The sequence below is a fragment of the Rhinatrema bivittatum genome, chromosome 12 (genome assembly GCF_901001135.1).
Source record: "Rhinatrema bivittatum chromosome 12, aRhiBiv1.1, whole genome shotgun sequence".
Lineage (NCBI taxonomy): Eukaryota > Metazoa > Chordata > Amphibia > Gymnophiona > Rhinatrematidae > Rhinatrema > Rhinatrema bivittatum.
In genome coordinates this window covers 5,330,429-5,443,418 of record NC_042626.1, presented here as the reverse complement: position 1 = coordinate 5,443,418, position 112,990 = coordinate 5,330,429, and the positions used below count along the sequence as shown (strand labels likewise).

The following is a 112,990-nucleotide window of genomic DNA, read 5'->3' as shown; positions in this document are numbered from 1 at the left end:
AAGCATTAATGATAATATTCAACATCATTCATTCCAATAACACTGGCCTGTTAGGAGTTGACACTACAAGCATACAATCCACAGCAAACACTAAGATGGCAAAATAAAGGACTATTAACTATTCCCACAGTACAGAGCACACATCTGATGCAAATAAGAGATCGTGTGTTCTCCAAGGCAGGTCCAAAGCTATGGAATGCTATGCCTGAGTCATTAACGTATTTTACCAGGTAGAAAGAAATTTAAATCTGAGCTAAAAACATGGCTATTCAAAAACGCTTATAATTTAACTTAAAAGCATCTGAAAATATAGAGCCACAGAGAAAAGGACAAAAGATAATAACCAAATCATGAAGAAAAATCAAACGAGAGAATGTAAGAATCTCAAAACAACCCACTATCTAAGATGTGAAAAATATCACCTCTTTTAATTTTCAGAACACTTTGCCATAAGATCAATTATGAAGATGTACTAGAAAAGTTAACTTAATAAATATGAATGCCTGTCTATGAATACCACCTTTATAACCAATCATTGTTTGTTGAATTATAACAATGAATGTTACTTTGTAAACCGATGGAGCAGCGGTCTATAAAATGTATAAATAAATAAATGATCATTCACAATATTCACTCCCCGTAGATTGCTTCAATATTAAACATTCATAACCTGTTCAGATCATTGAGATCCTCCAGCCAGGTTTTTCTTAATATTGCCTCGACGAAACAAGAACATGCATTTTTTTCCGCTGGCCCTCTCGTTCAGAGACCCTTCCGAAAGAATTGAGAAACCTCCATGAAAGAAAATTCTTTAAAAAAGCTCTAAAAATGCATCTTCTCCAGAAGGCATTTTGTAATCAGCCTAGTGATAAGAATTAACCCCAGCCTAATTTTGTAACTTTTCTAGTTGTCATTAACTAGGTTATATTTTATTATTGTTTTTTTTTATTTATTTTATGAAGTTGGCTTTCTGCCTCCCTCCCACACCCTTTTCTGTATATAGTACTCTATTTTTGTTCTTTGTTCTCCCCTCTTTATTTCCTTTTCCCAGTTTAGACGCCCTTGTTACAATGTAACTTTATGCTTCATCAAATTGTCTCTGGTTAATTGGTTACGGTTAACCGCTTACTTCGATGTAAATCGAGTTGATTTGATTTGTATCAAGAAAGTCGGTATATAAAAGCCTTAAATAAATAAATAAATGTCTTGTAATATTGCTTTTTTATTTTATTGATTATGTATGTTCTGCTGTACCCCACCCTAAACGGAGAAAGGATAAATAAATACACGCTCCAGGCCGATTTCACCCCTTGCTATTGTGCCTCCAGAAACGTTTTTGGTTTTTTTTTGCAATCGATCCATTACATTAACTCTTTCTTGAGCGCCTGTAGCAATATGTGAGCGCATAGCCATCTTTCCTGGATGCCTGATGCATTTGAGCACTAGGGATGCACAGTTACTCCCTAGTGCGTCCCTTTTAACACAGCAGCTCATTTAAATATAGCATTGGTTGCCCGGTGAGAGGCGGCTGTGTGCGTGTGTTTTATTGCATCGGCCAGTTAGTGTTGCTGGCTGGCAGGGGGACCTCCAGCGCTGGGCCTCAGGGAGGTAGAGATAAGGAGAAGTCTCTGCTGACTGTGCTGCAGGGTGCAGGGCAAACCTTGCTTTCTCTCCATCCTCCTGCAGTCTCTGTTGTTCATGGACCAGCAGAAATGTTGCAGGGGACCCGGTGCTTGAGATTCTCTGCAGGGAGAACTGTTCCCTGCGCTGGAAGCTGAACCCACACGGGAGAGGGTGATACTGGGCCTGGTGCTTATCAATGGGGACAGTGTTTCTGATATCAAAGTGGATGATTGTCTGGGATCCAGTGCACACTGGGTAATGTGGTTCAGTATTAGAGCACAGATGGCTAAAACCTCACAATTCTAAGGTGAGAGTTCAAGGCTGCAGGAAAACTAAGGGGCTGAAAGCCACCTTAGGCCACTTACCACTTGATAAATGCTGTTTACCACACAGCGCATGGGATAACATGAGGTACTTGAAATCTTTTCCCGGCACCATGTGTATCTAAATGACCCGATTAGCATGCTACTCAGCTGCTAAATATCCTAGAAGATGCAAATCTAATAATGTGGTTAGCCAAAGAAATCACAAACCACAACATCTTTTGTAAACTTTGTATTTATTCAATTTTACGCTTTCACAAAGAATAAACTTTGCACAGAAAACTGCAAAGCATCATTTTAGAAGAATACAACAATAAGAATAACATCAAGTACAAATGAGTCGTCCACAGATAAGGAGGGAGAAAACACTTGAGGAGGTTTTCAGAGACTATTTCTGCATGACTGCAATAAGCAGCGATAGTTAATTAGCAGGCGCTGACTGAGAGTTTCCTGGAATTAACAAAACTCTGCAATTGCTCAGGAAGAAAACCGAAAATGTCTCATTGTTGGCCCCTATAGCGGAAACGTCTTGAAATAGAAGAAAGCCTTTCGTCCTTTCCTGAGTTGCACGAGACAAGTCTGGAAATATTTTGATTTCTAAACCCATAAAGTGAGAATTCACATTCCTGAAATAGCTCTTCATTACCAAACTTAAATCCTGCTTGGAGAAAAAAGTTACCAACAAACTGGCTCTTTCTACAATTTCGTAATTAGAGGATGCCAGGAAACCAGTCGGATCAAAAGAATACGTTGGGACTTGATGGTTCCCAGTAGGCAAGAAGTAAACTTCGTTGAATGAAGAAATGCATCGGATAGAAAGGACAAAGTCTGCAGAAAAAATCTCCTTAAGGTAAAACCTGGCAGCCCTCCAGCAACCCTTGGAAAATTCTTAAAAAATGTAAATTTAGAGAGTGTAATTTTCAATAAATTCAGTTCTCTTATTCAACAACCCACGTTCCGTGATAAGTGAAGACTGAACAGTATGTAAGAAGGAAATATCCTCTTCTGCTTTGGAGATTTTGACTGAAACTTCTTGTTGACGGGTTTCACATTCCAAAATATGAGTTCCTAGCCTGGTGGATGCAGCATCCACTTTGGCTGATACAGAATCATTTGGAAGCCCAGTACTGGCAACTTTGTCCCAGAGAGCATCTAAGGTGACAACAGCCGGTGTAGGGGGAATCAAATTCACTACCAGGGGGGGGAGACTGGCAGCTGAAACTCCCAGCAGGCACCTCCGATGTCTCAGGCACAGTCCCCAACATGCCAGCAGCAAAATCCAAAACTGCATCTTCATTTCCCCTCCCAAAGGTTCCCCTTGGTGCACAAGTCTTGATGACATCATCAGTCCGAGACATTGCTGCTTCACCCGGGGTAGACGCGCATTGAGCTGCTGGTAAGTGGACATCAAAGGGGTTGAGGGATACCTCCTCCCAGCCAAAGGTGACTCTTCTTCATTGGCTCTGGCAATGGGACACAAGTCACAATATTTGATATGACGTTTGCTGCAACTCTTGAGTTGTAGCTTAACTTCCTCGGGAGTATTAGGACATTAATGCATGTCCCGATGCTCCTGGGGCCCTGTCTTAAAGAGGCCAGTGACACCAAGTAAGCCTCCCCCCCCCAACAAAAAACCCCTCTAAGGTCTGCACAGACCCCCTGGAGGTGGCTGTTGAAAAATATTTTGAAAAATGTTTTAAAAAGCTGGCACCAGGCCCCACCCCCTCCCCAACCCTCATCTTCAATCCAAAATCTAGCCCCTGGAGGCCAGGTCCACCACCCTAGCCTACCCCCAGACTCCCTTACTCTTACTCACAAATTTGTTCCTGGTGGTCCACTAGGAGCCTGGAGTGCTCCTTATGCATTTCTCAAAATGGTGCTGGTCAGTTCTTTCTCAGTAACTGGTGGCTATAATTTTTCAAAATGCCACTGGCTGGAGCCATTTTGAAAAATGGCGACCGCTGGGCATAGGAACCTAAAGAGTACTGCAGGAATTGGTCTTTGGACCGGTTCTTTTCAATATTTTTGTAAGTGATAATAAGAACATAAGTATTACCATACTGGCAGGATCAGACCGAAGGTACATCAAGCTCAGTATTCTGTTTCAAGCCACTATTTATCCCATACTGCTAACGACCAGGGATAAATAGTGGCTTTCCCTAAGTCTATCTGGTTAATAACAACTTATGGCCTTCTACTCCAGAAACTTGTCTAAATGTTTTCCAAATCCAGCTATGCTAACTGCTTTTATCACATCTTCCAGCAATAAGTTAAGAGTTTTTGAATTTTTCAAAAGAGTAAATAACTGATTCACATCTACCCGTTCTAGTCCTCTCATGACTTTATAGATCTCTATCATATCCTCCCTCAGCTGTCTCTTCTCCAAGCTCAACAGCCCTAACCTCTTCAGCCTTTCCTCATAGGGGAGCTGTTCCATCCCCTTTATCATTTTGGTTGCCCTTCTCTGTACCTTCTCCATCGCAACTATATCTTTTTTGAGATGCGGCGACCAGAATTGTACACAGTATTCAAGGTCTCACCATGGAGCGATACAGAGGCATTATGACATTTTCTGTTCTATTCACCATTCCCTTCCTTATAATTCCTAACATTGTTTGCTTTTTTGACTGCTGCAGCACACTGAGCCGACGATTTCAATGTATTATCCACTATGATACCTACATCTCTTTCCGGGGTGGTAGCTCCTAATATGGAATTTAACATCGTGTAACTACAGCAAGGGTTATTTTTCCTTTTATGCAACACCTTGCACTTGTCCACATTACATTTCATCTGTCATGTAGATGCCCTGTCTCCAAGTCTCAGGATAAGGAAGATATAGGATCTGGGAATTTCTCCTATATATTTCTTCTAATGCGATTTACCTTGAGATATGAACTTGAGTCCTTGCTTGTAATATCAGGTTTGGATAAAGTTATTGCTATGGCGTTAGATAGTTTAGCATTACTGCTATGGAGAATCTTTTGAAGGAGATAGTAATTAGTAATATCTGGTGACTGCATCAGGTTAGTTGAATGTAGTGCTTACTGGGTTGAACTGGGATTTTCCTTTCAGACATGGCTAGGGATGGGGCTGGAGTCCTGGCTTTCCCTTTCCTGGGCTTATCCATACTAGCGTGTGACTCTCTACAGGTACACATTGGTCTTCTGCTGTCTCATTTTCAAGTTGATTAATGAGCTTCTAATAAGAATGGACATGATGTATCACACCCACCTATGAGTAATTATAACAAACTATGTTACCGTAAATTGTTGGCACCTGTTTAGTGGATAGAATTCATTATTTTTTTCCCAACATTAATGTTTGTGCCTTATTGTAAACCATTGTGATGGTACCTAACCTAACGACGGTATAGAAATGGTTTTAAATAATAAATAAATAAATAAGTATTTTAATGAGTTAATTAGACTACATAAGATCCAAGTTTTCTTTCTGTTTGCTCTTCAGAGTTTTGTGTTTGGGCTAAAGGTTAAAATTTAAGGACAAGGAGATGAAACTAGTAGGAGAAAATCTAAGGCAATGCTTGGGAAGGTAGTGAGTGGCAACCAGACCCATGACAGAGTTCAAGCAGAAGGTGGCGCTAGGGGCATGGGAGGGAGATGAGAAAGAACAGGGTCTGTGGTGACCCGGAAGGGAACTGGGCAGACCAGCTGGCTGGAGAGACAGTTCTACTGGTACTGCACCATGCTCACAAAGGGAAGGGGCAAATCCATTCACCCACTCTCCTATAGAAGTTTAAAAATTGTGCACTATTGGGCCAGTTACACATCTGTATTACTCTCTTGTGAAAACTGAAGGAAGACAGCACATGAGCACCAGAGCTCCCTCCAAGGAGTGACTAGGTGTGTGGAAATGTATCTTTTTGTCTGAGCAACAATTTTTTTAAACCACCAATTTTTCAGCACCAGTATTAGTGTTGCATTTCTGTACATAGCACAAATAAAAATGTATGTGAGCGAGCATGTAAAACCTGTGAGTGATGCTCCGAAATGTATGAGCAATCTCTCACACGCTCAGCTTAGAGAGAACTATGATGAGCACATGTCCGGACTCGGAAGCAAGAGTGAAAAAGAGCTTTTATACTACACCTACGAAAATAAAAGAAGCCACAGGTGTAAGAATTGCTTTCATAAAGTGTTCTTTATTCTGAGAAGATATTTTCTCAGTTTGTATCATGACATACACACATTCATGTATAACAGAAAAAATATAACATAAAGAAGAGCTGACATATATAAATATATTTGTATAAGAACTGTTTTACATTATACATTATTTCTATGACAAGATTAAGATAATACAATGTATTATCTGCATTAATAATAACCACGAAAAGGGAAGAGTCCATTTTTATATTGCGCCCTTAGGGTGCTTCCTAAATGCAGATGCCATGAATCAAATAAATAAAAGTTAATTTATCAATCAGTTAAATGGTTATTCAATAAATAACTTAAGCTAGCTTAGGTTAGAAATAAAACCAATAACAACCCAGGTCCTCTAAGAGCAGGAAGATATTTCTCAGCATAAGAAGGCACAAAGTTTTGGGTTTCCTGGTGGGTTGGAATGATTTAATCCCCAAAGAGATGGAGAGGGTGAGTTCCTGATGGGCTGGAGTGAGTTAGTCCCTAGAAGGTTCAAGTGAGTTAGTCCCTAGAAGGTTCGAGTGAATTAGTTTCTAGAGTGTTGGAGTGAGTTAGTCTGTAGAGAGCTGGAGTAATTTAGTCCCTGATGAGCTGGAGTGAGTTAGTCTCTAGAGGGTTGGAGAAAGTTCTTGAGCTGGAGTGAGTTAGTCCCTAGAGTGCTGCAGTGAGTTAGTTCTTGATAAGCTGGAGTGAATTAGTCAATAGAGGGTTAGAATGTTTTAATCCCTGATGAGCTGGAGTGAGTTAGTCTCTAGAAGGTTGGAGTGAGTTAGTCCCTAGAGTGTTGGAGTGATTTAGTCCCTGATGAACTAGAATGAGTTAGTCCTAGAGAGTTGGAGTTAGTTAGTTCTTGATAGCTTGGAGTGAGTTAGTCCCTAGAGGATTGGAGTAATTTAGACCCTGATGAGTTGGAGTAGGTTAGTCTCTAGAAGGCTGGAGTGAGAAAGTCCCCGATGGGTTGGCTTGATTTAGTTCGTCATAGGCTGGAATTGATTCTCGGCTCTGCTAGAAGGCAATGTATGCTATAGTGATTTACTAGAGAAGGCTGAATGGAAATTAATAAAACTCTCTTTAAAGGAGAGGGTAGAAGATAAATAAATACAATAGAAGGCAGCTCATAATGATCTGTGGCTTTGGTCCTGCGCTGTATACACTAATGAATCCTCTCCATCCAGTCCAACAAGATATCAAGTTCCCCCAAAGCTTTCAAGACTGCTGTGCTGGCATCCATCTGAAAGGGAATTGAAGGAAGTGGTTGAAAACTAATTAATAAGTACAGCAATTAAATTAGAGAATGGCAAAACATGATCATGTAATTGGATGGTGGTTTCGTTTTCATGATGATGTAACCTCTTTGCCAGTTCCACCACAGGCAGGTAACCTAACTGGTGATGTTATGAATGACTCTCTTACATCCAGTAACAGACAACCCAGGATTTCTCTTCCTCAGGGAGTGCCTCACCAAGCAGAGGAGGGCTGGCATGGGGCCTGGCGTAATACACTGGCAGCCCATCCCTGGCCATACTATGAGGGTGATCAGGAAATACCAATTCACCTAGGTAGCTTCACTGTGTGAAAACTCCTCTTCTCTGCCCAAGTAAACATAGGTGATAGACTTTTAACTGGTTACAAGAGACATTCAGGGTGTGGGTAGGGTGTTCAGGCTGGCAGAAGAAAACAGCATATGTATATTCAATTTTCTAATGAACACACACTATATTTTATTATTATTGTTACTGAAATTTCCAAAGCATATTAATCTGTATATTTATTTAAAGGACTATATTAAATCATATTCCAAATTATTCAGAAAATAAAAGTGACCACATACAGTGCAGGCTAAAAGTGACCACACACTGCAAACAGCACAAGCTAAAAGTGCCCACATACACTGCCCACATACTCTGCAAAGAACACAAGTTAAAAGTGCCCCTGTACACTGCAAACAGTGCAGGATAAAAGTGTCCACGCACACTGCAAACAACGCAAGCTAAAAGTGCCCCGTTTAGTGCAAACAGCACAGGATAAAAGTGCCCATGTACAGTGCAAACAGCACAGGATAAAAGTGCCCACGCACACTGCAAACAACAGAAGCTAAAAATTCCTATGCAGACTGCAAACAGTGCAGGATAAAAGTGCCCACATACACTGCCCACATACTCTGCAAAGAACACAAGTTAAAAGTGCCCCTGTACACTGCAAGCACAGGATAAAAGTGCCCATGTACACTACAAACAACAGAAGCTAAAAATTCCCACGCACACTGTAAACTACACAAGCTAAAAGTGCCCATGTACAGTGCAAACAGCATGGATTATTTAAACGGGCCTCTGTAAAGCCCCTGGGCAGCCTTTTTCTTTCTTCCTGACCCTTGATGACCTCACATGTCCTGTATTTACATGTACAATCACAAGGGTCGTGTTTGTATGCCAGTGTTTGAAAGTTCTTAAAAGAGGCCCTTGAATGTAGATAAAAGAAGCTTTTGGGTTGCTCATGTGTGACCGCCAGATTTGTCCGGCTAAGTAGTTTACAATAACGCCTCTCGCTTATTTTTGCTCCCCACAATGGGAGAAGGAAGCTAAGGATTGGGCGTCTGGAACTGGAAGGCACATTGAACGTGGACCTGGAAGCTGTAGCAGGAGCTGGGCTGAGCGGAGCGGGTTATGCCGAGGTGAGAGAGCTCATCCCTCCACATTAAGCTCTGCTTACCGTCTGGAAATTCTCCTGGATGATTTCGTACTTCAGCCCGGATTCTTCGCCGCAGGCGCAGGTCAGTTCTGCGTGCTGGGTACAGAAAGAGGAGAGGGACCGTCACCATCTGCTTTGCTGGCTTATAACTGTGGGTGGCAGAGCCCTGAACTATTCTTCTGAATGCTTGCCTTGCGATAAAGCAAGAGGTTTGCGTTTTGGAGCAGTCCTGTGTGTTACTTCACTTTACAGATCGCACTATTCCTGTCCTAGCAAAGCTTTGCGCTCCGAAGAGAGTCCTGGTCCTGCTGCCTGTGATTTAAGGTGATTATTTGACATTCTTCCCCTGTATTGCTGACAGGCTGCTAAACTCTCAGTGTGCAAGCCATGTTTGGCAGTGCCAGCCCCAGTTTTCTTCGGGACGTGAGGCGGCACTTCCCGCATGCACCAGCTGGGGCTTCTGCTCATGTTTTTTTTATTTTAGAAAGTGCGCGTGCAGATTCTCTCTGCAAAAGCGCAAGCCTCAAAGAGCCAGTGTAACTGCTGGGCTAATTTTCAGAGCAGATGCCCGTGCTCTGTAGGGGTCTCCCTTCCCCCCGTCACTTACGCAGAGTTTGAGGTCCCTCTTGATGCTGAGGAAGGAGTTGGCGAGGACGCTGATCTTGCGCCGGAGCGGGACCTCGGCGGCCTCGCAGTGCCGGAACACCCTCTCGATGTAAAACCTCAGCAGGTGGCGCAGGAGGCAGCAGCGCTGCGAAGGCTGCAGGCAAACACGACACCGCTTGTTATTACTCCCTCGTGCAATGATTCATGAATGCAGCGCTATAGTAACGCACAGAAAGCCGCCTCCCAGCGGTGACAGAGCGGGGAAGCGTCCCTCCTGCCCGCAGCTTCATCAAATACCCCAGGCTTGATTACTGCCCCAGACCCGGTACGTGTTTCAGCAGCACCTACCGTAACGTCTTGCAGAGAGGACTTCTCAATTATCCGCAGACTTAAACTGCTGTCCTGCGATTGCTGGAGGAAGAGAAAACAGGGTTAAGTGGAAGCCGCGCCATGTGAAGGGAGGCCGCGCTATTCTGCCAATGTCTGGGTTTCCTGACGTTGGCAGAATATTTCAACCACTTCCACACTTTGCTACATAAGGAAGGTGAGACCCAGAGGCACCAGTGACCACACTGGACCCTCCCAATCCGATGTGATTAGCAACAGAAATTATTCTTATAAAGCAAAAACTCCAAAAGCCCCAAAGTAATGTAGAGTCTGGAAAAAGAGCATCTGTGAGCCTGCCGGAAAAATCCAGGTGAAACAAATGGTATTTTTTCACAAATAATTCTCAAGAGTGCATTCTTTAGTTCTCACTTTTGGTGTACTTTTTTTTTTTTGGCTGGTTCTAAGAGCTTTACTGGTTAGCAGCTGTCAGAGCTGAAGCAGGATGACCCCTGGTGACCTGTCTTTTGCGGGGTGAAACACAGTCTGCAAGTCTGCAAAACCGGCCCGGTCCCTGCTATCCCTGTGCCTCAGCCAGAGATAGTCTGAGCCATGCAGGCTAATAACTCGGGGACCCTCCTGGCCAGATTTCAGCTCCCTGCTGGCTGGAACCCCGGACCCTTGCCCCTTAATCCGGCCCTGGCTCCAGCTGTGCATCCAATCAGAGAGTAGCCTAGTGGTCAGAGCAGTGGCTATGAACCAGGCGACACAGGGTTCAAGTCCATCTGTCGCTCCTTGTGACCTTGGGCAAGTCACCTTACCCTCGGGTGCCTCAGGTACAAACTTATGGGCCGATTCAGTAAAGTCCACGGGAGAGCAGGCAAACTCTCCCAGCACACACAGAGGCCTGGGTGTGCCATTCAGTATTTAAATTAGGTCCGACGGGCAAAAGGAGGCGGCTGTCAGCGGGCTTGAGAACTGACGCCGGCAAAATTGAGCATCGGTTTTTGACCTGACAGCCGCCGGCCGACTTCAAAATTTTTTTTTACTTTTTTTACCCTTCGGTAAAAAAAAGTTGGAGGGTGCACTTCCCCGGTGCTGGCAGAAATTAGCACCTACCTTAATTTCTGAAAGTAAAATGTGCGGCTTGACTGCACATTTTACTTTCTGAATCATGCGGGAATACCCAATAGGGCCCTCAACATGCATTTGCATGTTGAGGGCCCTATTAGGTTCGGCGGGTTGGACGCGCGTTTTCCGCCCCTTACTGAATAAGGGGTAAAGGAAAACGCGCGTCCAATGGGGGGTTAACAGCGCGCTCCGTCGGATCGCACTGTACTGTATCGGCCCGTTAGATTGTAAGCCCTCTGGGGATAGGGAAATACCTACAGCACCTGAATGATATCTCAGATCAAAGGTCAGCATATAAAAATAATAACTAAATAAATAAAATACTATGGGTTGCCTTCAGTAAGGCACAGAATGAGAAAAAGTCCTTTCTGAATAAAGCCCTCTGCATCTTTTTAATTTGTTAACAGGGAAACAGGAGTTTTCAGCTGGGCTACAAAGGCCCAGGGACATAAAAAGGCTGATTTTCAAAACAATTGCTCAGTACCTAAATTAAGTGCCGAGCTTTAGATGGATTTTCAGCTGAATTTAGGGAGCTACGTTTCTAACTGAAAATTCTCTTACACTTACTTTTCCTAGATTTATCCAGCTAAGGGCCTGATTTACAGAGGCGTTTTTCCCATTCTGCCTCCATGGGGAAAATGCTTAGTAACTGAAGCCCTAGGTCAGGGTACCTGGCGCTGAAAATCAGTGCTCAGCTCCAGCTTTTTTTCCCCTGCCCTAACTCCTTCCCCTTTAAAGTATTTAGGATCCTAAATGTAAGTGCCTAGTGAAACTGGGATCCCAAATTATAGGCCCTTGGCTCTAGTTAGTTTTCAAAGGGGCCAATTTAGGCATCTAACTCCTGAAGTGGGGCAATTTAAGGCTGAGCGGAGCTTAGAATGGAGGTCCACGAAGACCAATGTCAGGTGCCAGGACGTCTTGTGAATTATAGTGCAGGGCTCTCACCAGGGGCCACGCCTCCACCTCGTCCTCATCTCCCACTGGAGGACAATAAAACGTAGGAGGCAGATGGTGGAAAACTAGTAAGGTTAATCCTAAAAAAGAGAGAGTATCCCCCTTAAAGAGACAGTCGGCAGCTCTAAGGTGCTATTGCACCAACAGGAGAAGGTGCCCATGTGTGTGTGTGTTGGGGGCTGCTACTCACAATAAGTTTTCTGATGGCATTAAAGCTGTCCCGCACTTCTTGAAGATTCACTGACACTCTGCAGAGGCCTATCTGCAGCCCTCTGTGCCCAGCAGCTGGTGCCCAGCTCAGGAAGAGCGAGGCAGAGAGCAGACAGACTGCAGCCAGAGAGCCCATCATCTTCCTTCACAGTATGTCCTGTTCTTCTGCCGCGTCCTAAATCACCTGCAGCCCACCGAACCTGTAAATCTGAGATTCCGGTGGAAAATGGAGAATCAGGCAAACTATGCATTTCCTGCAATTTGCCATCAAAGTAACAGACAACTGCATTTAGATAATATTTCTTAACCATGTGCTGTGCTCAGAGAACTAGGATTGTGCAAGGCAGGAAAGAATGCTGTGCATTTCACTTAATTTCTCAGCTTTTATTTTCACTGGCCTTATGCTAAATTTGGCAGGTTGTTCTGTGAGCCGGTGAGGCGGTATGCAAGTTAACAAAGTAAAATGAAATTGTGCTCTATTTATAGCCCGGCGTATTTTCCGAGGAAGACCTGCTGTTTTTGGCTGGGTGCACCTTGCACTGCCGTCAGTAGCTTTGTCCTGATTGTCTTCAGATTTCTGGGTGCTCGTTCTCAATCGCTGCAAGAATGAGCAAAAATGCTCTTCTGCTTTCGGGCACGTGGAGGTCAACTCTAATTACGCTAGACATGGACACATTCCTGCCTGCAGCTCTGCTCTTTTCTTACTCCTCTGGGTTTCTCCTTTTGCACCATGGAAAACAAATAATGCATTAACTAGCCAAGACATTGATATAGGCAATGTTGGATGTGTACACAATTAGGTTTTGGAGAAATCATGGTCCGCTATTGATGTTTTCCTAAGCTGCCTGAGACACTGATGTATGCATTTCCAGAAAAATATACAAGTTTCTTACCTTTTGTCAATGCAAGTTCTCTGTATCTCTTCTCTTCTGAAAACTTGTTTAACCTAGCGTTTAGGCTCTGTTCATATATATATGCAGTTGAATGGAGGAAATATGCTAGAGGTGTGTATGGCCAGGACAACCCTGGAATTTTTTTAAAAATATTTTTTTGGTTCTGTATTTCCTGGCTTCATTTGTAGAACTAATTTTTACTGTAACAAACAAGATTGCAAAAGGCATGCCTTGTTTTGGAAACATAAATAGATCAGAGCACTCCCTTTATTTCGGGCAAAGAAATGAGATTTATTCTTGTATTTGCATACTAATAACACCAACACACACACACACAAAAAAGTCCATCAATGTTTTGGTCTAAGACCAAGATCTTCATTAGGGTGAATCATAATTATGACAATCATTCGAGTACCTACCAAACTTTCCAGTCAAGGTTAGGACTTAAGATGCAACCGAGTGATGGCATCACATGGAGACATGAGTCTGAATAAGGGGAAGGGGTACCCTAAGGATGAGATTCAGGAGACGTCCAGGTCCTGCCCCTGCCACTGACTGTGGGTGACCCTAGGCAAGCCATGGGATTTCTCTGTAGCTCTAGGACCCCATCAGAAACGGGGGGCTTAATCAGACTCTCCCAGTTTTTAAAGGTGCATTCACAGCGGCATCCTTTTCTCTAGTATCCACAAGTTTGCTGACACTGTAAGTCACTTATAACAATGCCACTGCTTACCATTAGTGAATCTGTATAACAGCTCTCAGGTTTCTCTGACCAGAATTAGATGTTTGTTGGAATTTCAGCAAATGCAGGTTGTAAAATTGTGCTGGGATTCAGCAAAGACACAGGAATGACAGCAGCATTTTGTGAGACGCGACAAAGGGGCCTGTTTTATCCCCTTAAAAGGTGAGACCTCAGTCTAATGATTCTCCCAGAAAACTCGGCTGCTTGGGCCTTTGGCTCGGTGCTGACATAGGGATCAGCTCCTGTTCACCGAGATGCCAACCTTACCCATTGCATGTGGGAGGCCTCCCATCTATGCCATGGTTAGTTAGTTAGGCTTAATTAACCGCCTTTCATACATAAGTAAATCAAAGCAATGTACAATAAGATTAGCAAAAATATAACATAAAAACAAAGGTTGTAATAAAAAGATGAATACAAATCTTGAACAAAAGTAGAATAATTTTGTTGGGTTTTTTTATTTTGTATTTATGCAAGTTCAAAATATACCAAGATTAATATGGAAAGATTAACAAAGATATATAATGAACTAGAACAATTAAGAAATCTTCATCCATTGAAATGACAATAAAGTAAAAGGGGTTGGAAATGAAAAGGAGATAAATAAGTAGGCAGTCAGACTAATTCATCATCGATGCTGCCTGCACTCAGAGTTGACACTGGGGAAGAGATTAACATCCTCTTGGAGTCCAAAAAAGCCTTGGATAGTTCAGGAGCAAGAAGACGAAGCAATCGTCATTATACTTAATAAAAGGTTTGCAAGGATATTGGAGCGAGAAGGAGCAGGCTCGTGCCTGAAGGAGAGAAACGCTCTTCTCCTTTCTTGGGTCACTCAGGTGAGATCAGGAAACCCTCGAACAGGTTGAGCAGAAAATAAAGCTGAAAAGTTCCAAGACTCTCGTCCTGTGAGGAAACAAATGAAAGCAACAATGTAGGGCATTCAAGAAAATCAGTCAAATTAGGAAAACCGGCCCATGCGCGTGAACCAGGCCTTGCGCACGCCGGGCGACTTTTCAAAGAGGCCCGTCCACGCGTGTGAAACCAGGTGTGTGCTTAAGTGCTGGGTCTCTTCGAAGGAGCGGTCTCTTATTTATTTTATTTGCTTTTATATAGCGACATTCATTGGGCAATTTCACATCGGGTTACATTTTAACTCAAGAAAAACTGTTAAGACTAAGGTGTCTTAGAGTTGATACATTGTAACATAGATAACATTATAACTTAAGGCTGAGGTGACAAGATATTAATAGACTGCAACATTGAAACATAAACATTATAACATGATGACTAGTTTTATAGGAATATAATTATATCAAGCATAATTAAGCATGGTTGGGTTATTACAGGGGGGGGAGGTGGGATGGGGAGGGAGGGGGTGGGGAGGGCAAGGGGAGGAGGTTGGTTGGGTAAGGAGGAGCTAAGTACTGGGATGGGGGAGGAGGGGCAAGCTGGGGGGAGGGAGGGAAGAGAGGGGGGAGATTAGATTGGCCGGGAGAAGACATGCGAGGAGGAGAATAGACTTGGGAGGGAGGAGATAGGGAAAGGTGGGGAGGGAGGGGGGAGGGGAGGAGGACAAAAGAGGGGGGAGAGGGGAGGGGGAGAGAGTGGGGGTCTGTTGCGGGGGCAGAAGGGGGCGAGGGGGGGTGGGGAGGGGTGAGTTAGGTTGTAGGTGGGTAGGCTTTTTGGAATAACCAGGTTTTTAGTTTTCCTTTGAATGACTGGGTAGAGGGTTCCAGTCTTAGTTGAGCAGGGGGCTTGTTCCATAGGGAGGGGCCTGCAACTGAAATGGTTCGTTTTCTGGTTGTGGTGAGGTGGGCTAGTTTTGTGTGAGGGATGGAGAGCAGGCCGGTGTTTTGGGATCGGAGGTTTCTCTGGGAGTCATGATGGTGCAGGGCATCCTTTAGCCATTCGAGTTTGTTGTTGTTGATGGTTTTGTGCAGGAGTGTTAGGATTTTGAATTGCGTTCTGAAGGTTATGGGGAGCCAGTTGAGTTCTTTCAGTATGGGTGTGATGTGTGAGGAGCGATTGCTGTTTGCGAGAGATCTGGCTGCTGCATTTTGCAGGAGTTGGAGGGGTTTGGTGGAGGATGTAGGGAGTCCAAGAAGCAGGGAGTTACAGTAGTCCAGTTTGGAAAATATGAGGGATTGGAGTACTGTTCGATAGTCATGAGTGAAGAGTAGCGGTTTGAGCTTTTTGAGGACTTGGAGTTTGAAATAGCCCTCTTTGATGGTTGCGTTGATGTGTTTTTTTAGGTTGAGTTCAGAGTCCAGTGTGATGCCGAGGTCTTTTACTTCAGTGGTGCATTGATTGTTTGGTTGGGTGTACGATAGGTTTTGGTTGGTCTTTGTAGGGGGTTTGTTAGATATGTATAGAATTTCTGTTTTTTTGTGGTTGAGTGTGAGTGATATCTGGATGAGGAGGTTTTTTATTTGGAAGGAGAGGGTTTCCCCATAAGGATAGGGTGTTTGGAATGTTTTCTTTGATGGGGAGTAGTATCTGGACATCATCTGCATAGATGTAGTATGGGAGGTCTAGGCTGGAGAGGAGTTTTCAGAGGGGGAGCATATATATGTTGAAAAGGGTGGAGGAGAGTGATGATCCTTGTGGTACGCCGTGGGGGAGAAGGAATTGTTTTGATTCATTGTTGTTGAGGTGAACTCTGTAGGATCTGTTAGATAGGTAGGATCCAAACTATTTTATGGTGTTTTCGCCTAGCCCAATCTCTTTCAGTCGGGATAGTAGTATGTTGTGGTTGACGGTGTCGAAGGTGGGCTGAGATGTCCAGTAATATCAGGAGGTAGGAGTGACCGGTGTCGATGCCTCTTAGAGCTGTGTCTGTGAGGGATAGAAGGAGAGTCTCAGTGCTGATGGATTTCCTGAATCCGTGTTGGTTTGGGTACAGAATTTTGTGGTTTTCCAGGTGTTCCGATAGTTGAAGATTCACATGTTTTTCCAGGATCTTTGATATGAATGACAAATTTGAGATGGGTCTGCAGTTGGCTGGGTCAGTGAGGTTCAGCTGTAGTTTTTTGAGGGTGGGTTTGATTGCAGCACATTTCAGGGCCTCGGGGAAGATGCCTTGTGTTAGGTGCGTGTTCTGTAATGAGGGCACAGGTAGTAATCCTTTATTATGAGGTCTTATTTATTTATTTATTTATTTATTTATTTATTTATGACTTTTCTATACCGAAGTTCAAATAACAGAGTTAATTATCACTCCAGTTTACATTGCAACCATAAAACAGTGACAAAGTTGTCTTACATAGAGCAGGGGGAGAGAAAAGCTTGGATACAGCTTAAGCATGGGGAGTAACGTGTCAAAACTGGTAAGAACTGATAAGAGTTGGCTTTTTGGGGTAACAAGGTATTCCGAGGGAGGGGGTAGGAATGAGGGATTGTAAGGGGGTTGGAAGGTGGGGGGGGGGGGGAGGGTAGCGGAGGGTTACCATAGATTTAATGAAACTAATATGCATATATTAAATAGCTTAGGCAGCAGAAGAAAAAGTGCTTAGGCATCTGAGCTTAGGAAGAGAAGGTCCGTGGAGGATGAGGCAAGGACGAGTGTTATGGGAAGGCTTGTCTGAATAGTAGCGTCTTAAGTCTCTTCTTGAATGTAATTGGGCATTGTTCCAGCCTAAGATCCAGTGGGAGTCTTAATGATCTCTGTGGCCTGTATGATTGTAGAGCTATATCTACCAAACCAGAGTTGCTAGAATGGATGGTGGGGTGTATTAATACCGCAGAATACGTGACTAACCTGTGGCTGAATTGATGTGAGCTCCATAGGATTGGTTTATCATCTCCTGCTTTCTCTGGGATAGAGACGCATTCTCTTTCTCAGGTAAAAATGTTACCGTTTTGTCATTGTTTTCTTACCAGACGTTCACTGGCCTCCGTATATTTCCAGGGGGAATCAGGCCATCGCCCTCTTTCCAAAATCTCCCTTCAGGGAGTTTTCTGCATTTAGCAGACCCTGGTATTGAAGAAATATCAAATTCACTTTCTTTTTTTTTTTTGTAATTTAAATTTTATTGTGGTATAGTAATATAATGAACACAACAATATGCATCAATTACTAAGAAACCAAATAGTCCCGAACAGAGTTTTCATTTGAAGAACAAAATAAAAGGTATAAATTTCACACAGCATTCGAAAAAGAATCAATAAAAGAATAACGTCAAATATACCTAAAAATACCACATTTGTACATAGTTCTCCATACTCTCCCCACCCAAACTACTCCCACATCTCTAATCTCCCCTGGGGCTGAAATAACAACCCTCAGTTCTCATTACAACTGCTGCTCTTCTTGCCAATAGCTGCCATAGCTGCTCAAATTTGCCCACATGTTTGTTTTTAAGAGTGGCCAGTTTATTGAAAGAATCAACCTTTGCCAGTCTCTGAAGGAGGCTTCTATCTCCCCCTAGCAGCCAAGATTGTTTGTTGAGACAAAAACATTGCAGGAGTAGCAGATTCTGTATAAGGAACATTTAAAAGAAAGAACAAGGGATCCTTAGGGATACGTTCTCCCACAATATCAAATATCAATTGCACAACAGAATCTCGGGGCAATCCCCACCGTACATGGAGGAAAGTGCCTAGCAAGCTACGATCCCCCATCCTAGGGGAAAAGCATGTAAGGCACCAGCAATAAAGCATTTTATATCCTCCTTCCACTAATGCAGTGGAAATTGAACGCCATTTAGTATACATAAAACAAAATGCCCACTTTTTTAAACCCAATGTACAACATAAATCCTGCTCCCAACCCACTATATGCGAAGGGACGACTCCAAGTCCCTATTTAGAAGAGTATAAATTCTAGATATGCCCTTCGTTAATTCCCGTGCTTTATCGCAGAACCCTTCAAACAGAGATTTTCCTTGACTTAAAGCCCCCTTGACGTCCAGTTGTGAGATAAAATGACTCACCTGTAGATACAAATAATAGTCTAATTGAGTCAATCCAAAAGTTTGCACCAACTCTGAAAGCTCCCTCGCCCTCCCCCCTGCCCATATATGCTCTGGTCTGTAACGCCCCTTCTCCTCCCACTGTTCTGCTAGTGCCTTGCTGGTTCGTGGAGGGAAGTCTTTATTCAGAAATATAGATGACCTGTAGAAATATTTCCTATCCCCTACTAAACAATTCTTCCATCTATCCTCTAACTGTAAAGTGAGAGCTCTGGGTGGGCATCATGCGTGCCTTAATTGGTAGCCAAACTAAAGTGTCTGCACAAATCCCACGCAAGAAAGATGTTTCTAACACAACCCACTGTTTTCCCACCCCAGCTGCATGCCAATCGAATACTGCATGTAACTGCGATGCCATGTAGTACCACAACAGACAAGGAACACCTAACCCAACTCTGAATAGAACACCTTACTGCTTACTCTCGGTGGCCGTTGCTTCCAGATAAAATGAAAAAGTCTTCATTGCCATACCTTAATGCTAATATCAGGGACAGGGGCTGGAAACGTTTCAAATAAATAACTAAGCCTAGGCAGAATGTTCATTTTGATAGGCAAAATCCTATCCATCCAAGACAGATCATCCTGCTCCCATCTTTGTAAATCTTCTAAGATCTTCACCCAAACTGCCTCATAATTCCTGGGAAAAACATCATCCAATTTGGTGCTTACCTTCACCCCCAGATATTTCAGTTCTGATGTCACAATTTTGAATGGGAATCTCCGCCTGATCTCCACTAGCTTCTCTTCTTTAAGGGAAATATTCAATCATTTGGACTTGTCCACCCAGAAACCCTGCTAAATCTAGTCAATTCATCCCCCAAAGAGGGCAGCGAGGTCTCAAGATGTGCCACTGTAAAATGAATGTGCTCTGCGAACATCGAAAGCTTGTATTCTGCTCACCCGCTTTTAGACCTTGCACTGTGGTATCCTTCCTAAGAGAGATCGCCAAAGGCTCCAAACACAGTGCAAAAAGAAGCGGGGAGAGTGGGAAAAGCAGAGGAATAGCCCCCATGCATTCATTTCAATGCAAGCGCTAGGATTACTATACAGCTTCTTTACCCAAAGTGAAGAATGCCCACCAAACTGAAAATAGGTGCTCCCAATCAACCAAACCAAATGCCTTTTCAGCATCAACGGTGAGTAACACCATCGGTTGCTGGGATTCTTGCCCCCACCTCACATTATCTGCAGCTAGCCCTGTTTGGTCTGGATGGATCAATAAGCTCGCCACCCCACTTAATCTTCTGGCCAAAATTCCCAGGTCCAAATTAATAAGAGAGATGGGTCGATATGACCCATACCGAGTGGTGTACCTGCCCGGTTTGGCTAGAACTGCAATTCCTGCTCTGTTGGCATCACCCGTGTTATGGCCATTCAATAACAAATCATTGAAGGCAGCTACCAGAGGTCGTACTACTACTGGACACAGCTGCTTATAAAAACCCGCTGAAAACCCATCTATACCTGGTGATTTCCCTATTTTCAAGGGTGACCTCTACTTCTGACATTGCTTTATTCAGCTGTTCTTAGTGGACTTTATCCATCCTGGGCATAGTAATCCCCTTCAAATAAGCATCTATAGCAGCTTGGGAAATATCTTTAGCTTTAGAGTATAGTTCCTGGTAGAACTGGATGAACCTAGTCCTAATATGAGCATTATCAGACAGCAACTCCCCATTTCTATTTTTTATTTTAAGAATCTGATTTTGAACCTTCCTGCATTTAAGCTTCCTAGCCAAAAGTCAGCTGGGCCTTATTACCCACCTCGAAAAATTCCTGTTTGGTCCTATCTAATTGAAACACTATCTCTCTCACCGCTAAATCCCGCAATTCAGCCCTTAAGTTATCTAACTGCAGCCCAACCTGGGGTTCCACTGTTCTCTTGTGCCTAAACTCCAATTTACCAAGCCTCTGTAAAAGTTCCACTTTCCTCTAGCAATTAATTTATCCCTAGCAACTGCTTTAATGCCTGCAGGCACTTCTCTTCTAAGTACTGCTGCATTTCCTTATTAAAAAGCTCACAAAACTCCCTATCATCTAGCAAGCTTTCGTGAAGTCTCCAACGTCTCTCCCCAGTTGGACTGCCCGACCTTTTAAAAGAAAGCCAAATGGCCACATGGTCTGACCACGTAATGGTCTCAATTTCCGTTGTCCATATCTTGTTAACTAGGGCTTTGTCTATCAGAAAAAATGAAATGTGAGAGTAGACCTTATGTGCCTTGAAATAAAAAATATAGTTTTTCTCAGAAGGGTGAAAGAGACGCCAAACATCAAGCAGATTCCATTCTGCCATCAGTAATTTCAAACCCTTCCTATCCCCCACCCCCTCCACTATTGTCTAAAATGGATATCGAGTAAGATTAAAGTCTCCTCCAAGTACAATATAACCCTCCACCCATTGCTATAATGAGTGAGAAAGCTCTACTGAAACTTGGCCTTCTCCCGTGTTAGGTGCATATTTCACAAAACTGTACATATCCTGGCCCAATCAAAATTTAACTATAATGTACCTACCCTCCAAATCCCTCAAAACAGAGGTTACATCAGCCACCAAGCTTTTGGAAAAGAGAATACTCGCACCACAATACTCATTAGCAACCGTGGCAGCTCTCATACTCCTTCTTTAATTGTGTTTCTTCACAGAACAACACATCCACCCCCTTACTTAGGGCCTCCTTTTAGTATAAGTATTCAGCCCCTTAACATTCCATACCATCATTTTTAACTCCTCCATTCCACTAGGACCCACCTAATGCTCCATGAGATCCACCCATCCTGAAAACAGATAGAGTCAAAACCTCTTTCCAGCCAATACTGTATGAGAGTCTGAAGTACCTCATACCCCCCCCCCCACCCCCTGCAAGTATTCTACTCAGTAAAAAATACCACCTGATTTCCCCAGTAAATTCCCCTTCTCCCACGTCCCACATCCCACATCCCCCTCCCCATTCCCAAACCCTCCTCCCTTCTCCTCCTATATCACACCAACCTCCTCCTGAAGGAATGACTCCACTCATCACAGCCTAACAGCCCTTGACCCTCCACTGACCCTTTGTATACAGTCTCTTCAATTGCCCTCCCCTTATTAAAACACACAAGCCTTAACCATCCAACCAGAAAAACAAATGAGACAAATTGTCTCCTTAGCTGCTAAAACCAATTCAGTCCAAACTGAACCAATCCTAGAAAAAAAACAAATAAACCATCAGCTGTTGCTACTGGACTTCAGAGATGCATTAGGACCCTCCGAGGTGCAATACCCTTTGAGTGGTCATGTCTCTAGAAGAAGACAAGGCGCTTTGCACCATATTGTATGCGCTGCCATGGGACCCGCAGCATGTGCTGGTCGTGCATCGGACCCGCAGCTTGTGCTGGTCGTGCATCGGACCCGCAGCGTGTGCTGGTTGTGCATCGGACCCGCAGCGTGTGCTGGTCGTGCATCGGACCCGCAGCGTGTGCTGGTCGTGCATCGGACCCGCAGCTTGTGCTGGTCGTGCATCGGACCCGCAGCTTGTGCCGGTCGTGCATTGGACCCGCAGCTTGTGCCGGTCGTGCATCGGACCCGCAGCGTGTGCTGGTTGTGCATCGGACCCGCAGCTTGTGCTGGTCGTGCATCGGACCCGCAGCTTGTGCTGGTCGTGCATCGGACCCGCAGCTTGTGCCGGTCGTGCATTGGACCCGCAGCTTGTGCTGGTCGTGCATTGGACCCACAGCTTGTGCCGGTCGTGCATTGGACCCGCAGCTTGTGCTGGTCGTGCATCGGACCCGCAGCTTGTGCTGGTCGTGCATCGGACCCGCAGCGTGTGCTGGTCGTGCATCGGACCCGCAGCTTGTGCTGGTCGTGCATCGGACCCGCAGCTTGTGCCGGTCGTGCATTGGACCCGCAGCTTGTGCTGGTCGTGCATTGGACCCGCAGCTTGTGCCGGTCGTGCATTGGACCCGCAGCTTGTGCTGGTCGTGCATTGGACCCGCAGCTTGTGCTGGTCGTGCATTGGAACCCTTGGACAACACCAGACCGGTTGATTGCCAGACCACAACACCTGAAGAACCTCTCTGAATCTGCGTCGTTTCTGAATTGTGATGGGGGAAAGATTTTGAAAGACTTCCACCTTATGCCCATGCCTTTGTAAGTCTTTTATGGACGTCACATACATCAGTATCTTCTCTTTAACTTTATATTCATGAAAGCAGACCACAAGATCTCTAGGCACATTGCCCCTCGGACAGGCCAGAGTTCTATGAGCCCTACCTAGCAACATTTTTGGGCCAACTTCCTCTCCAAACATAGAGCTCAGAATCAGGGCACAAATATCTTTAACCACTCGCTCACAGTCCGCATAAGGCATCCTCCTTGGGAATTCCATAAAATCTCAAATTCCCCCTTCTAGATCTAGTTTCCAAGTCCTCCAGCCAATGCTGGCACATTTCACTATCTGCTTGCAACTTCTTCAACTCCTTTTGTGCTCCCACCTGAGCAGCCTCCTGCACTTCCAACATCTGCTCCACCTCCTCCACCCGTGCACCAAGCTCAGCAGCCACGATAGATGCAAGCTCCTGCTGCAGGGACCCCATGCTGCCGAAAGTCTTCCCTAGAGAGAGAGAGCAATCTAGTGGCTCGGTCGCAGCATCAGCCCGCCGCCATTTTCCTCCACTTCCTCCTCTGTCGGGCTGCCCGTTTTTTGCAGCGCGGGTGCCTCAGAAGAGAACTGCTTAAGGTCAGCGATTTTTTTTGCGCACTGACATCGGGAACGTCTTTGAATCAGATCGCTGCGTTCCGGAGCTGCAGAACTGGCGGCTTTGCCAATTCACGATACTGAATGTCGGGGATGGGAGCTCTGATCTCAGGCTGGTGACGTCACTCCCCCCTCACCATCTTTTCAATGCGAGAAACTGAAAGAAAGGTCAAGTAGTTCCTGGTCTGCTTCCCCTCACTACCAGAAAGATAAAGCTGACCAGGCAGCACACAGACATTGTGAGCAAACGTCAGGCCTGAGGCCTAAAGACACAAATATTGAGGAAGAAAGCCAATAACAAGAAATATATTAAAAGAATATCAGATGATAGCATGGGGAAGAATATCATGAGAAAAGGTGGAAAATGTAGCAGTGGCATGGTTGCTAATTTGAGAATAGTTTTGAAATGCTTCCTGTATTAATTAAAAGAAAGTTTGACACCATCCTGGAGGTTAATGGGACACCTGAATTTAGCATGGTCATGGTCGCCATGCTAGGGTCAGGAAGTGCCTTGTCCCCAAGGAATAAAATCAATTGGTACAACAGAAAGGGGCTTTTGTTTGCCATTCTCCGGATCATTGCCCAGGCATGGATCATTGGAGGCAGGAGTGATGCTGTCTCTCAGCCCAGACTTTGTAACTGTGGCAACATTCTCACCCAGTGAGTTTGCCACTTAAGAACAGTTGGATGCAAGTTTATAAAATAAATCACTCCCAAAGCAAGTTACAACAATTCTACATACAATTAAACTCAAATATCATATTTGGCATCAAACTGAACGAAAATGAAATAGCTTTCAAACTGCTTCAAAACGAGATTCAAATGCCCTGAGACTGTGCAATAAAGTTAAATAAGGACTGTAGGATATCCTTATAATTTATAAAATGTCTGATGGAGAATCAGATGTGGACGGTAGCTGCTCTTAAGGAGTTGAAGGTCCAAATTCTTTGGACTCACCTTAAGTATCAGCATGAACCTTCTTACAGGTTATAATTTGGTGGTGATGTCATCTTTTCAATGATATCATTAAAAAGCAAAGGACACTGTGTTCAAACATTCACACACCCTGCTTCCCAGCCAATTGGACTAATGAGAATGAAGGTGAGCAGTTTGTCTTTTGTACTGGAAGTGTAATCTTTCTGCTTTGTCACCGGTCGTTACATCATCGTGCCCCGCTGGGCGCGGAGGGCAGGAGACGTAACATCTTTATCTCAGCCAAGAGGCCAATACGGGACTGTCCACAGCGCCGTACATTTGACCTTAGCCAAAAAAAAAGGGTTGAGACGTGAAAAATTAAATGTGTTTATATTTTTAGAGGTAATTATCAAAGTGTTACGTGGAGGTTGCATGCGTAAAATTATCATATTTGTGCATAATTAACATCTACGCAAGAATCTGCTCTTGAGTGCGTGTACTTGCAGTTTGACGTGTAACTGTGAACAGGGAGAAAAGTGGCAGTGTAGAGGCGTTCGGGGCGGGTTCAGAAGTTCGTACGGAAGTGTGCATGGCATCACCAAGCTTATCTGAACACTTTTACCTCTGCTAATTGACTCGCACAAATGATTTATTAATAAATAAATTGTTATTTATTTATTAATTGTTATTTTATTTATTGTTTTTTGTTAATTGTTAGCATTGTTATATATATATTTATTCTGTTTCTTGGATTAACTATGTTCATTGTAAACCGCTAACTTGAAGCGATAGTTACTGTTCATTGTAAACCGGGGTGATATGTATATTATACAGGAACCTCCGGTATATAAATCCTTAAATAAATAAATAAATTTATTACAAGACTTCTCTATGCCACATTATGTAAAATGTTAAGTGGCTTACAGAAATGTCTACAGAAAATAAAGTGGATCTACAGAGTCTTCTTACCATCTCGGTCTCTTTAATCTGTGCTTAAGGCTGGTTTGTTTTTGGTTCGCCAGATCTTGCTGGGTTGAAGGTAGGTCATGATGAGAACTGGGCTTGTCTTTTCTCTGCAGGTTTTGGGTGGGAGGTCTGGGTGAGCTGGTGGAGGTTTCGGGGACCCTGGTGATTTCAAAGTAGGCCCACGGCCTACTTCCAAACTCCTTTAAATAGCTCCTCCGTGTTTAATTCTGGCTTCTGCACGCATTGTTATAAATTTTATAGACTGGTCTAGAGAGGCTGCGCCTTCCTACATTACAAATACTCGTGTGTCCTGAGACATATATTTGCACTATTGGAGCAGAAATTTGCAGTATTTTACAAACTGTGGCTCCGGCCGCACAAACAGCTGATAAAACAGTAGCATGAATCCCTGTGGGCCCTTTTATGCACATCAGTGGTGTACTGGGGATAGTTTTGAATTTGACTTAAATTTGATATTGGGCAGAGATTTAGAAGCCTGGCTGGTTCTGGAGAAAGTGGATTTTTTGTAGGTTGTGATATTTTTAATTGAATGGAGGAAGAATTATCCTAGGATAAGTCACCTCCTGGAGAAGGGATCCTGAACTGAACCGCCTTCCAGTAATTCTCTGTGGGCGGAAAAAAAGACATCCCAGCACACGCAGAACCCATCCTATGCTTTTTTTTTTTAAAATCCAAATTGTTATTCAGACAACCGGTTGGGGTCATTCTATTAGCTCAGCCTGCTGTTCACTGCCTTGCAGGAGACCTGGGTTTTATCCCCGGTCCTTGCTTCTGCTCCTCTGGGGTCACAGGTCCCACGCATCACACAGCAGTGATGGCCAGACTCAGGATGGGTCAGGGCTTTGGCTGAGGACTCTCGCCCAGATAGCTGGGCCGGAGAACAGGTAGAGGTAAACATTAAAATGGGGCGAAATCCTGGGGAGCTCCGAATGAAGGCAACTATAGTCCCAGTGCAGACTGGCTCTGTCTGAGCCAGAAGCCCAATGGAGCAAGAGGGAACTGCATAAGAAAAGAAATTGTCATTAAGCAGAGCACAAAATGCACATAATTACTTAAGTCATAAATAATATTCAAATAATGGCAAAGCCAATGAAGCAATTACAGGATCAGAAATTCCTCACTTTCTCTCCAGTCTGTCTGTACAAGTAAGGACAGCTTCCTTGGGAGACATGGATGAACCAGATGGAGCCAATTTCCAGGTGTCATCACCAGCAGGAAGGAACTGCCCTTTCTCCATGATACCAACACCATTTCCTGCCCTTGCAGCTGACCGAAAACTAAGGAAAGACCGAAATTCATTACACAATATTGCATGACGTTATTACATTACAGCACTGAATTTATTGGTCAAAGGGACCAAAACATCAGTATTTTGCAAAATATAAATCAAAGTGGGAAAGCTGGCAACTGTCTTTTCATGAAGTTTATTTGAATAATTTAGGCACAATGGAACAGTTTGGCCCAACTAGGAAAACCAGTGTGGTGAAGCATCTATCAGGATTAGGTTTGAGGGCTCCTTCTTAGCTTGGGGATCGTGATTATTTCCTGTAGAATTGCAGGTGCTCTCGGCCATGAGAGGTGAGATTTACAGCCTTTCTGGTTTCTTACTGGAAATAGTTTTAAAAAAAAAACCCTTGCTCTGCACTTGAGTGATGGACTTACGACTAATTGCTTTGTTTAATATCTTGTTTGAACTCATCCTTGGATTTACAAGAATACCCGTGCCGTCCCCGCCCTCGCCTGACTTACGTAGAAAATGCTTTGAAAGCACAGCAGGAAGTTCCTGAGATATTTGTCAGCCTGTCCTGCAGGGAAAGCGGTTTTCAATCGCACAGGTTAAGTGATCAGGTGCATGGGCTTCTGCCCAGGTAACATGTTTCTACTCCGTTCTGTTATTCCCCAATATTAGACTCAAAGTGATTCATGTACAGTATAAAATGCAATATAATATGCTCAGCAAACGTCAACAATCGTTTCTCATTCCACTCTGGCTGGAGAGAGGCTGGAGAGCTTCACATATCTAAAACCCAATAAATACCCTCACTCCCCACTCCCCCCAGTGCCACCAACAGAATCTGCATTCACTCGCTCACCACCACCACCACTGCCTCTGCTGCTCCTGGCTTGTCCCTTCAGTGAGGACCCACCCCTCATGTCGGGCCCAGATGAGGTGGCCCAAAGCTGCCTGGAAAGCTTGGTCCTGGACAGGGACCACCAGATGATGTCTCCTCTCCCTCCAATTAACCCTACTGAGCAGCCACCAGGGCAGAAAAGTCCAACTAGAATGCAATTCCTTACAACCCCAGGGTCTCTGCTGCCAGCAAAAGATGCAAGTAGGAAAGCCGTTTGGCATTTCCATACTGGACCAGACTCTAGGTCCATCTTGTCCAGCATCCTGTCTCCGACAGCAGTGAATATGTAGAGATGTCCATCCCCTCTCAGCAGTCGTGGTTTAGGGGTGCGTTTGAACCTGCCGTCTGTGACTGTCACATTTGGTAGCCTCTCTTTGTCTCATTTTCCATGATATTCTCTGATCCCTTTCTGGAGCCAGTTGTACTATTAACGGGGCAGTGACTGCAGCATCTCCTAAGCCCTCTTGGATTTCTCAGGGACCAGTCAAAGGTCATGACCCTAGTCGGCAGCAGTTGAACCTGGATTTGCAAATGTTTCACTGATACCTGCAAGCATTAGACTTAGAGCAGCTGAAACCACTCGCTTGAAAAATAAATGGCTTTCAAAACTGATAATAAAAAACTCTGGATAGTTTGTGGAGTTAAATGAATTTTCATAAACCAGCTCTGAAGAAATAGGGCAATGTGATTTCATAGAACATAATTTTATGAGAATTTAGGGTGGAAGAATCATTAATTCCTGACAGTGATGCCTCTTGGTTACAAGATGCGCCTGTAAGAATTTATTTTCCATTCCATATACACACCATCAGGTCAATTTTAAAAGTATGTGGGCTGTGCGTGAGCAGTGCGTATTTCAAAAAGCCACAAAATGCGCGCGTATGTACCTGTGCACACATGAGGATTAAGGGGGTGTTTCGGGGCAAGGCCAAGACGTACGTGCATAACTCCAAATTTTAAAAACGGAACCCGCAGCCCGTGTACATGGGATATCTGCAGAACTTTCCTGCTGCTCCCGATGAGGAGGACGTCCGGAGATCTCGAGCTTTAGGGCTCATAGGACAGGGTGAGGGGTCTGGATCAACTGGGCGGCTGAACGTCCTCGCTAATAACCGGACAAACTGGTGAGCTAACTGGAAAACTGGGAATGTGCCTTGCGTGAACATCTTTTAAAATGCATCGACATACGCACGTAAAAGCCGACAAGGTCCCAGCTGTGCCCGAGAAACTGATGTGCGGTTGTTGCATTTTAAAACATTCGCACGTTAAGTGCATGCACAATTAAAAATGCCAGCGTATCCTCGCTCGTGTGCGTGCATGGGCGCAAGCCTGCTGTTTTAAAATTGACCTGCATGGATTTACTGAGCACGGCAATGCCATAACATTAAATATGGTAACAGCCGCCATTCCTGAGGCCATAATCACCATTGCTTTTGGCATCGTGGGATAGCTCATTCCTAGAACAAATATTTTATGGCTTCCTTTTTGTAGGAAAACCAGAGCTACAGTTCCATGCAGTCTTTATCGTTATTGAATATTTATATACTGCCTTCTGCTATAGTTCATAAAACATTCATAATATGTAATCCAATTTGACAGAAAGAGATAAAAACAAATAATTGCTGAAAGACAAATTACTAAAAACCCTTCATAAAAGCTAAAAATAAAACAGCACATAAAGAATAAAAATAAGACTAGGCATGATTAAAATGCAGAATTAAACAAATTGGTTTTTAGCATTCTCTTATATGTTTTTGAGCAAAGCACCAAGCGCAGTTCAATAGGAAAAGAAGTCCAGCGCGTTGGGCTGCAATTGAAAAGGCGCCCTCGCAGGCCTCGTCAGCTGAGCCGCGCAAATGGACTGGACTTCAAGCAATCTATGGTCTCGAGGTCATAGGTGACGAGTGAGGATGTGAATTTGCAAAAGATTATTCAACTAAGGAAAGGAACTTAAGGTCAGGAGGTTATGGGTTAAGACAGCAGTTTTGTAACGAATCCTTTCAGAAACTGGAAGCCAATGGTAGTTCCATCAGAACTGGAGAAATGTGGTCATGCATCACTCGCCGTGACCTACGTTTTGCTGCTGCTTTTTGCAGTAATTGCAGAGCTTTTATTGATGACTTTGGAAGACCAATAGAGAGTGAGTTACAATAATCCATTAAGCTAAAATGAAAGCTTGAACAGCACTTTGAAATTCTGATTGTGGAAGCAAGGGCTTGAGGTTTCCCCATGCGGACAGCTGATTTAATTTGGGTCTTGAATGTTAAAGAAGAATCAATCTGAAAACCCCAGCTCTTCATACAAGAAGGAAGTGGCAAAGACGACTGGTGAATATGTAGTACTGGAAGAGCCTTGCTATAATGGCAGGACTTCACTTTTTGGGATGGTAAGAGCTAACCATTGATTGCAGAAGATATACAATTTGTAACCAGTTGTGATGTTATCTCCCGAGTAGGTGCCATCTGCATTCAGAACTGTATGTCCTCAGCATCCAGTCTGTAACCTGAGCATAATGCAGCCAGGAGAGGGCTGAGCCCTGGGGAACGGCATTACAGGACTGGCAGGATCGGCAGAAGAACAAGGCACTGGCAGAGCAGCTTGGTTTGCTAGTTTGGGTTTTGAATTAGACAGAGAGGATTTTTTGTTTTGGGACCTCGTATCTGGGTTTATCCGGGTGGCTGCAGGTGGAAAAGCTTCTTTCAGTGGCTGCAGAAGCCTGTGTGTTGGCTTTCCTTCCAAATGTTTTATTTGCGGTTTTTTCCTAAATGCATAAACAATCTCTAGCTCTAACACATCAGGTTCAGGATGATAGGTTTGATGGATTGTAGAGAATGCAGAAGATGCGCTATAAGTGATCGTGGTCAGTGTGCATTGCATAGATTTCTTTTTGCTATTTCTATTGCCTTCGTCCTCCCCCTTCCCCCCCCCCCCCCCCCCCCCATTAGAAGATATCAGTTCTGTGGAAGAATGTTCATGATTTATTTTTCTTTACGATTTCAGAATACGATTTATTTGAATATACATTCTGTTTCCTTAGCAAGGATGCTTAAGAAATGTATATCTAAAATGTCAAGAAAAAAAAAAAAGACTGGCTCAGCTTCTCCTAGATAACATGAACGCCTAGAATCATAATGTTAACTCTGAGCAAAAGAGAGCGGGCATCCTTAATGTATCTTTAGGCCTTTATCTCTGTCTTTATGGGAGAGGATGTTGGGAGCATACACATACCTGAAACATTCTTTAATGGTGGAGATTCTGAGCAACTAAAACAAATGTGTGAGACAATGGAGGATGTAACAGATCAGATTGACAAGCTAAAGAGTTATAAATCACTGGGGCCAGATGGCATCCACACCACAGTTCTAAAAGAACTAAAACATTTCTAATCTGTTACTAATAATCTGGAGCCTTTCATTTAAAACATCCATGATTCCTGAAGACTGGAAGGTGGGCAACGTGACGCTGAGTTCTGTTAAGGGCTCCAGAGGGTGATCCAGTGAGCTTAACATCGATGGCAGGCAAAATGTAGAAGCCATTCTTATAAAGAAAATTTCTGACCATATAGATAGACCTGGTTTAATGGGGAAGGGTCAGCATGGCTTTAGCAAGGGGAAGTCTTGTCTTAGTAATCTTTTAGAATATTTTGAAGGTGTAAATAAACATGCAGCTAAAGGTGAGTGTTGGGACTGTCAGAAGGTATTTGACAAAATCTCTCATGAGCAACTCCTCAGGAACTTACAAAGTCATGGCATAGGAGGCAGTGTCCTATTGTGGATTGGTAACTGGATAAAAGACAGGAAACAGAGGATGGGACTGAATGGTCAGTTTTCCAAATGAAGAAACATAGAAACATAGAAATGACGGCAGAAGAAGACCAAATTGCCCATCCAGTCTGCCCAGCAAGCTTTCACACTTTTTTTTTTCTCATACTTATCTGTTACTCTTAGCCCCCATCAGCAACCCGCTGGTTCCAGTTTCCCTCCACCCCCGTCATCGATGTAGAGAGCAGCGCTGGAGCTACATCCAAACGAAGCATCCACCTCAACTGGTCAGGGGTAGCAACTGCTGCAATAAGCAAGTTACTCCCATGCTTATTTGTTTACCCAGCCTGTGCCATTCAGTCCTTGTTGGTTGTTGTCTGAATATAATTCCTCTTTTCTTTATTCCCCCCCTGCCATTGAAGCAGTGAGTTGCACTGGATATGTATTCCCAGTGAAGTATCAGGCTTAATTGATTCAGGGTAGTAACCGCCGTAACAAGCAAGCTACACCCATGCTTATTTGTTTGCCCAGACTATGTAATTCATTCCTTGTTAGTTGTTGCCTGAATATAAATCCTCTTTTCCTCTTTCCCCCCTGCCTTTGAAGCAGAGAGCTATGCTGGATAAGAAAGGATATTAGTGGAGTGCCACAAGAATCAGTACTGGGACCTGTGCTGTTTAACAGATTCATAAATAATCTGGAAAAGGAACAACGAATGGTGATCAAATTTACAGATGACACAAATTATTCTAATTTGTTAAAATATGGCAGTGGATTGTGAGGAACTACAGAAGGACCTTGTGAGCCTACAAGACTAAGCTACTAAATGGCAGATGAAATTTAATGTGGAAAAGTGCAAAGTGATGCACCTAGGGAAGAATCATCCCAACGACAGGTACCCGATGCTGGGTTCTGTACTGGGAGTCAGTACCCAGGGAAAACACCTTGGAGTCCTTGTGGAGAATACATTAAACTCCTCGGCTCGGTGCACAGCGACAGTCAGAAAAGCAGATAGAATGCTAGGAATGATCCAAAAAGGAATGGAGAATAAAACAGAAAATATCCTATTGCCTCTCTATCGAGCCATAGTGCGACCGCACCTTGAGGATTCTGTGCAGTTCTGGTCTCCCAATCTCGGAAAAACAGAGCAGAACTAGAAAGGGTGCAGAGGAGGGGGGACAAGAATGATAAAGGGGATGGAGCGGCTCTCCTAGGATGAGAGGCTATGCAGGCGAGGGCTCTTCAGCGAGGAAAAGAGAAGGCTGAGGGGACGTGAGAGGAGTTTATAAAATCATAAGTGAAGTGGAACAGGAAAAGAAAGGTCGGTTTTTTACCCTTTCAAAAAATCCTAAAACAAGGGGACATCCCATGATGCTAACAAGCAGCAGATTCAAAACACATCATAGGACGTACTTTTTCACTGGGTGTGCAACTGCTACCACGCTGTGGAATGTGTGGAATCTGCTGCCCGAGGACGTGGACAAGGCGAGGAGCACAGCAGGGTTTATACATAGTAACACAGTATTAGCGGCAGAAAAAGACCAGCTCCAGCCAGTCTGCCCAGCAATTGCCACTCCATGCATGTTTAAAAGAGGTTTGCACAAGTTCCTGGATGAAAAGTCCACAACATATTAGCCAGGAAGACTAAAGAACGCCATCGCTATTCCCGAGAGTAACAGGAATTAGATCTCCTTCAGGGGATCTGCCGGCTACTTGTACCCTGGATTGGCCACTGTCAGAGAGAGGATGCTGAGCCAGCCTGGCAATTCTTATGTCTTTTATATAAATCACTCATCTATTTTATGTTTTCCAACTGAACAGAAACATCAACTTATCCAAAGATATCTGAAAACTCTTTAGGTATTTTTGGTCCGGAAAAATGAAATGCACCTACTGTGGCCCCTGGGTTTCCCTTGCACACAGCTCTGGGTTTCTCAGGAGCCACCCATTCTGCCTGTGCCTTCAGGGGCCTTTCAGCTCTGCCCGGAGGTGAGGGAGGGAAAAATCCATCCCTGCCTCCGGAGTCTCCCGTCGCTTGGTAGCCACCAGCCCCGAGGCCGGCACTGTTTTGTGTTGCAGTTGGCGCCAGTCTCGGGGCGAACCACTGCCATTGTGAAACTGGGAACCAGCAGGGCAGGAGTGACTGGGGATGAGCCCCTGTAGAAGGGAGAGGCTGGGCTGGGAGAGGTTAGGGCTGTTCAGCTTGGAGAAGAGACGGCTGAGGGGGGATATCATAGAGGTCTTTAAGATCATGAGAGGTCTTGAACGAGTAGATGTGACTCGGTTATTTACACTTTCGAATAATAGAAGGACTAGGGGGCATTCCATGAAGTTAGCAAGTAGCACATTTAAGACTAATCGGAGAAAATTCTTTTTCACTCAACGCACAATAAATCTCTGGAATTTGTTGCCAGAGGATGTGGTTAGTGCAGTTAGTGTAGCTGGGTTCAAAAAAGGTTTGGATAAGTTCTTGGAAGAGAAGTCCATTAACTGCTATTAATCAAGTTTACTTAGGGAATAGTCACTGCTATTAATTGCATCAGTAGCATGGGATCTTCTTAGTGTTTGGGTAATTGCCAGGTTCTTGTGGCTTGGTTTGGCCACTGTTGGAAACAGGATGCTGGGCTTGATGGACCCTTGGTCTGACCCAGCATGGCATGTTTTTATGTTCTTATGTTCTTATTATTCATTTTTCATTTTGTGAGTCCTTTTTTTGTAATTCAAAATAAACCAAACTGAAATAAACATTAAAGGAAACAGAATCCAAATTTAAAAAACCCCTAAAATTAGAAAATGTTCCCATGCAGATGCCTATTAAAATCGGCCCCAGTGCCTGATGCCTGGAGGGTGCCAGTGTGATGCTGATCTTTAAAAGGCTCCAGGGGTGATCCAGAAGACTTCAGACCGGTGAGCCTGGCATCGGTGCTGGGCAAATTAGTGGAACAAAATGACTGCCCATGTACTCATGGGTTAATGGGGAAGGGTCAGCATGGCTTTAGCAAGAGGAAGTCTGGTCTTACCGATCTACACGTGGATAAAGGTGAGCAGGTCGATACGCTGTGTCTGGACTTTCAGAAGGCATTACACAAAGTCCCCCAAGAGAAACTGCTCAGGAAATTAACAAGTTGTGGGATAGGAGGCAGGGTCCTGTTCTGGACTGAGACCTGCTTAAAAGGCCAGAAACAGAAGGTGAGACTGAATGGTCAGGTTTCCAAATGGAGAAGGGTCATAAGTGGAGTGCCCCAGGGATCGGTACTGGGACCTGTGCTGTTTAACAGATTCATCAGTGATCTGGAAAGGGAAGGACTGTGAGGTGATCAGATTTGCAGATGACACACAATTATTCAAAGTTGCTAAAACAGCAGGGGATGTGAGGAGCTGCAGGAGGGACCTTGGGAGAGTGGGAGAGTGGGCGACTGAATGGCAGATGAAATTTAATGTGGACAATTGCAAAGTGATGCACATAGGCAGACAAGTCCTAAACTGGGGTTTTACCCCGGTTTATCCATGCTCAGGGGTAGGACCTATGGGTCTGCGTGTGCTGTTGATACCCTCCACTTTGACAATTTGGGATGCAGTCTGCCGGTACAAAGTATCCTCAGACTTGGGCCATAAGCAGCTGTGGAAAATTACCCTCCCTGAGTGCACAGTGCTGCAAAGCACATTAGGTGTCACCGCTCAGCAAATGGATCTTGGGGTCCGTGTAGAAAACATTGAAACCCTGGTAGCCAGGAAAGCAAACAGACTTAGAAATTATTCAGAGAGGAATAGAAAACAAAACCAGGAGTGTAATAATATCTCTGTATCCACCAGTCGTGAGGCCCCCATCTCAATGAAAGGCGTAGCAGAAGTAGGAAGGCAACAAACACAATAACGTGGATGGAACGGCTCCCGGATTAGGGATCTTTATAACATCATGAGTGGCGTGGGATGGCTACCCACACTGTCAACACTACTAGGACGAGGGCACCTTCCAGGGAACTAACTGGTAACAGATTTCATTCACATTTTAAAGAATATTTAAAAAGTAATTAAGCTGTGGAATGTATCGCCAGAGGTGTGATCCAGGCCAATAGCAGAGCTAAGCTGTAAAAACGTCTGGTCAAGGTCCGTTAAGAATTATTAGCCAGGCAGACACTGGTGTCTCCAGGTCATAGAGTTCTGGGAGTGACAGATGACATGGACTTTCCTCTCAGGATCTGCTGGGGACTTCCAAGCTACCTGGACATGGCCATAGTCAGAGACAGGGTGCTGGGCTTGATGGACCATTGGGTCTGTCCCATCATGACACGTCTTATGTTGTCTTATGACGTTAAATTTTTATCTCAACAAGATTCCTCCAAACTTCCCCTTCTGATATTTATTAGAAAAAATGAAATAGCAGCTTCCTTGTTCTGGGTTCTCAGCTCACCAGCGCAGGCTGTAGACGTCATTTCTATTTCATTGATGGAAGAGCCTCGGGGAGGCAGGCTGGAAAGTAGAGAAAAAAATGCACTTTAAGTGAATTTCCCAGCCCTGCACACACCCAACGGAGAGAGCAGCAGAGAGGCAAAACTTGCAAATGGAAATATTCTACAGAGTGAAGCCCTGTCAGCAGGGGGGATAGGACTGGGATTTTAACTCCTTGCTAAGTTCTTTTTTTTATACAGAAAATCCCAGAACCCAGGTTTATTAACCAGGAAATGACTTAGAAACATAGAAATGACGGCAGAAGAAGACCAAACAGCCCATCCAGTCTGCCCAGCAAGCTTTGCACTTTATCCATTTTTTTATTTCCCTTTTTCTCTCTCCCTCCTGTTACTATTGGCTTCCAGTACCCTCCAGCCCTAATTCCCCTCCACCCTACCACAATTTCCCTCCACCCCATCACCAATGTAGAGAGCAGCGCTGTATCTGCATCCAAAATAAAGGCATGAAGAACATCAAAATTAAACTTTTTCTGCTTTCCAGCAAGCAGAATGATGTAAGGTGATCAATGTCCAGCTGTATGTCTGTCTGCAGACACAATAACTTTCCTAAAAAGGGGTGCAAATTCATCACATTTGGCATGGAGAAAGAAAATGTGAATATTTTGGAAGAGTTTAAAACCCAGAAACATCAGATCAGTATATTCAGAGAAGTAAGTCTCTGAAAGTAAAAAAGAGTCGTATTGCTTTCTATGGGAAATTGTTAACCTGGAGACCAGTGTTACATTCCAAATGCACCCCCTGGCACCCATGCACACACACACACACTACCAGCACTTTATCACAAAGCAACACAGGCAGAGACACACACACGCACACTACCAGCACTTTATCACAAAGCAACACAGGCAGAGACACACACACACACTACCAGCACTTTGTCACAAAGCAACACAGGCAGAGACACACACACGCACACTACCAGCACTTTATCACAAAGCAACACAGGCAGAGGGACACACACACGCACACTACCAGCACTTTATCACAAAGCAACACAGGCAGAGGGACACACACACACGCACACTACCAGCACTTTATCACAAAGCAACACAGGCAGAGGGACACACACACACTACCAGCACTTTGTCACAAAGCAACACAGGCAGAGACACACACACGCACACTACCAGCACTTTATCACAAAGCAACACAGGCAGAGGGACACACACGCACACTACCAGCACTTTATCATAAAGCAACACAGGCAGAGGGACACACACACATTGCCAGCACTCTGTCAGAAAGCAACACAGGCAGAGGGACACACACACACTACCAGCACTTTGTCACAAAGCAACACAGGCAGAGACACACACACGCACACTACCAGCACTTTATCACAAAGCAACACAGGCAGAGGGACACACACATGCACACTACCAGCACTTTATCACAAAGCAACACAGGCAGAGGGACACACACACACGCACACTACCAGCACTTTATCACAAAGCAACACAGGCAGAGGGACACACACGCACACTACCATCACTTTATCACAAAGCAACACAGGCAGAGGGACACACACACGCACACTACCAGCACTTTATCACAAAGCAACACAGGCAGAGGGACACACACGCACACTACCAGCACTTTATCACAAAGCAACACAGGCAGAGGGACACACACACATTGCCAGCACTCTGTCAGAAAGCAACTCAGGCAGAGGGATACACACGTACACTACCAGCACTTTATCACAAAGCAACACAGGCAGAGGGACACACACACACTACCAGCACTTTGTCACAAAGCAACACAGAAGGACACACACACACTACCAGCACTTTGTCACAAAGCAACACAGGCAGAGGGACACACACACACTACCAGCACTTTGTCACAAAGCAACACAGAGGGACACACACATACTACCAGCACTTTGTCACAAAGCAACACAGGCAGAGGGGGACACACACACTACCAGCACTTTGTCAGTAAGCAACACAGGCAGAGGGACACACACACACTACCAGCACTTTGTCACAAAGCAACACAGGCAGAGGGACACACACACGCACACTACCAGCACTTTTCAACCCCTTGTGTGCGGCAACCCCCGATTTTATAACATGCGAGCGCATGTTATAAAATCAGGAGTACATGTGTGTGCGACGGGTAGCGCGTGTACATTTGAAAATCTACCCCTTAGTATAGCTGGGTTTAAAAAAGGATTGGATAAGTTCTTGGAGGAGAAGTCCATTAACGGCTATTAATCAAGTTTACTTAGGGAATAGCCACTGCTATTAATTGCATCAGTAGCATGGGATCTTCTTAGTGTTTGGGTACTTGCCAGGTTCTTGTGGCCTGGATTGGCCACTGTTGGAAACAGGATGCTGGGCTTGATGGACCCTTGGTCTGACCCAGTATGGCAATTTCTTATGTTCTTATGTTCACTAATACAGAAAAAGCACGGTTTCTATGGACAGAGTGGGCATATCTCAGTCCCATGCTGTTCTAAGTGCAGCAGTTTCTTGTCTTTGCTCACCTGCGCTAAACCTTCACCTAACACTTTTACTTACAAACCTTGCTGAATTCTCAGTTTGCTTGTCATGGACCAGTCAGTGGCGCTTTGGCTGCAGATATAAGGAGGGCTCACTTAAACGTCTGAATCGACTTGCTAAGCAGGGAAATAAAGGTAGAGAAGAAACCCTTCAATAATTCACTAAGATCAGCAGAGGGCAGCAGAACATCAGCTGTCCTCTCACTGCCTGGCACCTTACACTAACCCAGTGCCTTCCTGAGCACAGGGGAAGCTGCACCTTTATTTATTTATTTATCGAGTTTTATATATCGGCGTTCGGTTTCGCCATCACAACGGTTTACAAGGTTTCGAGGTTTAACAGAGTTTCCAAAAGGTTCATATGGTTGTTAACATAGATATTATCATTTTTATAAACTTAGTTCGTAGGTTAGACTATACATGTTTCGGTTCATTGTTATGTTATTTTCCTACATTGGTTCCACAATTTGCTTAGTGTCAACAGGGGGGGAGCAGTGTTTTAGAGTCATTGGGTGAGTTGGTAGCTTTGGTAAACATCCAGGTTTTTAGATCTTTTTTGAAAGTTTTTAAATTTTCTTGTGTTCGGAGTTCGGTTGGGAGGGTGTTCCAGAGTTTAGGGCTTCCTAGTGAAATTGCTCTCTTTTGAGTTGAGGTGAGTTGTTTAGAGCGAGCAGGAGGAATCTTTAGTAACCCTTTATTTGCTGATCTGAGGTTTCTGTTTGGAGAATGCAGTTTTATGGATGAGCTTAGCCAGTTTGTTTGTTTTTCGTATATTATTTTGTGTAGTATGGAAAGTATTTTGTATTCAATCCTAAATTTTATTGGGAGCCAGTGAAGTGATATAAGTGTAGGAGTAATGTGATCGTGTTTTTTCGATCCAGTGAGTATTCTTGCAGTTGCGTTTTGTAGGATTTGGAGTGGTCGGATGGGGTTAAGGGGTAAGTTGAATAGTAGGGAGTTGCAGTAGTCCAGGTTGGAGAAGATGAGTAGTTGAAGGACTGATCTGAAGTCATTGGGGGAGAGGAAAGGTTTTAATTGACGTAGTGTTAGGAGTTTGTGATATCCATCTTTGATTTTAGTTGTGATGTAGTTCTTGAAGGAAAGTTCCTTGTCAATTATGACTCCAAGGTTGCGGGCATGATTAACCGGAGAGATTGCCACTTTTTGGTTCATTAGTTTGAGTGCTGGTAGTTGAGGAGTGTTGTTCTTTCTATCCAGTATGATTATTTGTCTTGTTGAAGTTTAGGATTCGTTTCATGTTGGTTAGTAGTTGTTTTATTTTGTTTAGGTAAGTGGCTGTTTTTTTGTAGGATTCTTCCACAGAGTTTTGTATTGGGATTAGTATTTGAATGTCATCTGCATATATGAAGTGGGTCAGCTTAAGGTTTGAGAGGAAGTGGCATATCAGAAGCATGTAGATGTTAAAGAGAGTCGCTGATAGAGGGATCCTTGGGGAACTCCAGTGTCTAGGTTTATTTTTTTTGAAAGGGTGTCATTGATCCAGACTTGGTAGGTTCTTTGTGATAGATATGATGTGAACCATTGTAGTGTGTTTTCTTTCGCACCAATTTCTGATAGACGGTTAATCAAGATAGAATGGTTTACTGTGTCAAAGGCTGCTGACAGGTCGAGAAGGACTAGAAGGTAGCTATGTCCATTTTCGAAACCTTTAAACATGGTGTTGTTTAATGATAGTAGTAGTGTCTCCGTGTTTAGTTGTTTTCTGAAGTCAAATTGCATGGGTTGTAGGATGTTGTTTTCTTCAAGGTGGTCGCTGAGTCGTGAGTGGACAATTTTCTCGATTATTTTGGCGATGAAGGGTAGGTTTGATATGGGTCGGTAGTTCAGTGGGTTTTCTGGATCAAGGTTATTCTTTTTCAGTATGGGTTTAATAATTGCTGATTTTAGGCATTCTGGGTAGTTTCCTTCTGTGAGGGATAGGTTTACGATGTCAGTTATCGTTTTGGTTATTGATGGTTCGATATTTTTGATTGTCGTTATGGGTATGCAATTAATAGGGTGTTTAGCAGGGTTCATTTTTTGATGATCATTTGGATTTCCAGTGATGATGCTGTATCAAAGTTGGTCCAACTTGATGTTTGAATGTTTTGTATGTTCTGGTTTTGTGAGTTGTTGTTGAGGTTGTTAATTATGAGGTTTTTTATTTTTTCATTAAAGAAATCTGCGAAATCGTTACAAATGTAACACTTAGGTGGAATATTACTGTTTCCCTACAGAGGCCAGACAGTGGCAGAGATTCTATGGATCCTAGCCTGCCTCCTCATTCCCTAGGCTGTTCCCAGGACTTTTTACTTTTCCTAGAAGCCTCTCATGAGGGACTTTGTCAAACGCCTTCTGAAGATCCAAGTATACTACATCTACCGGTTCACCTTTATCCACATGTTTATTAACCCCTTCCATAAAACAAATGCAGTCTGGGTCTTGTGCTTATTCTCATCTGTACTGCTCAGAAGACTGTGATGTGCGAGTTCAAACTTCATCTCCCTGAGGCAAGCTGACCCTGAATCTATGCAGAGCACTGGACCCCAAGCATCTTCAGCTCTTCATGAAGCATCTGGTCTGCAGAGAAGCTTCTCTAAAATATTCAGTTATCACGTGAGATTAAACTGAGAATATATGCTAATATTCTAACCAGAATTTAGAAGGGAATTTGGAAACCCCAAGTTTTAATTTTCTTGAAGTGAGCTGAACTGTTAGTGGTTTCCTGTTATAATTTTCTTAATTTTCCTGTAGTATATTTTACTGTAATGCCATGTGCTTCTGTTTCCTATAGAGCCTAAGAATCTGAATGTCTTATGTAAATGTGCATGCAGTGATTTTGCTCATATTGGGCCTGATTTACTAAGGCTTTTCTCCCATTCTGCGTCTATGGGGAAGATGCTTGGTAATTGAGGCCGGTTGTTTGCATTAGTAATGTTGTGTGCTCCAGCCTCCCCTCCCCCACACCTGGGACAACCTTTCGCTGCACGTGACCATTATAAAGCAGACAGCGGAGAGATGGGCCCTCTCATGGGTGGGGGTTTACATTAGTGATAGAAGGAAGTGGTGAAACTCGGAGATGAAGGAGACACTGAGAAGAAAAAAGTGGAATTGCTTAACAAATATTTCTCTTTGGTCTCTAGTGAGGAAGGAGTAAGGCTACAGAAAATGAACACAAATAGGAATGGAAGTGATTTTCAGAACAGGGTGTTTATGAGGAGCTAACTTAAAGTAGATAAAGAAATGGGGCGTCTGAGGGTATTAAGGGAACACTGAGGTGTTCTGGCAGCTCTGCTGGTGACCTTTTCAGTGCTTCTTTAGGGTCAGGAGAGAATGCAGGAATTCAAGAGCTATGTGGTAATTAATACCGAGCTCAGACAGTCACCTGAGAAGTACTCAAGAATTTCAGGATGTCTTTCACAAAGTGGCTGTAGCCAGACTAACCCTAGCCCAATAGATCTGCAGCCAGTTGGTGGAGGTTCAATTCAGAACAATTTACTCTGTCCGAACTGGAGCTACAGGCACTCTCAGGCCGATTCAGTAAAAGTCGCGGGAGAGCCGGCGAGCGCCCACTCTCCCGGCACGCACACAGGCCACTCTCCTGTGCGCGCGATTCAGTATTTAAATGAAGGCCCGTGGTAAAAAGAGGAGCTAGGGACATTAGCACATCCCTAGCACCCCTTTTTTGACAGGAGCGACGGCTGTCAGCGAATTTGACAGCCAACGCTCAATTTTGCCGGCGTCGGTTCTCAAACCCGCTGACAGCCATGGATTCGGAAACCGGACGCCAGCAAAACTGAGCATCTGGTTTTCAACCTGCGAGCCACGGGCTGATTTTAAATTTATTTTTTTTACTTTTTACTTCGGGTCCTCTGACTTAATATCGCCATGATATTAAGCCAGAGGGTCTACAGAAAAGCAGTTTTTACTGCTTTTCTGTACATTTTCCCGGTGCCGGCAGAAATTAACGCCTAACTTTGGGTAGGCGCTAATTTCTGAAAGTAAAATGTGCAGCTTGGCTGCACATTTTACTTAGTGAATCGCGAGGTAATAACTAATAGGGCCATCAATATGCACTTGCATGTTGCGGGCGCTATTAGTCTCGGGGGGGTTGGACGCACTATTACCCCTTACTGAATAAGGGGCAAAGCTAGCGCACTGTACTGTATCGGCCTGTATGTGATTATATGCAAGAAAATCTGAAGAAGGGGTTCATTGGACCTTCAGTCTGAGGCTTGATCTTCTTTGTAGCAAGGAAAAGATATTTGTCTCCAACCCTGTATGGATTACCAAGCCCTTAATGCAGTCACTATCTATAACAGGTATCCTATGCTTCTCATTAATGAACTCCTGAGAAGTCTCCAGCCTGCATATACTATATCTTCACCAAGTAAGAACATAAGAACATGCCATACTGGGTCAGACCAAGGGTCCATCGAGCCCAGCATCCTGTTTCCAACAGTGGCCAATCCAGGCCATAAGAACCTGGCAAGTACCCAAAAACTAAGTCTATTCCATGTTACCATTGCTAATGGCAGTGGCTATTCTCTAAGTGAACTTAATAGCAGGTAATGGACTTCTCCTCCAAGAACTTATCCAATCCTTTTTTAGTTAGCTTGATGGACTCTATAACAGGGAACCTCCTTTCAGGCACATTGCACAGCCTAACGCCAAGAAAAAGGGGGTAGTTAGTTCCATGCAATGACATGCGTTATGCTATCGCACGGTGCGATATTGCCCCTAATTTAACTAAATCCCACCCAAACTCCTCCCTGATCTCCCCCCCCCCCCCCAAATTAGCATTAGTGCCATGTGTTACCGTACTTTTCGCGTGTGTTATGGCGTTAACAGCATAACACATGTTGATGAATGATAGGGTTAGATAGATATGATTTAATGGGACACAGCCAGCAGGGATTTACCCAAGGCAAGTCTTGCCTCACAAATCTATATTTTTTGAAGGGATTAATAAACATGTGGACAAAGGTGAACCGGTAGATGAGGTGTATTTGGATTTTCAGACGGCAATTGACAAAGTCTCTCATGAAAACCTTCTAAGAAAAATAAAAAATCATTGGATAGGAGGCGATGTCCTTTTGTGGATTGGAAACTGGTTAAAATGACAGGAAACAGTGGGATTAAATGGTCAGTGTTCACAGTAGAAAAAGGTAAACAGTGGAGTGCCTCAGGGATCTGTACTTGGACCGGTGCTTTTCAATATATTTATAAATGATCTGGAAAGGAATACGACAAGTGAGGTTATCAAATTTGCAGATGACAGAAAATTATTCAGAGTAGTTAAATCACAAACGGATTGTGATACATTACAGGAGGACCTTGCGAGACTGGAAGATTGGGCATCCAAATGGCAGATGAAATTTATTGTGGACAAGTGCAAGGTGCTGCATATAGGGAAAAATAACCCTTGCTGTAGTTACACGATGTTAGGCTCTATCTTAGGAGCTACCACCCAGGAAAGAGATGTAGGCATCATAGTAGATAATACATTGACATCGTGTCAGTGTGCTGCAGCAGTCAAAAAAGCAAACAGAATGTTAGGAATTATTAAGAAGGGAATGGAAAATAAAATGGAGGATGTCATAATGCCTCTGATTCGCCCCATGGTGAGACTGCACCTTTAATACTGTGTGCAATTCTGGTCACCACATCTCAGAAAGGATATAGCTGCACTGGAGAAAGTGCAGAGAAGGGCGACCAAAATGATAAGGAGCATGGAACGGCTGCCCTATGAGGAAAGGCTAAAGAAGTTAGGGCTGTTCAGCTTGGAGAAGAGACGGCTGAGGGGGGATATGATAAAGGTCTACAAAATCATGAAAGGACTTGAACGGGTAAATGTGAATTGGTTATTTACCCATTCAGACTAGGGGGCACTCCATGAAGTTAGGAAGTAGCAAATTTAAAACAAATCGAAGTAAGTTCTTTCTCACTCAATGCACAGCTAAGCTCTGCAATTCATTGCCAGAGAATGTGGTTAAGGGAGTTAGTGTAGCTGGGTTCAAAAAAGGTTTGAATAAGTTCCTGGAGGAGAAGTCCTATTAATCAATAAGGAATAGCCACTGCTTGTTACTTGCATTAGTAGCTTGGGATCTTTTTAATGTTTGGGTACTTGCCAGGTACTTGGATTGGCCTCTGTTGGAAACAGGATACTGGGCTTGATGGATCCTTGGTCTGACCCAGTATGGCATATTTTATGTTCTTATGAAAGTGTATAATGAGAACAGTAGAGGCATAGCTTGCTGGTAAACAGGCTCCTGGGATACATCCTCTGAAACCTCTGCTCGGCTGGCCTTGTTCCTCCTCCATATCCAGCTCTGCTCCACTATTCTGGATCCAGCGCCTTCCTCCTGGGTTCTGATCCTGAGCCTGCTCTAGTGTTGCATCTCCAAACCTAGATACCTCCCTGGTTTTACTGTCCAGCCCTTTCTAGCGTACAGGCCTCACCCTGACAAAGGTCTAGAGCAGCAGAATGATGAGATTTTGTGACCGAGGGCACAGCCGAGTACTAGAGGCTCAACGAGGCGCTGGGGATGCTGCAGAGGAAGGAGGGAGTCCTGATGGTTTTGCTGTAAAGCAGCACCTTCAAGTCAGTTGAGCTCACATTTGTACAGGGCTCTGAAGGGATCCATGCTCCTTGCCTCTGGGCTGAGGATCATCACTTGGGGAAGGCAGGGGGGGAGGGACTGAAAACAATTCCCAGAATCTGCAAATAAAGGTTTACGGTGGCTGAACAGCTGCCGGAGCTCAAAGACCAGTAACAATTGCCAACAAAAGCTTGCAGGCAGAAGATATTATGGATATACATGGAATAGACTTAGTTTTTGGGTACTTGCCAGGTTCTTATGGCCTGGATTGGCCACTGTTGGAAACAGGATGCTGGGCTTGATGGACCCTTGGTCTGACCCAGTATGGCATTTTCTTATGTTCTTATGTTCTTAACTTTAAAATGAAACAGAGAGGGAAAGGGGAGTCTGAAGCATTGCAGAGGCCCTCGCACATAGACGGTCGGTGCTCACACGCTGGGATGTTAAATCACACGTGCAGTTGCACGTGTGTGGTTTCAAATACGTCTGCCGCGCGGACGTGTGCACCTAAGTTTCAGCGACTGCTGGCGCATCTTCCTAAGGACTTTGTCGGCTTTAACGCGCACAGATTAGTGGATTTTAGAATAAGCTCGCGTGAAGGACGTCCCCAGTTTGCCCAGTCCATCTCGAGGTCATCCAGACCCCTCCCCCAGTTGTTTTAGCTGTAAACAGAGATTTGTGCAGACTTCCACCTCATCAAGAGCAGAAGTAAACACGGGCGGCTAAGAGCCCGCAGCTCACCACGGCTGCCGGATTTAAAACACGGATTTATGGGGGTATATGGGCCTTTTAACGCAAACTACACTTTTAAACTTCACCCCAAAATGCATAGAAAAATGTCTTTGAGACATGCATATTCTTCTTCTAATTATAGGAGGCAGTGGCCCTTTTGTTATTTAAAAAAATGCACACATGGGTCAATGAGATAAAAGCTGAATATAAACCTACAGCTGGATTTAATGATAACTGTAATCACGTTGCAAGCATGACTGTGTTACTGCAGCACCCAGGGGAGACCCGCTACACCGAGGGGCTGGATTTAGGCACCTGCCTTCCCCTGCTGCTGGCTGATTTCCACTCCTCTGCCTATGGGCGCCTAATCTTAACGCCAGCCCTGGTATCCAGAATAGCAAGAGAGCTTTGGCTGCCAGCACCAGGCTCCCATGCACATTCACTGCTACCCGCTTCTCACAAACACCCACTGTAGAGGGGAGCTGCAGCGCGAAGCTACCCCGTCACCACCAGCTTCTCATTCACAGCTCAGAGCAGCCTCTGAATTTTCATTCACACTGTGGTTAGAGACAGCGTAGAATTAAATTTAGTGTCTTCCTGTCTTTGGGTCCAATCCATTACCTCAAAGGCTCTCGTGTGAGTGACTCCTCTGAGACTCTTAGGTGTTGACGTGTTGACATGTTCCAGGTGGCTGCTGACATAGCAGATCCACAGGCCTCACCTTTCCTGCCACTGGACTGAATGAGCCCTTTTCTGGCAAATGATGTCACTGCAATGCCTCCTCGCTTGTGTTTTTTTGTTTGTCATTTTGTATGTTTTTACATTTTCCCCACTCATCTGGGGATGGAGAAGATGCATTGCTGGAGTGAGTTACGAGAAAGAAGTTATTGCTTGTTGTGAGAATGCGAGAGCTGCCCGCACTGGATCACATTACTACAAAGCTTGTCATGACACGTCAACGGGGTCCTAGGCGCTGGTTAAGCATTTGGTTCTGTAAGCAGCTAAGCTGCAGAAGGCAAGGTCTGAAATGGCCGACTAGTGAAGGTGGTGGGGACAGATATGGAGGGCAGTGATCAGGAAGGGGAAGCTGGGGCGGAGTTGTGTGTGCCAGATTATATTCTCATCTGTCGCTGTGTTAGGCCCCCAGGTGCACGCAGCAGCAAGCAGAAGGAGCTTAGAGAAAGTGCAGAAGGAACGGTGCATGGGTTCAGCTGTGCCGGCTGGCATGTGAAACACATTACGTCAATCAACAACTAATTTACAGACCATCAGAAGCTTCTGGCCTGTCTCCTCCCCCTTATAATTCAAAAATCTAATAGCAACTGTTCTAGAAAAGTGCACAGCAATGCCCCACGAAGTCACCAAAATAAACCAATCTTCTCCTGATTTAAGTCATTAGGGAATGATTGGTATCACACAATTCTCCCTTTAATAACCATTTCAATTGATCACGTCCCCTGGGTGATTCGATTTCTTTTCAAACCAGTGAGGTAAAACATTTTTGCATCAGTAAACATAGGAGATGACATCAGAAAAGGACCAATTCATCCTTCCAGCCTGCTCACTTATTCCCTTCCCCAGTTGCCAGCCACGAAGCGGGCCACTTATTTATTTAAAATGATTTATTAACCGCTCGCTCCAACAATCGCGGCGGTTTCCAGTGGTAGTACGTACAGAAACGTAAACCCATCTCAACATGAAAACAAACAAATCAACCTGTTACTGCTTGCACATAGATGGTACATGGGCCAACATCAACTCGTCAAGGTTGATTTAAAGAAATTAAATGAGTCCAATCCCCATAGTGCTAAATAAGGCGGGCTGATTTATCTCTCTAAGCGGTGCTGCCAAAAGCCCGAAAGTCCGACATTGTTCCCACCTGCTCGGGCGTGGAGTTGCAAACGATGGGCCCAGTCACTAATCGCTCCCAAATGGGCTTGATGAATCAGGGGAACTTCCTTTATATGCGGAGCACGATGTCCATGACTGGGGTATAAATGCACAGGGGTGCTATTGATTAAATTATGCAGCGAGGTTAAGACTTTGTATTGATCCCTCATTAGATGGGAGGAGAGGACAGGTGTGATGTGGCTGTAAAACTCTTGTAGGATATCATTTTCCTCCATGATAATTAATAAGTGTTCCCTTTTTAAATTATATGTAAATGATCCATTCTGCTTACCTTGAGCTTCCTTATTGTATATACAATGTATCACGTGCTGTTATCCTTTTTTTTAATTTAGATATTTAACCATCCATTTTTGTGGTCTCATGAAATCTTTGGACTGATTGTGGGTCCTCAAACACCTCTCAGTGGCCAAACTTGTAAAATCTATGAAGTTGTTTTGGTGAAAAAAATGACTAGTAAATGTATTCCGAGTTTGGTGTTCTATCAAAGCTTTGCACTAAAAGATTCCTTGCATCTTCCTGTGGGCATGATGGTAAGATATTACCATCACAGCCAGACTTCTATGTAATGCGTACCAATGTTTGTTCAAAATATTAATTTGTGTAGACTATTACATTTTCTTATAGCCCTCTGATTGACCATATAGTGGTTTCTTTACTAAGGGAACCTAATGATATTATGTAAGTTCAAGAAAATAAAAGGAACAGAATAAGAACATAAGAACATAAGAAAATGCCATACTGGGTCAGACCAAGGGTCCATCAAGCCCAGCATCCTGTTTCCAACAGTGGCCAATCCAGGCCATAAGAACCTGGCAAGTACCAAAAACTAAGTCTATTCCATGTAACCATTGCTAATGGCAGTGGCTATTCTCGAAGTGAACATAATAGCAGGTAATGGACTTCTCCTCCAAGAACTTATCCATTCCTTTTTTAAACACAGCTACACTAACTGCACTAACCACATCCTCTGGCAACAAATTCCAGAGTTTAATTGTGCGTTGAGTGAAAAAGAACTTTCTCCGATTAGTTTTAAATGTGCCACATGCTAACTTCATGGAGTGCCCCCTAGTACCCCCAGCCTCCCCCTACCTCGCCCCCCACCCCACTAACAATCTCTCCCTGAAAATACTCTCACCCCATGTACCCGGTTCCCTCTACCCCCTCCTCTCCCTACCCCCCCCCCCCACACCAGATTCCAATCATACTCACGTGCACTTGCCCCTGTATTACTGTAAATAAGTTTCATACGCTAAGTGTATCAAGTGCACATGCCAATTAACTTTGTATTTTAATTCATTTTGCATCTCTAATCCTAACCGAATGCAAATAGTTATAACGCTGCCTGTAAATTAGTTCATTTTGCATATCCAATCCTAACCGAATGCAAATAGTTGTAACGCTGCCTGTTGACTCTCCTCTCCTGTACATTAGTATATCATCCAGTTAACCCCCTCCCCTGTTCATTGTAATTTCCTTTCCTTCTCAGTTATTTGTAAACCGACATGATGTGTCCTACGAATGCCGGTATAAAAAAGTTTTTAAATAAATAAATAAATAAATAAATAAATAAATAAATAGTCTTTCTACTATCCGAAAGAGTAAATAACCGATTCACATCTACCCGTTCTAGACCTCTCATGATTTTGCAGACCTCTATCATATCCCCCCTCAGCCGTCTCTTCTCCAAGTTGAAAATTCCTAACCTCTTTAGTCTTTCCTCATAGGGGAGCTGTTCCATTCCCCTTATCATTTTGATCGCTCTTCTCTGTACCTTCTCCATCACAATTATATCTTTTTTGAGATGCGGCGACCAGAATTGTACACAGTATTCAAGGTGCGGTCTCACCATGGAGAGATACAGAGGCATTATGACATTTTCCGTTTTATTCACCATTCCCTTTCTAATAATTCCCAACATTCTGTTTGCTTTTTTGACTGCCGCAGCACCCTGAACCGACGATTTCAATGTGTTTTCCACTATGACGCCTAGATCTCTTTCTTGGGTTGTAGCACCTAATATGGAACCCAACATTGTGTAATTATAGCATGGGTTATTTTTCCCTATATGCATCACCTTGCACTTATCCACATTAAATTTCATCTGCCATTTGGATGCCCAATTTTCCAGTCTCACAAGGTCTTCCTGCAATTTATCACAATCTGCTTGTGATTTAACTACTCTGAACAATTTTGTGTCATCTGCAAATTTGATTATCTCACTCGTCGTATTTCTTTCCAGATCATTTATAAATATATTGAAAAGTAAGGGTCCCAATACAGATCCCTGAGGCACTCCACTGTCCACTCCCTTCCACTGAGAAAATTGTCCATTTAATCCTACTCTCTGTTTCCTGTCTTTTAGCCAGTTTGCAATCCACGAAAGGACATCGCCACCTATCCCATGACTTTTTACTTTTCCTAGAAGCCTCTTATGAGGAACTTTGTCAAACACCTTCTGAAAATCCAAGTATACTACATCTACCGGTTCACCTTTATCCACATGTTTATTAACTCCTTAGTGAAGCATATTTGTGAGGCAAGACTTGCCCTGGGTAAAGCCATGCTGACTTTGTTCCATTAAACCATGTCTTTCTATATGTTTATTTATTATTTTATTTAAGGCTTTTATATACCGACTTTCTTGATACAGATCAAATCAACTCGGTTTACATCGAACTAAGCAGAACTATAACCAACAATTCAACAAGAGACATTTAGAAGGAGCATAAAAGTTACATTATAACAAGGTTGCCTTAACTGGGAGAAGGAAAAAAAGAGGGGGAGAACGAAAGATAAATTATTAAATACAATAAATTACTATATACAATGGAGTATGGGATGGAGGCAGAGTCCAAACCTCATGATAAGATGTGAGCAAGAATAGCGTTTGATTATTTACATAAGTGATATGAGGATTCTAAGTCAGACTGTAGAGCTGGTATCTGGGAAGGCTCGGCAGAATAGCCATGTCTTTAGTTTCTTTTTGTAAGTTAGTAGACAGGTTTCCTGCCTGAGGTCCGGAGGCATGGCATTCCAGATGGAAGGTCCTGAGATAGAGAATGTCCTGTCTCTGATGTTTGAGTGGTGAACTGTTTTTATTGGGGGAACATGTAAGGATCCCTTGTAGGCATCTCTTAAGGGTCTGGTCGTCGAATGCAATTTGAGAGGGTGTGAAAGATCTAATGGAGTTTGATGGTGAATATTTTTATGGATAATTGTCAGTGATTTATGAAGGATCCTGAAGTTTACTGGGAGCCAGTGAAGATCTTTTAGGATGGGGGAGATATGCGCTCCGCGATTAGTATTTGTTAGAATTCTCGCCGCTGCATTTTGGAGCAACTGGAGAGATTTTATAGTAGATTTTATATTTATGTTCTGTGATTTTGATGTTTAGAACACTTTCCACTATTTTTCCTGGCACTGAAGTCAGGCTAACTGGTCTGTAGTTTCCTGGATCGCCCCTAGAGCCCTTTTTAAATATTGGGGTTACATTTGCTATCCTCCAGTCTTCAGGTACAATGGATGATTTTAATGATAGGTTACAAATTTTTACTAATAGGTCTGAAATTTCATTTTTTAGTTCCTTCAGAACTCTGGGGTGTATACCATCCGGTCCAGGTGATTTACTACTCTTCAGTTTGTCAATCAGGCCTACCACATCTTCTAGGTTCACCGTGATTTGATTCAGTCCATGGACTGAATCAAACCTATGAAAACCTTCTCTATTTCGGGTACCTCCCCAATATTCTCTTTAGTAAACACTTCAGAAAGGTGATTAATCAAGATTTAATAAACCATGGAAGATGGGCTGGACCAACCTTCTGTGTGTGGTTCTGACTCATGCTGAGAACTCATGCTGAGAACTCATGGGAATCATTGACATTGCATGAACACATTCATGTCAGCACATTTCTTTGGAGCCAGAGAACCTACTGATTCATTTATGGAAAGCACCATGTTTAGGTGCTCCTGAGTCACACTTGGTTTCAAGCTTAACTGAGATCTGGGTCCTTTACAGGACTTCCTAAAGCTGGATGTGACTTTGTGCAGAAATGATAACGTGTCTTGCTTCAGCTCATCTCGAGGGTGAGTACAAAATTCCTGAAATGTCAAACTTGCAGTTACTTTGAAGAATTATTCATGCTCATTAGGATGCATGGAGACATGTTTTCATGTTGTTTGTTGTTTAACAATATGGGCATCTGGTATACTGTGCTGCCCACAACCTCTCTCTTCACACGAAATAAAACCACACAATCAACAAAATCAACAACTGTTGGAATCAAAATTGGCCAGAACTTTATTAAACCATATTTGTATAGATGTATTCCTGGGTGTAACAACATCAACACCTAAATCATTGCCCCGTAAGCAACCATCATATCCCCAGCAAGATGCCCACCCCAGGCTACCCAGTCTGCAGGCATCCAGCAGTGTCACCACTGCTACTGTGTGAGGTGCCTACCACATCTCAGCAAGGCTCCCACACAGGTGCGACTAAACCCAGCCACACCTTCTTTCTACATGAAGAACAATCTATCAGCACCTCGTCCGATCCATCAAATACCCAATACAAGCCCTCCTCAGTAACACCACCATATTCACAAGGTAGTCAGAGATCTATCCCCATGACCCCCCAAAAAGCTGTGGCCAAGATTCCACTGGCACAACAACCTCCAAAGTCTGCTGGAAAACATTGTTCAACAGGTCCTGTCCCACATCAGATAGGTGAACCTCATCCAACCTGAATAGTCCCAAGCCCACTCATGCTTCAAATGCCTACTGCCCAGTTTACACAGCCAGGAACCAATTTGTTAAGCTTAGCCCAGCCGTGAGCCCAAAGTACCTGATCCAAAAACACTGGTCTTAGAATGTCTGACCAGATCAACACTGTATTAGGTAACCACATCATGACAGTAGATAAATCCTTATAAACAGTGGTCAACAACTGACGACACAATCACCACCCCAGATCATTGACTCTGAGATGTTTCACGAGTGCCAAAGACTGTGCCCAAGTCCTCAGTAACTCCTGAAGGAAAGGAAGCAGCTGATCCCAACACATCCCACGATGGCCAAACCAGTGTGCCTTCACACCTTGCACTGCAAACTCCAAGTGTGAATCGTAAGTGTGCTGGAGAGCACATCTATATGCCGAAACAACATAAGAATGGCCAAGGATCCAGCAACTCCAGTGACCTGCAAAAAACAAACAACATTAAAACAGTACCAACTCAAAGTCATGCAGATCCAGATATAAGACTCAAAGGCACCTGACTTACAATGACTAATACGACGGATGACATCATCTGACAACCCCAATTCAGCAAGGGTTGTCCAGACCCAGCAACATCCATAACACCACAGCAAATTGATATTTAGTCAAAGGGATGCCATTTCATGTACAAAAACATCCAGATCACCATGGCCGCATGGACATAAAAGTATGAGCAAGCCACCAAACCAGGCACCTCTTCTCGCTTGATCCACTTTGGAACAATGAATCTTCAAACAGACTGTTATCGCATCTAATCCACCAGAACCGCCGCTCTAGCAACCAACTCCCCAATCCTAAAAGCCCCAAAAACCGCTAAAACAAAGGCCACATGAAAAAGACAGTCTCATAATCCAAAAAAAAATGTCCGCCAGCTCCTGCCACGGATGCAATAGTAACTCATGAGTACTTAAAATGGTTTCACTCCCATGGATTAATCAATACTTAAAATGAATTCCCTCCCATGGATTAAAAAATGCTTAAAATGCATTTGCTCCTGTGGATTAATCAATACTTAAAATGGATTCTCTCCCATGGATTAATCAGTACTTAAAATGGATTTGCTCCCATGGATTAATAAATGCTTAAAATGGATTCTCTCCCATGGATTAATTAGTAATTAAAATGGATTTTTTGTAAGATTAATCAATGTTTAAAATTGATTCACTCCCATGGATTAATCAATATTTATTTATTTATTTATTTATTTATTTATTTATTTAAAGGCTTTTATATACCGGAGTTCATGCACTAGTGCATACCACTTCGGTTTACACAGAACAAGGAACAGAAAATTACATAAAACAGATTGAACAATTAAACAAATATACAATTACATCCAACGATTGGGTATAAATAACGGGAGTGAATCCATTTTAATACTTAAAATGGATTCACTCCCGTGAATTAATCAATACTTAAAATTGATTCGCTCCCATGGATTAATCAATACTTAAAATGGATTCACTCCCGTGGATTAATCAATGCTTAAAATGGATTCGCTCCCGTGGATTAATCAATACTTAAAATGATTCCCTCCCATGGATTAATCAATGCTTAAAATGGATTCACTCCCGTGGATTAATCAATACTTAAAATGATTCCCTCCCATGGATTAATCAATGCTTAAAATGGATTCGCTCCCGTGGATTAATCAATGCTTAAAATGATTCCCTCCCATGGATTAATCAATACTTAAAATGGATTCGCTCCCATGGATTAATCAATGCTTAAAATGGATTCGCTCCCGTGGATTAATCAGTACTTAAAATGATTCCCTCCCATGGATTAATCAATGCTTAAAATGGATTCCCTCCCATGGATTAATCAATACTTAAAATGGATTCGCTCCCGTGGATTAATCAATACTTAAAATGATTCCCTCCCATGGATTAATCAATGCTTAAAATGGATTCGCTCCCATGGATTAATCAATACTTAAAATGGTTTCACTCCCGTGGATTAATCAATACTTAAAATGGATTCCCTCCCATGGATTAATCAATGCTTAAAATGGATTTGCTCCCATGGATTAATCAATGCTTAAAATGGATTCACTCCCGTGGATTAATCAATACTTAAAATGATTCCCTCCCATGGATTAATCAATACTTAAAATGGATTCGCTCCCATGGATTAATCAATGCTTAAAATGGATTCGCTCCCGTGGATTAATCAGTACTTAAAATGATTCCCTCCCATGGATTAATCAATGCTTAAAATGATTCCCTCCCATGGATTAATCAATGCTTAAAATGGATTCGCTCCCATGGATTAATCAATACTTAAAATGGTTTCACTCCCGTGGATTAATCAATGCTTAAAATGGATTCGCTCCCGTGGATTAATCAATGCTTAAAATGATTCCCTCCCATGGATTAATCAATACTTAAAATGGATTCGCTCCCATGGATTAATCAGTACTTAAAATGATTCCCTCCCATGGATTAATCAATACTTAAAATGATTCCCTCCCATGGATTAATCAGTACTTAAAATGATTCCCTCCCATGGATTAATCAATGCTTAAAATGGATTCGCTCCCATGGATTAATCAATACTTAAAATGATTCCCTCCCATGGATTAATCAATGCTTAAAATGATTCCCTCCCATGGATTAATAAATGCTTAAAATGGATTCTCTCCCATGGATTAATTAGTAATTAAAATGGATTTTTTGTAAGATTAATCAATGCTTAAAATGGATTTGCTCCAATGGATTAATCAATGTTTAAAATTGATTCGCTCCCATGGATTAATCAATACTTAAAATGGATTCACTCCATTGGATTAATCAATACTTAAAATTGATTCGCTCCCGTGGATTAATCAATACTTAAAATGATTCCCTCCCATGGATTAATCAGTACTTAAAATTGATTCACTCCCGTGGATTAATCAATACTTAAAATGATTCCCTCCCATGGATTAATCAATGCTTAAAATTGATTCGCTCCCATGGATTAATCAATACTTAAAATGGATTCACTCCATTGGATTAATCAATGTTTAAAACTGATTCACTCCCATGGATTAATTAGTACTTAAAATTTATTCACTCCCGTGGATTAATCAATACTTAAAATGATTCCCTCCCATGGATTAATCAATGCTTAAAATGATTCCCTCCCATGGATTAATCAATGCTTAAATGGATTTGCTGCCATGTGTTAATCAGATGCTCCGCAGATATAATCCTAGTTGAAGTTTACGATTCTCCCAGAGAGGGTTATTGGACAGGGTCATCTGGCTGAATTTTGTGAGAGGCTCTTTCTTGTTGCTGGCCCAGTCCTCTGGATCTCATTGCCCTTGGCTTTAAGGACCACTGAATGTACACAAACTCTCAAGAAGCTGCTAAAGACTCATCTTTTCCGTCAGGTGTTCGATCGCTGAGAACGTGAAATCAGGGTTGAGCTCCTAATGTTTGCTGTGCTACGTCTTTAAATCTTTGTGTGCGCTCACACGGTAAGCTGCCTGGAGCTTTGTATAGCAACGCACAAGTCTCTGCGGGTGACGCGGCGGTTACTGCCATAAGCATCTTGCTGGGCAGACTGGACGCACCGTGGGCTCTTTCTCTGCCATCATTGCTGTGTAACTGTGAGGTCCTCTGAGCATTGTAGCAGCAAACTGCTGCTTAACTCTGCATGCACCACTTCTCCGCACAGCTCCAGGAAGGCAATTTGAAAAGGCAAAGCAGTACTGTACCCGCATAGATACCATCTTGATGTGGAGGGTGTGCATCTCAGAAAGGCAGAGTCAGGCTGGGGACTGTCCTACCTGCCCCCTTACTGCTGCTAGCACGCTGCACTTTTTGGGGGAAGGGGGAGAGGAACAGGACTGCATTGGCCCTGCCCAGGACTGCTCTCCTTCTTGGCCTGTCACTGCTGATAGTTTGTTTTCCCCTGCAGGTGCTTCTTCCTAGCCCGGTGCCTGTGGTGATGTCCACCATACTTACACCGAATGTCCACACCATAGGTCCTGCCCCCTTGTGCCACCTTCGGCCAGTCTTGTCATATATTTATTCATGGCGATGTATTGAATTTTTTGCTTTTATTATCCATTTTCAGGAGTGATTGTTGCTCACTCCAAAGCAGGCAGCAGGTGTCTTGTGAATTGCACTGAGTGAAAGAGTTTAAATCCTCTGCCACTGGTTTCCTGCATGGGAAGAAGAGGCCCTGCCCAGGCCGTCAACCTGGGAACTTAGGGATAACTTAGGGATCTGAGGTGCAGGATGCAGGTCAATTTGAGGGAAGGTTCCTCTTGTGCATGATCTCATTTTAAATCACGTACTGAATTCTTTCTGTCTTACAGGATCCTGCTTAGGAGAGGTTCAGTGTCACAGGAATTTGAGCTTGTTGGCCACGTGGGTTCTGGACTCCCCCGGGTTGATTTTACTGGGAGGCCTCAATGTACATGCTGACCGTCCTGGGATGGGCCGGGCCATGAATTATTATTATTAGCTCTATTTGTACTCCTACACATAAAACTGGACTTGGGCCTAGGTTTTCTAAGATCGCAGACCGGTAACGGGGGGCGGGCCTGCGAAACTGGTGGCGATAAGGATCCTTACCTTTTGCTGCCAGCGATGTGTCCGCAGAGTCAGCCCCGGTGCCGCCCAGACTCCTTCTCTTCCAGGGCCGACTCCGCCCCCATTCAGCGATCGCTTTTGAAAATGACCCCCTTAGCATTTTGCCCAGGCTCTGACATGGATGTGGTTCCCATTTCTTGGTCAGACCATTGTTTGATTGAGATTAAGTGGGATGTCCCACAAGGCTCTTCACTTTCTCCAACCTTATTCAACATATACCTGCTCCCACTCTGCCAGCTCCTCCGCAAGCTAAATCTTATCCACTACCTTTACGCTGACGATGTTCAGATTCTGATTCCTATTACGGATTCACTTCAGAAAACTCTGGACTTCTGGAACTCATGCCAACAAGCCATCAACAACCTGCTGACAAGCCTCAATCTGATTCTTAATCAAAACAAGACAGAGTACCTTCTCATTTCCCAAGATGGAAACCACCCACAACCCATCACCAACCTGGTCTCACAACTAATCCTATCCCCACAAGTCAGAAACCTGGGAGTTATACTAGATAACCAAATGAATTACAGATCTTTCATCAACAACATCATAAAGGATGGATTTTTCAAACTACAAGTCTTAAAAAGATTGAGACCCCTCCTCCATCTTCAAGATTTCCGATCAGTTTTACAAGCAATCATTCTCAGTAAAATCGACTTCTGCAACTCACTACTACTTGGCCTCCCTGCTAACTCCACAAAACCTCTGCAGATGTTGCAGAACGCAACAGCAAGGATTCTAACCAAGAAAACCAAAAGAGACCATATAACACCCATCTTGAAAACTCTACACTGGCTTCCTATGAAATTCAGAATACTTTTCAAAGCCCTCTCATCAGTCCACAAGGCAATACATAACATCGCCCCACTCGAGCTCAAGATCCCTCTTCAACCTCACACCTCAAGCAGACCAGTGAGACAGGCCTACAGAAACAACCTACAGGCCCCACCGATGAAGACAACATTAAGTAAAAGAGCTTTCTCCACTGCCGGTCCCAAACTTTGGAACTCTCTCCCATCAGACCTCAGACTAGTGCAATGCCCTATTGTATTTAAGAAAAGACTCCAGACCTGATTATTCAACCAAGCATTCTCCTAACTTCAGCGTTTATGTGTATTCCAAGCTATGAGCCCTTTCATAGGTAACCCCCAGAGAGCAATATTAAAAACCCAGCCTTATGCCCAACACCCGTTCGTAACTCCAGCCTACATTAGGCCCCATATCTGTTACTTTATGTTGTTAACCCCATTTATTTTTATCCAAGTTCAATCTTCCTGTTTATTGTAAGACATCCTCTTGTCATGGTTACTGTTTAGAATGTAAACCGACTTGATTAGTAATTCTGTTACTGGAAAATCGGTATAGAAAAGTGCTAAATAAATAAAATAAATGTCTTTCTTATTTGCCGGTTCTCCAAAAATACAGGCCAGCCACAGCCCCTGAGGCTTTTCTCTCTCCTTCCTATTCTTATTTTCTTGATAACAGCAGATCTGCCACTGCTGGAATTCCATGATAAACTGACGCCAAGAAGGAGAAGGGGATTACGGCAGCACAAGCCCTTCCCTTGGCTTAACCAAGAATTATGGATATTTGGAAAGGACCTGGCAGAAATCCCATTGTGAATCAGATAAGGACAAAGCTTGGGAGCATAAAACACAAGGCTTGCCATGCTGGGTCAGACCGAGGGTCCAGCAAGCCCAGCATCCTGTTCCCAACAGAGGCCAAACCAGGCCACAAGTACCTGGCAGGATCCCAAGGGCAAGATAGATTTCACACTGCTTATCCCAAGAATAAGCCGTGGATTTCCGCAACTCCACCTTAATAATGCTTTATGGACTTTTCCTCCAGGAACTTGTCCAAACCTTTTTAAACGCAGCTCCACTAAGAGCTTCAGTGTTTCCTTTTAACAGTGCGAAAGTGAAGGCGTGGTAAAGGATTCACGGCAGCTGTTTTCTGTGGTTAAGTATTTGACTTCTCCAGTCTCCCATTTGCACTCAGCTTCTTACTGTCTTTTTGACTTGTGATGAGTTTTCAACTTTGTATTACTCAGAAGACGTGTTTGGTTCATTTAGAAAGCGAGCGCAGCCCTAGCCTGAGTCGCCTGGGATTGGGTTTGATTCGGCACAGTCTCCATCCATGCCTGCCTGCCTCCCACGCTTATTGATGCCTCATTTCCCTCTGATTAAACTCGCCTTCTTTACCTAAGAACAAGCTGCCTAATTACAGACCTGGAGCCAGTCTTTGGAAAGCAGTTGTAAAACAAATTCAGGATTTTCTAGTGAGATTTAGAGACTGAGACTTGGGTGTCAGGCAAGGTGAAGTCTTGCTGTATCGTTTCTTGCCAGTAGGGTAGAGTCAGTGGTTATCGCCTCAGCCTTTACAATGTGACTGCCACAAGCGGGGATATACCAGGGCCTCCCAAACCTGTCCTGGGGAGCCCTCGATACAGCAGGCACATTTGCATATCTCTCGTGCATCTTCACTGTGGCTGAGGGGTCCACCTTATTTAGGGATCTGGCTTTAGACATTGTTAGGGGACTTGAGCTCAGTTTTATGCTGATGACTTGCAGAATTCGCTGGACAATGATTACTGACCTTACTGACCAGGTAAGGGATGTAAATAAGTGTCTTGGATGAAATCTAGCAGATTAGCGTTGAATCTGAACTGAGCTGGGTCAATCACACTGATACAGCATTATCAGGCTGTCCCTTTCAGTTGGATCAGGTGACTGACGTTTCATCTCTTCGTCACAGGGCAGGCAGTAAACTCAGATTCATCCATTCACTGAAACCAGCTCTTTCTGATCATTTAACACAGCACTTAGATCTGTTTTGCCTATATTAGATTATTCTAATTCATTGTTTGGGGTTTTTCTTTCGAAAACATTTGGAAAATCTTGAAAATCTGGATACGTTATCCTTGATATTTAATTTTAAATATTTGCTGGTTAGGTTGTAAGTTATCCAGCATCACTTTTAGTCTGAGCAACGCTTCCTGGAAGGTAACTCTAGTCTGTTATGTTTGGTGGCCAATGGGGTGGTCCTGCTAGCCACCACGCTTACCCCAGATCAAGGTGTTCTGCATTCACAGCACAGACACCACCACCAGAGGAACGCCGAGGAGCCTAGGCGCTGCCATCTGCCCGCTCATTCCCCGCGCCTTCTTATGTGTGCGCACCTGGCTGGCATGTGATTTAGAGCCCCCATAGTGCACCATTTAAGGCTGCCTAAGATGATTCTCGATGCCTCACTTACAACCTTTCCTTCTTTGTGCAGTGCCTGTTGCTCCTGCGTTCTTCCCCAGCCTGTCTCCTTCTCCCAGTCTCGTCCAGTGTCTCCTGAGTGTCTTCATTATCCTCTGGCCTGATCTTCTGGTACTGACCTCCCTGCCTGGACCCGACCTCGCTTGTCTGCCGCCTGCCCCGACCGAGGCCTGCATCCGGTTTCCCCAGTCTTTTGCCTGTCCTGACCCTCGGACTCCTGCTCTATTGACTGCTCTAGGCACCCACCTCAGCCTTGCCCAAGGGCTCAACTTGCGGGGGAGGTGGCTGCTGTAGACGAAGCTGCAGTCTGCCCCGCTTCAGGGTGCGTTCGCCAGCTGTCGGCATAGGCTCACAGGTCAACTACGCCGCTGCCCGCCCCCAGGGCTTGCACCCCATGCCACCCATCACACGGTCTCTCTCTACTTCTCACCCCTTTAGCAGGTGGAATACTCCAAACCCCATCTGGCATTTCCCCCCCCTTGTGCTTCTCTCGTTCGCCCTCCTTCCAATTCTTCTGTCTGAGTCGGAAATCTGCTGACTGCACTGGTGCCAAGGCAGAGCAAAGCGCCATCTCACTTCCCCGTGCCCCCAGCCCTTCAGCCACTCTGATTTATTCTTTCACAGGAAGATCCACTCTTCCCTTTTTCTGCCAATCCCTGCCTTTCCTTAGCAGCTATGACTTTGCGACTCGCTTATACTCTGCCTAGCCTTCTCCTTCCTGCCCCTGCTGCTCAGGAGTGGACTCGTGATTTCATTATTTCCCTGACTTCTCCCAAGACCATGGGCATCTCTGCCTCACGTTTAACCTGACTGCCTGTACACGATAAAAATCTCTCACTTAAGATACCGAACAACCTGGCTAGAACAGAAAAAGACTTCCCCAAGTATATGAAGTGCGAAAAGAAACCAGGGGTAAATATAGAGTCAATGTCAATGTATTAGTTAATTTCAATAATCCCTTGCTTATTAATTAAAAATATCCTTTTATTTACATCTTCATACACAAAGCATCATGTAGACAAATCTGATTAAAGCTTAACAAACACCTATCCTATATTTAATTTCTGAAAATGTTTTTGCTCATAAACATAGTACAAACTTCACTTACATCAATAAGTTCCACCCATAAAATACATTCAAACAGACACATATACTTGAAGTACTTACTCACATATCATTCTAACATGCAACAAATAAAAAATCAAACCATATTACAAAACCTAAAATATGCCTTAATGTAAAATGTACTCAAGAAGAGAAACTTCTACAGATATTACTCTTGCAATAACGAGGCTAATGACTTAAAGTAGTCTTGACGAGTCCAAATGTCAGCTAAAAATATCGCTGTTTCGATCCCAAAAACTGCCGAAATGATAATCCCAGCAACCAACCTGCTCCGCCTTTATTTCACCCAAATTGTGAGAAAGTGAAGGTATTTTGTCTCATCATTTCGCTCCGTCAAGCCTTAGAAGCCGAGCTGTGGAGCGCGTTACGCCTTTGGAGTCATATTCCACTGCTCGTGGTGGCTGATGCCGATGTATTCAGGGCTGACAGTCCACGCTGATATGTGTGGAGGGCAATAACCTAGAGAACTTGTTTGAATTGCTTTGTATAAGGCGATACTCGCACCCTAGTTGGGAGTAAAATCTACTTTTTCGTCAGTTGCTGGAACCGGGACTGAAATCTAATTTTTTGTCAGACTTTCTTGGTTGCTGGGATTGTCCTTATTGGCAGTTTGAGCAAAAACAATTTGAGAAATTAAATATAGGATAGGTGTTTGTTAAGCTTTATTCAGATTTGTCGACATGATGCTTTGTGTATGAAGATGTGAATAAAAGGATAATTTTAATTAATAAGCTAAGGATTATTGAAATTAACTAATACATTGAAATTGACTCTATATTTACCTCTGGTTTCTTATCTCATTTAAAATTCTTACAGTAACTGAACGAAACCCGCTTTGAATTGTCACATAGCAGAACTTAAAAAAAAAAAAAAGATTATTTTTCCAGACCCTTAAAGTTGTAGGCCCAACGTATCCATATTCAAATCCTTCTTCCGAACACCAGGTCCTGAGCCCCGCCTGGAAGTTGGGCTATACCAGTGTTTTCCCAACAGGCTCATGGAGGCCTGCCTATCCAGTCGGGTTTTTCAGGATTGCCACAATGAATATGCATGAGAGAGATTTGCATACCCTGGGTCTCCGGTGATGGAAAACCCGGGTGGTTAGGGGTGGCTGCAGGAGAAGGTTGGGAGATGGTCCTCTTCCTTGCCTCTGAGAAAGGCTCTCTGTACTATCCTGACTTCATTTACAGCCAGGTCATTGCTCCCGCAGCTTTGTATTCCTGCTGGTCCGGGATCCTGGGAAGCTTTTAACCTTTTCCTTTCCTTCCAGCTGTGCCCCCAAGTTAATTCCTTTGATAACAGAGTCCCCTAGCAGAAGGGAAGTTTTGACAGTGCTTTTCGAGTACACTAGGTGTCTCTCTTTAACTCTCTATCCCTTTGTATAACATCTTTGTGATTGGTTAAAACTAGAACATGTAGGCTTGAGTTTAAAAAGCATTTACACACTTAAAACTGAGTTTTACGTGTGTAAATGCCCTTTACTCGTGTAAGTGGGCTTTTGAAAGTTGCTACAATATGTGCCATTGAATTATCCATAGGATTCACCTGTGTAAGTGCAATGGCTTTTGAAAATTGCTATGGTAGTATGTTACATTTAGGCACGTAACTTCTTTGAAAATTCACTTGTGTGTGTTGAGCTTTGTGGCTCCAGTGTTTTGGGGTTCATTTCCTCAGGAAGTTAGGTTGAAAGATAACTATCTTGGCTTTTGTTTTAATGAGCTTTTTGATTTGCCTTCTGGTTAGGAGTAGTTTGATGGTATTTTAAGTCAGTTTTGTTTGATGTTAGGTTTTGTATGATTACAGATGTTTCTAAAATGTGAAGTTAGGTACTGATGCTTTCATTTGTGCACGACATAGAGACCCGGGTGAATAAACAGATAGAAGGTACTGTGCGTAAATTCTGCCAGGAAACCCCTCACACCCGTTCGCAGGAGTAGATGTGTGCAGGTAGTTTCCTGGGATTATTTTCACAGCGAAAGGATTCTTTTGCTTACAAAGTGCTGTTAGACTATACACTGGCTGCAAAGTGTCCCTAAGCGAAGATCCGGGTGCACATCTCCGGTGTAAACAAGGAAATGCTAAGCATTATATCTGCACTACAGCTGCAGTGTAGTGATGAGCTGAATATTATACTAGATTGTGTAAGTACCATGTAAGTATAGAGAGCAGCGATATACTCATGCCAGTAAGCATGGGAGAGTAGCTTTCTGGAGCCTGGTTGTGCACCGAGGAGGAGCGCTACCACACGCTGCTGAGCAGTATAATTACAATGTAACCCCACGTTTGCAGGAAAACTTTCAAACAACTGAATGCGGCGGCATATCCCCGTGCATGTGGCCACACGTAGGTTTACCATAGCATTTTATAACATGCCCGTATTATAAACTATGCGTACATTTATCCCACAACATAAATGCGTATGCACGCCAACGCACAAATGCATTCAATGCACTGAAGCCTTGCGTACCTTACCCATCTATATTGTACGCTGAAAAGAAAGTAGGACTTACTGATTTATACACGTAAATCATACGCGCGTGAGTGAAATTACCAGTTCAACCAGTTAGTGCACCAGTTTGCCCAGTCCTTCTTCAGGCCTTCACGATCAGCCCGAATTCCTCCCACCCAAAAAACAGGTTTAAGATCACTTAGGCCAGGCAGAAACATACGCGTGGAAGCTGGAAAATGTGTGCGTGCCTGTGTGTCCGCGCGTGTATATGTGTATGTATATGCCCGTGTGTGTGTATATACTAGATTTGCTGTTCACAAGAATATCTGTGACGCTTGTTAATCCCTTGAGATTAGGGTACAAAAAAATCTCACCATAATGAGAAAAATCTGTAGAACGTTCCCCAAAATTTCTGTAAGATTTCCTGGAACTCCAATTGAAAAGGACGGTTTATCGTAACCGTTTTCTAATTGTGTTGAATTTTCATTTTTGTTTTGAATATGATGAAAGTTTGAAAGCACAGCTGAATCTGGAGTTAAATTTGACTAGAAATTAATGTTCGGGCATCTGACTGTAATAGCTGTGAAGCCAACTGTGCCGCAGAGGCAGTCCCAGTCATCTCCTGCCTTGACTGAGCAGGGGACATTCCCTGCTGGTCATCAGAGCACCCGCCAGAGAGAGAACTGCAAAGGGGAAATCCCTGGCTTGCAATACCGGGGTCCTGGCTCATCTGAAGGGAAAGCCAGAGAAGTGCTCTGGTCATGTCGTCTTATTCCTCAGAAAAGAGCCCCATCGCAGTAAGGCGCTTTTCTGAAAATAGGAAGTGCCTCAGTGCTCACTGCATTACTTGTGCAGGTAGTTTGGGGCTCGCTGGACTCAACAGGCTCCCACCCCCAATGACCTGCAGCTTCCAGCGCTGTTAAACCCTCAGCCAGTCCAGTGCTGCACGGGTCCTTACGCTGACAAGCACAAGGGAGCTCTGTGCAGGCAAACGCAGAGGTGCACATGTGTGGTGATGCAGGTTTGACCAGCCCTCGTTGTACTCTCAAGGCTTCGATTTCCAGATTTTAGAGACATCAGGGAGCACGTTTCCAGTGCAGAGCTGCCTAAGGAATCTCAAGCACGCCCAAAACCCAACCCAGGTTTCGAATCCTGGCTGCGCGCAGACGTGGAGTTTGCATTCCGGTTTCTGTGCATGCGAGGCGCGACCCCCTCGTACCACCGGCTGCAGAGTAATGCGTGGAAGCTTTCCATTCCCAGATAATAAAATTATGAAAATCCGGTTACACGTGTAAACCTTTAAAGGCAAAGGTTAAGAGCCCGGCGCGCACATTGGTTAGGGGGGGGTGCAAATAAGTCAGGCTTGTGTGCGCCAAGCGGATTTTAAAAGCTGCCCGGATACGCGCAACGTCTCCCGCAGTCTGCACATCTCCAACGTTTTCCCAAAGGGGGAGGGGGCGTGGAGGCGCCGGGGTCCCCTGCAGGGTAACTTTACTTCTGCTGCGGATGACGGGAAGATTACAAAATAAGAGTCGAGCCATTTCTGGGACTCTAGGCTATCAAAGCAGGGGGTTTGGTGGGCACATCTGCAAACTGGGCGAGCTGCGCGGGCGCACACCCCTTTTAAAATCCCCTGATTTACGAGGTAAGATTTGCGGGCGGCCACTTAAAATGTGGCGCGCATGTGCCCGCAGCCAGGCTGTTTCACAATGTGTGCACATGTGCTCGTGTGTATTGTATGCCTCGGCCCTGGGCGTGCGCCCGCTCGCTAGTTTGAACGTTACCGTCTCTACGTGCCCTCAAAACGCCTCACAAGGCTTCCTTTTTCCGTGGATAAATTTATGCTTGAAAGGCAGCCGAGCTGAACGCCCGCACTAAGTGCACGGAGCTGAGTTGTGCGGGTGACTCTTTATGTTGCACGGCAAAATCGCGAGCTAACGCCTCTGAAAATCTACCCTGGCGCAGAGAACCGGGAGTAGCAGGGCCCGGCCGTTCCTGGAAGAGGGAGTTACAGGGGGCCCTGGGGGGCACATTTCAAATACATTTAAGAAGCATTTGCTTAATTCGGAAAATAGGATAAAACAATCAACAAGTCCATTTGACAGGGCCTCTAAAACTATGAAATTGTTTTTAAAAATTCAACCTCCTGAGAAAAGTAGAAGAAGACGGGAAAGAAAAGCAAATAACAAAAATGAAGGTGAAAGAAAACTAAAGACAAATTTACTGCAAAGACGTAAAAACAGCTTTTGGAGGGGCTACAACTTAATTTGCATAAAGTCTGATGCGGCGTTGACCGGTTTTGCATTATGCAAATTCTGGAGCCTGCTGTACAAACTGCAGGACTAAATCGGGACTTTGCCTTTGGTCACTCGGCTCTTGCTGGAAGGCCCGGGCCAATGGCAAGGCTACAAGAGGAAGAGGAAGCCCTGCTTGGGTGGGGGCCATGTTCTTAGTTGCCATATGTTTGTCTCTGGCTTCTCTCCATGCCCCACAGCGTCCGGATGTCCAGCTGCAGGTTTCGATACCATTCACGGGACCAGCAGAAGACAATGCTATATGCAGACTTTCAAGGTTGCGTAGAGTCTTCTTCAGATCTGCCTAGTCTTGCGTGTCCACATGTAACCAGCAGTGATTTTCAAAGGGTCTGGGGCCAGCAGTGGCCTCCAGCTTCCACTCTGCTGCAGTGACCCAGCAGGAAATCAGCAGGGTGTGCATGTGATATCAACACTGAAAAAAATCCATACATGGGCCCAGTAAAAGCTCGCTCTGACTCAGAGGCACCGTGGAATCAGCAGCTTGCCCAGGCCTCCAGAATTAGAAAACCCTTGCAAAGAGCAGAAAACTCCCAGGAAGGGCTGGGTAGAGAAGAGAGTCCCTTCTCGGCACCCCAAGGCTGCCCCAGAATTGCCTAAAGGAGCACTTTTCCATGACTAATGCCACAGGCAGTGTGATTGTGAGCGTTCGTGTTTTACTATTCCCACAGTGTCACAACTGCCAGACGGATATTCTGGGTGATGTCTTACTGTCACTTGCAGACTCATGAGATTTGCAGTCAGGGAGGAACGGGGGATTTTGGCAAGGGTGAAGTGTGTACAATGCACGAATACTGGAACCCCAGAGAGAGGCAAAACAAACGTCAAAGTACTAACATTTGTTTTGCCAGCCTGTAAACCGTTATGATGGTGAATAACTTAATGACGGTATAGAAAAGAGTTTAAATAAATAACATTTTAGTTCTTATTCTACTTCTATCAAAGAATTCCTTTTCTTGAGTTCTACTGCAAAGCAAACTGTGTACATAGTCCCAGCTGGCAGCTAAATAAAAAGTTACATTTAATCAGCTTCCCTTCTTCATTCGGATTTGGTTTTAATTTTGCAGGGAGAAATTCAGTTTCTGAAGCTCGTCCTCACCACATTGAACCTAAGAAAGTTAGGGGTGCTGGTGTCCATGCATCAGACTGACGCCTGTACACACATCGCACCGAAACCTGGAAGAGATACAGGGCTGCAAAGGCAGCTGAAGAGGAGGCAGGCAGAAGGCAAATATTTAAAACAGGCGGAGCGCCTGCCTTTTACGCCAAGAAACACTAGGAAAACGAGACCCGGGAATAAGACTTAGACAAGAAGCTACAGAGCCAAGAAACTGATGGATGTTCGTCTGCAATGAGGAGGATGTGTTGGAACTGCTTGAAGAGACAAATCACACAGCACAGACTTGTAGTCCTGCTCATTTCCCCAGTTATGTTCAGGAAGATCAAAGATGCTCTTCTTTCAGGCTGGCTTTGCTTTCTTTTGTTCAGCCAGGGCTGGGAGTCAAAGTTCGCTGAGTTCTGATCGTTGCTGCCTGACCCCACCCAGGGGCCAGTACCCCTGCTCTTATGGCACGGAAATCAGTCTTGGGGCCTAATGAAAGATCAACACAGCGGCCTGTGCATTATTTATGAAGGGGTAGATCATCAAACTACCTGGGCTCTAGGAAAATCTCGCTGGTAGTTTTTACCTGTGGGGTTTGTGCAAATTATCCAAGCTACGTGGATAGTTTCGCTTTGGTTACTGCCCTTGTGAATTTGTGCCTGATTTTGTCTGGGTACAATTTTTTGGCTATTACTTCCTGTGTAAGTGTCCCCCAAAACTAATCCTGACGTGAGATCACCTCCAAAGATTTACTAGCACTTTTACCCAACTAGAAGGCAAAAAAATCAACTTCTGACTCTCAAAAAAGGCTTTCATTATTGGAATGAAATTCTTGCGATGGAATGGGTTCATCAGCCAGTTACACACCTTAAGCAACCAATAATGTTTAAAGCAATAGCTTCATAAAATTAGTAATTTTAATGTGATTGAGACGTAATGAAAAGGAGTGAATGTGAAATGGTTATTTACTCTTTTGGATAATGCAAGGACTAGGGGGCACCCCCATGAAGTTAGCATATAGCACATTTAAAACAAATTGGAGAAAATTATTTTTTCACTTAATGTACAATGAAGCTCTGGAATTCATTGCCAGAGGATGTGGCTAAAGCTGCTAATGTATCTGGGTTTAAAAAAGGCTTGGACAAGTTCCCGGAGAAGTCAATAAATTGCTATTACTCAAGCTGACTTAGGGGCGGATTTTAAGAGCCCTGCTCGCGTAAATCCGCCCGGATTTACGCGAGCAGGGCCCTGCGCGCCGGTAAGCCTATTTTACATAGGCCTACCGGCGCGCGCAGACCCCGGGACTCGCGTACGTCCCGGGGTTTTCGGAGGGGGGCGTGTCGGGGGGCGGGCCCGGTCGTCGCGGCGTTTCGGGGGCATGTCGGGAGCGTTTTGGGGGCGGGTACGGGGGCGTGGCTACGGCCCGGGGCGGTCCGGGGGCGTGGCCGCGCCCTCCGTACCCGCCCCCAGGTCGCGGCCCGGCGCGCAGGAGGCCCGCTGGCGCGCGGGGATTTACGTCTCCCTTCGGGAGGCGTAAATCCCCCGACAAAGGTAAGGGGGGGGTTTAGACAGGGCCGGGCGGGTGGGTTAGGTAGGGGAAGGGAGGGGAAGGTGAGGGGAGGGCAAAGGAAAGTTCCCTCCGAGGCCGCTCCGATTTCGGAGCGGCCTTGGAGGGAACGGGTTAGGCAGCGCGGCTCGGCGCGCGCCGGCTATACAAAATCAATAGCCTTGTGCGCGCCGATCCAGGGATTTTAGTGGATACGCGCGGCTCCGCGCGTATCTACTAAAATCCAGCGTACTTTTGCTTGAGTCTGATGCGCAAGCAAAAGTAGGCTGATCGCGCTTCTTTTAAAATCTACCCCTTAGGGAATAGCCACTGGTTTATTACCTGCATCAGTAGCATGGGATCTACTTAGTGGGGCGGATTTTCAGAGCCCTGCTCGCGTAAATCCGCCCAAAACCGGGCGGATTTACGCGAGCAGGGCCCTGCGCGCCGGTGAGCCTATTTTACATAGGCTCACCGGCGCGCGCAGAACCCCGGGACTCGCGTAAGTCCCGGGGTTTTCGGAGTGGGCGTGTCGGGAGGCGTGTCGGGGGGCGGGGGCGGAGCGCGCGGCGTTGCGGGGGCGTGTCGGCAGCGTTTTGGGGGCGGGTACGGGGGCGTGGCCGCGCCCTCCGTACCCGCCCCCAGGTCGCGGCCCGGCGCGCAGGAGGCCCGCTGGCGCGCGGGGATTTACGCCTCCCTCCGGGAGGCGTAAATCCCCCGACAAAGGTAGGATGGGGGTTTAGACAGGGCCGGGCGGGTGGGTTAGGTAGGGGAAGGGAGGGGAAGGTGAGGGGAGGGCAAAGGAAAGTTCCCTTCTAGGCCGCTCCGATTTCGGAGCGGCCTAGGATGGAACGGGGGTAGGCTGCGCGGCTCGGCGCGCGCAGGCTATACGAAATCGATAGCCTTGCGCGCGCCGATCCAGGATTTTAGCCGATACGCGCGACTACGCGCGTATCTACTAAAATCCAGCGTACTTTTGTTTGCGCCTGGAGCGCAAACAAAAGTAGGCTGTTCGCGCTCGTCTGAAAATCTACCCCAGTGTTTGGGTAATTGCCAGGTTCTTGTGGCCTGGTTTGGCTTCTGTTGGAAACAGGATGCTGGGCTTGATGGACCCTTGGTCTGACCCAGCATGGCATGTTCTTATGTTCTTATGTAGGAGTTGCATTTTCTGCCATGTCTATGGCCATTCCCAATGGGCACAGAAAGCCCTGCCAATGCCAGAGAAGATTACCTGCCTCAGCCATCTGTGGTGCAGCTAAACCATGGGATCTAGGTCTCTCCATTAATCTCTAGAGGAGTCAGTGCTGGTAAGTTTCTGGTTGGTCAGATCTTTCTTTGTTCCATGCAATCTTACTTCTCTCCGTGCTTAGCAGTCCATGTCACTGGGAAAGGCTGAGTCAGTCCTGGATTTACCAAACCATCTGTGAAATTGCACTTCCAGTTTCTGTAAAATAAAAAAAGATTGCAATGTGGCAAAAACGAGGCTTGCTTACATGGATTATTGAAGCATTGTTACTGAGAAGCATTTGTAACCTGGGGTATAAATATGGGAAAATAATAAATAAATAAACTGATGCTCCTTCACCGTAACCCTACTCTTAGCTTTCATCCTCACCTTGCCCCAGCCATAGCCCTCCACCTACTACTACTACTACTAGTATTTATTGTTTCTATAGTGATACTCGACATATGCAGTGCTGTCCTCAATGTACCCTAACCATAATCCCTAATCTTCACCATATCCGTAACCCTAACTCCTATCCCTTAATGCTAACCTCTAACCCCTAACCTCAACAACTCCTACTCCTAACCCCAAATCCAACCTCTAACCACTAACTCTAAACCCTTAATCCTAACCTCTAACTCCGATCCTAAACCTCTAACCCTCCTTGGTGAGTGTTTTACAAATATTCTTTCAAGAGTCTGATGAGTGGATGTGCTTGATATGCAGACTCGGGAGAAGGTTACCTTGAAGAGAGTCTCCAGTTCCCAAATGGGGTCGCCCTCACCTCATCACCTGTGGGGCTGAGGATGCTGCAGAGACAGAATTCACAGCCCATGGACAGGAAGGAGTCTTGACCATCACTCAAGGGTGACACTTGGCAGCTGGATTTAGAGCTTCCAGAAGGACCTTCCGGTCACTGCTGCTGGTTGTGAATGAAGGATTATGGTGCCTGATCCAAGCACTGAAGCAGGAGAAAGAGAAGGAAGGAAAAAATGCCAAGCAAAAATGAAAAGTCTGATCTTCTTACTATTCTGCCTCTCAGAACGTTGCTAGGAGAGTTAGGGGCTTGCAATTTATTGACTTACAAAACTGCAGCCTGATGGAGAGTTTAAATCCTGAGACCCCCAGAAAGGAATTTAGAATTTGCAGAGCTTCACAGGGACACTTATCTTACCCAAAACATTCGCACGAGGTGAGCACTGCAGTACTCCCATACCATTAACAATAATGCCGAAACATGCAGTTTCAATCTGACTCCCTACCCAAACCTCACAGATATCGAACTTGAGCTGTCAAAACCACAGTTCATGCAGGCTTGAAAGTAAATGCGCCTTCGATCTTTCTGAGAAGCGGATCGTTTTCAGGAAGCGTCAGGGCTGCAGGGAGAGGCTAAGCATCTCTCATAGCATAGAAAACTTACACGTATTGGTAAACAGGCAGGGCCGGTGCTACCTGTTTTGCTGCCCTGTGCAAATAATTACTGTGTTCAGCCCTCCTGCCCCACCAAAGCCCCTTGGATTTTAATGGCACCATTCATGGGCTCCTGAGGCTACGGAACGTGAGGTGATTTGCCCAAGGTCACATCAGCCCTCGGGGTGTGGGGGTGTCCTCTCTTTCGACCGCTGGTGGGTCAGCGTCCATGCAACCTTTCCTCTTTTTTGGCCACCAGCGGGTTGGGCTCCACCAGTTGCCTCATAGCCTCTCTCTTTTTCGTTGGCTGCCTCTGCCTGCGGCTCACACGTTTCCTTTCCTTTGGCGGCTGCAGGGCTTCTACTATTGGGTGCTGGACTTCTTCTTCAGCTCGGGCCATTCCCTCCTCTGAGCTGCCGCCCTGTGTAAGTACACGGTTTGCACAATGGATTCCGCTGCCCTGTAAACCAGCCCACACCTTTTCCAAAAAGAGGGGGGAAGCTTTTCTTATTGGAGAGAATGTCACTTTATTTTTTAATGTAAACTTCAAGTCGGTGGGATGTCCCCTGCAGAGCACACACAGCACACGCTTTGAAGATGCTGCCATCATCAAGACATTTCAAAGTTAGTCATTCAAGTTATCAACTGCATTTCCAGGAATTATTGCTTGTGTCACTGCCAAATATGTTGATAGACAGAGAGTAAACTATGAGCTATCACTCACGAGTTTGGAGTCTCAGTATCAATAAGACAAGCAGCCAGGGACTATACTGTCAGGTTTAATTAATGGTTTCAGTGATGATCTATTTCAGATTATTGGCAACTAATATTTGAACACTGACTAAAGAAAGAAGTGGGCTTTATATGAATAAACCACCCTGCCACAAGATAGAGTTACCAGAGAGAATGAATATTCTGCTGGTTCTATTCACTGATAGCAACACAGAGTTTTTTGTAATGGGAGAGGGAGCAGAATAATCTGCATTCTTGGGCCTGTGCTCCAGATGCTTTTACTGTACCAGTTTATTAGTGGGTCCACCAGGCACATCATCATGTGGCCCACAACAGGTACAACACACAGCCTCAAGATTGATCAATTGGATCATACTATGCCGGTGATGCGCTCTTTGCATTGGTTACCTCTGAGAATGAGGTCCCAATTTTGGATTGTTGTTATAATACATTAACTACTGAATTTAGAGAGTTACTGGGAACTTGTTGTTGGCCACACTGGTGAGAACCTCAGCACTGGCCGCCTGGTGAGGGTGCAAACTGCCGAGCATGTGAGCCAGGGGCCTCTCACTACATAGGACCCAAACTCTGGCATGCAGCACCGTTTGAACTGAGAGCAACGAGAGACGTCAAACTGTTCAGGAAGAGGAGGAAGGCATGTGATTTTCTTAAAGCAGATAGATTATTGTTTTATTATTGTGTTTATTATTTGTTTATAGGAGTTTTATGGATGTTTTTATGGAATCTGCACTGGACAAATTTGCTGGACAATGCAGAATATTAAGTTTGTTAAAATGAAAATAAATCAAATAATAAATGTGTCCAGCCCTGCCCAACCAGGCCAAATATCTTTTTTTTCTGTTTTTGCAGCAATGTTGTAATTCAGATACCTCCAGATATTCAGCCATTTAACAGCTCTAATATTTTTTACTCAGCAAAACTAACATTTGTAAAAAGCCCCCGTGAGATGGCGACTGATTGGGGCAATCGTGCATGCACGTGGCAGGTTTACTGTGATCTGAGAGCCAGCCCCAGATTTGCATCAAGGTGTGGACTCGTCATTACTTCGCCGCCGTTCTATAGACAGCGAGTCTTGCGGGAGGTGTTGCTGGGTTTTCCCACGAATTCCCAAGATCTGCAAAGGTTAGAAAAGAAATTTCTCTCACATTCACTTAAGATTCTGTGGGATTCATTTTCAAAGTGGGATTTGTATTTTCTCTTTATTTAGAATTATTTAGTTTCTAAACAGTGACTGAATCTCTTTGCTGGGTTTTTACTTTCCCAGAGTCCTGTTTAAATAGGCAGGTTCTTAGTACTTTTTTTTAAAAGCCTTGAAAGCAGTTAAGACCCTGAGGTACTCCGGCATGGGGTGCTACGGTTATTGCCTGGTTTCTTACTGGGGCACAGTTAGAACCAGAGGAAGGCCTTTATTTGCGGATCGCAATGCTCTTAAGCGTGTATGCATGCAACGCTGCCCCTAACCTGGCGTCCTTCTTATTAATTATTCTGTGTGTCATTGTAAGAACTTTGCATTGAATTCGGAAATGAAAATGGGCAGTATGGGAGAGATGTGCACACAGAAAGCAGCCTGAATGTTTCAGTCAGGGTTAGAGATTTTAAGAAACTCCATTTAAACTCTGGATTTGGTGCCTGAACAGCTGATGTGCTAATGCATGGGATGTTTTGATGTCAAATATCTCAGAGCATTGCAAGTCCACGCCTCTGCACAGGAAATCCTCATTCAGCCAGTTCACGTATGTCTTGGAAGCTGTCTTAGATACCAGTCTGCTGTCTTATGCACATATGTTTGCTACTTTACATGTAAAGCATTGCCAACTGATTTCAGCAAGTCGAATCATTTCCACAGACTCTTAGAGCTTGATAGTCAAAAAGTGATGAGCATCCAAGATAGGTGCCCATCTTCAGCCGAAATAGAAGTCTAACTTCAGACCTGCTATCCATTTGCTTGGGTTTAGAGGCCTGGCCCACGCTAACTCTGCCCCTGTAGTCACCCAGTTTTTTAGGTCCCGAAATTTTGGAGCAGAATAAGCCCTCCTGAATCAAGCTTAGTACTTTGTAACTAGATAAGGGTTGGATTGGAGTACAATCGTCAGGCTAAAGAGTGGAGTTTCATGTACAAAGCCGCCCTATACTGGTACATACATTGTAGGTATAGAGAACGATGGGAAAATCTATAGGGTTGGGGCCAGACAGACTTTCTCCTATTGCCCCTATGTCTACACTTCTTCTGCATGATTGACAGGTGAAGGGGCTAAGATTTCTGTGCAACTCTGTGATGCTCCTTCGCTGAGGTCCCAAGCACTGCAGGGCTAGGGAACCTAATTTAGTACAGGAGGTGCTAAGTCAGGCTCGGTGGCAGGCAAAACAGATTTCTGCTTTCTATAGGGAGCATTTTGGAAGTTAAGATGATCCGAGTGATCTGAGAGGTGAATGGAATAGGGATTTGGGTCGAGGGCTGGATGAAGGGGATTGGGAAACATTGGGAAGATAATACACACAGGTTCTGTTTATTTAAGGAGGGCTGGATCAATGCTTAGGCTCATACATACAAGTTAGAGAATCCCAATTATTTCTCCAAAATGGATGCAGATGCATCTGGCTTGAGCTGGCAGAACTGAGGTAGGGTAGGGTCATACATTCACCTGTAGTGTTCTTGCAGATTTGTATCTTCATGTTAGAGATTGTTGAAGAAGACATTTCTAGAATGTTCCCCACAATTTTGCTTGCTATTTCACCTCTCTTGGGCTTGCTTGGTTGATTCTGTATTTATTTGAGGCCTCTGATTTCCCACTTATTGGCAGCTCATTCCCGTTGCACTGCAAGGTTATGCGATTCAGAAGCCGAGCACTGGTTAAGAGAGTCCCGAGAAGGAGCTCTTATAGAAAGATTATGTAAATGGACAGAGCTGGGCTCCATTTATCAGTTTTTATCATATGAATAAGAGAGCCCGTCCTGGAAGTGGTTATACTTGTGTATTGTGTGAGGTCAGACGCTTCATGCCTGCAATCAAAGAAAACGTTTACAAGAAAAGAGTTTGGAGCCTACTGAAACATTTTCAAGAAGTCCAATTTAGGAGCCTCACTCCCCCAGTTAGGCATCAAAACCTCTTAAGGTCACCTGCGCATCCCTCCACAACCTGAACCAAATAAGCTCAGGTGGACGCCTTTACCAGGTCCCCAGCAGGTGGCAGGAACAATTCCCAAAGCTTTCAGGAATCCATGTTTGATTTGGGCTTTTCAGAATCCCCACACTGAATATGCAGGATAGACTGAAGGCCCAGTATCTCAGCCTCATTCACTGTGGATGTCTTTTCCAGTCTTACACTCGCACGCCTCTTTTCTCATCAAGCACTATCAGAAAATAATGTAAGAAATACCATAAATGCAGCTGGCTGTGAGGTCATTAGGAAGGCAGGAAGGAACTGAACGCGCCTGATCAAACGTTGCTTCAGTTTAAGGTTCACAGGGCCAGAAGAGACCCAAATCTCATTCCAAGGCTTTCCAGAAACGGAAAGGGTGTTTCTTTAGCTGGATGCCGGCAATAACAGGTAAACTTGTATGCACAGGTACAAAACAGATTGTAAGCCCTCTGGGGATAGAGAAATACCTACAGTACCTGAGTGTAAACCGGTGTGATATCTCAATTGAGATCAAATGTCGGTATATAAAAATAATAAATAAATAAAACAAATACCATAACTTTCTCAGACAGGATGCCAGAGGAAGCTGCAGACCAGAAACGTGTTTCTGGTAGGTGGGTGCTGGTCCTTCATCCGATCACTGTGATAACCAGGAAGACAGCATCGCTACCAACTGAGTGGTAGCGAAACTGCAGCTGCAGAGAAATCAGGTGCATTTCTGTGAAAAGCAGGCAGAGGTAAACACAGGGCAGTTTCAGACCCAGAGCTGCCGTTTTCACAGGGAAAATGGCTCATGGAAGGACAGGTCCTGCTCTTTGGAAGTTTTGGGAAGCTCGAGGCGTCACATGTTGACCACCAGGGTATGCTTTATGCAGAGCAATAAGAGGAGAAAGTGTGTACTTCCTATAAATGCTCTTTGTAAGCAGAAGGTACAACTGAGAGCAGCAATCATTATCATGCACTGATCTGAGAATTTCCAGGGTGAGTTTCTGAATGCAAAGCTTCTTAGGATCCTGTCTGAATGCAATATGCGATGCAAACCCAAATTTATTTTAGATTTAGATTCCACTTTTTGCACTTTTTTTTCAGCGCTTCAAAGTGGATTACATTCAGGTACTGTAGGTATTTCCCTATCCCCAGAGGGCTTACAATCTAAGTTTGTACCTGAGGCAATGGAGGGTAAAGTGACTTGCCCAGGGTCACAAGGAGCCACAGCGGGGACTATACTGCTGGAGAGCAATTTACAGGTGCAACTAGCAATCTGCCCCCAGAAAATCAGTCTGTAAGTGTGCGTCTCGTCCTGCATCAAAGGGAAGCGTTGCCAGGGGGATGCATTTTATTTTCACATTTCTCTGTGCTATTTTCCATGAGAAATCTCTCCACACACAAAGGAGGTGCAAATGTCCCTGGCTGCTTTGGAGCCACAGCAGGTCTCAGAGAAAACGTCCCCTCATATTTTCTCTTTCAAATTTGGTGCAAAGTCCATGGGTGAGAAGTCCAGGCACTTTGTAGAAAAGTGGACAGTCTGAAATGCATTTTGAAAGAGAGCCGGGCAGGTCTCCTGTCTAATTTTGATGAGCTTCTCTGTTATTCTGGGCCACTAACTGTGTCCCCCATGAGATGAAGCAATGAAGCACTCATTTCCTGGTCAGTTCCTGGGACTTTTGCTTTGTTTTCACATCTTTCTTTCTTGTAGGCCAGTGTAATAAGGTGCACCCAGCTGTGCACACATGTTAACGTACACACATTAATGCTCAGTTTTGTGCACATGTTAATGCATGGTTGTGCACACAAGATAAAGCTCAGCTGTGGCATTTGTTAACAAATGGGTGTGCATACATGTTAACACTCAGCTATGTGCACATGTTAATCACATGGTTGTGTGAGCACATGTTAGTGCTCAACAGTGCATACATGTTAACACAAAGCTGTGTGCAAATGTTGATGCATGGTTGTGCACACAAGTTAAAGTTTAGCTGTATGCACACATTAATGCATTGGTGTGTGCACAAGTTAAACCTCAGCTGTGTGCACATGTTAATGCTCAACAGTGCATACATGTTAACACTAAGCTGTTTGCACATGTTAATGCATGATTGTGTGCACACATTAACACTCAGCTGTGTGCACATGTTAATGCATGCTTGTGCTCATATGTTAATGCTTAGCAGTGCACACATATTAAAGCATAGTTGTGCACATATGTTAATGCTCAACTGTGTGCACATGTTAATGCATGCTTGTGCTCATATGTTAATGCTTAGCAGTGCACATATGTTAACGCTCATCTATGTGCACATGTTAATGCATGCTTGTGCTCATATGTTAATGCTTAGCAGTGCACACATATTAAAGCATAGTTGTGCACATATGTTAACGCTCAGCTGTGTGCACATGTTAAAGCATAGTTGTGCACATATATTAACGCTCAGCTGTGTGCACATGTTAATGCATGCTTGAGCTCATATGTTAATGCTCAGCTGTGTGCACATGTTAATGCATGCTTGAGCTCATATGTTAATGCTCAGCTGTGTGCACATATTAAAGCATGGTTGTGCACATAAGTTAACGCTCAGCTGTGTGCACATGTTAATGCATGCTTGTGCTCATATGTTAATGCTCAGCTGTGTGCACACATTAAAGCATGGTTGTGCACATATGTTAACGCTCAGCTGTGTGCAATTGTTAATGCATGCTTGTGCTCATATGTTAATGTTTAGCAGTGCACACATATTAAAGCATGGTTGTGCACATATGTTAACGCTCAGCTGTGTGCACATGTTAATGCATGGCTGTGTGCACAACTTTTCTCTCAATTTAGCAAGAAGTTTAGATCATGAAAAATGTGCACACAAACACAAGTAAAACTGTGTGTGCACAAATTAGCACTCCTCTATATAAATTGCATATTAAGCAAAGCATTAACTATTTTTCCCCAGTGAAGAGAGGTGCAGAGGCTTAGCTGAGATTTTCTTAATGCTGGAAATGTATCTCCTGGTCAAGGTGGAGTAAAGTTTCTGTAACTTAGGGTAAAGCTCATGGGGCTGAACCTGAGCCTTAGGTGACCATGTCTCATGCATACTAGGCATGTCTTTGAGCACAAGTTTGCGGGTTGGCATGCTTTTTATCTCCCAGTTCATTTGCATACCATTAGCTTACTGCATTGGGAGTTAACTCCTTGGTTAGTGCTGAACTTCATTGCCCTTCTTTCATATCAGTTTCCAGGGTAGAACATTTTATTTTTACTTCTTCTCCTCTCCATGATGCTTTAGATGTACACAGCCTGGTAGGGTGTTGCACCCAGTTCTCAGTCTAGCACCATCCTCCTGCGACAGAGAGGAAGCCAGTTTCATGATGGATTTTATATTCGGTAAAGCCCACAACATGCCATGAGTGAGCTGGGTCCTGGTTTTCTCAATAACATTTCTATCATTTAGGGGGCAAGATGGCTGCCAGCTAGTGGGTCCGTTAAAGGCGCTCAAGGAGAGGCTAATACCTTACTACTGATTTCCTTCTGAAATAATGGAAAAGGAAGATTGAGAGGAGTGGGTGATAACTCACCCTCGGTCGATCCTTCCCAGCCTCGAATCGAAGGATGTTTTGCGGGAGCAACAGCTTTGATGCCAGAGAGCCAGGTCGCTGGTGAGTGACGCGGGAGCGAGCGTCCTCCTCCCTGACCTACAACACCACACTGAGCCCCGGAGAGCCGAGAAGGCTCGCTCATCCCCGGGTAACAACGGCACAACCTCTAGTGATATGGAAGCGGCAGAGACTCCTCTGACGGTGTTTCAGAGTGGAGCGGGAGCCACTGTCCAAGAAGAAAACTCCGGAGAGGTCTGAGAGCTAGAAGGAGCGAGGGGCTTATACCCGGGAACAGCTTTGAAGGAGATGAGCCCGGATCTCTCTTTGAAGAACCCACAGGAGCTAAGAATATCTTCACGACAAGGTACTGTGCAGAGCATGTGCGATAGTATCGACGTGGGAGGAAGCCACTTGAGGGCCCTGACTACAGGCTTAGAAATATCTGTTTTAAAGGATTTATTGATTTATTTATTTATTTAAGTTCTTTTTTTTATACCGACGTTCATGGCACAAGTCCTATCGCATCGGATTACATCAAACGAAGGTTTACATCGAACGAGATAGATTACATCAAACAGAGATGGATTAACCAAAAACTATGGGGGCACTATGTGGGTGATAATGTGGAATGCCTTCCAAAGATGGAACTTTGGAGGCATTTGGACTGCTTTGAGGTCAATTGAGCAATCTATTAAGATGCTATCGCAGGTAACATTGGATACAAGGGACCAAACTGTAACGAATTATAATCTTATTTCTACGTATAATAAACAACTGAGAAGACTTGGATAAAAGAATTACATCTACTGAAAATACCCAACAGAAATTGATAGTATCGGAGAAGATTATGAGTGGGAGTGGAGAATGCGTTAAGTGCTCATAATTTGAGAGTGCTCAACTTTCCTGTGATCCGTCTGATCTCCCCCCTAGAACTTTTAAAAATGTATATGCAGCAGGTCCTAAAACTTCCAGCCTGCCACGCCTGGTATTGTCAAAGCTTATTACCTGCAACAAAGTACCCAAGCTGAGGAACCAGCGTCAGGGGGACCTCAAACAACTAATTTACTGGAATCTTCTTCTGGGACAGAAATAACTCAAAGAAAACCTTTGCTTATTGCCTTTGCATTTCTTTCTGAACGTAATCATGTTCTTAGGCTATTTCTTAGAAACAGGCAGTTACCTTTCTTCGGTTGTCCAATCTGGATATACATAGAAACATAGAAATGATGGCAGAAGAAGACCAAACGGCCCATCCAGTCTGCCCAGCAAGCTTTGCACTTTTTTATTTTTCTCATACTTTTCTGTTTCTCTTGGCTCTTATTAATCTTTTGGTTCTATTTCCATTCCACCCCCACCATTAATGTAGAGAGCAGTGCTGGAACTGCATCTAAGTGAACTATCAAGCTTGATTAGTTAGGAGTAGTAGGGGTAGTAACTGCCGCGATAAGCAAGCTACACCCATGCTTATCTGTTCATCCAGACTATGTAATTCAGTCCTTGTTGGTTGTTGTCTGTATATAGATCCACTTTTCGTCATTCCCCCCTGCCATTGAAGCAGAGAGCTATGCTGGATATGCGTGAAGTATCGGTCTTTCTCTCCTGCAGTTATACCCCGATGTAATTAAAATAACGCAGTTAAGATGTAAAGAATTTCTTACGATGCGCTCGGAGGCTCTTCAGTTATGGGCTACTTATATTTTAAAATACCCGTGCAAAGGTTTTGTAAGGTATTCAAATGTTCAGTATGCATTTCATGAGCCTCAACAGCTCAGAGCCTTCCTGCCGTCACACTCCCAAGAAGTTCATACCATATTCTCTCGGTTCAAGAACATTAAATATAGCAGTAGCACTACAAGACGATACAGTCTCTTTTTCTTTTTCTGTAAAACTATTGCTTTATAATACGCTCCTTTTCTGCCCCCTAAATTCTTATAATGTTGATGTTGAGTATGGTATAGATATTGCTGTAAAAAAAAAAAGATTACTTATGTTATTTTGTTCTTTGTACCAACATCTAATTTTCTGTACAAGAGTTATATTCTTGAGTAAGTTTCAAAAATAAAGAATTTCTATCATTTACCTTATGGTGATCGTACATATAAATGATAATTTATTGGCAGTATTAACAGTTTAGAAAACCTTAGGTTACAAATGTTATGTTCCCCTTTTTCAGCCATTTCAAAGCAGGTTACATGCAGGTAACTGTAGGCATTTCCCTGACCCCTGAGGGCTCACAGTCGACCTAGGGGATTAATCATTCCTAGATGATTACAGCAGAATGATGACTTGCGAAGAGAAAAGGGCGAGGGGGGCAATAGTGTGCAGCCGGCCGCATCACGGCGCTGCGTTTTCTCACATTATCACCCCCATAGTGCCACCGAAAAAGTGAGTGTTATTTCCGGGGCTACCGCATGTCTAAAACATTATCGCCCGCAGCGCTACCGGGGAAAAAAAAAACATTTTTTCCCCGCCCAAACCCACCCCTTTCTCTAATTTAAATCTTACCGCCGCGCTGCGGTAGTTATCACATGCAGATGAGCGCTATCCCATGCGGTAAGGCGACATCGCGTTTTGCTGAATGACCCTCTACGTTTGTACCTGAGGCTATGGAACGTGAGATGATTTGCCCAAGGTCACAAGGAGTGGCAGCAGGATTTGAACCCTGGCTTCCCTGCTTTGCAAGCAATACGGGACATAAAGACCCCTTCAGCTAAGAATGGAGTCCCCCTCCTCAGTCCACCCCATTCCCGCTGCTGCCACTGCTGTTAGCTTCTCCCATCATCACCCAGTGGTCCTTCTGCTGCTGCCGTGAAGCAGGCCAGGCACCCTCGGGCCCTGCTAAATGTATCCAGCTAAGTTTATCCTGCTAACATTAGAAGCCCTAAACTTATCTGCCTACCTTTAACACTGAATATTAGCTTTTATCCAACTCCCACCCCAGAACATCCCTGCCTCACCCCTAAGCAGATAAAAAGTCTCAGGAGGTGAGCGCAGGTAGATATTTCAATGACACCATCTGAATGCTAACTCCAAACTTAGCAGGACAAACAGCGCTGAATATGGTGCTCCCTGCATTCATAAGGAGGACTCGTAGCACAGAGCTCATGATCCGAATGGCAGACACAGACAATAAGGGGGAAAGCTGACCCGCCGAGAGAAATGTTACTGCCAAAGTTCTGGCTGAGAAATGACGCTCAGAGGGAGAGGGCACCAGTTTCTAATCTCTTGTAGCCTTAGAGGTGCGTATTAGGCCGGCGCTCCTATGTCCCCTGCTACCAAAGCTTGTTGATGTGGGTTTGGGGGAAGGGGGAGCCTCATAGCAAGAAGGACTACGCCCCCTCATCAGGACGCTCATGCTGGATTGAGGTCTGGTCACTTATGGGATGTAATTGGTCTAAAACGATTTAAGGATTTTGCAATCTGGGTTTGTCTCTCCTGCCACTGTTACATAAGCATTGCCTGCTTACCCTTGTGTTTCTATTTCCAGTTAAGACACACAGGGCTGTCTGCCCACACCGCGCACCCTGCTGACTCACTGCTGGGAGACACTTTTTGTGGCTTTGGGGTAATTGTAATGAAGTAATCTTGATATTCAGAGGGCGCAGTCTGGAGGTGAACGCTGTGCTTTCTATTTAAGGTGAAGCCACTGAAGTGATGTGGTTAGGAGGGTGAGGGAGGAGCTGAGGAGATCTCTGGGTCTGTTTCCCAGAAAGTGGCCAAAGCTTTGCTTCTTTCTACAGTGCGTCCCCTCCAGAAAATGCAAACAGAGAGAACGGGACTCACATTTGGGGCAGGAGTTTTCTCTGGATGCTCTGAGGGCGCTTTCACACTCTTCCTGCACAGTAAACTGCCAATTTCACTTGGGAATAAGGCCTTTTCCCAAACTGAATCTAACGCTGACGTCTTCCCTCTCTGACTCCCAGGCCAGGGCTTTGCGTCTGGTTTCATTACTCACCCTCTTTGCCAATAGAAGAGGAAGAGGCCAGACCACTCCTTGGAAGGGGTTTTAAATACTGGCGGCTGGCAGAAACTTTCTTGTGCAATCAAGTTGCAGTGTCCTACAAAACAGCCCTGGATTTTTAAAGGTTTGAGGATGGTCTGCCTAGCAAGGGGAAGGAACTGGCTTAAAGGGGCACAAAATCTATCAGATTTATAATCTGGCACACATCTGGGTTGCTTCTTTTCTGAACTGGAGCGCCTGGAGTGTTTGGCAGCCTTCAAGCAGCCGATGCGATGCCGTGCACTCAGGCTGGCGCACAGGTTAACCTGCGGCTGGAGACGCGTCCATCACTCCCAATGCAATAAGAGGATTAGCACATCCACACCAGTGCTCATCACATGTAACTGCCATGTAGATGAGGCTATTAGCAAGTACCCCCGATGTAAAAAAGAGATGTTTGCCCAATGCACACATTTTCACCTCAAAGATTATTGCCTGCCCTAGAGCTGGCATTAATTCTTGAGACCCCCCCAAAAGTTACAGAAAAGCAGAACATACTGCTTTCCTGTGATTCCTCTGACTTAATACCGTGGTGATATTAAGTCAGAGGAAACAAAAAAGGGAATAATGTCAAAAAAAAAAAAGTCTTGCCAGCAGTCAGGTTAGGAAAATGGACACTCGTAGAATTGAGCGTCTATTTCCTAATCCGCACGGCCATTTCTCCTGGGCGCACGATGCCATGGTCGCATTAGGGATGCACAATTTATCCCTAGTACCTCCTTTTTAGCTCGGCGGCTCATTTGCTTATTGCATCGAGCACCCAGGAGAGGTGATTGTGAGCACATTAAAAAGAAAAGTGCATCCAGTTTGGACGCTTGTTTTTAGTGCATCAGTATTGCCTGGGCCTGAAGGCAGGGAGCATTCAGGGTCAGCAGCCGAAGGAGGGGGCGCTAGGTTTTAACTTCTTCCAGGGCATTAAAAAAAACCTTCACTCTGCAGCTCCTCACTACCTCTCCTCTCTTGTCTCCCCCTGCTCCCCTCTGCTCATAGGGCAAGTCATTTCTACCCCTGCCCTTCCCGACTGTGCTTTCCACCTGGCTGCACCCTCATGCTCCCTCTCTGGCTGCATTCAAATCCAGTCTAAAATCCCACTTTCAAAGGAATTGTGCATGTAAATGTGACTTATTATTGTGGCAGTTTAAGCCGTTTACTCACATTAAGTGCACTTCGTGTGAATAACCTATGGCCAATTCAATGGCACATATTGTAGCAATTTTCAAAGCCCACTTACACAGGTAAAGTAGATTTACACATGTAAAACGCAGTTTTAAGTGTGGAAATGCTTTTGAAAATCAGGCCCTTACAGAGGACTTAGGAACTTAAACCCTCTTGCTGTGACAGTTTGAAAGAAAGCAAAAAACATTAGCAAGACACTATAGGTGCATACAGCTTTCTAATGAACATTAAAACAAACTGAGCATTAAAAATCTAGTACCAGTCTGCAGCTTAATGTACAAAGGGACAATGCTGCTTCTTGGGGCTATATTGTGTGGTTGTGGTTTTATGTCATCTGCATTGCTTCAGTTTTCCATGCGTATGGAAGTGTTGGTTTTTAGCATGTGCCATGATTTTACAATGCGCATACAAATAGTGCATACTGAAATCAGAGAAATGATATTTTGTTCATGTTTTGTGGAATAAGTGATAGCTTTATGGAGCAATTGGTTCAGGAACTGACGAGAGAGGGAGCAATTTTAGATCTAATTCTCAGTGGAGCACAGGACTTGGTGAGAGAGGTAACGGTGGTGGGGCCGCTTGGCAATAGTGATCATAATATGATCAAATTTGATTTAATGACTAGAAGAGGAACAGTGTGCAAATCCAAGGCTCTCGTGCTAAACTTTCAAAAGGGAAACTTTGATAAAATGAGAAAAATTGTTAGAAAAAAACTGAAAGGAGCAGCTACAAAAGTAAATAATGTCCAAGAGGCGGTGGTCATTGTTAAAAAATACCATTCTAGAAGCACAGTCCAGATGTATTCCACACATTAAGAAAGGTGGAAAGAAGGCAAAACGATTACCGGCATGGTTAAAAAGGGAGGTGAAAGAGGCTATTTTAGCCAAAAGATCTTCATTCAAAAATTGGAAGAAGGATCCAACAGAAGAAAATTGGATAAAGCATAAACGTTGGCAAGTTAAATGTAAGACATTGATAAGACAGGCTACGAGAGAATTTGAAAAGAAGTTGGCTGTAGAGGCAAAAACTCACAGTAAAAACTTTTTTAAATATGTCCGAAGCAGAAAGCCTGTGAGGGAGTCAGTTGGACTGTTAGATGATCGAGGGGTTAAAGGGGCACTTAGAGAAGATAAGGCCATTGCAGAAAGATTAAATGATTTCTTTGCTTCGGTGTTTACTGAAGCGGATGTTGGGGAGGTACCCATAATGGAGAAGGTTTTCATGGGTAATGATTCAGATGGACTGAATCAAATCACGGTGAACCTAGAAGATGTGGTAGGCCTGATTGACAAACTGAAGAGTAGTAAATCACCTGGACCAGATGGTATACACCCCAGAGTTCTGAAGGAACTAAAAAATGAAATTTCAGACCTATTAGTAAAAATTTGTAACCTATCATTAAAATCATCCATTGTACCTGAAGACTGGAGGATAGCAAATGTAACCCCAATATTTAAAAAGGGCTCCAGGGGCGAAGCGGGAAACTACAGACCGGTTAGCCTGACTTCAGTGCCAGGAAAAATAGTGGAAAGTGTTCTAAACATCAAAATCACAGAACATATAGAAAGACATGGTTTAATGGAACAAAGTCAGCATGGCTTTACCCAGGGCAAGTCTTGCCCCACAAATCTGCTTCACTTTTTTGAAGGAGTTAATAAACATGTGGATAAAGGTGAACCGGTAGATATAGTATACTTGGATTTTCAGAAGGCGTTTGACAAAGTTCCTCATGAGAGGCTTCTAGGAAAAGTAAAAAGTCATGGGATAGGTGGCGATGTCCTTTCGTGGATTACAAACTGGCTAAAAGACAGGAAACAGAGAGTAGGATTAAATGGGCAATTTTCTCAGTGGAAGGGAGTGGACAGTGGAGTGCCTCAGGGATCTGTATTGGGACCCTTACTTTTCAATATATTTATAACTGATCTGGAAAGAAATACGACGAGTGAGATAATCAAATTTGCAGATGACACAAAATTGTTCAGAGTAGTTAAATCACAAGCAGATTGTGATAAATTACAGGAAGACCTTGTGAGAATGGAAAATTGGGCATCCAAATGGCAGATTAAATTTAATGTGGATAAGTGCAAGGTGATGCATATAGGAAAAAATAACCCATGCTATAATTACACAATGTTGGGTTCCATATTAGGTGCTACCACCCAAGAAAGAGATCTAGGTGTCATAGTGGATAACACATTGAAATCGTCAGTACAGTGTGCTGCAGCAGTCAAAAAAGCAAACAGAATGTTGGGAATTATTAGAAAGGAAATGGTGAATAAAACGGAAAATGTCATAATGCCTCTGTATCGCTCCATGGTGAGACCGCACCTTGAATACTGTGTACAATTCTGGTCGCCGCATCTCAAAAAAGATATAATTGCGATAGAGAAGGTACAGAGAAGGGCTACCAAAATGATAAGGGGAATAGAACAGCTCCCCTATGAGGAAAGACTAAAGAGGTTAGGACTTTTCAGCTTGGAGAAGAGACGACTGAGGGGGGATATGATAGAGGTGTTTAAAATCATGAGAGGTCTAGAACGGGTAGATGTGAATTGGTTATTTACTCTTTCGGATAGTAGAAAGACTAGGGGGCACTCCATGAAGTTAGCATGGGGCACATTTAAAACTAATCGGAGAAAGTTCTTTTTCACTCAACGCACAATTAAACTCTGGAATTTGTTACCAGAGGATGTGGTTAGTGCAGTTAGTAATGTATAGCTGGGTTTAAAAAAGGATTGGATAAGTTCTTGGAGGAGAAGTCCATTACCTGCTATTAAGTTCACTTAGAGAATAGCCACTGCCATTAGCAATGGTTACATGGAATAGACTTAGTTTTTGGGTACTTGCCAGATTCTTATGGCCTGGATTGGCCACTGTTGGAAACAGGAGGCTGGGCTTGATGGACCCGTGGTCTAACCCAGTATGGCATTTTCTTATGTTCTTAATTTTTTATGGGAAATGACAGCGAGGCTGATTCTCGAAGTGTGGTAAGCCTTGCTAACATCAATGTGGGTAACGTGCATGTTATTTATTGGAGATAATGCACACACTAGCCATGTTAACATTCGTGTACATTTCTATGCTTTACAGAATCTCTTTCAAAATGATATAACAAATATCACTGATGTTTTCATGTAATTTTAAAACATCAGCACATCATAAGAACATATACCATACTGGGTCACAGTGAGGGTCCATCAAGCTTGTCTCCAACAGTGGCCAATCCAAGTCACAAGTACCTGGCAATTACCCAAACATTAAACAGATCTCATGCTACTAATGCCAGCAACAAGCAGTGGCTATTCCCTATTGATTAATAGCAGTTTATGGACTTCTTCAGGAACTTATCCAAATCTTTTTTGAACCCAGCTATACTAACTGCACTAACCACATCCTCTGGCAACAAATTCCAGAGCTTTATTGTGCGTTGCGTGAAAAAGAATTCTCTCTGAATTGTTTTAAATGTGCCCCATGCTAACTTCATGGAGTGCCCCCTAGTCTTTGTATTATCTGAAAGAGTACATAAGAGATTCACATTTACTCTCATGATTTTAAAGACCTCTATCAGATCCCCCCTCAGCCGTCTCTTCTCCAAGCTGAACAGCCCTAACCTCTTCAGCCTTTCCTCATAGGGGAGCTGTTCCATCCCCTTTATTATTTTGGTTGCCCTTCTCTGTAGGGAAGGGGCATGTTGGGACCTTCTAAACAGATTGATTTGGTTTTCTTTTGAACATAACATGAAACTCACATAAGAATACAAAAACTTCCATTCTGGGTTTGACCAATAATCCAATGAACCCAGCCAGTGTCCTGTCGCTACAAATCCAGATGACTTGGAGACAGCCACCAGATCATAATGGAGAGATCCATTCCCTATTCCTAGCAATTAATTACAGGTGGTGTTCCCCAAGCCTACCTGGCTATAATAACTGTGTGCAAACCATTTTTATACCCAGCTGTGCTATTGGCCTTCACCACATCCTCTGGCAACAAATTCCACAGTGGAATAATGAACCAAGTTACAATCCCCTTGTGGCAACGACTGTTAACATTTTACTAAATCTGCAGAAGCAGCAGAAGATAACATTTAGATATTTCTGGTTTTACTAAGCTTAGTTGTGAAGGAACAAAAATAGAAGTTAATAAAAAATAAATATAGATACAGTATGTACGTTTGATATTCCACTTTGTCCCACGAAATGTAAAATCGAAAACAGACAATCTTATTTGAATTAACCACACAGTTAGAGACAACTTCACCGTTGCTAGAGCAGCATTAAGGATCCTGTGGCGTAATCCCTATTCCAGTTAGGTGGGAAGACAGGAGGTTTCTGCTGGGAAGGCCTAGGTGAAAAGCCAGACTTCAAAAGCCGTGCATTCCTGGATTGTTTTCAGTTTTCCTCTAAAGATCCTATTGGCAGTGTCAGGAGCTTTTCTTTAGAATCAGTGACACCAGGCCCTGTTTTAAAACTTTTAGAAACTTATGAAAATGTATTTCTTCAGTAAAGCTTTGAATTAAGTATGCACGGTGAGTGTGTGGAGGTATATTTATATTATATTATAGAACACGCTACATTCAGTATGGTAAAGCAAAACTTGGTTTACTAAATTAAATTAAATATATGGATAATAAATCAGCAAAGTAATATCAGCACTAAATAGAGTATCACAGTAAGCCGTGCATAAATCAGTAAGGTAAATAGGAGACAGACAGAAATAAAGATCAGAAGAACAGCTCCCTTATACACCCTGCTCATATAAACCAGTGTTCGAAGGAAATCCGGAGGACTGGCGGGCCGGGGAACTCTGAAGAAGAATGAATTGCTCTGTGTTCCTCTCAGCTCATAAGCAAAGGCCTCGCTTTATATATATCCCTCTGCAAGTTAGGCGTTTCAGTACCAGTCTTTTGATCTCTCATTTGATAAACGACAACAGTTGTTTAACTTATTATCAGCTCATTGGTAATATGGGTCTTTAGCATTCGATCTTCCCAGGTGATAAGAAATACCAAATGTCTTAGTCTTTGATGTCCCCAGAGATGTCCCAGAGCTGCGCGCCGACATGCGCGACGGCCCATTGGTGACGCCGAGGTGGGCTGCTGGGTTGGGGGTTCTTATTGGAGGGCGCGCCGGAGGGGAGGAGAAGAGCAATGCACGATGCACGCTCGACCCCTAACCCCTTTCGAGTACGATCGAGTGGTGACATCATTGGCCGGGGACAGGCACCCGGCGATGACGTCGCCGGTGCGATTTAAAAGGCCGGCGCATGCTTGCCGGCCCTTTTCCTCTCCCCGGCCGGCGCAATTCCCACCCACCCTACCCAAGGTAAGGTTAACGCCTCTGCTTGTTAGCATCGACGAAGTTAAATGTATCTTGTGCTTTTAATTAATCTAATCTCCAACTACACCTTGTTTAACCATATCTTCTATCGTTTACCTGTGTGAATTAATAACCTATCCTTTCTCTTCCTTCTCAGCCAAGTTCTTATCACCCTGTTATATGTAACTGCCTTTTCAGCACCTTGTTATAGTTATGTTTACTATGCACCCCTGTTCTATGTGAACCAGCATGATGTGACTGCTGTCTCGAATGCCGGTATATAAAATCTGAAATAAATAAATAAATAAATAATTGTACTTTTATGTGTATATCACATAGTTAGAACGTGATGTTAGTTAGAGTTATGTTAATCATGTACATTGATTACACCGTTGCAGATGTTCCTTGGGGGCCATCCCAGCTGTTTATCAGCTCATTGTTGTCAGAATGACTCAGGAATGTGGGAGCAAATGATAATAGTGTCCTGCCTGTGTGCAATCCCTGCACTCAGATCACATGCAATCAGTCATTGGAACCTGTTCTGATCCATAGCTGGTACAAAGTCTTCCAGAGATCTACAGTTATCTTTCCACAATACGATTAGCTGCAGGGACGATTCTTTGCAGTTTTCCATTTGGCAGGATATTGATTTGCTCTTTGTAAGAAGATGGAGCAGGTTCTCATGCAGGTGGTTTTATGTGCATTTTAGCTATGAACTTGGAGGGCCACAACCAGGTCAGGTTCTCAGGATATCCACAATGAATATGCATGAGTTTTATTTGCGTGCAGTGCCTCCGTTGTATGCAAATCTCTCTCATGCATATTCATTTTGGATATCCTGACAACCTGACCTGGTTGTGGCACTCCGGGACTGTTGTTTCCTACCCCTGGCTTAGATTATGCACCAGGCAGCATAATAAATAATAAATAAATAAAATAGTTGCCAATTAAAGCAAAAATTCAAACTTCTGTCATTCTGCCTTCACCACTTCCATTTGTCTGATCAGGACAGGCTACAGCAGTGATCCCCTGATCATTTCTGGGATGTGTGGTGTCCAAATTGTGTATAGGTGGAAGGCCTGAGTATGACTGAGCTGAGAAACAAAACGAACAAGGAAAACTTGATTTATCCAAAAGAAATGATGCATTGGTTCTGTCCTTCAATTGATATAAGAGATCATATTATCATCATTACTGATAAAAATGGTGCATTGGTTCTGACATTGGTTTGATATATTAGATTATATTTTCATGATTAGTGATACAAATGATGCATTGCTTCTGTCATAGATTTGATATAAAAGATCATATTATCATGATTAGTTATAAAAATGGTGCATTGATTCTGTCATTGGTTTGATATAATAGATCATGATATTAGTGATAAAAATGATGCATTCCTACTGTCATTACTTTGATATAAGAGATCATATTATCATGATTAATGATAAAAATGGTGCATTGGTTCTGTCATTGGCTTGATATAAGAGATCATATTATCATGATTAATAATAAAAATGGTGCATTGGTTCTGTCATTGGCTTGATATAAGAGATCATATTATCATGATTAGTGATACAAATGGTGCATGGGTTCTGTCATTGGTTTGATATAATAGATCATGATATTAGTGATAAAAATGATGCATTCCTTCTGTCATTACTTTGATATAAAAGATCATATTATCATGATTAGTGATACAAATGGTGCATTGGTTCTGTCACTGGTTTGATATAAGAGATCATATTATCATGATTCGTGATTGAAAATTATAAGGCTAATAATAATTTTGACTTGCATAGAATTCTAGTTTACTTTCCAGAAGTGAATGGCCAACCTCGGGAGCTCCCACCCTGGCTGACAGCTTTCAAGAACAAGGGAGAAGGAAGGTCATTTTTAAGTTTATTCTAACTGTAATTATTTCTTGACAGCCAGATAAAGCGATTGTCTTAATGTCAGATGAGGCAGCAGTGCTAGACCAGGACTTGAACCCCTTCCAAGTCAGCTCTCCCTTTTGGATTTCCAGTCCTTCGCCCTGATACTAAGTATCCAGTATTATCGGGGGAACTAGCACTGCCCTCACCTTGCTTTGTCTAGAACAGATGCTGTTTATTCTTTTCTGGATACCTTGGTTCCAAACATTTAACGTTGTTGCATGTTGCACAATCAACAAAAACATTACATATTCAACCTGAAGGAAATGCAGTCTGAAAGTGAACTCAGAAGAAATCCAGGTCCTCGCCTCTCTTCGGCACACGAACCCCCGCCCATCTCTGCTCAGAATTGGCCCTGGGGTGCTTTTATTTCCTCTCGGGTGTTGTCCTGCGCTCGTCCCACATTGATCTGCAAAGGTCTCTGCAAAAAGCAGCTGGAACGCCTTTCGAGTTTGAATGCTACAATTTGTTGTGGAAAAAGCTGCACCTGTTGCAGAGCGACCCTGATAATGATCTGCTGAGCCGGAGGAAAACCCAGCCTAGGTACGAAGTGAGAGGTTTACGCACCATCCCGCCTCTTCCATGACTGCAGGGCGCGCAGCGCGTTTTCTGACCGCAAGCGACAGAAACGTGATGGCTTCTGTTTTTGGGGGGGGGGTTTTCGCCCGGGGAGGGGCCAGATGTGTTACCCCGCAGCTTCGTGCGCTCCGAGGACGCGGGGAAACCCTTCCCCAGCCTATAAAAGCTGCTGCAGCTGCTGGGGGCTTTGCATTTTTTGCTGCCACTGCTTCCGCCCAGATGGTGAAGCCCGAGGCGGTCCTCCTGCTGCTGGTGGCTTGTGGCCACCTGGGCTCCCCAGCCCTGCGCGTGCAGGAGAGCTGCAGGCACCTGGCCAGCATCTTCCCGGCCAAGCTGCGAGAACTGCGCCTCACCTTTGACAGGGTCAAGGACTATTTTGTGAGTATGGACCCTGTCATCCGCAGCATTTTCGGGGGAGGGCTTTTTTCTGGTTGCTTTGATTTGATGACAAATCCTGTCATCATATTTTCCCCGTTTTGATGTGAAAATTGAGTATTTCATTATTTCTTATCCCGAAATCACTCTGGTTCTGCTTTATGCCATTTCTAGCAGAAGTCAGAGATAATTATTGTAGGCAGTTTCTTTCCGATTCTGCCTGCACCTGATTCTTATTTTGTTTTTGTCCTAATATATTAATTGTTTCCATTTGTAATTGTAATAGTTTTGGTAAGGGGCTGTAATCCTGAAACATGTACAGAGCGGGGAGGATGTGGTAAAAGCTGTTGGTGCATTTCAAAAAGGTTTGTGCAAATTCCTAGAGGAAAAATCCGTAAATCATTATTAACGTGGAGTTGGGAAAATCCCCCTCTTCTCCCTGGGTGGCCGCAGGTTGAAATCTGTCAACCTTTTGGGATTCTGCCAGGTACTTGTGTTCCTGAGTAAATGGCCACTGTTGGAAACCGAGCAGCATAATGATGGGACTCCCAGCTTATAAACTGTCCTAAACAGCAGCCTGAAATTAATTGATGACTTTGATTTATATCCATCATCCCTAACAGAATTTAGAGAGGATGATAAAATCCAAGATGGAATAATCCAACAAATATGTATTTATTAGCAATCAAAGCTGTTCACAATATAACATTCATAAAATAACAAAATTAACAAACAGAAAACAACAGATACATGAAATTAGTGAATATAAAATGCATCGTCGATATTAAAATGTCACCATCTAAAGCAGTGGCAGAAACCATCTAATCTATCGGTCCCCCGGAGAGGGACTGCCCCACAGCTAAGGGCGGGAGCACAGAAAAGGGTTAAAAGCTGCTGAAATGGGCAATGTGTGAATGAGGGGGGAGGGGCGGAGAACATTTCCCTGGGACCCCCAAGCTAGAGATGGCAGTGACCCCCACAAGATTTACAGCGGTGCTGCTGTGCATGGGAGGTACCAAAAGCTTTTTAAAAGATTATTGTGTTGTAGGAGTCATTTCCAAGGCAAGGACGGCGACATTTGAAATGCTGCCCTGAGAGAGAATGTAGTAAGCGTGGGCATAATTGATCATTAGAAAGACACATTTTGAGACCATGCCAGAAAATATTCTATCCACAGTTTTGAGGTGGTTGCGATGCTCGAGAAATCAGAGGAGAGCTCTGGAGATGGAAAATGTGCTTTTATCATGTGCGATGCTTTCCAGGGAAAGTCGTTTAAATAAAGGGAACATTGAAAGCTCTGGGATCAGGCTGACTGTGGTGCTTTATTTGCAGCAAATGAAAGACGATGAGTTGGATGTTATATTACTGAAAGAGGACCTGCTGCAAGATTTTATGGTAACTGTGCCTCATCCTTTTCTATGTCCCTTTTTGTTTGTATATATGTAAATATTATTCTACTGCTTTATTTGCCTATGTATATATGCTCTTCAACCATCATTTTATCGTCAATTATGCGTTATAGTTCCTCCCATGTTTTTTCTTTCTTTCTGCTAATATTACTACCTGTATCAAGTGTTCCATGTAAAGCCTGTTGCTGCATTATTTTCTCTGTAAACAGATAAGATGTTCCCAACGATTGTCGGTATATAAAAAGCTTAAATAAAATAAATAAAATGTCCCAAACCCGCCTCCCCACCATCGCACTGAAGGAAAGTGTATGCAGCCACCTCCGAGGAGCCTCTTCCTCACTTTGTGCTCTCACCTTCCTTTCTCAGGGATCCCTGGGATGTGAGTCAGTGCTGGAAATGATCCACTTCTACCTCGAGGAGGTTCTACCCAAAGCTGAAGCAAACAACAAAACCACAAAACTTGTCCTCAGCTTCCTGGGGAACATGCTGCTGGACCTGAAGTGTACTCTGAAGCGTTGTGTGAGTACTGACACAAAAACACACTCCCACTGTGAGGCACTCTGTGAGTACTAACACACACACACTGAGCTTCTCTGTGAGTACTGACACGAAAACACACTCCCACTGTGAGGCACTCTGTGAGTACTAACACACACTCTGAGCTTCTCTGTGAGTACTGACACGAAAACACACTCCCACTGTGAGGCACTCTATGAGTTCTAACACACATACACACACACTCGCACTCTGAACTGCTCTGTGAATACTAACACACACTCTCACATACTGAGCTGCTATGTGAGTACTGACATGAAAACACACTCACATTCTGAACTGCTTTGTGAGTACTAATACCTACACACCTACACGCACACCCACACACACACACTGAGCTTCTCTGAGTACTGACATGAAAACACACTTGCACTGTGAGGCACTCTATGAGTTCTAACACACACACACACACTCGCACTCTGAACTGCTCTGTGAATACTAACACACACTCTCACGTACTGACATGAAAACACACTCACATTCTGAACTGCTTTGTGAGTACTAATACCTACACACCTACACGCACACCCACACACACACACTGAGCTTCTCTGAGTACTGACATGAAAACACACTTGCACTCTGAGCTGCACTGTGAATACTAACACACCTCTCACATACTCACTCACACTCTGAAGCCCTGTGTGAGTACTAACCAAACACACACACACACACATTCTGAGGCATTGCATCCCTGCCTGCATACACACACTGTATGAGTTCTTCCTTCCCCTGCTCCCCTTCTGTGTGCATAAATACACACAAAGGCACAAATATGCAAAGTCACACATACTACCAAACAAATGCACGTTCACAGATGAACTCAGATACGCACTGTCACACAAGGACGTACATTGATGAATTCAAATACAAACTGATAAAGGTTTACACATGCATTACTCTTCTGCACGATCTACATCACTAACAGATACTGGGTGTCCCCTAACCCCTGATTTCTTCAGAGTGACAGGAGCTGTAACAGCGCAGGAAGTGTTAGGAAGCAGCACTTACCTGCGTCTAGGAGCCCAAAGAAGCTGCTTTCAAAGAGTGCCCCAGACAGCACTGCAAGCTGCTGGAAATGAGCAGCTGTGCTCACTGCAGCGAGGGGCTGAGGGTTCTGCAATGACTCAGCGGGTTAATATGAAGTGGCACAGGAGGTGGTGAGACGTCCAGCAGAGGCTGAACCCAAGTATTGGAGAGGGGGAGGGGTCAAGTGGGACTCAGCCTGGGCACAGGGGAGGGTGAGGCATCCAGGTGGGGCTCAGCGTGGGTACAGGGGAGGCTGAGGCGTCCAGGTGAGAGGGTGAAGCGTCCAGGTGGGACTCAGCGTGGGTACAGGGGAGGGTGAGGCGTCCAGGTGAGAGGGTGAAGCGTCCAGGTGGGGGCTCAGCGTGGGTACAGGAGAGGGTGAGGCGTCCAGGTGAGAGGGTGAAGCGTCCAGGTGGGGCTCAGCGTGGGTACAGGGGAGGGTGAGGCGTCCAGGTGAGAGGGTGAAGCGTCCAGGTGGGGCTCAGCGTGGGTACAGGGGAGGGTGAGGCGTCCAGGTGAGAGGGTGAAGCGTCCAGGTGGGGCTCAGCGTGGGTACAGGAGAGGGTGAGGCGTCCAGGTGAGAGGGTGAAGCGTCCAGGTGGGGCTCAGCGTGGGTACAGGGGAGGCTGAGGCGTCCAGGTGAGAGGGTGAAGCATCCAGGTGGGGCTCAGCGTGGGTACAGGGGAGGCTGAGGCGTCCAGGTGGGGCTCAGCGTGGGTACAGGAGAGGGTGAGGCGTCCAGGTGAGAGGGTGAAGCGTCCAGGTGGGGCTCAGCGTGGGTACAGGAGAGGGTGAGGCGTCCAGGTGAGAGGGTGAAGCGTCCAGGTGGGGCTCAGCGTGGGTACAGGAGAGGGTGAGGCGTCCAGGTGAGAGGGTGAAGCGTCCAGGTGGGGCTCAGCGTGGGTACAGGGGAGGCTGAGGCATCCAGGTGAGAGGGTGAAGCGTCCAGGTGGGGCTCAGCTGGGCACAGGAGAGGGGGAGATGTCCAGCAGGGGCTTAGCCTGGGCACAGGGGAGGGTGAGATGGTCAGGAAGAGCTCGGCCTGGATGCAGGCTGCCAAACTGACTGGGCTAGGTCAGTGATACTGACAATGGGCCATTGATTTAAAAAAAAAAAAAAAAAAAAAGGTATAAAACCTTCTCTTTCATAATGGAGTTAAACTTTCTGGGGATTGCATTTTCAGATGCCTTTTGCATCTGGGTTTTTGGGTTGTAATATTCTCTTGGCTTGGGGCTTCAGCCTCCAGTTATGTCCAGAGATGCCTGCCTGGCATTGAATAACTGGGTGACAGGATCCTCAGCTTCCTGGCTCGCCCAGCCTGTGCCACTGGCAGAAAGCGCAGTGCCGGCCTCTTACTCCGTCTGCACTGCAGACACTGAAGCCTTCGTTAAATCACAACCTCTTTCCTCTTTCAGCATCGGTTCTTGGCCTGTGAAAGGAGAAGCAAGACAATGAAGGAGCTGAAAGAGACCTACACTCAGGTAGGACCTTAGAGGGGTCAGGAGTAGGGTGAAGGTGACCTCATCTCCACTTCTGGACAGAATGACAGGGGGCCACCTTTATAGGAGTTAATTGCACACACAGAAGTGGGGCTAACCTGGTAATCCAGGACCCCCCAATCTGCTGCTAACCGCAGACTCGACTCCATCTCCGGGCTCTTTCCTTGTAGCTGCCTGGAGTGGGAAGGTGCCCTGTGAATTCAGCTAAAGCTTGCAGGTGAGACTTTACAGCTCAGCTCCCTTCTTTGTGGCTTTGCTTCACACAAGGCCCCCAGTTACTTTTTTTTTTTTGGTTTCATGAATGAAGCAAGGAGTGAAAATACCACATGAAAGTCACCATTTGACAGCTGACATGCATGAAATGCTGTGAGCAAGACAGTGCGGGGGAGCTGCCATCCTTAGACACGTGCCAGCCCCTGTGCTCTCTGTAGTTTGCTTGGATCCCTGCACTCTCCTCCAGTATTTTCAGCCCTGTGGTCTCTGTATTTTGTGGGTGTCTCCGTTGGTATTTTCAGCCCCTGTGCATTCTGCATTTTGATGCTGTGACGGCCTCCTCTGTCCCATTGCTGTCTTAGAAATGAGACCCATCCTTGTCTTTAACTGTGAGACACTGGTGAGGAGGGATTGCTCAGTTCGGCTGTTTAACGCCCGCTGCTCTCTCTTTCCAGATGAAGGATAAAGGAATCTACAAAGCCATGGGCGAGTTTGATATTTTTATTAACTACATCGAGGCTTACGTCATGGAAAGGAAGAAGTAAGCGTGGCCAGGACTGCGTCTGTGTCCAGTGATGGTTGGAAAGCTAAACCCCAGCCCGGTTCCCGGAGCTCAGAAGAAAGCAGCAGTGTTGCCTCTTATTTATTCCACACGATATACCTCAGCTCTTCTGCATGCTTAGTGCCTTTTCATTCTTGTATTTAAAGTTCTATTTTTTTACGAATAAGTGCCAGCAGCACAAGTGCTACGTTCAGGTGATGCACTAAGGTTTGCATTAAGACTGATGTTACATTTTTCTGAAATATAAAATCCTCATCGCTGCATCTCAGCACCCTGCCTCTGCAGTAGATGACTACAGGTACCAGAATGCACTGGGACGCTGACCTGCCTACGAGTGGAGTGCCTGCTCTGTCCATGCCCCATTCATTCAAAGCTGATCATGAGAGCTGCCCTCCCCTTGTTCCCTTCCAGTGCTTCCTCAGAGCTGTGAAGATTTGCTTGTTGTTTTGATGACCGTGTGAAAGCTGGCACTGCCATGGCCACGCACAGGTGGAGCAGCTTGATGGGGCTACTCCTGCTGCTACTGTTTGCAAATCTGCGCTGCTGTATCACTATGGTCGTTCTCCTCCCACTGCTGGTGTCCCATCAAAAGAATGTGACTGATTGGCATCAGGACCCCTGTGCGTTACTGGAAACCCGTGGCAGGTCTGAGCCCCTGCCCAGGGCATAGTGATTCCAGGATGGCCACCAACCCTCCTGCTGTGTGTCTATAAATCATATTTATTTTAAATGTTGTGAGTCGGCACTCTGCTGGCCACCAAGAATAGTCTGTTTATTTCTGAAAGCTTGCATTTTAATGTTAGTGAAAAACCATTTTGTGCTGCATCCTCATTTTGTTCTGGTTCCAGAAAAGGAACAGAGTAGCCGGGCTTATGGCAAAGTCCTCCTTCTTGAGAAACTCTGAGAATTTTAAGCAAGAGTTGACAAAGCCCAAGCTGACTCGCCCTTCTCCTCTGACGTGAAGGAGATCAGATCGAAAAGTCAGCCTGGAGTGGAGGCATGGCATTTCTTTATGTGTTGGAAATGCAGCACAGAATAGTACAAGTCTTTGGTTCTGATAGGACTGAACTTTGCTGTCGAGTGGTGTTATATGATCTCTCACATGCTGTGAACAAGATATGACACTCTGTAACTATCTCCCACCATTCTCGGTGAGGTTCAATAAAACAATAAAGTGAACACAAAAGCCCTTGATGTTTCATTTGGTCAGGATCACGAATACGACCTATTTGACCCGTCTTCCCACCCTCCTCGAACCACCGCTACTGCTGAGTGAACATTGGTGGCAGCAGTGGGATTGGGAGGCCGCATGCTCTTATCAATAGCCTCTAATAGAGTTAATAATAATTGTCCTTAGGATTTTTGGACTCAAAAATTGATGGTATTTATTTTCATATATTGGACAGAAAGACTATTAAATCCTAATGAGTGTTAAGTCCTAGTGACACGCTGAGACTTATTCAATAAATATTTATTTCATACGCATGCAATAGGGAAAAGACTTTTCTGAACAAGGAAAATGGCTGCTGCCATTTTTATGAGAAGAAAGTTTAGATAGGTGTGAACAAAAGCCATTAGAGAAGAGAGCAGAGATGATTTTTATATTTAAATATCTTTATTAATATCCGCTCGGTAACAAACTGTACTTCAAGTGAAAAGTACAAAAAAAAGAAAGAGAAAATTTCCAGTTTATAACATGAGAACACCAATAAACCATGCAGAACATGGTACAGCTGGTCAATATAAACTTTTATCATTTTTCTCCCTACCCTATATATATTGGAGCATAGTCTTAGATTAGATCAGACGTCCTGCTTCTGTACGCCCGATCCCTTCTGTATATCCTAAGTCCTCCCTCCCCCACCACTCTTTGTGTACTATCTAGTGTGGATATTAAAAGATGTCCTTACAGGGTATTCAAAATTAAGCTCCTAGCTCTGCTAGAAAGGCTTGGTATATATGAGTCCCAGATTTCCAGAAATCGAGTCCTGGAATGAAAGGACGAGTGAGCTGCCAATGACTCCATAAACATCTTATTATGGACAGCGTGACGCCATTGCAATAAGATGGCGGCATGACTTCCCTCCATACCAACAAAATAGAGTATTCCCCCTGAACCAATAAAATCTTCTCCCCTGTTTTCCAAACATTCTTGGAAAAGCCAACTTCAAACAGTAAGAGTTGTGCTTGTGAAGGAATATCACCCCCCATCAGCTTCTTAATGTAGAACGTGATCCTGGTCCAAAAATGAGAGATTATGGGTCAGCTCCAAAATGCATGAGTGGGCAGAACGAACAATATGGGCCTTAAATGCCATTTTTTGGGAGAAGAGAGCCCCTATGGAAAAATGTAAATTGCATTTCTCTTAAATAACCATTAGTAGTTAAGCTCTTCACTGCCTTGAAGCAAGTCAAGAAATTATTACTCTGCAATGAAAAACCACTGCTCGCAAAGGTTAGGAATCCATTCTTCCTCTTCCAGTTTCTCTAATTCTTTATTAATCAGTGAAAAAAAAGTATCGATTTTATCTATCACTGGCATAACCAGGTCCTCTACATTTAGAGAATGGATAGAATGGAACAGTTGCAATTAGGAAAAAAAAATCTAAACCTCTTAATCCAAATCAAGTTTGTAATTCTTGAAAAGGGTGGTATGGTACCATCTCCGTCAAGAAAAGACAAAATAGTGGATGCCACAAAATAGTCCTTTTCAATTTTTAATCATGGAGACGTAAAAAATCTTATACATATGCCCGACTCTGGCCGAGTTTCGCCACCAATAGTGGCTGCCTCAGGGGCTTATTAATCACAGAGCAGTATTCAGATGATGGTCCGGATAAGGTCAAATGTGTACCTACATCAAACATGTGTGTACCGACACGGTTCATCTCCTCTCAGTAAATTGCTATTTTGATGTAGGTACACATTTGATGTAGGTACACATTTGACCTTATCCGGACCATCATCTGATTACTGCTCTGTGATTAATAAGCCCCTGAGGCAGCCACCATTGGTGGCGAAACTCGGCCAGAGTCGGGCATATGTATAAGATTTTTTATGTCTCCATGATTAAAAATTGAAAAAGACTATTTTGTGGCATCCACTATTTTGTCTTTTCCTCACGGCTTCACTGGATCGCCTACCCTGCTGTTTTTTGGGACCATCTCCGTCAAGACATGTTGGAGCTGAGTCACACCCCTCGCTTTCCAAAATAGAAAATTACTGGAGGATGAACCCGGCTGAAACTCTACATTCCCCTGAATAGGCATAAATGGGGTGCAGTGAGGTGAAACATCTGCAAGCCCAGCGCGGAGGAGTCCCTAACATATGCGATGACTGCCCAACGGGTAAGTGAACAAGATTATTCATGAACATCAGATCTGCCTCAATCGAGGTGAAAGTGGCCCCATCATGCGCCCAGTCCCTTACAACTCGTAACAGACTGGCCAAATTGGGTCTTTCCATATCTGGAAGTCCTAACCCACTCTGCCCCCAACTTTTCTTCAACCTTGCAAGCGTGATTCTCGGGTTTTTTTCCCGCCCAAAGAAAATGAAGAAGCATCTTATCTAAAGCTTTGAGGTCCTTTTGGGAAAGACGGAGAGGTAAGATTTGCCATGCATGGTGCTGACGCTGTTAAAGAGAAAGAAAGACTCTATCTCCTCGTCGAGGGAGAGGGGGACGCGGCTGTGGACACGCCCCCAGGTGACGTCACTCTTAAGCACCCAGAACACCATAAAAGCAGGGACCTGCGGCGAGATAGTCGGAGGAAGGAGAGGCGAGCCGGCTACTGCAGGGACCCCGAGGCGAGTGCTGACGCTGTTAAAGAGAAAGAAAGACTCTATCTCCTCGTCGAGGGAGAGGGGGACGCGGCTGTGGACACACCCCCAGGTGACGTCACTCTTAAGCACCCGGAACACCATAAAAGCAGGGACCTGCGGCGCGCAGCTGCCGGCCCGCAGCCGAAGCCGCGCGCCCCTGGTAAAATTTTCTTGTTAGAAGTTTACCATGGGGAAGAAGCGCAAATCCAAGAACTGGACCTCCTTGCCAACAACTCCTGTGTCAAGGAAAGGACCCATGGACAACCATATAATTCATATGGGTGAGTCCATTGTGCGGGGCGATTTAGAAGGGAACTCCTCTCTTGGGGTTACCCTGAGCCCCAGGTCTAGTTAACCCCCCTTACAACCTTTAAGGGAAGGTACTGGTGAGATTATAGCAGCCGAAAACTCACGAGTGGAGCCCTTAGGTATTCTAGAAGGGCTTACCACTGGAGGGAATAGGCCGCTTAGTAGTAATATAGAAGGGAGAACTGACACTGCTAGTAATAATTTAGTTCCTTGTCCAATGGTATTGCCAGATTTTACTGAAGAGGTAGATGAATGTAATATAGAACCAGAAAATGTTACTCTTTCTGATGTTTGGAAATTGTCAGCAAAAATAGATAAAAAATTAACTAGATCTGTAATGCAAACACATGAATTTACTCTTCAAGTAAGGGCAAAATTTGAAGATCTTGATAGTAGAGTTATAAGAGTAGAACAAGCGGTTGATATGTTGGGCCCACAAGTTAACACTATCTATACCACCAATACCTCATTCATAAAAGATAATTTAATGCTGCATAATCAGATTGAATTACTAGAGAATGAATGCAGGTCATTCAATTTAAGAATATTAAATTTCCCGAAGACAAGATTATTGTCAGCAGTTGAATTATTCAATAAATATGCAACAGAGATTTTATCCTTTGAGAATGACAAAATACCAATATTATCAAGGTTATATTACTTACCTACAAGAAGGATTACTCAGGTACAAGAGGGGGGGATGGATACGTTGAATAGTCCTGGAATCTCCACTTTTTTGGAGGATTCCATGGACAATATTCACACCAGAGCTACTTTATTAGTCTCTTTTTCCTTAAGGAAGGATAAAGATAGATTTTTCTCTAAATATTTTCAGGTTAAGGATTTAAATTTCTGTGGGCATAAAGTCCAAATCTTTCCAGATGTTTCCCGTGCTACCCAAGCACGTAGGAAACAATTTCTTAGTATGAGGAAACAGGCTCTTGATCTTGGGGCCAGTTATTTTCTAAAATTTCCCTGTAAATGCCTAGTAACTTTCCAGAATAATAAGTTTATTTTTACCGATCCCATCCACTTGGAGCGATTCTTAAAGGATAAATCTCAGAAGTAGATAATTTAGTTAAGGAGGTAGGGTTGCATAAAGAAATAAAGACAATGCAAGTAGTTTGGATGCTCTCCTTCCTACCCTTGAAGTGGACTAGGATTGTTATAAATTACGATGTGTGTGTAATACTTAATGTGATATTTTATTTCTTTACTTTTCTTGATTATTGCATTTGTGAAAAAATGTTATAATTTAATAAAATGTAAATTAATAAAAAAAAAAAAAAGATTTGCCATGCATGCAAGCATCTGGAAAAGACTGAGCCTCCCAGGGAAGATTCTGCCAGACAGAGAATTTATGTTCGGCAGCAGGAAGGAAAGGGAGAACGCAGGGTACGCCACAGCTTCTGATTTAAATCCAGAAAATCCCCCAAACTCCTGAATTAAATGCAGTAAATGAGTTAGAAAGGTAGTTGACAGGGATCATTTTCAGTCTTTTAGCAGCAGGCAGCTTTTTGCCGGTAGCCCTGTGGTCAGATTTTCAGTGAGATCTTGTGCTGGTTAAAAGGAAGTGGGAGATTGAGGGGGGCGTGGGAGTTATTGGGTTTGCGCTGACCAGAGGCTTCGACTCTGAAGAATCTCACAGGGGAGACTCAGCTACTTCTGCAGCTCTGGGCCTCAGCCTGCAGGATGTCCTGACATTCAGGGATGGAGCAAGTTAAGGGATCTGTGTGCAGAGCAGAGGTCTCTGCTCCGCTGTGCTCAGTAGGGAAGCTAAGACTTTAATGCGGACCTTCGTGACTGCTGCTGGCTCTAAGCAATGAGCTGCAGCCAGTATGATCCCTTCTCACTATTCCCCACACTGAGCCGATCCCATCTTCAGACAGCAGTAAGCATAGTGAGCTTGCTGCTCTCGGCTCCCTACCATACCCACTGCATGAGAACCAACATCTCCCGGACTCAGCCTGTTCCCTTCCAGCCAGCCTCCTTACCTCAGCTGCACCACTTTGCTTTCTTGAGTCAGGGATCTATTTATTAACAGCTTATGACTCTCTATCCCTGGGAGTGGGTAACAGGAATCAGATCTGCTGCCCAGTTGATCATGAGAGGGCATGGGATCATGATCACCCTCTCTTGGGGGAACTGCATTGGTTACCCCCTCAGCAACGCATTCCATTTAAAATATTGGTCTTAGTATTCAAAGTGGCCACGATGGAAAAACCTGATTATTGTATCCTATGCTCCTATCAGACCACTACATTCCCAAGATATGGGTCATCTTCAAGGAAACCAGAAGTCGGGCATTTTCTGTAAAAGGTCCGGTAATGTGGAACGCCCCTGCCGCCAGCCATGCGGGCCATTAATGATATAAAAGTGTTCATCATTTTCAGGAAGCTTTCGGTGAATCAGTTGGCAATTAAGCATTAGTGCAATGTGTTGGGGTTTTTTTTCCTGATTAGGTTATTTATTTTGTAATGCTTTTCTTTTATTAACTATTTATTTAACTAGGATCTTATGAAATGCATTTTAGTGTTATTCCAGGTATATTGGACCTAGATTGGCCACTGACAGAGACAGGATGCTGGGCTCGATGGACCTTGCTCTGACCCGCCCTGGCCCTTCTTATGTTCTTATGTACAGGACGCTGGGCTCAATGGACCTTGGTCTGACCCAGCCTGGCACTTCTTATGTTCATGTGCTCCTGGGGTCCACTGAGCATCAGTGCCCAATCCAGGTCACAAGTATCCAGGAGATCCCAAAAGTAGATCCATTTCTTGTTATTCACGTCCAGGGATAGCAATGGCCTTTTTGGCCTAACTGGCTAATAATATTTAGGAACTTGTCCAGCCGTCTTTAAAACCCCACTATGCTCATCACCTTCACCATATCCTCTGACAAAATATTCCACACCAGAGTGAAAAAGTATTTCTACGATTAGTTCTAATTCTGCTGGTTGTTAGTTTAGTAACTAACCATCCTGTATTTATCCAGATTTTATAAACTTCTTTCTTGTTCCTTCTCATCTCTCTCTTTTCCAAGCAGTTCTTATTGTGGATTAGTAACTGTTAAAAAATGAACAGGAAACGGGGATGCACTAAGGTCATTTTTCCAACTAGAGAAAGGTCGTGCCCCTGGGCCCTGCGCTGTTTAACATCATATATTACCTGGAAAAGGGAACAAGAAGTGAGGGAATCACACTGCAGAGGTTGCCACATTATTCAAAGCTGATAAAACAGCAGGAGATGTGAGGAGCGGCAGGAGGGACCTTGTGAGAGTGGCAGATGAAATTTAATGTGGAAAAGTGCAAAGTGATGCACCTAGGGGAAGAATCATCCCAACGACAGGTACCCGATGCTGGGTTCTGTACTGAGAGTCAGTACCCAGGGAAAACACCTGGGAGTCCTTGTGGAGAATACATTAAACTCCTCGGCTCGGTGCACAGCGACAGTCAGAAAAGCAGATAGAATGCTAGGAATGATCCAAAAAGGAATGGAGAATAAAACAGAAAATATCCTATTGCCTCTCTATCGAGCCATAGTGCGACCGCACCTTGAGGATTCTGTGCAGTTCTGGTCTCCCAATCTCGGAAAAACAGAGCAGAACTAGAAAGGGTGCAGAGGAGGGGGGACAAGAATGATAAAGAGGATGGAGCGGCTCTCCTAGGATGAGAGGCTACGCAGGCGAGGGCTCTTCAGCGAGGAAAAGAGAAGGCTGAGGGGACGTGAGAGGAGTTTATAAAATCATAAGTGAAGTGGAACAGGAAAAGAAAGGTCGGTTTTTTACCCTTTCAAAAAATCCTAAAACAAGGGGACATCCCATGATGCTAACAAGCAGCAGATTCAAAACACATCACAGGAAGTGCCTTTTCACTAAGGAGTCCATTTTAAAATCCATGCGCGGGCTGCCTGCGTCTCGCGTGCAGGGAGGGCATTTTATGACCTGTGCGCGGCGACGCGATCGGCCGGTGCAAGGAGCGGATTGGGAGGGAACTTCCCTAACCCTGATCCAATCCTTCCTCCCTGACCCCTAACCTAACCCTGCTTAGCCCCAATTTTTTTATTTTTATACTTACAGCTCCTCGTGTGCCGGCCGGCTGCTGACGCGCGCTTCCCCGGGACAGCATCTAATGGTGCTGCCCGCGCCCCCCCCCCCCTTTCAGCAGGCCCGGCCCATCGGCGTATGACGGGGGTGACGCGCATGGCTGGGCCTGTTACGCACATATCCCTTTTAAACTCGGGCCGTAAGTGTATAATTGAATTGTAGAATCTGTTACCAGAGGACGTGGTGAAGGTGACCAGCACAGTGGGGTTTAAAAGAGGTTTGCACAAGTTCCTGGAGGAAATGTCTGTAACACATTATTAACCAGGGAGACTAAAGAAAGCCAGCGCTACCCTGGGAGTAACAAAAACTCCATCCTGCTTCACGAGATCCGCCAGCTACTTGTGACCCAGACTGGATGCCGGGTCCATGGACCTTGAGCTGACCCAATGTAGCACTTCTTTCCTTCTTATGAAACGTTCTGCATTGGCAAGAGAGGGCACTGATTTACCAAGTGCCTTTATTTTAGCCCTTCAGATCATTTTGGGAAGTTGCATCTTTAAAAAACCCACAGAATCTGAGAATCTAGGAATTTTGCACCTAGATTTTGTATTGGAAGAAATGGAGAGCCTTCTTCCAGTATTCCTGGGACCCTGGGGTATTGCAAGGCCCTGATCCAGGCTGCGTACCATTAACTATTGCTTGTCTAGGCCTCTTAGGTTAACAGATTTGTTTTAGTTAGGGAGGCAGGAATCAAACAGAGTCTAAAGCAGCCGTTCTCCTCCTCGTTGTGCAGTGTCCCCTAGCCATTCTGATTTTTAGGATATCCATAATGAGCGTGCAGGAGATTATGATTAGACAATGAAGCAATGCATGCAACGCTATCTCCTGCATATTCATTGTGGATAGACCGAGGACTCCTGATCTAAAAAATTGCATTTCTAAAACAGGACACTGCTCAAGAATTAACCTTTCTACCAACTGGACTTTGCAACCTGAGAGTGAACCCTATTGATTAATGTGTATGCAAGTTGCTGGGTTTATAGTGCTAGAGGTAGAAGTAGGACTAATTCTGTAGCTGCGTCGGGTGTGATGAAATGCCTCTGCCCTGTAACTTCATACCACTGAAGGTTCCCAGTATGACTCTGCACTCCCACACCACCCCAGAATCACAACTCCACTCTCTAACCTACTTTTCAGTTATCAGGTCGCCGTGAAAGCATAAAAGTGATTTTCAGGGCCTCGCTGGGGAAGATTACCACATGACCCCACTGTTACGGGACGGCACTGAGTTGTGACCTCGATGCGCGCTGCCAGAAAGCTCCGGGCTTTTGCTGTGAGAACGAGGACAGTGCTTAGACAAACAAATTCTTCAGAGCTTTGCTGGGCTCTTCTGGATCAGCTCCCTGCTGACTGAGCCCCCTAGGACTGCCACAAAACCCCACTGCAGATTAAATGAAACCTTCGCTGCCAACGTCAGTCTTACAAGAGGAGGGACGCGGCACTGGGCAGCATTTTGGTGTCTGCTTAAAGCGTGCAGGTGCTGAAGGTGACGCATTTAAAGGTAGATTTTTAAAAACCCCGTACGTGCCAAAAGTGAGGCAATGCAGGCACGATGGCGCGCGTGCCAAGCAGGTTTTACAAGCCGCCCATGGACGTGCGAATCTCCCGCTGTGCGCACAAGTGAAACGTTTCTAAAAGGGGGCACCGCACGGACGTGCTCTGGGCAGGGCCGCGCGTAAATACCTTAGCACACAGGCGCACGCCAGGGTCGCCGGCCTTGTAAATGCACTTCTGCTATGGAGAACGTGTAGGGAGTCAAATAAAAAGATTTAAGCCAGGCAGAAGGGTATTAAGGGTCAGGGCGGCAATAACATTATTGGGGTTTGCAAGTCCTATCCCTAAAGTGGGAGAACTGGGAAAACTCCCTATGGCGCCAGCATGCGTCCCTTGTAAACTTTCCCTGACGTCCGCGTTAGACACGGGATTTGCGGGCGCACGCATGCGTCCCTGGGCGCATGCGTGCGCCCGCACGACTGTTTAAACGTTGCCGACCCCATGCCAGGGATGAAGAGCAGAACACTGAACCTGGTGTCGGGACTGCTCAGGACCATCGCAGCCTGATGGTAACCAAAGGTCAGAAGAGCTGGCAGCGCCTCACGGCGGAGAAGGAAGCTGAAATGTCATCCAGATGCCCGACTTTGGATTTCTTTCTTCAGATGGACTCATCTACTGTGATCTGTGAATCTTCTGGAGCGGGTCTTTGGGGAGCATGGGCTGCAGATTTGAGCTTACAGGTGCTTGGTTTGATGGTGGTGGTTTGTTTACAACCACAGCACCGATATAAACTGTCAGGAAAGCTTGCGGGCACAGTGACAGGCACAAGAGAGGCTCTTTCAACAATTTATCGACAAGAAACAGTGGGACTCCTAATTCCCTGGTGGAGGGGAGGACAGGATCTGAATTCAAGAAAGCTTGGGCCAGGCACAGGGGATCTGTGAGGGATTGCTAGGTAGCCCATATGGGTCTTTTTCTGCCATCATGTTTCTGGTTTCCACACTCAAATACCAAACTTTGCATGTGGGAAGTTAGCCTCTCTTCCCCCGTTTTGATCAAAAGGAAGGTAATCACACTCCCTGAGCAAGTCCCAGTGCTGATTCCCTCACCCATTACTGATGGGAAATTCTCCACCAGCGACTGCTAAAGAGCAAGAGATTCATGCAAACCCCTGTTCTCATGGACACAGTAAGCGGGAGAAGTCAAGCCCGAGTATTCAGATTCTCAGCTTTAACATTACTCTTATAATGCACGCTTGGGCGTCTTACCTTGACTGATGGCAACTGCCCCATTGCTCAGCTCCTGGTATCGATCCAAGCAGTTTAGCGTTGATGCCTCTTGGCACAAGGTCAGTGCAGGAACTCGCAAGAGGGCCAGTAATTCCTGAGTCATTGTTCAACAAGTGTTCGTGCTATGGCTCAAAGCTGAAAAAAGGGAAATCCTGTTATTAGAAATTGGAAACCCCTCGTATGCAGAATACAGGGAGGAATTTATAGCTACAGCGAAGAAAGTTAATTCCTCCTCCTCCCCCAGAACTGACCTTGTCCTCACCTTTTGTCCTGTTGCGAAGTAACAGAGCAGCTTTATCTTGCTCTTTTATTTACTTCCATTTCATACTGCACCTTTTCTTAGGAAAGGCGCAGGCGGATTACAAAGAAAATTTCTGGGGGTGAGAGGTGGGAAGAGAAGTGCATAAAACTGGGAATTAAACAATGCAGAAGTGTCCAGGGAGCAATACAGCAATTTCCCAGCAATAAGATAAGCAAACACAGCTCGGTTACAGGGAATATTATTCTCCATGGACTTCTCTCAAGGAGCTGTGACATCACCATGTTCCATATCCCTACACATGGGATTGGTGGAAGCAGCTGTCAATCCAAATAAAGAGCCACCATAGAACTTTCAGCGGCCATCTTGGAAAGCCAGTTTCCTCATGTTACATGACATGGTGACCAGCCCTCAATACCAGCCATTGGCAGAAATGTCATCTGGTGCTCAAGATGTCCCTGCAGTGACAGACGCCAGCGGTTTCCCATGTAGCCCCTGGACCACCTCTTAGTAGGGCTTAGAAGTACATTTGGGAGCAGTCAGGCCTTGGTCTGACTCCTGCTCATGGGTTCTTTCCTCACCAGGGCAATGTTAAAGTGTTTCAAGGCCCCAGGTTTTCGTTGCAGGTCTTCTATTAAAGTCTCAATAATAAAAAGAACAAAAGAACACAAAACAGAGTTAAATAAATAAATTAGTAAATACATCTAAAAATGAGACTCCCACAAGGCAGCTTAGATCAAATTCTGCTAATTTGTTGGTGGTTCCTCCAGTGCGAGAATAGAAGCTACAAATGACACACAATAGAGCTTTCCCACGTGTTGCATCTACACTAAGGGATGCATTGCCATTAGAGCTGCCGTTGGAAAGGGATTTGAACCCTTTTAGGAACAGATTGAAGACTTTTTATTTTATGATTTTAATGTTTGTTATGTTCTATAAATTGTTTAAGTTTTTATTATGATTTTTATGGATGTACTGGTTTGGAAATTAGCAGGCCATACATTTAAAAAATAAATACATACATTTGTTCAAAAATAAATCCTGTTATTGATTAACTTAATTGCAGGTGAAAATTCACAGGTACCATACTTTGGAATACAGAAAGAAAAATCCCAATAAATCACAGATACTGACACTCTTAAATGAGACCTGCAAGCTCCTTCCCAGTAGGAAACTGGAATTTCCTCCTCATAAACTTCAGCAGAGCCTCTGCTGACAGAGCTGCAGATAGATGTCCCAGTCTGGCAATCCTCATTTGCACTTCAGCCAGAAATGTACTCTCCAGCAGTCTTGGATGAGAGAAGTAACGGTGGTGGGGCCACTTGGCAACAGTGATCATAACATGATCAAATTTAAACTAATAACTGGAAGGGGGACAATAAGTAAATCTGCAGCTCTAACACTAAATTTTAAAAAGGGAAACTTTGATAAAATGAGAAAAATAGTTAGAAAAAAACTGAAAGGTGCAGCTGCAAAGGTTAAAAGTGTTCAACAGGCTTGGACATTGTTTAAAAATACAATCCTAGAGGCGCAGTCCATATGTATTCCATGCATTAAGAAAGGTGGAAGGAAGGAAGGCAAAACTATTACCGTCATGGTTAAAAGGTGAGGTGAAAGAGGCTATTTTAGCCAAAAAAACATCCTTCAAAAACTGGAAGAAGGATCCATCTGAAGAAAATAGGATAAAACATAAGCATTGTCAAGTTAAGTGTAAAACATTGATAAGACAGGCAAAGAGAGAATTTGAATTGAAGTTGGCCATAGAGGCAAAAACTCATAATAAAAACTTTTTTAAATATATCCAAAGCAAGAAACCTGTGAGGGAGTCGGTTGGACCATTAGATGACAGAGGGGTTAAAGGGGCTCTTAGGGAAGATAAGGCCATTGCAGAAAGACTAAATGAATTCTTTGCCTCCGTGTTTACAAATGAGGATGTTGGGGAGATACCAGTTCCGGAGATGGTTTTCAGGGGTGATGAGTCAGACGAACTGAACGAAATCACTGTGAACCTGGAAGATGTAGTAGGCCAGATTGACAAACTAAAGAGTAGCAAATCACCTGGACCGGATGGTATGCATCCTAGGGTTCTGAAGGAACTAAAAAATGAAATTTCTGATCTATTAGTTAAAATTTGTAACCTATCATTAAAATCATCCATTGTACCTGAAGACTGGAGGGTGGCCAATGTAACCCCAATATTTAAAAAAGGCTCCAGGGGCGATCCAGGTAACTATAGACCAGTGAGCCTGACTTCAGTGCCGGGAAAAATAGTGGAAACTATTCTCAAGAACAAAAGATCGTAGAGCATATAGAGAGACATGGTTTAATGGAACACAGTCAACATGGATTTACCCAAGGGAAGGCTTGCCTAACAAATCTGCTTCATTTTTTTGAAGGGGTTAATAAACATGTGGATAAAGGGGAACCGGTAGATGTAGCGTATTTGGATTTTCAGAAGGCGTTTGACAAAGTCCCTCATGAGAGGCTTCAAAGAAAACTAAAAAGTCATGGGATAGGAGGCGATGTCCTTTCGTGGACTACAAGCTGGTTAAAAGACTGGAAACAGAGAGTAGGATTAAATGGTCAATTTTCTCAGTGGAAAAGGGTAAACAGTGGAGTGCCTCAGGGATCTGTACTTGGACCGGTGCTTTTCAATATATATATAAATGATCTGGAAAGGAATACGACAAGTGAGGTTATCAAATTTGCAGATGATACAAAATTATTTAGAGTAGTTAAATCACAAGCAGACTGTGATACTTTGCAGGAGGACCTTGCAAGACTTGAAGATTGGGCATCCAAATGGCAGATGAAATTTAATGTGGACAAGTGCAAGGTGTTGCATATAGGGAAAAATAACCGTTGCTGTAGTTACACGATGTTAGGTTCCATATTAGGAGCTACCACCCAGGAAAAAGATCTAGGCATCATAGTGGATAACACTTTAAAATCGTCGGCTCAGTGTGCTGCAGCAGTCAAAAAAGCAAATAGAATGTTAGGAATTATTAGGAAGGGAATGGTTAATAGAACGGAAAATGTCATAATGCCTCTGTATCACTCCATGGTGAGACCGCACCTTGAATACTGTGTACAATTCTGGTCGCCGCATCTCAAAAAAGATATAGTTGCAATGGAGAAGGTACAGAGAAGGGCAACCAAAATGATAAAGGGGATGGAACAGCTCCCCTATGAGGATAGGCTGAAGAGATTAGGGCTGTTCAGCTTGGAGAAGAGACGGCTGAGGGGGGGATATGATAGAGGTCTTTAAGATCATGAGAGGTCTTGAACGAGTAGATGTGACTCGGTTATTTTCACTTTCGAATAATAGAAGGACTAGGGGGCATTCCATGAAGTTATCAAGTAGCACATTTAAGACTAATCAGAGAAAATTCTTTTTCACTCAACGCACAATAAAGCTCTGGAATTTGTTGCCAGAGGATGTGGTTAGTGCAGTTAGTGTAGCTGGGTTCAAAAAAGGTTTGGATAAGTTCTTGGAGGAGAAGTCCATTAATGGCTATTAATCAATTTTACTTAGGGAATAGCCACTGCTGTTAATTGCATCAGTAGCATGGGATCTTCTTAGTGTTTGGGTACTTGCCAGGTTCTTGTGGCCTGGTTTGTCCTCTGTTGGAAACAGGATGCTGGGCTTGATGGACCCTTGGTCTGACCCAGCATGGCAATTTCTTATGTTCTTATGGCTAATCTCCCCAGCGAGTCTGGGACTAACTCTCCTCTTGCTTTGCATCGCCTCATGGTCCTTTCCATTCTCAAGATCCTTCTAGAATCCCCAGCAAAGCTCCCAAGCCTCAGAGCCCAGCACCCCCACCCTCTGGCCAGGAGACCGAAGGAACATAGATTTCCTGCCTGGGAAGGTCAGAGAACACTTCGCACTCTGCTCTCATGTATATAGTGCCCTTATATCTGTAATTAAGCAAAGCCATCAAGAGTAGAAAAGCCTAGGTCTGTGTATAGCCCGGGATTTATTTACTTATATTCTGCCTCTCGGGAACTTCAAAGTAGATTACATTCAGGTACTGTAGTTACTTCCCTGAGCACAGAGGGCTCACAGGCTTTTCTCCCATTCTGTGCCTATGGGAAAAATGCTTAGGAAATGCAGCCTGAAGTTTATAGATGGGACAATGGAAGGTAAGTAATTTGCCCAAGCTCACAAGCTGGCTTTGAACCCTTGCTTCCCTGGTTTGCTGCCTGGCCACTCTACTCCAATGCACAATGACATAAAATGTGGGATTGCTCCACGCTTTGCTGGGACCTCGGTGCTCTCAGAGTCACTGGTTACACAGCTGCTGTCCATCATTCTGTGAAACGTCAGCTTATGCAATGACAACAAAAAAATTGCAGAAGCACTAACACCCACCATGTGTATTCTGGAAGCACTGAATCATTGTCTTAGGAACTGGGCACAT

At 44.3% G+C, this 112,990-nt stretch overlaps 2 protein-coding genes and 1 long non-coding RNA gene across 4 annotated transcripts; 1 reads left to right on the top strand and 2 right to left on the bottom strand.

Moving 5' to 3' along the window:
• Positions 1–7,219: 7,219 nt before the first annotated feature.
• LOC115074241 (interleukin-20-like) lies at positions 7,220–12,161 on the bottom strand. The gene is made up of 5 exons (XM_029573537.1): positions 12,003–12,161; positions 9,752–9,814; positions 9,405–9,557; positions 8,819–8,893; positions 7,220–7,340 (listed from the first exon to the last, which is right to left on the bottom strand). The coding sequence occupies exons 1-5, from the start codon at positions 12,159–12,161 to the stop codon at positions 7,263–7,265; spliced, it is 528 nt and encodes a 175-aa protein (XP_029429397.1). The 3' UTR covers positions 7,220–7,262.
• A 39,512-nt stretch (positions 12,162–51,673) lies between these two features.
• LOC115074357 lies at positions 51,674–108,470 on the bottom strand. Of its 2 annotated transcripts, none has more exons than XR_003852226.1 (3): positions 108,287–108,470; positions 69,767–69,979; positions 51,674–52,574 (listed from the first exon to the last, which is right to left on the bottom strand). It is a non-coding gene; the product is annotated as an uncharacterized LOC115074357 (long non-coding RNA). The 2 variants fall into 2 exon arrangements; XR_003852225.1 differs by lacking the exon at positions 108,287–108,470 and adding an exon at positions 70,504–70,725.
• IL10 (interleukin 10) lies at positions 91,629–98,345 on the top strand. The gene is made up of 5 exons (XM_029573723.1): positions 91,629–92,029; positions 93,359–93,421; positions 93,802–93,954; positions 96,435–96,500; positions 97,187–98,345. Exons 1-5 carry the CDS (start codon positions 91,655–91,657, stop codon positions 97,274–97,276), a joined length of 747 nt encoding a protein of 248 aa, XP_029429583.1. The 5' UTR covers positions 91,629–91,654; the 3' UTR covers positions 97,277–98,345.
• Positions 108,471–112,990: the final 4,520 nt, after the last annotated feature.

What these genes read in the sequence shown, in the direction of transcription:
- LOC115074241 (XM_029573537.1), bottom strand. Translation starts at nt 12,161, where the DNA reads ATGATGGGCTCTCTGGCTGCAGTCTGTCTGCTCTCTGCCTCGCTCTTC. An exon ending in CCTCTCTGCAAGACGTTACG is followed by an intron (nt 9,558 to 9,751) that starts GTAGGTGCTGCT and finishes GTTTGCCTGCAG; the next exon opens with CCTTCGCAGCGCTGCTGCCT. An exon ending in TCCAGGAGAATTTCCAGACG is followed by an intron (nt 7,341 to 8,818) that starts GTAAGCAGAGCT and finishes ATTCCCTTTCAG; the next exon opens with ATGGATGCCAGCACAGCAGT.
- IL10 (XM_029573723.1), top strand. Translation starts at nt 91,655, where the DNA reads ATGACTGCAGGGCGCGCAGCGCGTTTTCTGACCGCAAGCGACAGAAAC. An exon ending in ACCTGCTGCAAGATTTTATG is followed by an intron (nt 93,422 to 93,801) that starts GTAACTGTGCCT and finishes TTCCTTTCTCAG; the next exon opens with GGATCCCTGGGATGTGAGTC. An exon ending in TGAAAGAGACCTACACTCAG is followed by an intron (nt 96,501 to 97,186) that starts GTAGGACCTTAG and finishes CTCTCTTTCCAG; the next exon opens with ATGAAGGATAAAGGAATCTA.